The 144,179-nt window shown below is 33.8% G+C and overlaps 3 protein-coding genes and 3 long non-coding RNA genes across 8 annotated transcripts; 3 read left to right on the top strand and 3 right to left on the bottom strand.

Annotated features, from left to right (window-relative positions):
- The first annotated feature begins 17,612 nt into the window (after positions 1 to 17,612).
- Positions 17,613 to 24,591, top strand: LOC123532728 (uncharacterized). Of its 2 annotated transcripts, XM_053517263.1 has the most exons (7): positions 17,643 to 17,771; positions 20,695 to 20,747; positions 21,455 to 22,129; positions 22,365 to 22,508; positions 22,932 to 23,342; positions 23,888 to 24,169; positions 24,434 to 24,591. In XM_053517263.1, the coding sequence occupies exons 3-7, from the start codon at positions 21,541 to 21,543 to the stop codon at positions 24,523 to 24,525; spliced, it is 1,518 nt and encodes a 505-aa protein (XP_053373238.1). In that variant the 5' UTR covers positions 17,643 to 17,771; positions 20,695 to 20,747; positions 21,455 to 21,540; the 3' UTR covers positions 24,526 to 24,591. The 2 variants fall into 2 exon arrangements, with proteins under 2 accessions (XP_045170223.2, XP_053373238.1); XM_045314288.2 differs by lacking the exon at positions 20,695 to 20,747 and having other exon boundaries at positions 17,613 to 17,771.
- A 32,767-nt stretch (positions 24,592 to 57,358) lies between these two features.
- Positions 57,359 to 63,217, top strand: LOC128546882 (uncharacterized). The gene is made up of 3 exons (XR_008366199.1): positions 57,359 to 57,445; positions 61,901 to 62,001; positions 63,131 to 63,217. It is a non-coding gene; the product is annotated as an uncharacterized LOC128546882 (long non-coding RNA).
- An 814-nt stretch (positions 63,218 to 64,031) lies between these two features.
- Positions 64,032 to 68,919, bottom strand: LOC128546543 (uncharacterized). The gene is made up of 2 exons (XR_008366018.1): positions 68,214 to 68,919; positions 64,032 to 67,355 (listed from the first exon to the last, which is right to left on the bottom strand). It is a non-coding gene; the product is annotated as an uncharacterized LOC128546543 (long non-coding RNA).
- Positions 68,920 to 69,429: 510 nt separating this feature from the next.
- Positions 69,430 to 71,131, top strand: LOC128546542 (perlucin-like). 2 transcript variants are annotated; one of them, XM_053517262.1, is made up of 3 exons: positions 69,430 to 69,571; positions 70,284 to 70,357; positions 71,027 to 71,131. In XM_053517262.1, exons 1-3 carry the CDS (start codon positions 69,466 to 69,468, stop codon positions 71,081 to 71,083), a joined length of 237 nt encoding a protein of 78 aa, XP_053373237.1. In that variant the 5' UTR covers positions 69,430 to 69,465; the 3' UTR covers positions 71,084 to 71,131. The 2 variants fall into 2 exon arrangements, with proteins under 2 accessions (XP_053373237.1, XP_053373236.1); XM_053517261.1 differs by having other exon boundaries at positions 70,284 to 70,383.
- A 5,168-nt stretch (positions 71,132 to 76,299) lies between these two features.
- Positions 76,300 to 77,980, bottom strand: LOC128546544 (uncharacterized). Its single transcript, XR_008366019.1, has 3 exons — positions 77,898 to 77,980; positions 77,362 to 77,463; positions 76,300 to 76,390 (listed from the first exon to the last, which is right to left on the bottom strand). It is a non-coding gene; the product is annotated as an uncharacterized LOC128546544 (long non-coding RNA).
- A 6,875-nt stretch (positions 77,981 to 84,855) lies between these two features.
- Positions 84,856 to 134,334, bottom strand: LOC128546761 (integrin alpha-4-like). Its single transcript, XM_053518064.1, has 17 exons — positions 133,918 to 134,334; positions 128,786 to 128,919; positions 128,161 to 128,288; positions 127,289 to 127,413; positions 126,740 to 126,839; positions 125,637 to 125,685; positions 124,937 to 125,008; positions 122,898 to 122,998; positions 120,774 to 120,836; positions 119,237 to 119,437; positions 117,976 to 118,105; positions 116,545 to 116,658; positions 115,232 to 115,312; positions 112,722 to 112,940; positions 110,830 to 110,993; positions 109,474 to 109,620; positions 84,856 to 85,020 (listed from the first exon to the last, which is right to left on the bottom strand). The coding sequence occupies exons 1-17, from the start codon at positions 134,124 to 134,126 to the stop codon at positions 84,856 to 84,858; spliced, it is 2,202 nt and encodes a 733-aa protein (XP_053374039.1). The 5' UTR covers positions 134,127 to 134,334.
- Between the last annotated feature and the right edge of the window lie 9,845 nt (positions 134,335 to 144,179).

Here is a 144,179-nt window from a genome sequence, read left to right as displayed (position 1 = left end):
CTAATAACCTTTACGGTTGGGCTATGTGTCAACCTTTACCCTCTGGAAACTTTAAATTTATATCCGAAAAACAATTTAAGAAATTAATTGCAAAAGGTAAAAGTAACTTTATAGTTGAATGTGATCTTGAATATCCAAAAGAATTACATAAAACCCACAACGATTATCCTTTAGCTCCTGAAAAAATTAAAATACCAGATCAATGGCTTTCTGATTATAGTAAAAATATTAAAACAGAATTTGAAATAGGAAAAAGTAATGTAAAAAAATTAGTTCCAACTTTAATGAAAAAACAAAATTATGTAGTTCATTTTAAAAACCTTGAACTATATACACAATTAGGGTTAAAAGTAACAAAAATACATAAAATATTAACTTTTGATTCATCTCCTTGGTTAAAAAAGTATATTGATTTTAATTCATTTGAAAAGGACTTTTTTAAGTTAATGAACAATTCTGTATTCGGTAAGACGATGGAGAATTTACGAAAGAGCGTTAATATTAAATTAACTCATGATGAAAATATTTTATTAAAATACATAGCCAAACCTTCATTTGTTAGTTCAACGATGTTTAACTCTAACCTTTTTGGTATTCATAGAATAAAAGAAAGTTTGTTATTACACAGACCTTGTTATGTTGGAATGTGCATTCTAGATTTATCAAAATATTTAATGTATGATTTTCATTATAATTATATTAAGGAAAAGTACGAGGGTAATTGTAAATTACTATTCACTGACACTGATTCATTATGTTATGAAATAAAAACCAAAGATGCATATGAGGATTTTTATAAGGACAAAGATTTATTTGATAATAGTGATTACGATAACAACTCAAAATTTTATTTTGATAATAATAAAAAAGTAATTGGAAAATTTAAAGATGAAGCTGCCGGCATTCCCATTGTTGAATTTGTCGGACTAAGAAGTAAAATGTATTCATATTTATTAGAAAACGAAGTTAATATTAAAAAATGTAAAGGAATTAAAAAACTTATTGTTAAGAAAACAATAGTTCATAAAAATTATAAAGATACTTTGTTTAATTCAACCCAAAGTAATCACACCTTTAAAGTTATTCGTTCTGATAAACACAATCTTTCCAGTTATATTATAAATAAAACATCTTTATCATGTTATGACGATAAAAGATATATTCTTGATAATGGTATTGATACATTAGCTTATTCTTAAATTAATTAACTCTTAAATTAAAACTTAAATTATAGAACCATAAATTGTTAACTGAATATTCATAACGTTTAAAGAATTAATATAAATAACATCATTTATTTTAAATTCATTTGCATAATTAATAGAAATAGATTCATTTTTTCTATTATTTTTTACATGATAACTTTGAAGAATTACATTTTCTTTATTTTTTAATTGTAATTTAGCTTCTCCTTTATCTAATTTAATTGCATCAACAAGAATAATTAAGATGGAATTTTGTTTAATTGTTACATAATTACCATTTTGAACTAAACCAGGACTAGCATTTACAGTTTTCCATTGAAATAATCCACCATCAGTATCTTGGGTATAACATGTTAAAAACAATGGAGGTTTTCTTATTAATAGCCTTTCTATTTGTTTTTCTATTTTATTTACTTTTTTATTTATATTATTGAATATTCCCATTATATTAATTATTCCAGTTAAATAAATGTCCTTATTGGTTAAAGTAATTTATAATAGTTTGTTCATTTTGTTTTACATTATTAATTTTTAGTATTTTATACAATAAATCATACAACGGTACTTTATCTTGTAACATTTTAATGAAAAATAAACAATAATATCCCCAAAGCATACTTGTTTTGTCTTGATATTGAACATTGTTGTATTTTACATTTATTAAATACTTAATTACTTCTTTTGGTGGAGGAAGTCCAAACGGATCGAAATACAAAGCATTTCTCAGAAAACCTCTGGTTTTATCAAAGTATAAAGTATTAAAGTAACAAACCCAATGTGTTCCAGGACCAACAGAGTCGTCTAAATTTATAATTCCACACTCGTCCTTTTCTTTTAATTTTAATAAATTATTTCTACTAAATACACCCCTAAAGTTTTTAATTTTTAATTGGTTTACCCATTGTTCAATTTCAAAGTTAGATATTGGTTTGTTTATAAATTTTATTTTTTTTTTACTATAGGAATTCGTCTGTAAGGTCTTCTCTGAGAATCAATCTGTATGCCCTGGCCATGTCCCTTACCACTTAACAAAGATGTAATCAAAGGTATTCCTAGACTAGCAGCCAACATACCTAAAAACCCACCGTCTTGTTTTTGTTTTTGTGTTAATTTAATCACTCCAGATCCTACTAATTGCTTTCTTTGATTAGGTGTAAGATATGGTGATATCATATTTCTGTTATCATTAGCTACTGAAATCATACCATTTCCAAGTATTTTACTAACACCAGTACTGGCCAGCCCAGACAAAGCGCCAATGCCTAGAGGGGCTAATATTTTTGGAGCTATTTTTGCTGCCTTTGGAAGAATTGTTTTTCCTAACAAACCAGCCAAAGCTCCTAAAAATCCACCATTTTGACCTTGACTGGACATTTGTTTTTTCGAAATTGTAATTTCTAATCCCTTATTATTTGCAACAGCTTTTTTAATTTGATTAATTTGTGTTTTTGTTAAAAGTAAAGGGAAGTTTCCACGTAATTGTTCATGTTTTAATCTAAAAGTATGTGGAATTTTATTATTATAAGCTTGTGCTAAATTTTTCTTTTGTCCATCTGTAAGGTTAATTTTATATTCAATATAATTTGATGTCATTATATATAATTTATATTTATTTTATTTAAACAAAAACAAGTTCATTTCCAATAGTATTTATTTCAACTGTTTCCTCATATAATACAATTGCGTAAATACGATATTTTGCAGCGGGAAGTGTATTTAACTTAATTGTTAATGTAATCTGCTTAGGATCTTCCGTAGTTACTTCCTTTTTATATTCCAAGTTAAAATGAACAAATCCATACAAACTATTAAAGTTTGATCTATTTAGCAGACTTCCAGTAGTCTTATTATTTTGTTTATAATAATAATTAATTACATCATCATATATTCTTGATATACTTGTATATTCTGTTTCTGGATAAAAAACACCATTACCAACTTCAAGACGACAAGAACTCAAAGTACAAGCATCACCTGCTGCATTAACTTTAAATGTATCTAATAAATGTGGATTCATTTCTTGATTATTACTTTTATCAGGTCGTTGTAAATAAACAAATACATGTTGTGGTTTTGTTACACCAGCCGTTATTCTAAAAGTTGTATTAATCTGTTGTGTATCAGTTGATTGCGTCATCATTTCCCTAAGGTATGACCATCTTGCTTTTGTAAATCTTTCAGAAATTAGATTAAGTCCAAATTCATTAAAAACCAAACGTGGAACCCATAGAATTAATTTTGTTACAATTACTCTACCTGGATCAGCAGCATTAGCTCTAAAAGTTAATTCATCATCATCTGTCAGCTGCAGTGTTATTTGAATTTGACTTGGAGGTAAAATATTAGTTTCTAAACCCTGAAAAAATGAATAATTATTTAATGGAATCTTAGTATTTACCTCATTATTTTTCTTGATTAAATCCTTTCTAATAGCAAACCCCGAATTATTATCAGCAGCAGCAGTAGCAGTAGTATCTAAATAGATAAATTCATTTGTTCCAGTTGATTTTGCATAATCTTCAGATAGTTCAACCAAACTCTTTACATTTATTACTTTGTATAAATTATTACAATCATAAACAATTTTTCCATTTTGTTTAACCACTAACTGATCAATTAATGAAGCTGCATTATTAATTAGAGCAATTTGGGCTCCATTATACTCAGCACCATCAGCAAGTTTATTTACTTTAAAACTTACTTCAAAATAACCATTAAACCAATCAAAATATAAACTTCTATCATTAATTGTAAAGGGATATCCGTTTTTTTGTTGCTTAACATTATTTCCCAAGACAGATATTAATGCTGTATCTAATTGAATAGGAGTTAATTCATATCTTTCACAATATTGTTTTGTTCTAAACATGTATATATTATATATTATTTTATTTTTTTTATTAAAGTTAAAACTTTAGTTTTTATTTTATTTTTTATTTTATTTTTTATCTTTTATAAATTAATCTGTTAATACGTTTTTGTTGGGCTGAAGTTCCAGATCCTGACAATATTCTATTTATTCTCATATGAATATCCTCCTCATTATCATTATTATTTTTATTATTATTTTTACTGTTATTCTTTTCTTGTAATTCCTTAGCAATTAAATTACCAACTGCTGGAGCAGGTTTCTTTTTAAATTTTTCAACAATTTTATTAGTATCTTCAGTGAAGCTTCCAATAAGCTTTGCTGCAGCTAAATTTCCAACTTCTGTGCCAACCTTTTTTGTTCCACTTTCAAGTGCTGCTTTTCCTGCTGTTTCCAAAGCTTTTTTTCCAGCTGTGCTAATTGAAGATGCAACTCCGCTTGAAAACAATTTCGTTAAAGTGTCAAAGATACCTGTACCAGAGATGGAATCTCCGGAGACCACAGGTATTCCATGTATGATTTCTTTTCCTGTGTGAGCATCAACATAAATAAATATTCCTTTATTTTTGTCATAAACTTTTTTGTACATTATATAAAACTAAAATTTAATAAAAGTTTTAATTAAAGTTTTAAAACTTTAGTTTTAATTAATTTCTTTTAAAATTAGTGTAAAACTTGTTTCAACCTCATTAAAATTAATTATTCTACCAAATACATCTGTAATATATATTCTAATTGAATTTATAATATATTTATTAATTTCAGAATATCCAACTCTTTGTGGTTCTTTTGTAAATGGATAAGCTCTTGTTAAATCTGCAGTACTTAAAGCATAAATAATATCACTGAAATTACCATCAACAAGTGAATTATCAATAAGATCACAATGAATGTAAATTGTATCCACAGAGTTAGTTATATTTGGTGTTGTAGTTCCCCATTCAGTTTTGTTTACAAATTTTTTCTCAAATCCAAGCAATGTAAGAAAATTTGACATTCTTAAATCCAACATAAAATTATCTGTAATTGAAATCAAAATCTTAAAACTACTTAAATCAAATTCCAAACTTATTGGAGCAATTTCTGATTTATCAAATTCATAATCACCATTACTTATTAATGTTTCCCTAATATAATTATTAATATATGTGTAACTGTAAGAACCATTTGTAAATATAATATCTTTCCACTCTTTACCATTATTGTAACGAATTCTTTTATTGTCATATTCATCTCTAATATTATGCCAAGAATAGGTCATAGTGTTAATACTATCCAAACCAACAACATAAGTTTTATTTTTATCTAAAATTAAAGAACGACTAAATCTGATTGTAAAATCACTTGGTTTATTTTTATCATTTTTAACTGTTTCAGAACTTAATACTATTTTTTGTTCCAATTATATATAATTAAAAACTAAAGTTTTAAAACTTTAATTAAAATCTAAATTCAAGAAAAATATTTTTTATATAACATTTCATGTTGTTCTGGTAACAATTTTTTCATTTTTAATAGTTCATCAATTATTCTAATACCTTTATTTTTTAGTTCTTCATTATTATTTCCTGCATCAATCGAACCACAAATTAACTCCAACTCATTAACCAATTCTTCTGGATTACATGGACAAATGTCATAACCTTGTCTCCTAATTACTTTTTTAAATTTCATAGATCTTTTATTGATAGGTAATCCTGACTTTTCTGTTAATTCTTTGAATATTTTTCTTGAATGAATTGAATGCTTTTTATTATTGTTATATCTTTTATTAATCAAATCAATTAAATCATCATCTACTTTAGTGTTAATTACTTCCTTTCCAGTTATTCTATCCTTAGCAATTAATTTATTTTGACCATAAAGTTTATTTAAGTTAATAATTAAATTACCATATTGTCCATTTGGCGAAACTTTATATGGGTTATGATGTTTTATTCCTTGTCCATATGTAGAAGCCATACCAAGAATATTATTTAACCGGTCTTTGTACTTTATGAGTTCATCTCGATCATGTTTTAATTCCTTTACTTTTTTTTTGTTTATTTGGATCTTTTGAATTTGATTTGCCAGTTATTGAACCATTTAATTTTCTAATATCTTCAGTAACCTTATCTATTGTAGCTTTAAGATTGTCTTTATGTATTTTATCTGGATCAAGTATATCTGTATTTAAAAAGTCAAACATTTCAGACGGTTTGAAATATTTATATTCTTCTATAACATTTTTATCCAGAAAAGCATCTAAATCTACTGTAGGTATTTCCTTTTCTTTCGGTCTTGTCTCAACAATTTCAGGAAATTCTTCAGTTGTATCATCAGTTGTTTCAGTTATTCCCATCTTTTCTCTTCCGTAATCTTCTAATCTTTTAAGTTCATCTTGAGGAACCCATCCAGCTGGTTCATCTCCCCAATCTATTGATGTATAAGGAGCCGGTTTTAAAGCTTGTTGTTTTTTAGATTCTTCTTGCATTCCTTTAGTTAATTCAGCAATACCTTGTGTCAGATCTTCTGATATACTTTTTGGAAGTAACGCTAATTGCTCCTTAATTCCAGGTAATGCTTTTAACTGACTTGATAATTGTTCTTTTTGACTTTCTATTTTTTCAGTAATTGGTTTATAAATTTCAGTGTACATATCCCGATTTGTAGCTTTTCTTATTTTTTCTCTCATTATTTCTTCTCTAAGAGCTCTCATCTTTTGCCCGACTAAGATTTTTCTTATTCTTATTTCATTAAGTTTTGATTGCATCTATATAATAATGTAAGATAATGTAAAATAATGTAAGATATTGTAAAATAATGTAAAATAATGTAATATTATATAAATGGAAATTCCAAATTATGATACAAAAAGTGATAAATCCAATAACTTTAAACAATATTATCCTTTTATGCCAGATTCATGTTTTAGAATGTTAATATGTGGATCTTCTGGATCTGGAAAAACAAATACATTAATGCATATACTTCGAAAACCTCTTATATATTATGATAAATTATACTTATATGCTAAAAACCTAGAACAATCTAAATATCAAGATTTAATTAACAACTTAAGCCAAATTGCAAAAAAAATTAAAGTAGATCCAAATGAAATACTTGAATATTCAGCTGATCCCAACCAAATTGAACCTTGTGAGAATCTTGAATCAGAAAAACAAAAAGTAGTAATATTTGATGATTTTGTATGTGAAGATAAAAAAGTTCAAAATGAAATAACAAAATACTTTATTCAAGGACGACACAAAAACTGTTGTGTTATTTATTTAAGTCAGTCTTACTATAAAACACCAAAAGATATTCGAATTAACTGTTCACATTATATTTTATTTGAAAGTCCAGGTAAACGAGAAAATGATATGATTTGTAATGAACAAAATATTAACCCTAACTCTTTTGCTAATGCAACAAATCAAAAATATGATTTCTTATATATTGACAAACCAAGAAAGTTTTTAAGAAAAAACTTTACTGGTTATATATAATGGGAGTTTTTAATGATGTAAAACAAATAAGTGAACCTGAAAGTATAAGTAAAGTTAAATTTGATATTGATTTAAGTGATTATGCTACTAAAAAACACATACAAAAAGCTTAGAAAGGACATGGAATCATATCTTCACAGAAATAAGGAACTTGATAACACAATGAACAGAGCATTAGATATGAGAGGTAATAAAATAATCAACCTAGGAAATCCAGATAAATCCGCTGATGTAGTTCCAAGACGGTTTTTGTATAGAAAAATTCAAAGTGTAATAGATGACTATAAACTTGAAGATGTCAAAAGTATAAAACAAACACTAGAAGCAGAAGTAAAGAATATTGAAGAATTAACAAAAGATTTTAAAAAGAATTCATTATTAATAGTTGAATTACAAGGTAAAATTGAAGAAGAAATGAAAGCTATGGTTGATTCTATTAAAGAACTTGAAGAGAAATCTGATTTGACAGATGATAACATAAAAGAAGTATTTCGAGTTAATTTAAACATTTTATTCACCCACATTCAAGAATTAAAAGATAGTATGATTAAACATGAAGAACTAAAAGACAAGATTATTGAAGCTGAGAAAAAGTTACAAAATATGTATCAGTTAGAAATCAGAACAGAAATAAATAAACTAAATACTGAAACTGAAAATAAGCATAAAGATTTATTAGAATTAATTTCAAATAAACTTGCAGAATATAAATCTGAATTGGAAAAGGCAGCTTCACAAAGAGGTGATGATCATGACACAGCATTAGAGGACTTTAAAAAAGAGCTAAATTCTAAAATAGATGACTTTAAAAAAACAAATTCGAAATTGGATTAGTATTGTTGACAACCGTCACAATTTAAAGTATGCAGACTTAAGTAATATTACAAAAAAATTACAAGAAGATATGACGCAGCTTAATGCTAAAGTTGAAGAACATAAAAATGAACTGGACTTTGTAGTTGAAAAATCAGTTAAACAAGGAGAGTTAATTACTGCTAATACTGAAGCAATTAACATAATTAATGATCAGCTAGAAAATTTGAAGAAACAACTTGTAAACATGATTAATAATGTTGATGCACGTCACAATATAAAGTATGCAGACTTAAGTAAACTTAAAGGTTTATTACAAAAAGATATTAATGAATTTAATGATAAATTTAATGATAAAATTAAAATAATAATAAATGATTTGGACTCTGTAGTTAAAATATCAGCTAAACAAGGAGAATCAATCACTGCTAATACCCAAGTAATTACTGCTAATACTAAAGCAATAACCGCTAATGTCGAAGAAATTACCACTAATGCTGAAGAAATTACAAAAGTAAAAAATGTTTTCTTAAAACAAGAAACACAATTAGCTAGAACAAAGAATACTGTTGATAGTTTATCTGCTTCTAAAGTTGCTACAACAAAACGACTTGATGATTTAGCTGAAATAATTCTTAAACTTTAAAAGAAAGACAGGAAAATAGAAAAAAGGCTGGAGGAAGTGGGACGTGAAGTGTTTCTCTTTGAATACTATTATAATCATACTTTTGATTACATACAAATGAAAAAGTATTTTGACCGTCGTGGTGCCTGGATATATTCAACATATAAAAATATGGCCGGTTTGAACTATTTAAATATATTTGAAATTGGATCTGGAATTATCGTAGATTATAAAGATTTTATACACATAGACCAAAAATATAAAATAGATGTACTAGATATGCTTTTGAGTGGTGTGTTTATAGTTAGAAAAACCGGAACTTATATAATAGATATTAAGATTTTATTAAAGGGTGCGAGCCCTATAGGTGAACCGGATAAACCGACTAAAAGCCCAATATCACATTTTATATTTAGGTGGCGGAATTATAGGCCTCAGGATGATGTTTTATTTTTTGATATATTTGATAATGTAAATATAACAGCTGAGGCAGCTGAGGACTTTGACACTGATCTGTTAACATCTATGTATAAGAAAAAAATTAAAATTTATCTAAAACAAGGGACAATGTTTGACATTCATCCTTATGACGATTCAGCATCTACAGAAGTAACATTTATGCTTTTGACGGGTAGTTACATTAGATTCTACATATCGGATGAACCTGTATCTTATGATGGAAACAGACTTTTGGATTAAAAGTTTAATTAAAGTTTTAATTACTATGTGTACCTTAATAATATACTTACTAATTGAAAATAAGATCAAATACATTACATTTTATTAATAAATATAATCTGCCAAAGTTTTGCCAAAGTTTTGCCAAGTGGCAGGAATGTGGCAGTGTCTGCCAAGTTGGCAGAAAAATGGCAGGCTTTTGATTGGTTGAATTTGTGGTTTCCCGCATTATCATTTTTAAAAAAATGCACTTAATTTACCTTTGACACTTATATTAAATCAGCTGTAAAACTTAAATCGATCACAAGGAAGTTTAAACGAATTGTACTACAAATTTAAACATATCGGTTTTATGAATGAAAGTAAATACCAATAGAACGACACCGGTGTCGCTTTACAAACGATATTGATTGATAAACTTGTTAAAGAAAACGACACCGGTGTCGTTAGATTTTGAGGGTACAAGTGTACCGAGTGCAACCGAAGACTGTAGGTCTGACTGGGTCAAAGACCCCGAAGGTTTTAGCTTCGCGAGTTAGTATTATAAGTTTAGGGTTGGGTTAATTGCTGGGTTTAAAACCTGTGGATTTTAAATTGTCCGGCATTGACCAGTCCTGACCAAGGGTCAAAAGGTCAAATGAGGTTATACTGTTTCAAAAACATCATATTCCTATACTACTTAGAGCTAATAGAGTTCCTCTTATGCCGGTACTAGGGCACGTGAGGAGTGTGGCACATTTAATTACCTCCCCACATTCAGAGTCTCAACTGGTTATGATGGTCGTGCGTTGAGCGATATAAAATAGATAGAAGGTCATGTCTCCCAAGCTACTCAGGCCACTCAGGTGGACAATGACAGTCATAATAAAAATTGAGTGCAAAAAACGTTAAATTAGCCTTAAAATGCCTACATCAGTGCAACACACCATGTATAAGGTAAAGAAAATAGAGCGCTAGTGCAGTCAAAAGGGTCTGCTATCAGTTTGTTTGGTTTCTTTTATGCTTATAGATGATCTTCTTGTATACTGTATTAATGATTTACACAACACTTAGATAAACATTAATCTTCCTGTTTGGTAAGATACGTGTACTGAGTTTTCATCGAAAGGGTGCATTTTTCCTATTAGCAGCGTGTATTTATATGTTCCTGGCTAGAATAACTATAACTGAGCCGTGCCATGGGAAAACCAACGTAGTGGCTTTGCGACCAGCATGGATCCAGACCAGCCTGCGCGGTCAGGATCCATGCTTTTCGCTAACAGTTTCTCTAATTACAATTGGCTTTGAAAGCGAACAGCATTGGTCCTGACCAGACAGCGCGGATGCGCAGGCTGGTCTGGATCCATGCTGGTCGCAAAGCCACTATGTTGGTTTTCCCATGGCATGGCTCAACTGTTTAACTATTGAAACTGGTCTAAGTGTGCGCGACAGAAATAAGCTCAGTTTTCAGTTTAAGACACAGTCTTGTGTGTCTGTACCTATGACTTTAAAACATAAGGTAGCACTTGCTATAATATTTAAATTTGATGTAGCTCACTCCCTCGTCTTGAGTCGTGAAAGTATGAACATCTTGCCGCCAGTGACAGAATTTGCTCTATTGTAAAACATTGTGTCGTAATAGAGATACATGTAATAGCTCAATGCTCTTCATACTTACCTCTTAGAAATGTGAAGTGTTACGACATTGATCGTGTGCATAAATGTATGTTTGTAATCTTCATAGAATTGCTAAGTCAGCCACCAAAGTTTCGATATGCTGGCAGTCCGTTTTACATACTTTGTACAAAATATTTTGTAAGAGCCATTGTGAAGTTTAGACTGTACACTATTTAATCTTAGCATATTTCAAAAGTTTAAAAAATCTACATATACTTTATTTAATAAAGACTTATAATTTTCTTTTCATTGTTTTCATTGTGCAGTAGGAGTTATGGAGCACCAAGGACCACGAATCACCATGAAATAGTCTATATTCTCTAGACGACTTGTACATGTAGTTTAACTTTCATATGATTGTACTTTTACTATATGAGTAATACATACAAGCCCTTGTTGTAGTTTCCAAAGTATGATTGTTTTTTTTGTATCATTTTTAGCTCACCAGAGCCAAAGGCTCAGGGTGAGCTATTAGGATCACTCACCGTCCGGCGTCCGTCGTCCGTCGTCCCGTAAACTTTTACTTCAAACGACATCTCCTCATAAACCACTAGGCAAATTTCATCCAATCTTCACAGGAATGTTCCTTGGGTGAAGCTCTACAAAAATTGTTCAAAGAATTGAATTCCATGCAGAACTCTGGTTGCCATGGCAACCGAAAGGAAAAACTTTAAAAATCTTCTTCTCAAAAACCAGAAGCCCTAGAGCTTAGATATTTGGTGTGAAGCATTGCCTAGTGGACCTCTACCAAGTTTTTCAAATCATGACCCCAGGGTCAAAATTGACCCCGCCCGAGGGGTCACTTGATTTTACATAGAAAAATCTTAAAAAATCTTCTTCTCGAAAACCAGAAGCCCTAGACCTTAGATATTTGACATGTAGCATTGCATAATGGACCTCTACTAAATTTATTCAAATCATGACCCCGGGGTCAAAATTGACCCCGCCCCAGGGGTCACTTGATTTTACATAGGAAAATCTTCAAAAAAAATCTAAAAATAAAGCAGAAGGCCTAGATCTTAGATATTTCACATGTAGCATTGCCTAGTGGACTTCTACAAAATTTGTTCAAATCAGACCCCCGGGGTCAAAATTGACCCCACCCCAGGGGTCACTTGATTTTACATAGGAAAACCTTAAAAAATCTTCTTCTCAAAAAGCAGAAGCCCTAGAGCTTAGATATTTGACATGTAGCATTGCCTAGTGGACCTCTACTAAAATTGTTCAAATCATGACCCCCGGGGTCAAAATTGACCCCGCCCTAGGTGTCTCTTGATTTTACATATGAAAATCTTCAAAGATTTTCTTAAAATAAACCAGAAGGCCTAGAGCTTAACTATTTCACATGTAGCATTGCCTAGTGGACCTCTACAATTTTTGTTCAAATCATGACCCCAGGATCAAAATTGACCCCGCCACAGGGGTCACTTGATTTTACATAGGAAAATCTTCAAAAAATTTCTAAAAATAAACCAGAAGGCCTAGATCTTAGATATTTGACATGTAGCATTGCCTAGTAAACCTCTACAAAATTTCTTCAAATCATGATCCCCGGAGTCAAATTGGCCCCGCCCCATGGGGTTACTTGATTGTACATAGAAAAATCTTCAATATTTTCTAAAAATAAACCAGAAGGCCTAGAGCTTATATATTCGACATGTAGCATTGCCTAGTGGACCTCTACAAAATTTGTTCAAATCTTGACCCCCAGGGTCAAATTGACCCAGCCCCAGGGGTTACTTTATTGTACATAGGGAACTCTTCATAAATTTGCTTAAAATAAACCAGAAGGCCTAGATCTTAGATATTCGATATGTAACATTGCCTAGTAGACTTCTACAAACTTTGTTCAAATCATGACCCCCGGGGTAAAATTGGCCCCGCCCCAGGGTTTACTTTCTAAAAATAATCAGTTTGACATTTGAAACATATTACTCTGGTGAGCGAATCAGGGTCATCATGACCCTCTTGTCCCCATTATCATTGATATTTATCACATGATTCCACATGATTCCACATCTAAATCGCCGATCGATTATGTGTGCTGTTGACTGGTATGTAGTAATACAGGTTTGCTGGGCTAAAGTCAAATTTTGATGGCATGACCTTTCGAAAATGTAGTATTATGTCATGTAATGAAACACTTGTTGAATAGCGTGCTGGCCAATAGTCAAACCATTTGCCCTTGGTCATTTACATCTCGGGCAATATTTGTTTCGTCACTGTTTTATTCCAAGTAGTTTTTCTTTGGCTTTAAAAGTACAAAGTATTCATTTCAATTTTGATGTGATAACCACAATTTAAATGTAGCATGCATTTACACTTACCTCAGAGAAACCTACGTGACTATACTTCGTTGACAAAATACCAACCAAAACTGTCTAAAGTAGGTATTTAAACAATTAAATCCCACATCTATAACCTATTTTGGTCACTCTTTGTACTTAATCACATTTTGATATTATTCTATATGTCTTCGTCGTATTATCAGCACGCACGAACGCACGCACACACATACGCACCCTCGATCAAACAAGATGCTTTTAAATATTATATCAGTTTCATGGTGAATGATTCATTCATCTTTTAAGAACGAAAATTAAATTGAAAATTAAATTAATTAAATTAAAACCCGAACACCAATTTTTCCCCCAGTGCATTCAATGTTTTAATTAAAATGCTTTATTCTTTGTGTGAAAATGTCAACATTTTTGCTCGTTTACAGATTTAGATGTAACGTAGTATCATGTTTTAAATTTAGATATATAATCCATTAAACAGGTGTTAGCATTCTAATTATTTCCTTTAACCGCCACATTTAATAAGAAATTTTAATATTTTTCCTCTCAATTTTTGGTAACGTAAAAATAAGCAAAAAATGGATAATTTGCAGACGATCGTTATGTAAATTACTAACATCAATTAAAATCAAATCAGCTGGCTGGTTATTTCTTATTTGTAACACAGTCCATTGACACACGCTTTAAGTTTACCTTCTTAACAACTGACAATACTAATTATCTGGTTTGGATGTTATTACTTATTTTCATCTGCTGTAAGTACTGTCGATATCGTTGAATATATTTGCGTTGACTACTGTTAAAAATGCTGATGTTTGTCAGGTACGGCAGAGACAGGTTAGAAAGACACGAACGAATTTGTCAGTTATGTAATCTTAATGAGATTGAAGATGAATTTCATTTTGTTCTTAAATGCAGAGTTTATAAAGAATTACGTAAAAAATTCATCAAACGTTATTTCTATATTCAAACAAGTATGTATAAATTCTTAGAATTGCTACAATCAAGTAATAAATCCATTCTAGTTAATTTGTGTAAGTATATAACATTAGCTAATAACAAGAGAAATGAATTATTGCAAGGACTTTAAACTCGTGTCTTGGAAATGCTTGTGAGTTTGTTTGTGTTGACATTAATTATTATATAACATATACTGCCATTCAGTTGATCACCAAGTATTAAACCACCTATACTTCTTGAATACGTAAATGCATATTATTTATTAGCATTGATTTTTGTATACTAGTATAACAAGATTGATATTGTTCCTATTGTGATACCGTTGTAATATTCCTGTAACATACTGATGGTTAAAATCAGATATGTTCATTCTCTGCATATACTTAAAAGTCATTTTGCTTATCATGTGTATTGTATTATATGTATAATTTCATGTTGTATTAACAAGCACATGTGTTGTATACGTTAATAAAATATCTGATATGTTTGATTTATTTGTGACATTTTCAAAATATTAATATGAAAACTAAACAAACACTGTATAATACTCAGAAATACTCAGTGTTTTTTTTCCAATTAAGAGCGAAACAGTGTAACGTAAGTTACAGTTGAATTTTGTAAGAAATTCGTTATTTCGCAAATTTTATTCTGCAAGTTTTGACATAACGAAATATATTGTCGAGATCTACGAGAAGCTTGTGTCTTCTGTAATTGTTGACTTCGTATCACATAGATAAGATGTTTAGAATGCAAGCTACGACATTTGTTAAAAATAACATAATATTTTTGCAGTCATAAAAACCTGTAGAGTGCATTGTAAAATATATTTAAACAGTTGTCTTTATGCATTTTTGTTAGTATTACCTCCAGAAGCACGTTAAAATTATCAGACTATTTGTTAATGGTTTTGTTGCTTTGGGTAGAATTCGCCTGGTAATCGATTATGAAAATAAGTGAGTAATATTGTATATAACACACGTTATATGTCACAATCGTACCGTATAGAAAATCGAGCAGCTATAAAGATTTGTTGAGAATGTGGCAAACACCAAATGACATTTATAAATAAATTAAGCAGATGTAACAGCATCTCAATAAAGATAAATGAGCCGCGCCATGAGAAAACTAACATAGCGGGTTTGCGACCAGCATGGATCAAGACCAAGTCAGGATCCATGCTGTTCGCTTTCAAAGCCTATTGCAATTAGAGAAACCGTTAGCGAACAGCATGGGTCCTGACCAGATTGCGCGGATGCACAGGCTGGTCTGGATCTATGCTGGTCGCAAACCCACTATGTTGGTTTTCTCATGGCGCGGCTCAAATATTGCATCGCTTCCATGATCCAGAAGGCCCAGAAGTAAAAACTACACTGACTTATAAAGAAATGTTTTTCCATGATTCTTCAGGACCAGAATTAATAACAACACCTGGACTTTATACAGAAATATTGCGTCGGCTCCATGATAGATAGAAGACCAGAAATATAACAACACTTACAACCCTTACTCTGCTAAATTTCTATAATGAACTGTCCATCTCTTAATTTGGACAGTAACATTAATTAAAAGGGGTGCATACTAAAAGTTACTGATTGCATGCCATGAATTCCCAGTCCAATATTACCACTTTATATTTTCGCAGTATCGAACTGTGGCAAGTCTATGTCTGCATGTAGTTCTCGTGTGGCTATCGGTGTGTAACATTATCGTATTTGCATTAACCGTTAATTATAGGCTATAGCAGTTATTTTTGTCCATCGGTATTCAAGAAATTGGAAGTGTTAAAGACCCGCAAATAACTAGTGGTCTACTTTTCCCTCCCATATGAACTCGCGTCCGCGCATTTTGGTCAGGATCCATGCTGTTTGCTAACAGTTTCTGTAATTGCAATAGGCTTTGAAAGCGGACATCATGGATCCTGACCAGACTACGCGGATGCGCAGGCTGGTCTGGATCCATGCTGGTCGCAAACCCACTATGTTGGTTTTCTCATGGCGCGGCTCAAATGATTGTAAGTAAACGTAAGCGTATTAAGACTTCTTTTAAGGTAGTTCTGCACGTTTGATAAACCGGAAGTGATGGCGTAACGTCATTTATCTGGAAAACGTAGAATAAAGCCTGGATTCGGCGTACGGAAATGAAAATCATTTCATCAATTAATTGAAATCTGTGAGAACATTTAATACAATGGCATTTTTGCTACATTTCTTAAGTCAAACTATGATATTAAAACATATGACACGTTGAAATAATCAAAATAATGTCTTAAAATTAGCGTGAAATGTCCGGTTCACTTTAATCATGGTCAAATATCTCAAAAATAAGCACACGGACCTATACATTTTATTTCACCAAATTATAGGCCATGTGTTTATTTACAACTGTGAGAAGTTTCATCAAAATCTACTTTGTAGAAAAATTTCTATTTGCGAAAATGTTATGAAAGTAATGATTTTCCCATATACTCCCATTATGAAATATTGCGTTAGGTCCAAATCTTTCAAATCAGTCTATCAAAAAATCAAGTACACGACCCTATCTTTTTTATTTGCTGAATTATCTAGGTATACCCTGAAGTTATGAAAAATCCGAGTTTAATCAAATTCTACATTGTAGAAAAAATTTCGATCCAAACGTGCAGAACTACCTTAAATCGTTTGAATATGATGGCTCATTTTGTTTTCACTGTTTTCAAAGATACATAACGTCTGATAGTATGGTCTTTCTTAAGTCGTATTTGCATAGATTTTAGAAGATAGCTTGAAAAAAAAAATGACGATGCATTTTTTAATTGTTTGTTTAAGTCTATTGAAGCTAGAGACAAAGTCTGCGTTTTATTTGACCAGCCGAACGGACGTACTTTTATTCAAATAAGTACTTCCTTATCGTCAGCTACTTTAATAAAGTAATTCCATTAGACACGATAAACAATTAACAATGCTTTAATACGTTTCTTTTTATCTAAAGTACTTTTGTTCGCGGCACTTATAAATATATTCTTTCAGGAAATCTACTCTTCACTTTCGGATAATGATAACTAAAACTAGCGAACTTAGGAACGGCTACAGACCTTGTGATTAACGCATTTTGTTTTTGTACGCCAGATAACAAGTATTGTTTTCATTTAATCATTCAAGAAGCTAATAACTTTTGAAGGATTTTTATGAGATGGATTTGGTATATCTATATTATCTAACCTTATTGATACATATCATGGACATCAAACATTTATTATTTCTATACGCAACAAACAGTTATACATGTTCTACATATTTTCTTTCTTTTTTACAAAAAAATCTAATTTATGTTTGTTAAGCTCATCATAAAAGAACCGTATTTTATTCACTTGATTGTCTTTAAGGTAGTTCTGCACGTTTGATATGTCGGAAGTGATGGCGTAACGTCATTTTTCCGGAAAACGTAGAATAAAGCCTGGATTCGGCGTACGGAAATGAAAATCATTTTATGAATTAATCGAAACCTGTGAGTACATTTATTGCAATGGCACTGTTGTTATATTTCTAATGTCAAAATATGATATTTAAACATATGACACGTTAAAAATTTCAAAATAATGTCTTAAAATTAGCGTGAAATATCCTGTTTGCTTTAATTATGGTCAAATATTTCAAAAATAAGCACACGGACCTATACATTTTATTCAACCAAATTATAGGCCATATAATTATTTACAACCGTAAGAAGTTTCATCACAATCTACATTGTAGAAACATTTCTATTCGCGAAAATGATATGAAGGTTATGATTTTCCCATAGACTTCCATTATAAAATATTGCGTGAGGTCCAAGTATTTCAAACCAGTCCAGCAAAAAATCAAGCACGTGACCCTATCTTTTTTATTTGCTGAGTTTTCTAGGTATATTCTGAAGTTTTGAAAAATCAGAGATCAATCAAATTCTACATTGTAGAAAAAAATCGATCCAAACGTGCAGAACTACCTTAATATAAAACATTTTACATTTTTAGCTCACCTGAGCAATGCTCGGGTGAGTTTTTGTGATCGCTCGATGTCCGGCTTCCGTCGTCTGTCTGTCGTCTGTCGTCTGTCTGTCTGTCTGGCGTCTGTCAACATTTAGCTTGTGTATGCGATAGAGGCTGTATTTTTCAACTGATCATTATAAAATTTGGTCAGAATAATTACCTTGATAAAATTTAGGCCAAGTTTGAAAATGGATTATCTGGGGTCAAAAACTAGGTCACTGGGTCAGATCAAAGAAAAACCTTGTGTATGCGATAGAGGCTGTATTTTTCAATAAGTCTTCATGAATTTTGTTCAGAATAATAACCTTGATAAAATCTAAGTCGAGGTTGAAAATGGGTCATCTGGGGTCCAAAACTAGGTCACTAGGTTAAATCAAGGCAAAACCTTGTGTATGCAATATGGGCTGCATTTTACACTGGATTTTCATGAAATTTAATCAGAATGGTTGCCTTGATGAAATCTAGGTCAAGTTCGAATATGGGTTGTCTAGGGTTAAAAACTAGGTCACTAGGTCAGATCAAAGAAAAACCTTGTGTATGCGATAAAGGCTGTAGATTTCAATTGATCTTCATGAAATTTGGTCAGAATGATAGCCTTGATGAAGTCTAGGTCAAGTTTGAATATGGATTATCTTGGGTCAAAAACTAGATCACTAGGTCAAATCAAAGAAAATATTTGTTTATACTCAAGGTTTTTGCTCCAATTTTAATGATAATTGGTCAGAATATTTTTCCCCCATGAAATCACTAGGTCAAACATGTTTACACTGTTATGGTGTGTTATGGTGTGTTTTTCAGGTAAGCGACCTAGGGCCACCTTGGCCCTCTTGTTAAGTTTAGACCTTACACAAAATACTCAATTTTACTATTCTAACTTTTAAGGTGTTAGTCAATTGTTAGTGGTACTTCACAATGACAGGATAACTTTCTAGGGTTTGTTAAATGTTAAACTGGGACGTACTTTATGATGAATTTGCACATTCATGTAAAAAGAGTTTATTTTGTCAAACATTAATTAATCCACCCATTTAGTAGATTTTGGCTACACTCTGTGAATCTGTATAAAATCCAAAATACGTTGTTTTTTGTTTTTGTTTTTGTTTTGCAAAAAGACCTCTACAAAACACTGAGGAAGAATTATTTTCTTTTCCCATCTTGTTCTAGGTTTTAGTCGATAAATTAAATTTACTCTTGTAAATCTTGTAATTTAAACCATCTTTGCAATTGTACATTTGTATTTATATTATAAACTAAATATTAAAACCACAAACAAGTCTAACTATACCTCTTCCCAAATCTAGCCGTCAACATTGAGCAATAGAAATAAAGTGATTGGTGTTGTGTGCTGGGCTAGTTAACGTTAACCCAAATAAAAAGTTTCCAAAGCGCTTGTACTTGCAAGTACTTGTGTAGATCTGAATATGAATCAACCGTAAGGTTTGGTTATAATTTTCAAACTTTCTCGGTGAAGTCCTCGAACTCCCAGTTCTTAAATTGTCCAGTTCTTATTGCCATACCTTTGCCTGAAAAAGCTTTATATGTAAACCATTTTGTCGTGCAGAATTTCAAAATCTCTCAGTGCTTAGGATCCCTAAACCCCTACCTGTGTTTCAATCAATCATGCTGGTAGGATGTCAACCTGATTGCTCAGCTATTTTTTTTCTGTTTTGAAATTGCTTGATATTCATCATTTTGTCTCACAGATTTTAAACAATTCCTGAACCAATATTCCTGCCATAGAATACTCAAAGTATTCAGGTTTTTGAGTATTCAGGTTACTGGAGTGTACTTGTGAACATTTTTTGTGAAAATAACAATTTGTTTTGTAGATTTTCAAAACGCCTCGTGGAAGACCCCCGAAACCCCAACTTTTATTTCAGTTACCCAGACTGTTAGTGTGTATTTATCAACCTGGTTTGCTCATGGTTGTTTTTCTGAAATGGTTTTAAAATGCACCAATTTTCTTGTATACTTTCAAAATGTCTTTCGAAGGAACCCGAAACCCAATTCGTACATGTATACTTGTTATCAAGCTAGTAGCGAATGCATTTCGTCCCCATTATCTGATATGTCTTGAATGTACCATTATTCTAGTAGAATCTCAATCTTCTCCGGGGACACCCAACCCTACCTGTTTTCATAATATACAGGTTAGTAATGCATACATTTCAACCTGATCAGTCCAGAATGTTTTGTCTGAAACGGTAACAAATGATTTATCGGGGAAGTCTAACCATAAAATTCTAAAATGCAGTTTTGTAGAATTTCATAGTTTTGGGTAGGACCCCTGAACCATATTTTACCTGTGCGTCAGTTACTAAGGATATTATAGTATACTCGTCATTAATTTGTCAAGTGCGTTGTCTCAAATGGCTTTAAAAGGCACGATTTGGCTTGTAAATATCCCCGGAAGAACCATTGGACCAAATATTCCTACACGTACTCCAATCATTCTGTTCAGCAGGGTGTACTAGTCTGAAATAGCTTGAGAACGAACAACTTGTCTTGTAGACTTCACAGGGCCTAGTACAGACAAGCCCCAAACCTTACATGTACTTCAATGATTAAGACTAGGTAATACGAACAACCTCGCTCAGATTGTTTGTCTGAAATGACTTTAAAACATATTTTTTTCTGATAGAGTTTTAAATTTTCTCCAGGTGGACTATTGAACCCATATTCAGATTTGTTATTTAGTTTAGCAAATCGTACACATCAACAAGATTTGCTTCAGTTGGTTTATCTTACAACTGAAAAAAGTTTAAAAATAAATGTCGACCAGTTAATCATAGTTTGTAGCGTTACCCATATATCCACATTCTCTCTCCGAAAAAATCTGCCTCAGTATTTTTTTCAGGTGTGGCACTAGAAATATATAACATACCGACTTCTGTGCTAGATCAAACGAGAGATTTAACGAAAAGGACTGATTTTCCCACTAGAATGGCAACTACAGGTACAGAAAAACATTTTAGACTTTGTCTTGTGCTAATGAAAGCTGGAACCAAAGCATGTCACTGTCTTTTACTGAAACGCGTGAAAGACCTCAGCCCCGCTGACCATGAGCCGTTTCCCTGGACAGTGGACGACTTTCTCCTGAGTAAAAAGAAGAAGATCAGAAACGCGAAACTTGGCAAGGAAAAGGATCGAATACTCTTCCCAGCAGACAGCAAAACAAATCTATCAAAATGGGATCTTTCGTTGTTCTGTTTTGTGTTAATTGAATGTTGTAAACTTCCTAAGCTGATATGCTTAGATGTTGAACGACTCAGAACCCTTCGTAATGAACTTTGTCACGTGCATGAGCCTACTGTAAACGATGAAGTGTATACAGACTATCTTACAACAATCACGGTTATTATCAGAAGAATCATAGACGAAACAGATGACGAGTGCATGAAATGTGAGATCAAGAGAATCGTCAATGTTACAGAGAAGGAACCGTTGTCTCTTGAGGAAACCCTGAGAGACATGCATGCGTTTTACTCCATGGAAAGGAACATTCGAGAAAAGCTTGATCAAATGAGTGAAGGTAAGAAAAGAAAGATTTAGGGTCTTGTAGAAATATTGTCTATTTAAAAGTTATTGTCCCAAACTGCGTTGTGACCGACAGTTGTTAAACTTCTTTCCAATATAACTACAAAGAGATGTTAAAATTATAGATAAAAGCTCTCTCATGTGATTTTAGAGATTAGAATCTTGAAGCCAATTTTTCTGTTAATACTTTTAATAAACAAAAAGATCTTTACCCCGAAATACATTTTCAGTTGAGGAACATATACTAGCGAAAGTTGAAAAGTTTGACCAATTACTGGAGAAGAAAGTCAGCACGATAGATGAAAATCTTGAGAAACTCAACCGGCAATTTGAAGGAAAACCAAGATTAACATTAAATTCATTTGTTTTCCAAGGTAAGAACCTTTTAGATATGAATTTCCGTTTTCTTAAAACGATCACATTGTACTTGCATATATATACAAATGTACCTTAAACTGTTTGCTTCAAAACCTGAAAAAATTCACCTTTTTTCTATACTTAAAATAAATTGATAAACATTTTACCGCTAAGTTTTCACAATATAATTTAGATTTTGACTTTGAAAAATAGTTCATTGTTGGAATTTTTGATTGAGAAATTAATCCCACGTAACCAGGGGTATTACTACACGCAGTCCTACTAAAAAGTAATAACAATAATCTTAGAAATAATTTTGTTGTATTTATACATTTGATTATGTTAGTAATGGATGCCTGTTTCTTTGCTCTGCTTGTGCTGAAATTTCAATTTCTTTATTTCTTTGCATCATATTGGCACTTTTCTTGTCTCCTTAACAGATATAAATTGTCACATAGAGTTGAAAAACGTAAGTCATGAGAAAGAAGCAAGTATGTCTGGTGTTCTGGTCCAGTTATTTGAGGAAGCTGTAAACGAAAATGAAGATTTCAAATCAAAGCTGCCTGCTGATTCGTTTGTAAAGCTACGTGAAGTCGTGAACAGAACCGTTCAAATGTTTCTGTCAAAAGGCTGGCAAATTGTTGAAACGAAGCAAAAATGTGTACAGCTGAGTATAAGATGTCAGTCATTTGCTGCCTTTTCGGGTCTGTGCAGGGAATGTATTGAGGGAAGCCTAGAAGCAGAATTAGAGGAGCTAAAATCTGCGATTTCAGAGATAAGTGATGGAGAAAAGGTAGAACTGGAAACGGTCATATACAAAGACGAGTTTTGGAATGTTATAGATAAAACACGTAAGTGCTTGGTACTAAATGTTTTATGTTTTCCATACAAATAAATTATCCCTCAGCGTTATATTTATACCTGCTTACATTGTTAAATTTGTCTGTATTATATTGAACAATGTCGATGTGATTAGAATCTAAAAAAAACAACAACTGAAGTACTGGTCAGGAACCCAGGCAATCCTTGCGTGTATCAGTGCTATACACTGGGTACGTTAAAGAACCAGGCTGTCTATTTGCAACGAGCTAGGCTAAGTTAGCCGGACAAGCCTGTATCTGATTTCTGATCTCTCTGTCGTGGGGGCTTTGTCTCACTCTGTCCCTCTGGTCAGATCGCTCTGTGTCTGTACTAGCAGAGGATGAATTATGCGCCCTGTGTGGCTGCATTTGAACTATGTGAAGCGCCTTTGAACGTGAAATTGAATTAAACAGTATATAATTTTGTTCGTGCTTTCCTAGATCCAGATTTGCTGACCAAAATTGAAATTGAAAATCAGCCAAAATCACAATTTCGTTTTTTTTCCAAAATTATGAAAGTGTTAAAAACGTTTCAGTTTCGGCACTTGAAATATACCGGTCGGAAAATGATGAAAACCGCGTCGAGTATACAGAAGATGTTCAGAAAACCGATGCCGCTGCTGATGTGCCACATTCAGTACTGATATCGGCAAGGAAAGAATCTGCAGCAAAGTTACTAATCAGTAATAATGGATGTGAAGCGGAAGACTTGCATACTTGCTTAAAATCAATGGAGAAAGAGATTGCGAATGAATTTGATGCACCTGATGTTTTTGTTAAAGCTTGCTTTACAGAAAGGCAGGTATCAGTCGAAGAAGGTGTGTATATCTGTTTAAGTGTAAAAAGAGATGTGCTTAATAACCAACACCTTAAATCGTTTCTTGTTAATTCTGAAATATCGCCAATCAACACTGCATTGATTTTAGGTAAAATAATAAACTTTGTTAAAAAAGTGATCTTCTGAATTTACATAATTATGTTCCTTTATGTTCTACTGAATTGCAAAAGTGTTAAGAAATCAGTTTTTATTTAGTCATAATCTATAAAAAATGTTCTGTCCCTAATATTTTGTCATATTGCAGATTCACGTACGAGAGAAGTTATGTTTGACAGCCTGTCTGTGCCCATCAACCAAGCTACCTTACCCGACAGCCCAGTGAGTATCTGTACATAATCGAGCTTTATAAGATAACGTTTATTTTATAATTAAGAGGAGTGTTTTATTCTGTAGCAGATTTAGACTTTAAAAACTCTTTAACCTATGTTTGAGTAATCAAAATTTAGATTTTGCAATTTCGTGATTCCATATTTCATCTGATTAAATGTTGTTTTGCAAAAGTCTGTAAGAACTGTTTAATCTATGTTTGAGTAATCAAAGTTTAGATTATGCATTTCTAATGAGGGTAAATTCTGTTTCATATTTCATCTGATTTAATGGTGATATTAAATTTTAGCACGCCTATGAAATGGAAAGGTATTAATTACGAATTCAGTATTCCGTTTGCGATTTACGTTTACGTTAGAAAGGTCTTTTAATGAGAAACGGAAACGGAAACGTAAACGTCCGCAATTAGGAGTGAATCTATAAATTGGATATAATATTTGAATATAAATTTTCGTTTAGTCATCGTTGAAAAAGTAGATTACAGAACCTAATGATATTTCATTGTTTTTTTTTTTATCTGCTGACACTGCGGTCTTATTATTATAACACATTCTGTTGAAAGTATCATAAAACTGGAAAATATAATATAATTAAATAAACTATTCATTGCGAAATATAATCTGAACTAGAAACAAAAATAAATAGATAAATAAAAACCAAAATTTTCAAAAATCGTTTCATAAGCATGTTCGATTCACTTTTCTGTTTTAATATAACAAAAGCTTATTATATATACTAATCGTAAATCCGGTCAAATTATTCATGGAAAAACATAAACAGCCAAGTAAAAGTCAATAGCCTATCGTTATCTCGAATTGCCTTTTCCGCAAGCTAATGAACAAAACTCGAGAGGCGTATCCGTCGTCTTCTTAAACACAATAGCCTCAAGAGTGGACATCTTTGCGATCACATGAAAACAATTGTCTCCAGAGTCTTTCTTAGAAACCATTTTTTCTGTCATGATAAAAATATTAGATTTAAGAAAACGTATGTAGAAAAAAAAAAGAAAAAAGTAATCATTCGGTGCACTTCCTGTTTTCAGTCATGATAAAATTACTATATTCATGATTTAAAACATTGGGTATTTCTATAAGACAATACAGAGTTACATGGATTCTATCGTAGTCAGTGATTCTTGTTTTCATTTTTAGAATTAAGTTTATGTACATAGAAAAAAAGTAATCATTCGATGCACTTCCTAAATTTTCTGTCATAAGGAAGATACTTTATCTATTGTTTCAAAGCAATTGTGTTTGGATCAGGCAAATGTCTATATATTCTGTCGAAGTCTGTTATTTCTTTTTAAATGTAAGTAAGAAAATGTACATATAAATTAAAGAATAAGGTAATCATTTGTAGAACTAGAAGGAATATTAATATTATTCTTACATTCTGACTTAAAAAACGTAACACATGAGACATTGACGGACATTTCCTCAAAATTAGTAGGACCATTTCGATATCATATCCGTTTATTTATGTCCAAAGTGCAGGCAAATAAAACCAACTGAACAGGTCACTGGCGCCAGATCAGAAAGAAATGCCTCTGTACATGTTATACCCTACCCCTAGATATTCTATAAGAACCATGGTCGTGAACGGGAAAATATACTAACCCATTTCAATCGCGTATTTCATATCTAAAACACGCAGTTCAGTAAATGTGTACTATTGATATTAAACAAGTGGTAATTTATCTTCCGTTGTGTACCGGTCACATTTCTTCAATAGTTCTTATCTTAGAAAAACAACGTGTAGTTTACAGTTTTTTCACAGGTACACAAAAAACTTGCTTGAACTTCCCTGGTGAAGTTCCGTTCTAGATTATAGACACACTCTGATTGGCTGATGTGAAAATGTATGTCAGTCGTCATTTTACTACACGTGTACGCTAAAATGTTTATATGTAGCATAAATGTGCAAAATGAATTAAATAAACAGAATTGATGTATAACTATGTATGATTTCAAATTCAAAACCATATACAAGATGAATTTCATTCATCATTTCGAGTCTTTTCGTAAAACTGTGAATATATTGCATTCTGTTTTTGTTTGTTTACATTTCGCTTAACATGTGCATACTGTCGTGACCTCTAGACCGGATGTTCATTAGGGAAGTTCACGCAAGTTTTTTCTGTAACGTTGACTAAAACATAAACTATACGGAGCATCTCTGCAACATGGAATATTGAGACAAGGTGACTGGTGCACGATTGAAGATAAATTATCGCTTGTTTAATATCAGTAGTACACATTTACTGACCTGCGTGTTTTAGGTATGAAATACGCGATTGAAATGGGTTAGTATATTTTCCCGTTCATGACCATGGTTCTTATAGAATACCTAGGGGTAGGGTGTAACACGTACGGAGGCATTTTCTTTCTGATCTGGTGCCAGTGGAACAGGTTACGCACGGACGCACGCATGCAAACATATATAAGAGGGTTTTTCTTTTTTTATCTATTATATACTTGTCCAGGAGTAACTTTTATATTTTCTATATATATATATATATATATATAAAAAAGAAAAACATCCAATGGGTTTCCTCTATCTGTATATATCTATCTATCTACTTAACCCAAAGCAATTAGTCTTTTAACATCCATCATGAAACTTTATTTTCGTAAGTAATCTATCGATCTGAAAGGAACAGTCTGGTTGAAAGAATACAAATTATGGAGCCATATAACAGTGTGTTTATGAAGTAGTGTATTCAGAACGGGGATCCCGTGCGATCGGAATAAAGATTAATGGCGACATATACCAAACTGTTAGACCATGTCTGAATGTCACAGAAAGACATGTCGCCAGTCAGAGTTCCGCGACTGGACCGATCTATGACGTCATCAAAATGGCGGCAAAATTTGAAAATATAACTTTGCGTAATTCATTATTTATTTATGTTACACAGCAAAACTTCATATTATTATCTTTGGTTTTCCATCCGAGAATATTTGTTGTCAATGTAATAACAATATTGAAGTACATAAACAATTAAATAATGTGAAATAATAAAAATATATATTACCCCACCCACTTTATTTCAACAGATTATTTTCTTGTTGAATATATTTGTCTGGTATATGCTATACCATACGAATATCATCATATTCCAGTAGTGCTGTAGCTGTTTATTTGTGCTTTATGTCTCTGCTACACATGAACACTGTACCAGTTTGCTGGTCCACCATTCGTATTGCGTTGAACCCCACATTGACTTTAAACATTCGCACTTAATGCAATGATTAGAATTCCTACATGTACCTTAATCAAGTGCAATGATTAGAATTCCTACGTTTCCTCTCCGATAGATATTGTAATCGTACCCGGTCTTTGTCATGGATGGCGCTATAACAGTTAGTACTGGATGGCTCTTAGAATTTACTACTTTAAAAACCTGATCTCTGAATTATATCATTGGATGGCATTTACTACCTTGTAACCTTTACGTATATCTGATGGTAGAGACGTAATTCAATAGAAAGATTTATTCGTTTCAATTACTTTTAATGATGTTGAAATATTTGCTATATTATTATAACGATGTTGAATTAAATCATGTAATTAATACGTTATTGTGTTGTTTTATATTTCATAACCCTTGGTAGTGTCACTGTAGCTGTAAACTTCTGTATTTCAATGTTCTTGATTGTTAAAATGTTATGAAAATGTCACTTTGGCAAAGGAGATGTACACGTTTTTGCTGTTTTTGTGTTATTTTGACGGAATTCACTATTTTGACGGCGTCCACAGGTTTCGACGGATTTTACAGTATTGACGGCAACCACCTTTTGACGGCATTCGCGAAATTGACGGCGTTTAGTATTGTCATGTAGAAATCAATATTATTAATGCTCTTTTGACGGTATACCTTGACGGCTGACGGAACCAGTGAAATTTGACGGACTATAGACCTATCTCTGGTGACCTACGGGTTTCAACCCATTTACCCGTTTTGACGGTGGAAAGCTGAAAACTTGACGGCATTCGCTTTATTTATAGCCTTTTGCGTACTAATATCCCAGGGTGAATAGTCCCGCCAGAAAAGTTTCAAACATAGCGCTGTCCAATCAGCGCGCACAGCGGCTCCAGTTAGCCAATGAAATCGTTACGCATCACGATCATCGTCTGCATCAAATCGCCGTCATGCGAGATAGATCCGTCAAAGGTCCAGTAAAAGCACGATTACAAGGTCCACACAGAACGGATCCCTTAAAGGGTTACAGCTTTGTAATTGGCAATCTTAGGGGATTTAATATTTACTAACGGTAGTTATGCTGCTTGTTGGTAATTTCTCACAGCGTCTGGCATGGAAGGAACTAGCTTCCGTCAAAAGTTTGACGAGTAAATGTAAGCAATCCAGAGTTTATACATTTGTCAACATTATTGAACGAGATTGTTATTGGCATGAACTCTATTGATGATGGTAAATATCTATGACTGTGAATAGCTGCCGTAAGTTTGTTTGTTGAAACATAATTTGCAATTGTAACGCATTTCCGCGATCATAACAAATCTTGACGGAATTCATGTCTTTGCCATTTGTGTACCAATTCACACTAGTTACTGGTCTATTAAGATGATTTATGCATGGTACATGTTTGGTTTGGTCTGAAATAGTTCCTCACCCAGTTATTTTGTGATTGTACACTTATTTACCAGTGTCAGCTAGACTGACTATTACACTTCCCCTTCCTTTGCCGAAAATTATCCTCCTGGATAATCAAAAAGTTATTCTATTTCAGTTACTGTTAGTGTTACCTTCAATTGTTATTGTTCTACCAAGGGCATTGCTTTGTTATTTGAGATAAATCATTAAAGAATATATATAACATACAAAAACTTTACTCTAGAGAGAGATATCAACATATAATATATTAACTATAAGAACTGATCAACACAAACAAATAAATCTTAAACAACACTGTTTCTGCTCAGTTTATCATTCTAGCTACTGTTCTGCAATGTTTAGGCACCCTTCTATTGAAACATACTTGAAAATAAATTTGGTACCTCAGAAGTCTAGTTAAAACTGCGAAACAACAAACAATAGGAACAATCATGAACAATGCAACACTTCATTCACTCAAATTATCATGTTCACTAGCAATCTCTTGCAATTTTGATAATGCAATCTTCACATCAAATTCACGTATAATTTCTCCTTACTACGCTTCTGTTAGAATAAATATACTCCCATGGCTAGATTGCTGAATTAATTACAACACTTCAGAGAACTAGAATTATCAGTTTAGCAGCACAACTTTCCTATGAAATTTACTTAGAATAATTCACACACATTTATGCCATACTGATTAATAAAAATATGAAACTTCATGAAAACACCGTGTGCTTATTATTTCCATAACAAGATAATTCCTTAATATAAGGAAATATGTTAATTACTCACTTCCACCTTACTTCATCAAAAAACACTCTTAAATATATTGAATAACACTATATTCCAAATAATTAAACCAATGAATATTTCAGCAACACAATAGCAATAGAACTCTTCTTTCCTTACGAATTCCTTTTTGAAAACACATTACTTTTTCATTAAATCACTGAACTTTTCAATTAGAGACATACACAAGAACCTACTTCAATAATTCACTGTTAATAAACAGTTAGCATTCACTGATTCAGACTTAGAAAACTTTATATCACTGAATTCTTCCTTCTCATATACAATGTGTAGCTCATATTATGTATTTTATAATCATGTAGATATTGCTTCTATGATACTTATTACACTTGTGTTGATCACAAAATATACTGCTGTGTAGATCACACTTAATTTATATACCTTTTGTATATTTATTGAGCACAGAATATACTACTTTAAAACACACTGTGGATCACAATACTTTTGAAGATTACTTTATCTTCTGCTACTCAGCTTTGTGGGCAATTTCACTATTTACACGACTTCTAATTCTTCTGTATTTACTATACATTTTTATCCTTAAATGTGTTATAATTGTCATGATTTTTCACTTACAAGCCTCAGTGGGACGTTAATAGCCTTCAGGTCAATCTCTCGTGTGAGCTGGCTGTTATTTATAAATTCCAGCATGTTGATCTGGTCTTCCTCTGCTTTAGACGGTACTCTTCCAGATGCTATTTCTCTTAAAAGTTGGTACGTGTAAAATCGACTTCTAGTTGCAGCTGCTTCAGACGCTTCTGTGTTTGCTTTAGCAGAACCAGGAAGAGCTAAAAAGTTATATTTATCCAGAAGGTACTTCCTGGACATATTTGTTGAAACAAAACCATTCAACGCGACTTCAGTGGACATGGCCATGAATTCCCACGAGAGAAGTTTCCTGTCTGGTGACATAGACTGCCAGTCAACTGGTGGCCATCTGAAAACACTACCACTGACCTTTATTTCTGCGTCATATGCATTCTTCCATTCTCGTCGGCCAGGTGGACACATTGGCATTACACCGGATTTAAGTAGTGCCTCGGCCCTAAGCTGGTAACTGTTGTATTGATTTACTGTTGTCTGATTTACACTTGTTGGGTTTATACACTGCGAGCTGGTCTCGCCAAACTCTAAGGAACAAAGTATTAACTGATGTAGTGGTTTCGTTTTATTCCATTATCTGTGTAATTTTAGTTTCACTCTCTTTCTTCAGCTTGGGAATTTCTATTATTCTTCTGAAAAAGCCATCTGATCCTTTCACTAAGTTTACATTTGTGTCTACCTTATTTGTGTGGACACTGTTCCATTGTCATTTTCAGGGTTATCCTGCTTTGATTCTTTCTTTGTAACGTATGTATCAATGCTTGATTTTGCTTCAGTCTGTTCAACTTTTTCTAGCTCAATTTTCTCACTAGTTTCTTCCTTCTGCATTGTTTCTTGTTCAATGTGTCTATCTGATACATTTCTTTCTATGTTTTCTGTGTCTACATTTACACCTGATGCTCTCTCATTGTCTTTGTCGGTATCTGGTTTGCTCATTTCTTCTACTGTTATATCTTGGTCTTGTGTCACTTTGACATTGCATTCATGGTTCAGTAGTTCAAAGTTTCTGCACTACTGTTATTCTGCACTTTTGCCTCTGTTTTCAGTTGGCACTAACTTTGGCTGTTTGTCAATCGTCTTCTTTTGGGAGTCTAATTTAGTGTCTTTGATTTAGGGGATCTAATGTCTGTTTTCCTCGATTTAAGGGACTCTTTACATTTTTGTACTGTCTGATTTTCTATATCTTCTAGTGGTTTACCGTCACTTTCAGGTGTCTCTTTTGTGACCACCAATCTCCTTATACCACCTTCAGTCTTGACAAGCTTCAATGACTTTGGGCTTTCTTTAAACCTTTTAACCTCTACCTCATCTTCCAAATCAGTGTCTGACTCACTTAACTGTGGCACTGTTACAATATTCTTCCTACTAGATATATCTTTCAATGTCTGGTTTGTTTCACTGGATTTCTTACTATCACTTGCTTTCTTAGGTGTTTCTAGCTGGCGCTTTCTACTTGTATTTTTCTCTAAACTATCTTTACTATCTTTATGCATGCTGAGATCTAACGGACTTGCCGTGAATAACTCGTCTATATCTATACCTAACTTATTCTCATCTGCCTTCACCTCTTTGACTTCTTTAGATTTCATTGGAATTTTGCATTCCTTGAGAGTTTCTAATTTCTGCTTCTTTGCCTTTTCCTTCTCAGCCTTTTCTTTCTCAGCCTGCTCCCTATCTGACCTCGCCTTTATGCCGACTTTCCATCCCTTTCTCAACTTATCTCTCATTGTCATGCTGTCTTCCTGCTTCTCTGCCCACGACATCATCAACCTTCTTGCTTCCATAGCAATACCTGAGTCCCAAGGTTCAGGTTTAATTAACCTAGCGTAATCCTCTGGGTATACAGAGAAGTAGAAGCAATTTCTCATCCCAAGAAACGTCTGAGGCTGACATCCGTACTCTATGTAGTGTCTGCTAGTACAGTGCTTCACCATGTCATTGACCCTTGTAAATACCTTTTCTTTGTCACACCATGGACAAATAACAGACTGGCGTCTGTGAAAACTAGATATCACATGCGTATAGAGTTCTGTTTTACACTTTAAAGTCCTTGTGCAAAGCCAACACGCCTCCATAGTCTGGAAATAGATTGAACATTAAAGTTGTTACTAATATTAAGTAAGCGGACTATACGAAAATACACTCATTTCAATATTGCACCCAAAATTCACAAGCGCGTCATCTCAGTATATATGTTCGCGCGAGTTCATACATTGTACATCTCCTTTACTATTGTTGTTGACGATTTTTACACTATTTAGCTGGTCTAATGTATTTGAATCACTTTACATTGTTATGTGTCACTTGTTTACTAATTTTAGACTTATTGCCATTTTTGAAATTGGTACTGTTAAGTTTCTTCAAACTGTGATATAACTTATTACATTTCATATAAATGTAGAATTAAAGAATTTGTTATTTTTATTTATTTATTTATTTTGTTATATTTTTTTTTATATTTATACAGTTCCCCAGTCTTTTAGATAATTTAGAGGCATGTACGTTTGACCTTACTGTTCAGCACTTTTAATTTTGAGTGATTCTCTCCTTAACCATGTTGGAATATTAACACCAGAATATGGCCATAGTCTGTCTATGTGGTAAGCCTTCGGTTTATTTTTATTTGATCTTTTGACCAAACATATCAGATCATCTAGAGTGTTTGTGACGATGAATGGACCTTTCCATTTATTAACTAATTTGGTGCAAACACCTTTCTTTCTCGAGGGGTCATGCAACCAGACAAGTTGACCTTTATGATACCGTCTCTGCTTAGTATTTGTGTCATAATGTCTCTTTTGATAGTTAGCGACCTTATGTATGTTATCTCTAGCTAAGTCATGTACTTCGGTCATCTTTTGTTTTAAGTCGTCAACGTATTTGTCATCATTCTGATACCGATTGTTAGTGTCACCTGGAGTACCAATTATAGCATTTAAAGGTAAGACAACCTCACGTCCAAATACCATTTTATTTGGAGAAATCTTTGTAGTGTTGTGACTTGAACTGCGATATGCCATCATGGCTAGTTGTAGATACTTGTCCCAATTTTTCTGATCTTTAGCACAGTAAGCAGTTAGCATTGAGATGAGCGTTCTGTTTAAGCGTTCTATCATCCCATTGGCTTGTGGTCTTAAGCTGGTAGTACGCGTCTTTTCAGTATTGAGATATTTGCAGACTTCAGCAAATAATTGAGACTCAAAGTTGCTACCTTGATCGGTATAAACTTGAAGTGGTACACCAAATCTTGTAACAAAATTGTCAACGAATGCTTGAGCTACTGTTGCTGCATCTTGATTTGGAATTGCAATGCACTCTGACCATTTAGTGAACCAGTCAGAAATTACCAATATGTACTTGTTTCCATTTGTCGTTTCCGGAAGAGGACCCAAAATGTCCATAGCAACACGTTCCATAGGTTCACCTACAATGTACTGACCTAATGGAGCTTTATTTTTCTCTTTTGATAACTTGCGAGCCGTACAAGTATCACACTGTTTACAGTATTGCTTTATACTGTCTGATATACCAGGCCAGTAGAAACCTTGTCTTACTTTGTCTAACGTCCTGTCAAAGCCCAAATGAGCTGCAGATGGTATATCATGATTAAGGCGAATGACTTCTTGTTGCCTTACTTTGGGTACAACTAACTGCCATGTTGTAGAACCACTTGCTTCTACAAATTTACGATATAACATACCAGCTTTTATTTCCAACCTGTCCCACAAGGTTTTTAACTTTGAAGAGCCACTAGAGATAACAGACCACTCTGGTCTTGCATCACCGGCAAGTTTTGCAGAGAGAACTTTATCTATATCTTTATCTGCAAGCTGTTCAGCTTGAATGTCTGTTGGATCCCAACCTTCTAGTATGCACTGATGTGGCCGTAAATCTGCTTTGGCTGCTTGGTCGGCATTACTTCTTGTTGTTACTCTTGCTACTTCATCATTACCCTCACTGTTATTAGCGACTGGTTCTATTTCGTTTCCTGCCTCTTTTTCACTTGTATCATTGATTTCTTGCTGTCGTTTGCATGAGGCACAAGGTATTCTAGAAAGTGCGTCGGCATTGCTATGGCTCTTACCTGGCCTATGGACTACTTGGAGATTATAAGTTCCAAGCTCTTGAAGCCAACGAGCAGTCTGACCGGTGGGTGCTTTAAGACTGCGCATCCAGCTTACAGCTGAATTGTCCGTTCGAAGTAACACCTCTTGACCATATAGATAATGGTGAAAATGTTTAAGCGCCTGTACGACAGCAAGAAGTTCTTTTCTTGTTATGCAATAAGATTGATTTATGCTTATTCATACTTTTGCTCATGTATGCATAACATGTTCTTTGTCGTCATGCCCCTTGTGACAAGATAGCACCTGTGCTTTGTCACTGGCATCAGTGTCCAAAATGAACTGACATTCGGGCCGCGGAAATGAAAGGATCGGCGATGTGTTAGAGCGTCTTTCAAAGTGTTAAAAACTCTTCACATGTCTCAGTCCACATGAACTTCGACTTCTTTTCACACAATTTGTGCAGCGGCCTAGCTATATCTGCAAACCCCTTCACGAACTTTCTGTAATATGAGGCCAGTCCTAGAAAGCTTCTTATTTGCTTGGCATTTATGGGTGTCGGCCAATTTTTGACTGCTGATATCTTACTCTCGTCGGTACTTATCCCGTCTTCAGAAACTACGTGGCCCAGAAACGTGATCGATTTTTGAAAGAACAGACATTTTGATGCTTTCAATTTTAGATTGGCTTCTTGAAGGCGTTTGAATACATTCTCCAACCTGGTAAGTGTTTCCTCTACTGACTTACCCGGAGTGATAATGTCATCCATATACAAAAGAGACTCGACCCATTGGATACCTCTTAAGACATTTTCCATCAATCGTTGAAAGGTAGCTGGACTATTAACGAGACCAAATGGCATCACTTTGAAATGGTACAGCCCATTTGACGATGTTAAGAACGCTGTCTTGTGCTTGTCACCTTCATCCATTTCCACTTGCCAGAAGCCGGAGCATAAGTCCATACTGCTGAACCATTTATTTCCTGCGAGGGCGTCAAGACACTCGGCAACTCGTGGAATTGGATAAGCATCGACCTTTGTAACAGCGTTTAACTTCCGGTAGTCCACACAGAAACGAGTAGAACCATCTTTCTTGGTGATTAAAACCACTGGCGACGACCATTCACTATTCGACGGCTCGATTATACCTTTCTTCAACATACGATCTACCTCTTCTTTCTCACTCGACCTTTTACCTATTGGTTGACGTCTAGGAGCTTGCTTCACTGGATGAGCATCGCCTGTGTATATCTTGTGTTTTACTCTGTCAGTACAACCTAGTTCGTCACTTGATGTAACAAAAATATTTTCGTATTTGTTCAGGAGTGAGGCAAGGCGGAATTTTTCGTCCTGTTTTAAATGAATTGAACTTTTCTCAAACAGTTCTGTTAAGTGTTCAGGAACGACTGCATTTTCACTATCTACTGGACTACCCTCGTTGATGTTAGCATAGCTAATTACTTCATCTTCACATTCTTCATAGGACGATTTGCAGAAACCAAGACCTAAACCTGGGTTTAATACTGTAGGTTCATCACCTGTGTTGATAACACCAACACCGATTTCATTTGCATGTGGGTCTACAACGCCTTCGATGAGACTTACAAACTGTTGATCTGAAATGCCATACTCAGAATTTTCGACATAGCCAGTTTTTGCCAAATTTACAGAGTTCGGAATCGATACCTTAATGTAGCTGTATGAATTAGGTGGCAGTTCTACCTTCTCACTGACAATGATTCTACAGACGCGTTCTGCTTCGCCCTTCGTGATACATTGGATGCTTTGACCTGACCTTAGTTTCATTTGGAGATTGTCCAGATCCCAATACTTAACATGCTTAAGTATGTAGTCTTGGCCTATGATTCCGTCCATAGCCATGTCACAAACAATAACTTTATGTTCAATAGACACATCTCCTAATCTTATGACAAAGTTGTCACGTCCAAACACCTTTATCTGAGAACCGTCACACCCTGTATCTGAGTGCTTCCTACTTGTAAAGTTTGCTTGCCTAATTTGTCAAAAACTGATTTTGAATTAATGTAGCTGTTGACCCACTGTCAATGAGAAAGTCTACGGGAGTATTGTCTATGTAACCGTTGACAAAAAGTCCGTTATCAAATTTTGAACCCTGATTTCCAAGTTGACCTATCCTAGAAGCTTCTGTCTGCGTTTTATTACTAACGTTTTCTTTTGTTTCTGAATCTTGTATTGAATGAGGTGAAGATTTAGATTCTTCTTTTGAACTTGAAATTTCTACAGTGTCAACTAAATTTTGCTCAGTTTCAGGTCTTTTACTTTCTTTCCTTGTCCTCTCTCGACCTACAGAGAGGACGGGAGCTCGTTTCCCAAATCACTCTTATCATTTGATGATTGACCATTGGCACTTGATTGATCTTGCCTGTTCGGACAGCTCCTGTAAAGATTGTCTGGAGACTGACAAATGAAGCATCTTCTACGTTCGTCTCGCTGTCTTCTCTGTGGACCACTTTCATTTCTGTCTCTTCTCTGTGAACCTCTTTCAATTCTGTCTAACCTATACTGAATGGATCTCAGTGTTCTGTGTAGGTCTTCATTATTCCTGTCGTGTCTTCTTGACGACTTCTTCTGTAACCTTGACTTTGTCTGTCAGTGTTACTTGTATCAAGACCATTACCGACATGCCTTACAACGTTCCTACGCCTATCATGATATGACTCACCCAACAGGTCTTCATACCGTTCTACAACTTCAACAGCTTCGGCTATGCTCTTACAGTCTCTATCCATAACTCTGCATTTCATATCTACTGATAGAGCCTTATGAAATTGCTGGAGTGCTAGCATTTCTTGGGCTTCCGGTTCAAGATTGCTATATGCTTTCCTTGCTAGCAAGCGGAGATCGTCACCAAATGCAGCTATTGATTCGCCAACGAGTTTGGACCTGGTCTGGAACTTCGATATCCAGCGAGCCTTTTGTCTACTACTGCCAAACCTTTGTTCCAAGGCAAACGAGAGACTTTCATATGTTCTCTTTTCTGCAGAGGATAGACTAGTATAGAAAACACGTGCCTGTCCTTTCAAACTAGCAGCTAAGGTAAGAAGCATTTCTCTATCTCCCCATCTACCTAACTCAGCGCAATCTTCAAAATGCGAAACATACTGTTCCCAGTCTTCGTCGCCTGTGTATTTGTCAGGTTTAATTACTATAGATCTGTCATTATAAAAACAACACTGTCCACGTCCATTATTTCTACGTCCGTCATTGTCATTCAAAGGGCAATTTATTTGCCCTTTGTGGAGACCTTTGAGGAGACCTTTGTTGGTCCATACCATCACCTTGACCAACGTTAAACTCAACTTCAGAGTCAGAGTTAGCCATTGTATAACTCTCAAAAGTACACGGAAAATATGTAGAGATATATTTGTTGTAGGTCGACCTATACCTGCCTCGCAGGGAGCTTTCCTTGACCTGTTACCTTTAACCTTTATGGTTAGACTTGACTTAAATATATATACACTATTTCTTAATTTTATTTATCCAACAAATTCACTGTCCGCCATTGATGCCCACTCAAGAAACAAAGATTTTATAATTTTACAGCATAGAGTACTTGAAACTATCAAAGTTCAAAATTCTTCCTGATGTAGATTCTTGATACTAGATAGAACTATATCCCACTTCTGACACCAATTGTAATCGTACCCGGTCTTTGTCATGGATGGCGCTATAACAGTTAGTACTGGATGGCTCTTAGAATTTACTACTTTAAAAACCTGATCTCTGAATTATATCATTGGATGGCATTTACTACCTTGTAACCTTTACGTATATCTGATGGTAGAGACGTAATTCAATAGAAAGATTTATTCGTTTCAATTACTTTTAATGATGTTGAAATATTTGCTATATTATTATAACGATGTTGAATTAAATCATGTAATTAATACGTTATTGTGTTGTTTTATATTTCATAACCCTTGGTAGTGTCACTGTAGCTGTAAACTTCTGTATTTCAATGTTCTTGATTGTTAAAATGTTATGAAAATGTCACTTTGGCAAAGGAGATGTACACGTTTTTGCTGTTTTTGTGTTATTTTGACGGAATTCACTATTTTGACGGCGTCCACAGGTTTCGACGGATTTTACAGTATTGACGGCAACCACCTTTTGACGGCATTCGCGAAATTGACGGCGTTTAGTATTGTCATGTAGAAATCAATATTATTAATGCTCTTTTGACGGTATACTTGACGGCTGATGGAACCAGTGAAATTTGACGGACTATAGACCTATCTCTGGTGACCTACGGGTTTCAACCATTTACCCGTTTTGACGGTGGAAAAGCTGAAAACTTGACGGCATTCGCTTTATTTATAGCCTTTTGCGTACTAATATCCCAGGGTGAATAGTCCCGCCAGAAAAGTTTCAAACATAGCGCTGTCCAATCAGCGCGCACAGCGGCTCCAGTTAGCCAATGAAATCGTTACGCATCACGATCATCGTCTGCATCAAATCGCCGTCATGCGAGATAGATCCGTTAAAGGTCCAGTAAAAGCACGATTACAAGGTCCACACAGAACGGATCCCTTAAAGGGTTACAGCTTTGTAATTGGCAAAACTTAGGGGATTTAATATTTACTAACGGTAGTTATGCTGCTTGTTGGTAATTTCTCACAGCGTCTGGCATGGAAGGAACTAGCTTCCGTCAAAAGTTTGACGAGTAAATGTAAGCAATCCAGAGTTTATACATTTGTCAACATTATTGAACGAGATTGTTATTGGCATGAACTCTATTGATGATGGTAAATATCTATGACTGTGAATAGCTGCCGTAAGTTTGTTTGTTGAAACATAATTTGCAATTGTAACGCATTTCCGCGATCATAACAAATCTTGACGGAATTCATGTCTTTGCCATTTGTGTACCAATTCACACTAGTTACTGGTCTATTAAGATGATTTATGCATGGTACATGTTTGGTTTGGTCTGAAATAGTTCCTCACCCAGTTATTTTGTGATTGTACACTTATTTACCAGTGTCAGCTAGACTGACTATTACAATATGTTTTAGTTTGATTGAACCTTTCAAACGTTAGGATTAATAGTTTCCATAGGATCTCAAAACTTTATTGAACAATAATGGAGTTTTAAACAATAACCTTTCCATAGTCCATAGTTTGGATTGTTACCTTCATTTAAGAATATGTCAATCATTTTAGCCCAGTTTGTGAGAAGGAAACTTTTCATTATGGGTATATTGACTGTGTGATGAAACATTTGCCATCATCTGGTATTCTGAGAACTCTTGAAAGTTCTGTGATAATTTTATCAATTGTCAAGGGCTGGCATTACATTTGACATTTTTGGAGAATTTTCATAACAGTTCTACGACAAAATTCTTGCTATCAAAAGTGTCTTTCTTGAAATTACAATTGTCAACGGCAAAGAACATATGGCGACTATTCACAAGGTTTCTTGGAATACATTTTGTAGAGGCAACCTAATTAGAGAACAGTTGCCGTATACTATTATTATTAGCTATCATATTCTAATTGGCTACATGTAAGAGTAGTCTACATAAATATATAACCCGTGTAAGAAGTATTTTAGTTGTTTAATGTATAATACACAGAATGCAACCTGTAAATGTTATTAGTTATAGCCATGAATAGTTGCAGTAGGTTTGTGGATGTATGCGCACATGTAAGGGTCGAGCACATAAGATTCTGTGACGAGTTGGGAACGTTGCTGTCCTTGACATGTTCAAATTGTCATTCTTGCTTTCCGAGGAAGGACCCAGAATCAACCAACACAGATAACGTGCAATGTATTAGGTATGGACTTCCCAATAAGATCTTGGTAATAAGCATTAACTGTTACTGGTCCTGTAAGTACCAATCTGTGGGATGAGTATCATTATTCCCTTAAGAATTTGGCTGTAAAGGAAAGCTCTTGTATGTTAACCTTTCCGTCCAAAAACTGAATTGCTATGTATTCGTTTCACCGACAATAGCTTGGAATAGTTCGTGTTTGTTGCCGAATTTAGACGTATTTGAAATATTGTAAGACTTTTTGATTGCCGTTTGTACTTTTTCACCCACAGAGCAATGACCTCTTTCAACAATTAATATTTGCGATTGCCTGTCTTAACAGAAAACAAACAAGCTTTTTATACGCCCGAAGGGGGTATATTATATTCTGACGCCGGTGTCCGTCTGTCCGGGCCAACTTCCTGGGGTCTATGAGCTTCATTCCGTCCATGTTTTATATGAAATTAGAAGAAAACCACCTAATTTATGTGGAAATTAGACCCTAAAGATCAAAGAAATGCCACATAAACACCTTATGTTACGGACGTCCGTCCGTAAGCAATTTCGTGTCCGCTCTGTAACTCTTGAACCCCTTGAAGGATTTCGAAGGAACTTACACAAATGTTCACCACATCGAGCATTAACTGTTACTGGTCCTGTAAGTACCAATCTGTGGGATGAGTATCATTATTCCCTTAAGAATTTGGCTGTAAAGGAAAGCTCTTGTATGTTAACCTTTCCGTCCAAAAACTGAATTGCTATGTATTCGTTTCACCGACAATAGCTTGGAATAGTTCGTGTTTGTTGCCGAATTTAGACGTATTTGAAATATTGTAAGACTTTTTGATTGCCGTTTGTACTTTTTCACCCACAGAGCAATGACCTCTTTCAACAATTAATATTTGCGATTGCCTGTCTTAACAGAAAACAAACAAGCTTTTTATACGCCCGAAGGGGGTATATTATATTCTGACGCCGGTGTCCGTCTGTCCGGGCCAACTTCCTGGGGTCTATGAGCTTCATTCCGTCCATGTTTTATATGAAATTAGAAGAAAACCACCTAATTTATGTGGAAATTAGACCCTAAAGATCAAAGAAATGCCACATAAACACCTTATGTTACGGACGTCCGTCCGTAAGCAATTTCGTGTCCGCTCTGTAACTCTTGAACCCCTTGAAGGATTTCGAAGGAACTTACACAAATGTTCACCACATCGAGAAGACGGGCAGAGCGCATATTTTGAATGATACGCTTCAAGGTCACAGTCACATTGAGGGATCAAATTGTAAATGACTCTGGTTTCGTGTCCGCTCAGTAACTCTTGAACTGCTTGAAGGATTTTAAAGACACTTGGCACAGATTTTCACCATATCAAGACAAAATGAAGAGTGCATGTTTCGGATGGCTTGCTTTAAGGTCAAGGTCACACTTAGGGGTCACATGTCATACCTTCAGGCGTATATTTCTCCGCATTTCGGTGCTCTTGTTTCGTAAAGGAATCATAATAACACTTCTAGTTAGTACTCGCATTTCGGTGCTCTTGTTTCGTAAAGGAATCATAATAACACTTCTAGTTAGTACACTACAACAAACTTCACTTTCAGCAACAAAAACAAACAACTCTATCAATCATTTGAAGATGATGATATATTTAGTTTTTTAAAAAATGACCGCCATTTTGATGACGTCATAATTCGGTCCAGTCGCAGAATTCACACTGGCGACATGGCTTAGAATGAACTTCATACATTACGGAACAGACTGGTATATGTCGCCATTAATCTTTTTTTCCAATCGCACGGGACCCAAAATTTGGCTCTAAGCAAATACACTAAAGGTGTACTTTATTAAAAGGTATACAAAAGTACATTAACAAAGTGAAACATATAGCTAATGCGGTCAAAACTAACAAAACAAGATACATGTAAAGGTGGGACACTGCCTTGGAACGGTTAGTGATGGGTAAACATCATTATGAAGCTAAGCAGGTTAAGGACGCACCAAACGCCAATCTTTATCACGACCATGTTTCAACATAACTGGACAGTGTAAAAGAGTTATCAAATGTTATTTGAACAATTAGTATTTGTATTATTTTGTTTGGCCAATGTCACGGCCAATTTCTGATGTTGACAAGCACATGGAATCATTAAACAACAGTTTGATATCACTCGTTGACCAGCACGCCCCTTGGCTTACTAAAACAATAGTGCTTAGACCGACTTGTCCATGGTATAATGAAGAACTACACGAAGCCAAACATTTGAAACGAAAACTTGAACGCAAATGGAAAAAAAATTTGACAGTGGATCGTGGTATATACAGAAATCACTGTGCTTCTGTGAATAAATTGCTGAAACAAACACGTGTAAATTTCTATTCTGAAAAGATAGAGTCCTGAGGACGAGATCAGAAAACTGTGTTCAAAGTGACAAAGAATCGTCTTGGTAGAGACGAGGAGGCCGTGCTGCCAACATCTTCCTCTTCCAAAGAACTAGCGCAAACTTTCAGCGATTTCCTCATCGATAAAATTGATTGAATAAGAAATAAAATTAGATCAGAAACAGAATTACAAACCGGTGTTACCACCGAGGAAATTTCGAACACGCAAATAGATAAACGATACCATCGACCGCAAGACACTATTGCACCGCCTCCACGACCACTTTGGTATCGCAGGGAAACCACTTGAATGGATAACTTCATATCTGAGCGACCGCTACCAAACAGTGACCATAGATAGTGAATTGTCGAAATCAGTGCAAATGACATTCAGTGTCCCACAGGGGTCCGTTCTCGGACCAAACTTTTTCACAATGTACACTAAACCTGTTGGTACAATATGCAAGAAACATGGACTAAATCATCATTTTTACGCCGACGATGGGCAGCTTCATTTATCTTTCAAACCAACAAATCCGGTCTCTCAAAAGGATGCTTTACGCTGTGTTGAAAACTGTCTCGTAGAAATCATATCTTGGATGAACAGCAACATGTTGAAAATCAATGCCGATAAAACTGAAGTCATTGTATTTACCTCTCAAAGAAACGAAACACATATTGAATCGGTTACTGTGTAAATTGGAGAAGAGAACATTAAAACATCTAAATGTGTAAGGAATCTTGGTGCTTTTCTAGACTCCAAAGTGAGCATGGAAAAACATATTAACTCAGTTTGTAGATCAGGGTACGGACAGCTACGTGAAATAGGTCACATCAGGAAATATCTAAATACAGATGTTACAAAATCTCTAGTAAATTCACTCGTTACTTCACGCCTTGTTTATTGCAATGCGCTCTTGTATGTTGTTCCGAAGGTCTTGCTGAATAGACTTCAAAGTCTTCAGAACACTGCAGCTCGAATTATAACGAGAATATCGCGTTATGATCACATTACGCCGGTATTAAAAGAACTGCATTGGATACCAGTTACTCATAGAGTGGACTTTAAGATTCTAGTTCACACATACAAAGCATTGCATGACCAATCACCGATCTATGTTAAAGATTTGCTGGAACTCTATCAGCCAGCAAGAAATTTAAGATCCAAGAACAACTCAAAACAACTAGTTGTTCCAAAAAGCAAAACTGTGAGGTATGGTGATCGTAGTTTTTCATCAGCTGCACCGAAGTTATGGAATGCTCTTCCGACTACCATTAGAGACGCTAAAAGATTGGATGCTTTCAAACGATCATTGAAAACACACTTTTTCTTCAAGGTCTATTGAAACTCACTTCGCACTGAAAAACAAGCTTTGCAATGAAAATTATTTCATATTGTTTATTGTTCTTTAAAATATCAAGTACAGTTAAATTGTAGAGTAAAACCTGATTCAGGCTAAATACCTTTTATTGTTGATACATTTTTGTGTTGTATTGTATGTCCATATCATTCTGTGATATGAAGTTTGTACAGCGCTTTTGAACGTTTATTTTATAGATGAAAAGAGCGCTATAAAAATCTGGTAAATAATAATAATAATAATAATAACAGAAGTTAAAATGTGTACTCGTCTTTATGCATATTTATTTATTAAGAACGATAGGAATAGTTATTACAAACACTATCTATCAATTCATTTTGTAATTACACAATGTACCTTGTCGAACGCCTTCATGTGGTATGTAGTTCTGAAAAGATTCCTTTAGTGTCGTTAATAATACTAGTAATTCTCAAATAATTATACTAGCCGAAATATATCTATTGAAGTTGTCTTTCCATCCGATCCTGTCAACAAACATGAATTTATTTCGTATAGATGGATACATTTTGTGCTTTAAATCTGTTTTATAGATGAAAACGCAAAGTTTTTGTGCCCCTACAACAGAGTGGAAGGGGGTATATAGATTGGTATTGTGCGTCCTGTCGTCCGTTCGTACGTCCGTGGGCCTGTCCGCTGGAATTTTGTGACGCGCCTAGCTCAAAAAGTATTTGATATGAATAGATGAAATATTGCATGAGTCTTCATCATGATATGAAATTGCGCACCTTCTATTTTTCGTCTCGTTCTGCCCCATATTTTTAGAGTTATGGCCCCTGAAATAGTCAAAAATGCACATTTTCACCTTGTGAAAAAGTGTTTCATATAAATTGATGAAACCTTGCATGAGTCGTTTTCGATGCTCTGCCGAGCATTTTACCAATTTTATCCAACGAGTCAAATGAAATGAATGTGGAAAGTCACAAATGAAATATTCTTTTTATCACAGATTAACTTTTCCTGTCGAATCATTAAAATTTTTACTTTCTTTAACTATTATAAACAAGTCATTGCTTTATTATACTCCCGCGATGTCAATCATGTGATAAATTGAGTTTTTAAAATTGAACCCTATACGCAGATTCCCACTCAACTAGTATAATACTAGAACACACAAGATCTCAAAGTTGGTTCGACTACCTGGCGAGGTGTTCTTGTTCTCCGTGATTATTTTCTTAAAGACAACATATCTGAGGTAATTCATTTTCCACATCTGACTTATGAGGGGAGTTGCCAGACATTTGTGGAGAATAGCTTAAGACTTGTAAGGAACCGAGGGATACTAATGCAGTTAACTGACTAATTTTATCACAGAAAAGAGCGTGAAACTCTACTTTTTCATCAAAAGTTCGACATTGTTTATTGCAAACTCCAACAGTTTTCGTTGCCTTATCGGTACAGTAGATTGTTTTGACAACACTCTTGTGCAGATGTTGGGTATTTTAAGGCAAAGTCGATACAGTTAAAAGATGTTTAGTAGAAAGGTTCTTTGAATACAATGTTGTATGAAATTTGTTTCTTGGTTACCCTAGTCTAATAATAATACCGTACATTCCTTACAAAACTTGGTATATGTGACCAAAAGTTTAGAGTTTTCGAGATAGTGGCCCCAGAAGTGTGGCCCCTTCATGAAGTCCCTTTCCGGAATTAAAATAAAAGTATTATTAAGTAAATTGACAATGGTTTTGTAGAATAATATAAATGTTTTATATGCTGTTAAGATTTTATGTTAAAGAATTCTTTCTTTCTATAATTTGATGGTGTTCGAACTTTTTTCTCCGAAACACGGACCTACCTCTTAAAGGTGGCAAATCACAATTGAGCAACATTATGACATATTTTCATGTTTTCTGTTAAGATAATTATTTAAGGGAAAAAAGACTTTGTTACGAAAGTGTTTAAAAAGAGGATTATTTATTTTGATATCAATATAAATTCTAGTTTTACACTTGCTTTTCATAAATATTGAGATATCGTAACTATCTGGAACAAAAGGCAAGTTTTAAAACAGTGTGTAGCTTTGGAACTTATTCATTTTCAATCTATCTTGGTAACACAACCGAGATAGACAAAGGGAGGTTATAACTATTTTATAACTTGCATTTCTAATGAATTTCGGGAAAAATATATTCTTGCCAATGCAAATCTTTAAAAACTTATGCTTATACACATATCATTCCTTATACAAAATGTGTTTATCTGATTTATATACTTATGCTTAAATAACAATATCTTGGTTCGGCAACCAGGATAGGAAAATCAAAGTTTTAAAACACTTCGAGTGATAATCTGACGTGTGTCAAAAACGTTTTGAACACAAATAAGTGTAACTGATCAATTGGATACGTTTTGACCACATGCAAAGATTTGTACGGTATATAAAAATTTTCCTAAGTCGTTAATCATGTTAGGTGCCTAGTTAACCTATAATGTTCTTTTATCTTATTATTTCCAGGAGTGGAGCTTTGTCGAAGACTTATTTTTTCATTATTGCCGAGAAAGTGAACGTGACGCACACGGTTTATTCAGCTTCATTCAAGTACCAAGAACAGCTGATCCAACCCAACGTCGGCGGGACTTATTTCTCGTAATAGGAAAAGAAATATCTGGAACATATCGTTCTCCACATTTAGACAAATCATCAGATCAACGTTCAGACACTGTTTTCAAAAGCAAAGCAAAGTTGTTTCCTGGAGAAGAAATATCTGAAACATATCTTTCTCCAGAATCAGGCAAATCATCAGATCAACATAGAGACACTGGCGTCAAAGGCAAAGGAAGATTGTTTTCTGGAAAAGAAAAACCTGATAAAAGCAAATGTATTATATTATAGAGCAATCAGAACGATCCCCACTTGCAGATGAATTGTAACAAAATACTGTCATTTACATTGTACTTGGGATTTTGTATTGAAGATGGTACATCAGTCTTTGTCGACCTCGACCTCATTGATCCTTTTATGAAATACGGTTGTTTATCAAGTGTATAACACGTTAGTCAAGACGAAACAAATGATGTAAAAGAGAAATTCCACTATATACTAGTCACTGAAAACATGAATTCTTAACTTTTTATGCTGATATTTCACGAGGCCCAACATTTCCGTGTTGAGATCTATTTTCCCTTCTATTATTTACGCATGCTTTTAGTACCTAATCAGTTGATCAAGTTATATTACAGTCAAAATGGGACAATTTGCGGAACTCCACTTGTTTTTTATTTTCTGGTCCATCCTTCACGTTTGAAGTCATTCCACCTGCCAGAATACTATAAAAATACATGTATATATTTAGTTGTTGTGAATTATTTGACAAATCCTTTTCCTTCGTTTTACCTTTTCTAATGTTAAATTTCGATTTCATTATTATGATAAAGCCACCTTTACTAAGTATTTCTGATAAGTAATCTCCTGAATAAATAAAGTACAACGTTGTATTTTTGATAAATATCATAGCGCGCGAAGTTGCTATATTTTAAAATGGTACTGTTCATTTTTCTTTCCTAAAATAATGTGTTGTATGCAGAGATTGCATCTATTTTTTCTTTTCGATTTACTTACCCTGAATAAATGCTTATATACTGTGCACCATGTATCAATTATCTTCTAAAATTCATTCCACTATTTTGTCTTTTAATTTTGATAAATTCTTTCTTTTTACATTTTCTTTAATTAAAACTTATAATAGTATTACGACAACACAAAATTCTGCTAAGTAGGCCTATTGTTCATTTTGTCTGACTATAGAACAAGTTTAAATTTTAGTCCAGCTCATTTGCTTTGAATATCTACCATACATTTTTGATGTATATATTCATTCTTTCTTCGTTTTCGTTTGCTTATCTATTTGCATGTATAGTTTAGAAATGTATTGCATTCTTTTTGAAAATTAAGATGCTATATTTTTTGACATTTTGAATTTCACGATTGGCAGTTTGTTGAACGGCCCTATTACTGCATTTAATTATGATGTTCAGTTTTAATGTGTCAAAGACACTGAAATATGAAGTTTATTTTATGTTATATAATTGTATTTTATAATGTTGTACAGTGAAACCTGTCTAATCCGAATATGCTCGGACCAACAAAAACGTTTGGTTAAGAGGAGATTTCAGATTAGAGAGGTTTCTATTTTAGAAGGAAACATTATGCCATTTGTTACACATGATGTGTAAATTTATCTATGTGTGTATAGACTAATAAAACAATAAACAGTTGATAGTTGACGATCCTACAATTTTTCTAAAACTTTTACACATACTAGCACGTTTTTATGGACTTCTGGGGGATTTAATGGGAAGGTACATTCAAATTTTCAACACGAATGCTATTGTTATAGTTGAGTTACAAGCGGTTAATAACCCACACTCGTTTACATCAGTGTTATTTTATCGTAAGCATGTAGGCACCAGATAGGAAGGAAATTAGGTCGTACATAAAAATACATTGTTCTCATTGTTCTCTGAATGTATCAACCACGCAGAATCTGATAGAAACATTTGCATGATTCTTCTTCATCCAAAACCACCGTTTATAGGTGTGTAAGGATATTTAAAAAGGGTTATCTATAGTTGGAAATCTATCTAGTAAAGGGCGCCTTAAAACGTCAGCATTCTCTCACAACATTGTTGCTGTAGCAGTCATTGTAGCATATCACTGAAGATGTACAGTTTCCCAAGTAGCTACTGTAACATAAAAATGCATTTTATCATGCTGTGTTCATGAAATTCCGACTTAACACGTAAAACTTTAGAGGGGCAAGGTGTTTGCCCCATCATTTGACTGAAGAGCAAAAAGCCCAATTGGTGCAATGCAGCCGAATCATCCAAAACCTACAAAAATACAGACGAAAGTATGTTTAATGAAGTTCTCAAAGAGGATGAGGCATGGGTATATATTCGAACCTCAAATGCGGGAAAAAAACATACAGTGGCTTAGAAAAAGAAAAAAGGACACGTTATCGCAAAGAGAAAGTTGCAATCCTTCAGATCTATTATTTTATACAGGGACGTGGTTATATAGTATTCCATTATGTCGCCCACAAACATGTTTACGGGACATCTGCACACAAGAGCAATATTGTACAGCAGTGTTAACAGGACCAGCAAGTAAAGCAATAGCCGCACCCTCCCATATTTGCTCGACCTATGGATCTATTTTCTTTGCTGAAAAAAAAAGCTGGCTGTGTGTCTCTTAAATTTCAAAAGCGCCTTTTGAAGCAGAGTGAATCATTATCTGCATATTATACCAAGGGCAGTCGACTCTGTGGTTTTCAGGTCGTATAGGTACGAGGGTTGACTCATTAATTATTTCAACTGATGTTATTTCAATGTTTACTCAAAAGGGCTATAGAGTTTGAAATTGAATATCTGTCATATTATTTGAATATTTTTCAAATAATGGACGGCAGTCAGCGCTAGTTTGCGCATGCTCAATTTTCCTTCTACAAAAAGTAGCGGTTTCAGTGAATTCATGAAACTTACTCGATATACATCTCACACGATAAAATTTTTTACCGTCATTAACACCAATGTTTGGCGCGTAATAAGGTTGCGTTTCAAGTCTTTGACGTCACTTACGTTAAAATACTGACGTAACTTTGACAGTAACGGTCCAACGCACTTTAAGAAATGACGATGCCAGATGAGTTCACGGTGCAAAAGTATTGAAGTATTATGTTGCCCTCTCTTTGAATCACTCGCCTAATGTGCCTAATCTTCCTTAAAACGTTTATGCCTCGCAAAGATAAGTGCCATTATATTTATCTGACTTCCAGAATTTTCCATGTCTCGTTGTTTTTTGGAAGGAGTCATACTGCTTTCTACACAATTTTTTATTCCAAGAAAAGGAGTTTCTGTTAACTTTCAAGGCTGAATATCTTGAGGGGCAGATTTGACCAATATGGATAAATTGTTCCTATGGACAATCTTAAAACAACTGAATTTCTCTATTATCTTTGAGTAGTGCATTTCTTTCAGTTTTAACAGGTTTAGTGATTAAATTAAAAAAAAAATTCAGCAGTCGTGTGTGATGATTAAAACATTAAGTACTTTTCTAGAAACTGTAACTGTTCAAACACTGACCAGTTTTCCGTATGCCAGCATAGTGAAGTCACGTAAGACTGAACAAAATCACATCGGCCAGTCATTGGGGACAGATACAGCTAGAGCTAAAGCAGCCATCTGTTGTCACGTCGGTCAGCCAAGAAGAAGGTCGTCATATCTGTTTGTTCAAAGAAGAGAATCAGAGAAGTTAGACTTGTCGGCAGAACAGTCTTCCGACGCTCATTCACGCTGAGCAGTCTTTAGAACTCCAGTCTAGCGAAGTACAGACAGACTGAGCAGTCGAGGCATGTTGAATAGTCTACATAAGTACAGTATACAGTGGTCAAATCACCTTGAGCAAGCGAGTTGTAACGTAGGGCAGTTATGAAGAATAAAACAGAATCTAATACTAGAATTTAAATTTTACACCCTTGCGTAATACCCCACAGTCCAGTCCAGTAAAAGATCATATCCAAGGCTGCATTTAGATAGTTGTTTCCGGGATATTTCTAGGCAAGTAGATATAAATTAGATACACCAATGGTATTTGAAATGCCCAGTCATGTCTCATATGATAATAGATTTTTTCCGTACAGTGCGGCAATATATTTAAACACGTACACATTCGATAAAAATGTTTTTGATGGAGACGAGTTCAAATAATGCCCGTATTGTACAGGACGATGTTAAAAAATATTCTATTTTATACTTATTATACTCAGTAGGTGAACACACCTTAATTTATTAAGTGTTTTTTGAAACATAACGTCAAGCGTTTACTGATCAACGGGTTTACTCGGTAATATAACACAGACATTAAAGTCAAACTAATATATTGGACGATCACGTTGTACAAAAACTAATACTAATCGTTATTGAAAGATATATAAAATTGCCTATATCCGTATTTGATATCTTATTCAAACATTTTTCATGATGTAGTCGTTATTAAATTTTCCTAAGTGAACATGCTGTATAACCGAACAAGTAAATCGTCATCCGTGACATGTAAACGTTTATACGTCTATGTTTCGTTCGTTGTTCTGTTAGTGTGAAATATATGATAGTTGAGCTGATGTCAGAGTATGTCACTTGTGTGCATTAAAATTTACTTCAGTTTAAGCATTTTGCAGACTGTACGAACGATCTGTAACAATGTGCAACAATATTTTAACCTGCGTAATATTTTCATATGCATACGTGTACATAAATGAACGGCAGCAGTCTGTTTTTGCTTTATTAAGATGTTTAATCGCATCATTATTAATTACATGGGGCGATACAGACATCTATGTCACAGTGGAATCAGTATTGAAGAAAATGTCGGTGTAAGTCTATATAACTGATTAATTATGCATTATTATAGTACTATATATTATGCTCCTAACATATCAATATGGCAAGATTTCATTCTCGCTGACGGGATAAGTGGAAGACTTCATGGTAGGCATTTCTGAAAGCTCCCTGGGAATGAGCTGCTTTTATACTTGTCAACATGCCTGTTTTGTCGTGTCTTTAAGGTAGTTTTGCACGTTCGGATAAAGATATTCTACAATGTAGAAGTTGACTTAACCCTGATTATTTTTTTTATCAAAACTTAATAATAGACTTAGAAAATTCGGTAAATAAATAACAGGGTCGTATACGCGATTTTTTGCTAGACTGACAATGAACAAAATTGACCTCACACAAGTTTATGAAAAAAATTGACCTCACCCAAATTTGCATCTCTATGGCTGTGTTTGGGGTGCTTTCTACTGGGAAATCTACCCTTACCTTTTATCTTTCATGATTGGAGTATATAGGAAAATCACAAACATAGTAACACTTTCACGAATTTAATTTCTTAGTAGATGTGTTTGTTGTAATATTACATTTTCTACCCGGTTGTCATTAATTCATAAACTGATCTTCCTTACCATATGCTGACTCCAGGCTTTACGCATTCCGGATAAATTACGTGACGCCATTATTTCCGGTCTATCAGACGTGATGGTATTTCTCCTGTTGATCTGCTCTATGCAAAGGCATTTAATACATCCGTATTTAGATGTTAATGTTTTATTTTATATTGTTTATACAAGCAGTTGCGTCTTTTGCAAACTGTGTCTTTAGTTAGCAATACATATATAAGGGATTTACATGGCAGGGATAACTTTTATTTACTACTGCTCTGTAAATTCTGAAAATGTCGGGAATTGAGAGTAAGGATTTGCGTGCAATAAACCTGCTTGCGCTGTTTTTGCTATTGTCCGTTCGGAGTCGGCGGATGACTGTGCTCCTTACTGTAACTCTTTACTTTGCTCTTGTTGTCTATTTGTTATACTTTGTGTCTGGCTTTTAGTGTATATGACTATCGTTTACACATACATACAATTTGGGTTTTGATTTTGGAGACTGTATACATACTGGGAACGTGGCTATCTCTATTGTATACTTGACGTCACATTTTAATATTACTAAGCACAAATGTTTCCTATTAGTAATATGATTTGCTACACGCTAAAGACAGACTTTTAACTCCAAGATCAAGTTCTAAGTTTGGGATCACATGTCTACATAATCAGTTTCATGTAGCCAGCCGTGAAGCAAATGATTTTTAATATTAATTTGCACATGATAATACTTAGGTTGCGCACTAGTCCAAGGCCCGTTGCTCAAAGAACAACGTCACACTGTCCAGTCCATAACTTTTCCGCACATCAATTGGTTTTAATATCATTTGTATCATTTGTACCATATGCTTTTAGTAACAAGTCATGGTGTCGCGTGCAAGATCAAGGCCCAAAATTTTCAAAGTGATAAGGCCGCATATTTCCAGCGAAATGGTATCAAGCGTTCCCATAACCTACCCATCTCTACTAGTAAAAACTAAAACCATATTCACTTACTATCATTTATTAATTAATAAATTGCGAGCAAGCGTTTGGACACTGCTGAAAATAAAGAACGGGATTATCTCGGAATTTGTACTTTTAAACCAAACCAATGACAATCAAAATGTCTGTCATACTAAAATAAATTAAAGACCCAAGGATTTTGATACAAGAAGCCTTTCATTTATAGAGTCCTTAATGTAACCATCTTTGGCATTTTCACTTCTCCATCTACCATGTCTTTTGAACAATTTATTTTTAACTCCATTATTGGCGGCAGAGGTTGAACCTCCAGAACGCAAGGAGTGAAAATTATACTTTGAAGTATCCTCAAAATGAGGTAAAAAAGCTTCTGTAAATAATTCTCACAATGTTGTGTAAGATATATGTGAATCAAAATTTCTTAAATGATACGAATTTTCCTTAAATATAACTCTGAAAAAAAATTAAATGGTCAGTATCTCCAGGAATGTAAATACATGACAAATATTTTTTTTAATTATCAACTGGACATAATTCAGTACCTGTCCTGACTATTACAACCCAAGGCCCATCTCTATATTGGTCAGTTTGCTAAATTCTATAAAAATACTTAGATGTGAACTGTCAATCACAATGTCAGTTTTTTAATACTTAATAACTCTGAACTTTTTAAAAATCCTGCAAAATGCTATTAGAAATGCTATAACAGTTCTCTGATTCTTAAGATTACCAAACTGAAATAAACGTTTATACATATCATACATATCATGCAGCATCTTAATAGTTACTGCTTCTTTTTTCACAGTTTAATTAGACATTTTCCTCTTTGCTGCTTCTAGCACATTTTTCACCAAAGTTGAATCTGTTGGTGACTTTAAACCATATAATTCATGTATATATTTAGCACTATAAAATGCTTTTAGAACTGGGCTTGATTAATTAGCACTTTGCACAATAGAACACAAATATAATAAAAACACAAAAGTTTTGCCGGCAAGATGTCTTCCTCTCCTGCGGAATTACTTGACGCCCAAAGTCTCCATCTCTAAAAAGCGTTTATGTAAGATTTTGTGGTAGAGTTCGCTCGGGCTGAAGCCAGTAATTCCGGGATCAAGGGCACCTTCTCGGACAACACTTGAGGCAGTTCATCAATCATCTGAGAAGCACTGAAAAAAAACGTATGTAAAAAATATAACTAATTAATATAACAATCAATGAAATAAAAAGCATGATTTTAAACCAATCTCTAATCTTATATATTCTATTGACTTATCAGCCAAGACAAGCATCATGCAATCTTGGTCAGCAATTTTAATGGCAGCCACGCCATATCAAGACTTATAGCACAGTTATTATTATTATTATTAAGCAATTTCTAAATCTCACATTATTTTAATGGCTTGTCAGCGATGACGAGCATCGCCACGCCATATCTAGACTGTATACATAACACAGTTTAATCTTTCATTCACTATCAGTAAATCTGACATTAGTCTAATACAAATACAACTATGGAAACTTCTAAATTACAGCTTTCAAAGACAGCATTTTAAAATGCAAATCTTCCTGGTCAAATATTCCTGAACTGTTTATACCTGAAACATAATATTCTTTCTGACTTGGTAAATACATCTAGTCAACAATACTACTAACAAAATTACAACCTGTCCAAATAAGAGGCCAGTAAGGCGCTGATTTCCACAATGGTACTACTAAAATTCCACTTGCTTTATCATGTGACATTTTACAAAAAACCATAGAAATCAAATTTCCTGGCGGAACAAATAACCCAAATTTGCCTTTCCAATCTAAATTGAATGCGTCTACCCCTGTGCGAAATAAATTCCAAAATCTGCTATAAAAGTAGGTAATTTAGCGTTGTGAGGTGATGCGAACCAATCTACCTCTAATTTACCCTATCTTTCAATGATCAAATTGATGATAAAGGGAGACAACCCCCAATCATCACTTTCTACTTTCTTGGACAAGTAATCTGCCTTTTCATTCTTTTCCCTTGGAATCCATTCTATGTTTAAAATGATAGAATTTTTAACACAAAAAGAGTGAATCTTAAATGCTATATCTTGCAAATCATTTTTCATAGACCTTTTTTCAATAATTCTACTCACACCTTGATTATCTGTAAACCAGTTCACCTTATTAGAAGCTAATGTATCTTTCAAGGATTTCAAAACTCTATATACTACCACTAGTTCCCTCCACGTTGAGGATTTTTTTAGCTTCTATGCAGTCCCACATTCCATGGGCAATCCCATTAACAGTGATCACCTCATAACCAGAATATGCTTTTTTTTGGATTTAACGTCGCACCGACACATGATAGGTCATATGGCGACTTTACAGCTTTAATGGTGGAGGAAAGCCCCAGGTGCCCCTCCGTGCATTATTTCATCACGAACGGGTACCTGGGTAGAACCACCGACCTTCCGTAAGCCAGGTGGATGGCTTCCTCACATGAAGAATTCAACGCCCCGAGTGAGGCTCGAACCCTCATCGATGAGGGGCAAATGATTTGAAGTCAGCGACCGTAACCACTCGGCCACGGAGGCCCCCTACCAGAATATGCTACATTACTAACTGACACAAACTTCCAAGTACAATAGACAAAGAAATAATCTGTCCTACAAAACTGGCCACTTTCTTAACCAACACTCTCCTGTGTATCCTTAAGTCTTTCTCAATATCTGAAAGAGTATGAAATGCTTTTTTCTATTCTCTTATAAGGCATTGGTATACAAAAATCCTTAGAATTTAAATTTGCTCCCCAAAATTCAAAATTTTGAACAGGATTCCACTATGATTTGTCAGATTTCGGTACAAAACCAGACAAAATAAATCATTCTTGACTGAAACAGCATTAGTGTAACATGTTTCATATGTATCATCACATCCAAATCCATCATCTAAAAACAATAAAATATAATAAATAATATTTCCCTCATTATGCCATTTTGCAATAAGCGGGCGTGTCAATTTTACATATAACATTTTAAAGACACTGTCACATGGCAAGTAAGTTTGCCTAGCAACAGATTATATCTATTTTATTTAGTTTGCTGGGTTAAATGTCTCACCGAAAAAAATATTGGTCATATGGCGACCTTCCAGCTTTAATCGTGGAGGAAGACCCCAGGTGCCCCACCGTGCATTTTTTCATTATGAGTGGGCACCTGGGTAGAACCACCGACTTTCTTTAAGCGAGCTGGATGGCTTTCTCAATTCAACACGGCGTGTGAGGTACGAATCCATCGATGAGGGGCAAGTGATTCGATGTCCGCGATCGTAACCACTCGGCCACGGAGGCCCTCTAATTATATCCATATATATATATTTCAATCTAACACTTGATCCAAGCAAGTCATTGAATGTGAAACTGAGCGAAAAAAAACAATCTCTTTTCATGTAGTGCTTTACAATGACAGTTAAAGCACCAGAGCACTCTAAATGAAGATACATAATACTTTTTAACAAGGAATATTTCAACAAAACAGAAAGATTACTACTTTATTGGCAAGATTTTTCAATTTTTAAGACGTCTTACTTTGACTCTGATCTTCCTCTACCATCAAGTCCTAAAAATCACCATATGACTCAACAAAACAAAAGATCAAAACTAAGTAAAGAAGAGATACATCATATCTTACAGTAAATTAAATATCATCAGTAGTTAATAAGCAGTAAATGTCAAAGTAGCGACTGGTTGAAAATAATAGCTCGCAGTCAGGTTTACAGTTTCTTTCAAACTGTGAAAGGTAACTCTTCAAATGTGAGCAAAATGCAGCGTTTACTAAAATAAATGAGTCGTTCGTGTAATCTTTGTAAAATGCCGAAATTTGTAATGTAAAAAAGGATCTTTGTCGGTGTAAAATCGATACTTTTACGCCTAATACTGGCACATAAAATATATGAAAGTAACACAGGCTTTCGTCTGTCATGAATATATATTTTCTGTTCAAGATCTGAGCGAGAATCAGCCGATTGTTTTGTTTGTTTTTATTAATTTGTATATATCACGACGAGAGACCAAACACGTTGTATTCAGAGCATTTAACAACTCTATGAAAAGTTGTTATTTCTTAAGTCTTACATTGACATTGAATTCCATCACAGAAACTATGGTAATATAATCAAACAACACAGTTTGAAATAAAAGGCAAACATATCAATCTCCACATTTAACCACACACTAAATAGGATTACACACGTAGATGCTCGACTGTGATATGAACATAAATGGTTTATCAAATGAGGACAAAGATAAGATTTATTTGCCAAAGGAACGTGGCAAGGACTTGGGCTACGTGTTAACTAGCAGTGAAAATGATTCATCTTATACTTGCAGTAGTAGGTTAGTAATAATTTAGAATATTTACTTCTTCTCTCACTATATATATTTGATTTATTATTAAGATAAACATTATCTTTTAAAATATATTACTGACATTTTACAACTTCTAATCTACGTTGAAACCCATTAGGCATTCTCAAGAATCCTGGGCTTGCTTACATTAAGAAATCCGGACTTGCTTGCAGAAAGATAGATAGTTTATTCATACAGAAGGCAATATGCCTGTGAGTTTACAAAGACGTGTAAATAAATGCAAACATAACTAAATACATGAAAAGCATCAAATGGTATCAATTGAAATCATCATAGGTGGTCGGATTCAATAGTGTTATCTTTAGATATGCCGATAACGTTTATTATTTATAACATTGTGTTCAGTTATACAGACCATATTCTACTTTACGACACTTGATTAATTTAAGAAAAAATGTGCAATGGGGGTAAGGGACAGTAAATTTGAAAAGTCTACCAATCTGCAAAAAGTCATAAAAATCCAATTTTGAGAAATTCACAGGAAGCGTTGAGTGCATGTATTGCATGTATTTATCATTTCATCATGTGACATTTACAGCCTGTCGATTCCGTTGTTTCTATAAAAAACGAGTAAAACTCCGGTTTCAGGACTCTAAATTTTTGGGCAAAAATGGTCCAAAATGCACGACCTGTACCGCATTATCTGAAAATGTAAAGGATGGGACTAGACAAAAATAATGGTGGGAAGAAACGTGTCACATAACCGTTTACTTTCTCCGCAAGTTTCCGCTAAATCTGCATGGATGGATAACCGTTTCTATTTCGTCTGACTTCCGTTACCTCATGTAAGATTTTAGAACCGGACGTCTACACGGAGCTAAGAAAATCGATGCAAGCATTTATTTGTTTTACACAGTTATTACTCGTACGCAGGAATACTTAGTTCATAAATAACCAGTTGGATATAAATGCCTTTAAAGTATATCTATACGTTTCATTTAAATAACTGGCCCCTGACACTCAATGTTACTTCCATGTCTATGTTATATGGACTTAAACTTTAGAATAAATAAACCGTTTGGCCTCCACAAGTTGTAGATCATGGTACCTACAATGCATTTAATATACCGATTTTCATACTTTATGCTAATTGTCAGTTGCATACTAGTTGTCAGCTGCATGGGCAGATGCAATAATTATCGAAAGTTTATTAGTTCTGGTCTTTGGACTCTTCATTGTGTATTGAGTCTATTGACAGCGTTAATAATATAAAATATACAAATAAGATGGATAATCAACGGTTTTGGAAGAAAGCTAGCTAATAACCAAAAAACAGCAAGTAGTCATAAGTTTAGTCTGACATAAGATTTAAAGACTTTCTTTTCTCAAATGCTTTAAATGTATACATTGACAGATTTTTTTTATTATTGTCGGATAGTCTAATGACAACATTTCAGCAAACTTCAGGATATACGGTCTTTTCCAAAAAAAAAAAATATGTATGACTGTACTGAATTCAAAGTTCCTTAAAATGTTTACATTCCAACAAAAATGAAATTCATCAGTATATTAAGCATTTCCTTTCGTTTCTTTCAACTTTTCTTGGTTCATACCATTTTCTTGTCTCGATCGCTAATCTGTTTGCAGAAAGTCTTAATCTTGTCAAAGCATATCTAATTTTTTTATATTTATTGTATCTTATTATATCTTATAACTGTATTCTGGAAACATCTTATATGTTGGAACGCATGTTGAACTACATGACTCTGTATGATTCCAGTCTTGACTAAACGTATTCTTTATTTTATGTTTCAGTTAACTAATAAATAGATTTTCATTTACTACTCCTTGGAACAAACAAACTTGATCAAGTCCTAAATTGATTTTTTCCATGTCTTAAACCGTCATATTATAAATTTGTTTGTTGTAATTTTCATTGTCGCTTTTAAATATTTTTATTATAACCTGTATTTTATAACTATTCTATTATATTTGAGTGTCATCATTTACCATATATAAAATTATTTTGTGTTTGTTATTGAACGCGCGTAGGTGTAATTGTATACTTTCTTTTTTCCTAGAGTCATTTATCTCCAAGTCTTCACTTCCATAATGTAATATACGTGTAAACAGTTTATCAAAAAAGGTCAAGTACAGTCGAGTCCACTTAATACGAACTCGCTTGATACGGATTTTCGGATAAAACGAACAAATTTCGGATTCCCCGGCCGAGTCCTTCTATTTTCTTTGTACAATTATTTCGGTCATACGAATAATCGGTAGATACGAACACATTTTGGAAGTCCCAATTAGCTGAAATATAATAATTTTCCATCTTTTAATACGAATTAATTTTAGAAATCGGAGGCCATTTCGCCATCGTTACGCTTGACCATGTACTAGTTTGAAACTGTACAATGCTGATATTCAAAGTAAATAAGATGTGTTGAAAAAAATAATATAGTCAAGGTGTAGATAATTTTAAACACATTATTGATGTTCTATTGTTGATAGAGGTAGGCCGTGTCTTACAAAATATATAAACTTTTATCCCTCTTAGAATGAGTGTTATATAGTACAAGCTTCATTATAGAAATAATGTTGTCGGTGGATATAATTTGGCGCTCTGGACCTCGACAGCACATTAAAATTGCAATTAATACAGTTTGACATGTATAATTATGACTTTTTTTGTGTAATTTCAATGTTGTCTGAATAAATTAACTAAATCAGTTTAAAACTATTAACTACTTCCATATATCGAAATCTATTCACCAACGATACCAGTGATACTGCCCAACTTGCTCGGACAAATTATCCGGGGAGTCATACATTCATTTATACGAATTTCGTTTGATACGAACATATTACTTAGGTCCGGATGAGTTCGTATGAAGCGAGTTTGACTGTACTTGTTTAACTGTAAGGTCTGTGAATTATGTATGTAAATTTTAAGCTAAAAGTTTGCCTTTAATGCCTGTCTTGATAATGCACCATATGTTTCAGAATGTGAGCCACATGTAGTAAGCACTATACCTAAATATGTATTCTTTGTCAATTTCTATTCGTATATCTTCATATAACATTCTTTTCAACCGTGCCTCCTTTTTTTACAAAAAAAATCGTGACTTCTGTATTTCTCGCCTTGACAACGAAGTTATATTAATCACAGTACTCTTTACAAATATGTAAGCCTTCTTGTAATTCGTTAACAGTTTCAGAAAACAGTCCTATCATATAATAAAATAAAAAAGTTAAAAAATCCTTATATTTATTCCTTTGAACCCTTTTAACATGAAAGTTTGTATTGCATGTACGCATGTATGCACAGTAAGTATTCATTCAGTAAATAAATGTATGTCCTCAAAATTTTGGTTATAGAATCAGACCAACGATATCACACTACATAAGGCTAAGACTAAGCAGACATATTCATAAAATTTATGATCGTTCATAAGTAAAACATACACATTCTGGTATTAACTGTAGATCAGACTTTTTTCTGACAAAGCGGCATTTGATATCTAAGTCGCATACATGTATGAGTAGTTTTCATTTGAAATGGAAAACACGTGGGTGTTTAAATAAACAAAAACCGAAAATAACCACATGGACATTTAACAGTCTAGTGAAGTGGAATGGAAGTTACGTTAATTACGATTTATTCCTTATTTTAAGTCGCTTTTCTCTTTCATCAGTTAGTGCATAAATTTATTGAAAGATAGAATCGTTAACTATTTGTCGTTGTTGGAAAACCTTGCGTCATAACACACAGTATACGTATCTTTTATAATGGAGTGAGGTATGTAATCGAGCGTTATGACCTCTGGTCAATATACAGTTTCATTCAGAAATCGCTCGGGATGTTAAGAAATGCATATCATATTTTAGAAAATTCTATTTGATATGAAATATATATGTGTGTGTTAAAGGTTATAAAGCGTCCAGTTGAGGCGTCCGCTTGAATGAATATTGCCCTAACCATGACCTACAAATTTTGTTTGCATTCATTTACTTTGAATTAATTGATACATTGTTAAAAATCGCTGAAACAATCAAATAGTCGGCAAAAGACAGTTGTTTGAAAGGCAAATGTTCTATTGTCAAGTAACAACATACATGAGCGTATCTAATATAATGACGTTAAATATGTAAACAACGTTGCTAGTGTACGTTGTGACTTATGAAATATACGCCTGTTGGATGTACTGCATATAGTTTAGAAAATACCGCTTAAAGTATACACTAGTACAGCAATCTGAAGAGTAAATGGTGCATTTTAGGGGGAAACGGGTTTAAAAAGGTGTCAATGTTTCGTACTCCAACATATTTGTTTAGGGACTGTAGTTTTTGAAACCACATTGTTTGGTACAGCCTAAAGAATCAATGGAACAAGTTATTGTATTCAGTTTCATCGAAGAGTTGATAGATATTTATTTAGAATTGGTTATGATATATATTTACTTACATAAATGTTTACAGCAATAGGTACATGCCTAGCTCTATGTCCAGATACTTTTGAACGCCATAGTGATGTCTGCTATAAAGTTGTGGCCATAAAAGCAAACTGGATAGACAGCAGAGTAAGATTTTTATATATTTCGTATAAGAAAGTAAAATGTTTGTAATGTCTATATTGTTTTGCTTCATAGACCTACACTTTGTTGAACAGCTGTCCTTCAGTGGCACGAGGAAATTAGTAGTTAACTCTGTTTAAAAAGGAATTCATTTTCTGACACATGACACAGAAATGACATAACAAACTCATGAAACTTAACGAAATAATAAATCATATTTAGGAATTTTCTTTTATGATGTATCAACTATTCGATACAAAATTTATATATTCATAATCGTAACAACACATGGACTTTTTAATTTCGAACCGTTGCAAATCCAAGTCGCATAATCAATAGTTTGCATTTCATATTTTTGCGTTTTCATATTGCCTTAACCGTACTGTTAAATAACGTAGTGAGACATTTGGATTGTGCTAACAATTTGAAAGGAAAGTGTATGGTAATGGACAACGGTGTTAAGAACATACAGTGCGCGTCATACTGATAAAAACGCACTTCATAAACTGTCAATATTCATAATACTTGGCAAACCTTTAACTGAAAACTTGTTTGAACACTCAGAGTTCAAATACGCGTTATCTGGGTGCCTACCCGTTCTGGAAATAATTTTAACAAATCGGAATCTTAGATCTTCTTTTCAGTGATGTCGTGTAAGGACTTGTTTTTGCATACGATGCTTATAAAACATCACCACTTTAAAAGCATTTAGCGTACAGTAATTGAACTGAATCAAATGAGATCATGTAAGTTGTTGCTAGATATATATTTATTCAACCTTTACTCTGCTAAATTAAAAAAAATGGACTTGCTCATCATTCAGTTTGGGCAGTACTACTTGTTATTTGAAGGGGCTGATCTTGGTATGCACTGGTCGCAAAGGCAGAATCAATTGCCGGCATCGGGTTAAAGGTTAAAAACTAATCATTTTGTATAGTAAGCTTCCATTATTTAATGTGTTTGTATGTAAGTTCCAACGTATTATGAATCAAAAATCAGAAATGATGCTTTTGAGTATGAAAATCGTTACTTAGGTCTAAAGCCAGTATTACATCAAACTAAAATAAGTATTAAAAAGGGCATTAAGAAGGTATTCAATTGCGCACTATTAAAAGGTATTTTTATGTACTATTAGGAATATTGCAAGTTATTTGGTGGCGAGTTACTAAGGATAGAGACGGCCGACGAGCAGATAATCATCGATGGCATATTAACTTGTGTATATTCTAGATTATTATTAATGGTATTTAACCAGTGTACATGATAACATTGCTGAATATCATTGACGGCGTTATCACATGTAACACGTGTACATGGTAAACCTTGTAGAATATTATTGACGGTATATAAGCTTGTGTATATGGTAACATGTGCAGAGCACTATTGACAAGTTATTTCGTGTACAGGGTAACCTGTGCAGAATATTTTGCTGACATATTAACCAGTGTGCATAGTAAACATTGCAGAATACCATTGACAAAATATTAGCGCCTAGCACGCGTACACCATGTACACGGTAAACGTTGCATAGTATTATAGACTACATGTTATCTCGTGTACATGTTTAACATGCAGAATATCATCGTCGGCTTAGTTCACTCCGTGCACATTGTAAATATTGCACAACATTATTGACGGTATTTTATGGTAAACATTGCTGAATATTACTGCGCGTACATGGTATACATTGCAGAACATATTGACGGTATTTGCGTCACTTTTACACGTAACCCGTGCAAATGACAAAGTTTATTTACGGCTGATGTACATGCTAAAATTAATATTCTGTGCTAGTTATGACGACTTTAAGGATGTTGGATACGTTTCAGGCCAATTTGTTCTACAATTAAGAATTGTTTCATACTTTCCATGTTTGAAGATCTTTAGTATCTATTTCATATAAAAGCAAAAAAAAAACGGTAGGTCACCGAACTCCTTTTCATTATATCGGCCATTTTCTACACACACTGTCAAGACAAAAGTGAAATTTTAAAAACCTGGAAAAATTGGGGGTACATTTCAAAACACATACTATCTTTATCAGTTGTAAAATAATTGTATTTCTAACAATTCAGTTTGAATATGCTATGAAGTCAGTATGAAATTTTAATGATTTTCACATAATACTGTTACTCATTTTCACAAGGCAATATAATTACCCCACCCACTTTTTTCCAATGGGACCAGTACTTGTATCAGTCTAAAGATAGCATAACATTATTTCTACAATTAAGATTTTTGAAATACTCTTTGTATATATTGTGTCTCAAAATTGCTTCAAAATAAGGGTAAAAAAATTGGGGGTCACCGAACATATAAGAGAGATATTCTGTATTTTATCATGAAAGTACCAAAATTTTAGAATATTGGGGTTTGCTGGTAAATAAGCTATAACAACAAATATTTTCATGAAAAAAAAAAAAACGCCTTAACAATATGAACATGTGTGCAAAACATAATTTTAAATAACAAAATAGTTCCAAACCATTTACATCGACATTTCATCATAAAAAAACAGATGTAATATTACCCCACCCACTTTTTTAAAGTTAAGTATGAATTATATAGCATTGTTAACACTCCAGCATGAATATTACTATAACAATCTTCACCAAAGTATAAAAACAATATGCATGGCTACATAATCTGGAATGTGTTGCAATATGGGGATGATCCAACCAGTATATCAAGAGTAATGTGCCCCTGATATAGTAAAAAATAGCAATATTTACCAATTTTTTACAACTGTATCATTTTTATTTAAAGAAATCTCGAATAAACTTAGAAAATTGTCTAAAATAGACAATGTGTACGGCCAAAGGGTCTTGCAAGACCTAGATTTCAGGCATTTTCAGACTAGCAAGTCCAGAGTTATCTGTCCCTGTTATATAAAAAGTTGCAATATTTGACAATTTTAACGCTCTAGTTTGAACATTTTCATAACAATTTTGATCAGATTTAATGGCAATGTATACGAGCACAAGCTCTTGGAATAACTCAATTTTGGGTATGATTAGACCAGCTTGTCCGGAATTATGTGCTCCTGATATAATTATCACAAAAGCTGTCTGTTAACAGCACACTTGAAGGGGTTTAGGAGATACAGAGCAGACACAAAATTGAAGGCTTTGAGTTGTGACCTTGACCTTGAACCGACATGGGTGACTCATGGGTTCTGCACATTGTCTTGATGAGGTGATCATTTGAACCAAGATTTATGAAAATCCTTCAACATGTTCAAGGGGTTTAGGATATACACAAAATATTATGGAAGGAAGGAAGTAGGGAAGGATGGACAGAGACCATTCCTATAACCCCCACCCCTTGTGGCGGGGGAGTTATAAACACCACGACAATAACCATGGAGGAAATGACCTCCAATTCAGCACCTATAAAATTTCATGTTGTGATAATTGCCTACAAAAACAAGTCCCAGTACCGTACCGTATTATCATTTTCTAACAAATGGTTAATCACCTTAAATATTTCTAACAGGTAGTGAACCACCCCAAGTAATCTAAAATATTTCTTAGTGTCACTCAAAAATGTTCTGGTATGTAGGACTCTCAATGAAAATTATCTTATATCATATATGATAATAAATCACCTTAGATTATGTGCAGAAGTTGTGTTGAGCTACCTTAAATAATTCTTCCTATAATAAGTTACTGAATTAAGCCAACAGGCTACTTCTAATCAGGCCATAGAAATATATAAAGTGTGTAGTAGACCAAAAACCTATCAAAGTATCTTTCAAGTTCAGAACTGACTAGTACTGAAATAAATAAATTTCTTTTTAATTCACTGCACAAGATATTATATTTGAAAATTTCTATTAATTGACTATTTGAGAAAAGTACCTTGGTCCTTTCAACAATGAAATTTACCAAAATTCTCTTATATAAAGCAAAGAAAACCTGTAATTTGTTCAGGATGTTCAAATCAAATAAAAGTACATCAATTTGTATACTGGGTATAAATAACTCAAACAGATTTTCTGAAAATCTATTAATAGAACAGTTTTACTTTATGCTAAAATTAGTTAACCACTGGACCAATGAAAAATCAATACTACCTTGTAATGAGGATGTGGAAAATTGCTGGAATCCCAAAATGTGTACAGTAACTAATAAATGGGGATCCAGAAACTGAATCAAAAAAATAGGACAAGTCTAAAAATAAATTCCACTGACTAAGATTAGTAACAAAGCACTGGCTTGTTGAATATACCTTTTAATTGTTAAATATATTGTTTTTAAAAGAAATTTTTATTTTGATGGCAATTTCAATAGATTTAAGAGATAAAATTTAGTTTGAAAAAGATAGATAGAAGACACATCCAAAGAACTACAAAATACATTATAGCTATTTGATACAACATGCAGAATCCTTCACCAATTATAGTTTAATTCTGTTAAAATCCCTTTTACCAAATTAATGTGACTTGTGAATTTTCTTTCTATCTTTTACAATAGCACATCATCTTGGCTGATAGTGATTCCTTTTTTTTATTATTTGTACTTTATTGAAATCACTCAAAAATCCTAACTGATTACTGAAATACTAAACAGTTGTAAAGTTTCAACATCCAATTTTGAAAAATTTTGATTGATTTAAATACACATTAATTTTACATTCACTCTAAACCTGTGTGATATAATGAACACAATTTTCTCAGATCACTAGCTGTTTACTGGAGGAATCACCGTGTAAAAGTCAAATCAAAATAAGTGTAGACCAGTCTGTAAATACTGTCTCTTCTGTCAATGGTAAACCTGTTTCCAAACTTTTCCATACACTAAAAGTTTTCATTTTACTAGTATAATCTTTCTATGTATGTTGTTTCGTCAGAATCACCGGATTTTTTCTGTATCCTAAACTCAGTGTTGTCGACCTCTGTAATTGACTTTGTACTTCTGTTCTGTCACCCACTAACATTATTCATAAAATTTCTTCACTTGACAAATTAATCACCACATATGTATAAACATCAACATATGTGTGAAGTCTGAAGTACATCTGACATTGTACTTATAATATAAAATTCTGGTTCACCGTAATCACGTATTTTTTAAGAGTATCCTGCACAAAGCTCAGCAAAAAGTTCTCTCAGAATTGATAATTTATAAATTAATGTTACTTCAAATACTTGTCAATCTGACTGCACATCATTTAACGACCACACATTGACACCTCATCACGAACTCCCACTGGGGCTGCATTATTATTATGTACTCGCCCTTACTTGGAACTTTACCAGTTATAAGAAGGAGAAATGTGGTCTGTTCTGCTCTTTATTATTTCCTTAGTATCTGTTCTACCAAGACATTTCTCAAACTGTACTCTACTCATATCTGGTTCTGAAAATAGACATAATCCTATCTGGTTCTGAAAATTGACAATCAATACAATTCGCATTGTTACAGAATACTAACTTGATTACTTATAATTAAATATTTTAAAATTATGTATACTAGGTCTTTATTGATTCATTCATAAATCATCATGATAAAACATATTTAAGCACAATGGTCCATTACTCCAGAAAGATAAAAGAACCTTAAGGCCTCAACAGATATTAAGTTCTAGTTGTACAACACTAATTATCTCAATTTTAAAATTGTACATCTTTCACATTCAGACAGTATTCCACTCCCATTTAAATAACAGAGCTTTACCTAGTAAACATAGTGCATTAGGTACTGAAAAGAATGTAACAATTCTTAATAAAAAATAATATCCCATGAATTGGATTATGCATGACACAAATGAGCCACGCCATGAGAAAACCAACATAGTGGCTTTGCGACCAGCATGGATCAAGACCAGCCTGTGCATCCACGCAGTCTGATCAGGATCCATGATGTTTGCTTTCAAAGTCTATTGCAATTAGAGAAACCGTTTCATAGCGAACAGCATGGACAAGACTGCGCAGATGTTGGTCGGAAAGACAATATGTTGGTTTTCTCATGACGCGGCTCAAATCTTACAAAATAGAACATGTCCTAATCTGTAGGTCAAGAAAGATTTACGAAATCAAGGAATAGCATCGTACACACGATAACATTTGGCTGTACATCTTAAATTTAACTGGTGTTGTACAACAAAAACCTACCGTCTGTTGAGGGCTTTAGAATGAACTAAAATAATTAATAAACAATTACAGTACAGTATGATCTACTATCAAATGACAATACAATATATTTTACATGACTCACCAGACTTTTGGAATCTGTAAACCATAAATGAACAGGAACAATGCCACACCACTCGTGACAACTTCCGCATTCATTCTGGTGCTGTGCTATTTTGTGTTGATCAATGTCGTATGTATTTCCATGTTTTTTTCCCAGTATTTATTTTGGAAATTTTATGGAAAATGTAGACAAGCTTACTGTCGCCCAGTGGCTGCTTTTAAATTTCTGACTTTTGTAAGCTGCCTTGACAAGTGGTCTAATTCAATAAGTCCTCCTTCCTGCCATTCTGGAAACTGGATAAAGTCCTCGTGGATCACTAGTGTAGGAATTCCGAATGCCAGACAAACTGTCCTTTTTTACGAACCATATTTAGATCTATAGAAATACTTCACAGTCTGTTCCGGTACTCTCGACAGCTAACAGTTACTGCCTAAAACTGATGGCAAACGTAAAACAAATGACAGATGTAGTGAGACGAAGAATTCGTCAACTTTTTAGCCAAAAAACTGCATCAAGACGACACTTCCGCATTGCGCCAAAACAAACGACCGCTTTACGAAACCGGTGAATGTCGTTAAAAATCCCGCGATAAACTTAGATTTAAAGCCTCAACGAATAGATTCCTTCTACCTTTTCCATTAAGACGCCGATTATTGAAGATTCTCTTGGAAAGCAAGCAAGAAATAAGTAAAATTCAACACACTTAAATTTTTCGACTTTACGTAAACCGAGATTATTCGTGCATGCGCACAAAAATGTATCGAACTACCCTAATTACTGCGATGGTTGCATAGAAAACAATATGTCTGAAATCATTTGTACGTCGTTGTTAGCCATACATATTGCCTTTTCGTACCATAAAGTTAGTTGATGTAACGGTGTGGAAAGAATGAGTATGTCAATTTATCGCCATTTTAAAACATAAAAGCTGAAAATATGACGAATTTATAATGAGAGTAATAGCATACTCAATCAATATTCTGGTTTGTTTTAACATAGTTAACTTCATGTTATCAACAAACAAGACTTTTTGTAAAAAAAATAAAATACTATATAAGATAAGTTTTTATTTAATTGATGTAATCGTGTACACTTTCACTCGTTAGTTTTAGAGACTTCATGAATATATGCCCTTGTGTACATTTACATGAAAAATAAACACAAAGCATATACTCGCGTTTGAAATAAATTGGCAAAACATGTCGAAAAGTTATTTATAATTATTTATGCAGGTTCCATCAGCGACGAAAACTACTGGATAAATGTAGGGGACATGTTGTCAGAAAATGAGTTCCGCTGGTTTTTCGAAAATGGTCACTCGGAGGTCATCCCTCATAACGGCTACACAAATTTTGAAACAGGTCAACCTGATAATACAGGTAACGTAAATTCCGCCTAAAGTTACCAGAAACACATTGGGGCCGACTGATCGTATCGGTTTAAACAGGTTGTCAGTTAAACAAGGTTTATCATTTACATGACTTTGTGTACCGATTGCTTTATGTCAAGGCAACTAAAAATTTAAAGTGGTTTGATATTTGAAATGAATATATATCTGGTATGTTCACACAATTTTTTATTAATACATTTCATACATTTAACAGAACAATTTCGTGAACAATTTTAAAACTGATCTGTAGTCTTAAACTGTAAGCGTTGTTGTTTTTAAAGCAGTTATTTTAAACTTATCCTGTAATAAAGAAACGATACCTTCAACACATTGTCAGTTTGATTTTGTAATTGTGTCTGTTATGAAATGTCTTATACAGAAGTTGACGTGAGGCTAGCTATTTTCAATATAAAACAGTTTAAAAACTGAATAAAATGATCAGGGGTAAAACGGCGACCACATCGTTAATTGATAATGATCAATTTCTTATGAACACCGATCAAAGTAATAAAATCGGGTTGTTTCATGGTTTTCGTGCATTCACTCATATTTGGACGTCTAAGCTTTTTCTATATAACATATAGCGAATGTGCCAGGACCGATTAACAGTGCCGGATAAGACAGGCTTCCATTTAAAGTCAGGCTTTCCTTTAATACTTTTTATATCTTGTCTTTGTAAGTTAAACAAAACTGTTTTCCAGGAGCTTTTGAACATTGCATAGAAATTAGATACAACGGGCACAATGCACTTTGGAACGATCGAAATTGTGATGCTGTACGAAATTTCATATGTGAAGCAAAGTAAGTTGTAATACAAATTGCTTATTTTTCAAAAAAAAAATTTGTAATCTAAATAGATATCAAAGTGTATTTGTAAATTGTTCATGAACATGCGTTAAAACTATACAGTTAGGAGCTGCATTTGCAAACATGCTGCTGAATATGTGTTTTCTCTCTCTCTTAATGGAATGATTTAAAACAAAGAAATTTCATTCAAAAGTCAAATTCTTATCATTATGCCATAGTTTGATACAAATGCGCTGCAAGACCGCATTCGAACCAGAGATCTAGGAATAGCGTTTCGATGCTGTTCCTAGCAGGTTATCGCACAGCTTACAAGTTTTCTTCCCATGTTTTGAATAAAGTCCAAAAGCGTGACAACTCTTACGCTGAATGTTTTAAATTCAGACCATAATAAATGAAAAAGATATATGACAGCTTGCAAAATTAAATCAAGGTGGATCATGGGGCAAGCAACTCTGAGGTGAATGGTTTATGATATGCGTAAATATCACGCTTTTGTATCATTCATTTATTAAATAGAAATGTGCATAATTGGTCAAATTTTAAAAAAAAATGCATAAGCGCTCCTTACTCTCTGTTTGAAACTGTTATAATTATATAAATTATGAATGAACTGAGTGTTTACAACTTTTAATTACAGGCTCGGCGTACAAACAGAAATTGTTGGATGAATTTTATTGTGAGCTGGTTCATTTAGAAATTAATGACATAACAATAAAGCTTATTACCTTCTTTATTTAAGATATATTATAGTAAATTGTATAACTTTTCGCTAATGGATTATTTAGCAGTTAAATGTTTAGAAGTCTTATTGGCGGTGTTACGAATTAGCGAAGTGTGAGGGTTAGTATTAAAGGAGATGATACAGAATAATAGAAATCGCGAGCGGCATTATTGGCGAGTTTTAGTGAAAGTAAAACCTCCGCGAACAATACCGAATACAGAGTATTGCAAATTTGTGAATTATTCAATGTCACATTATAAATTTAAGTTTTTTACTAATGATAAAGCAAAATATGAGATGCATTAAAATTCATACATAGTCAAACAAAATTATACTGTTAATTTCTACAAGTACAATATATGTCTGAAATCATAAAAGCACACGATAAATAATAAAATATGTAAAAGGAACTTTTGGAAGCGTAGAACGCAACCAAGCAACATAACAGCAGACTCGGTTTGACTGAGTATGTTCATGAGAGGCAATAAATATGAAGCACAACTCACATCCCCTAGTTAAAGAGTAACATGAGTCAAAACATTTATATACTAAAAAAGTATCTGATATTGCCAAAATGTTCCAGTTAGGAAGTACAAGGATATTTCCTTCTACGGATTAACATGTTCTTCTGAATTAATCGAAATTTGATTTGTGATTGATCGACAGGTCGAAAAAAATATTCCTAGGTTTACAGTTTTGAAAAATGCACATGTCAGAACTGTTGTCTGACAATAAATCTTTTTGTTTTTAGAATCATCGACCTGAAACTCTGTTTTAAACATTACTTAAATTAAAAGTTTAGAAATATTCCTTTTTTTACTTTTTATTTTATTCTATGCATTCTATAAATTAGATAATGCAACATCATGTATTCTCATATGCACACATTTGCTATCAATCAACATAGATAATTAGAGAAATTCATGTGATACGGTCACCCCAATACTAATATACAAGAGCGCCAGTCTATAAAAAAAGGTTAAGCAAATGCAAGAAAGACTAGAATATATATTGGGCATATACATCAGCTGTAACATACGACATTAAAAAAAAGAGAATGTCGCCCAGTACGCGACGTACGATATACGACAAAATTTAATGTGTAAAAAACGACATTGGGCATACGATATTCGAACTTTGACAGACAAAATTTGAATGTCGTTCAGTGCACGACATTCGAAAAAAATGAATGTCGTCCAAAAAACGACATTGGACATACGACATTCGAACTTTGACAAACCAAATTTGAATGTCGTTCAGTTAGCGACATACGACATATGACATTCGGAAAAAACTGATTGTCGTGCACAAATCGACATTGGACATATGACATTCGAACTTAGACAAACAAAATTTGAATGTCTTTCAATGCACAACAGACAACATACGACATTCGAAAGAAATGAATGTCGTGCATAAAACGACATTAGACATACGACATTCGAACTCTAACACACAAATATTGAATGTCGTTCAGTGCGCGACATACGGCATACGGCATTCGTAAAAAGTTGAATGTCGTGCAAGAAACGACATTGGACATACGACGTTCGAATTTTGACACACAAAATTTGAATGTCGTTCAGTGTGCGACATACGACATTCGAATAAGAAAGAATGTTGTGTAAAAAACGACATTGGACATACAACATTCGAACTTTGACACACAAAATTTGAATGTCGTTCAGTGCGCGATATGCGACATACGACATCCGTAAAAAGTTGAGTGTCGTGTAAAAATGAAATTGGACAGACGAAATTCGAACTTTGACAAGCCAAATTTGAATGTTGTTCCGTGTGCGGCATATGACATACAACATTCGAAAAAAATGAATGTCGTGCAAAAAACGACATTGGACATACGACATTCGAACTTTGACAAAAAAAATTGAATGTCGTTCAGTGCGCGACATACGACATACGGTATTCGAAAAAAATTGAATGTCGTGCAAGAAACGACATTGGACATACGACAAAATAAGAAAAATAATTCTTATAAAATATTTATTCATTTTGGGTAAATAACTGCAAATAAAAACTTGTTTCGATAGAAAATGACAAAATCTGAAAGTTTGTGACAAAAAAGACTACATCTATTCGTCCGTCTTTATGTAATTTAGGATAAAAGCTGGATCCGTTAGAAAAAGTCCTTGTTTTCATGAACTTCAGATAATTGTAGAATGTTTCAAACACAAGATAGTTTAATGAAATGACTTAGATTAAATAGATTAAATCTAAACATTGTCTAAACAGATATGTAATTTGTATAATTTTACCGCCGACGGGTTAGTCGGGGAACTGTCTCAAAATATACCATTTTTCGTGAACATATGCATACTTCTTCATTATATTAAACAGAGGGGTGTCAGAGGAGTCATGTCTTTATAACCTGATGTCCGATTTTGATAAATGATACCTTATTGCAAAGGGCAAGCCAGTACCTAGAACGAATAGACCGAACTTTTCAGAGCTGGCAAGGCAGTCCTGAAAAATCAAGCACTATCTTCGTTGAGTCCAACGATACCATTGGAGCAATCAGTTTTTGTTGGTCAGAGTTCGAATGTCGTATGTCCAATGTCGTCTTTTGCACGACATTCAATTTTTTCGAATGTCGTATGTCGTATGTCGCGCACTGAACAACATTCAAATTTTGTGTTTCAAAATTCGAATGTCGTATGTCCAATGTCGTTTATTACACGACATTATTTTTTTCGAATGTCGTATGTCGCGCACTGAACAACATTCAAATTTTGTGTGCCAAAGTTCGAATGTCGTATGTCCAATGTCGTTTATTACACGACATTAATTTTTTTTGAATGTCGTGTGTCGCGCACTGAACAACATTCAAATTTTGTGTTTCAAAGTTCGAATGTCGTATGTCCAATGTCGTTTCTTACACGACATTAAACTCTTGTCGAATGTCGTTTGTCGTATATCGCGCACTGAACGACATTCAAACTTTGGAGTGTCAAAGTTCGAATGTCGTATGTCCAATGTCGTTTTTTGCACGACATTCATGTTTTCGAATGTCATATGTCGTATGTCGCGCACTGAACGACATTCAAATTTTGTGTGTCAAATGTCGAATGTCGTATGTCCAATATCGTTTTTTGCACATTCAATATTTTCAAATGTCGTATGTCTTATGTCGCGTACTGGACGACATTCACATTTTTTTAATGTCGTATGTCGTTTGTTTAGCCGACTTCACATAGCTTTATACATCTAGGTTTTTATAAATTGGCTAAATATTGCAACGTTATTCCAGCAACTAATGATAGCACTATCGACAGTATTCTACTTGTGACATATAAAAAGACAATACATCTGCAAGTCCTGCTGAACCGCTACTGAAATATCATTACTGCTCTTGTCGAATGTCGTTTGTCGTATATCGCGCACTGAACGACATTCAAATTTTTGAGTGTCAAAGTTGGAATGTCGTATGTCCAATGTCGTTTTTTTGCACGACATTCATGTTTTCGAATGTCATATGTCGTATGTCGCGCACTGAACGACATTCAAATTTTGTGTGTCAAATGTCGAATGTCGTATGTCCAATATCGTTTTTTACACATTCAATTTATTCAAATGTCGTATGTCTTATGTCGCGTACTGGACGACATTCACATTTTTTCTAATGTCGTATGTCGTATGTCGTTTGTTTAGCCAACTTCACACAGCTATATACATCTAGGTTTTTATAAACTGGCTTAATATTGCAACGTTATTCCAGCAACTAATGATTGCACTATCGACGGTATTATACTTCTGACATATAAAAAGACAATACATCTGCAAATCCTGCTGAACCGCTACTGAAATATCATTATTGCTCTTGTCGAATGTCGTTTGTCGTATATCGCGCACTGAACGACATTCAAATTTTTGAGTGTCAAAGTTCGAATGTCGTATGTCCAATGTCGTTTTTTGCACGACATTCATGTTTTCGAATGTCATATGTCGTATGTCGCGCACTGAACGACATTCAAATTTTGTGTGTCAAATGTCGAATGTCGTATGTCCAATATCGTTTTTTACACATTCAATTTATTCAGATGTCGTATGTCTTATGTCGCGTACTGGACGACATTCACATTTTTTTTAATGTCGTATGTCGTTTGTTTAGCCAACTTCACACAGCTATATACATCTATGTTTTTATAAATAAATATTGCAACGTTATTCCAGCAACTAATAATAGCACTATTGACAGTATTCTACCTGTGACATATAAAAAGACAATACATCTGCAAGTTCTGCTGAACCACTACTGAAATATCATTACTGCTCTAACAAGAATTGTTTCAGTTGCCAATTGTATGTTTGCTAATTACATTCAGTGTAACTGCTAATTACATACAGTTTTACTCTTTTTACATCAGTGTTGATGCTGTTACATCAGTTGTACTGTAAATCACATTAAGTTTACTGCTGTTACATCAATTTTACTGCAAATCACATTATGTTTTACTGCTGTTACATCAGTTTTACTTTTACTTATATCGTTTTTTTTCTGCTGATACATCAGATTACTGTTAAATACGTCAGTTTTACTGTTGTTACACCTGTTACTGTTATGCTACGGTATCTGAACTCCTAAGACAGCGAGCACACTTTTAAGCACACTGACACATTTGAATAACCATTATTGCAGAAGGTCAATAAAGTTTCACATAACAGAATAAATATCATTTTGAAGAGAAAAAAAACAGCAGATTATTGATTTAATTTTTTTTCTTCCATAGAAGTGTAAGGTTGTTTTCATGTGACGACATCCTGACTGGCTCTCTTCCATTGCTGTACCTGGTTGTGATTCTTACGTACAAAGAATCCACACTGAAGTAAAAAGTAGAACATAATATTTGAAACTTGCATTAATCAGCAGTAATAAAACGTTGGAAACAAGCAAGACTAAAATAACATGTTACATTCTTAGTGATCTGACTGAACATTTTCTTTTTTCCCTTCAATCAATAATTTGTTATAGCATTCATTTAATTTATTATTCTTGCTCTGTTTAAACGTGTCTTACCTATGGCTTAAAATCAGAATGACGAAAACAAATATTCCGAAGCAAAATAAAGTTGTCAGCAATTTTATGCGAGTAATTTAACATCGCAAGTTTTCGATATGATGTCAATACTTACTTTCCATAGGATTACTACATTGTATGACAATGATCAGTAGTGCAGGTGCACCTAAGACGCTTCCAATGATAATCCATATATTCACTTCGGAAACAAAAGACGTGGGCTCAACGACAAATGTTGTCCATTTCTGAAACATAATTATTAATATCATATCAGAAAATGAAAATATAATCTAAATTAAACGTATGTATTGATTTTTAAAATCTAAGTATGTTAATTTTTCATTCGGAAGTATTTTGAAGCGAATCACGTCGTCTACTGCTTTCACTGCAACATTACACGCTCTATAGAAAAACCTGATTTAATGTTATGATAAGAATAGTTTTTGATGATTAAGTGACACACTAACACATCTAAGGTGATATGGTTGATTTTCCAGCATTTGAAGATTAGGGAAGACGCCATGCGCTCCTCCTGGCATTGTGTCTAACATGGGCTTGCCGTGGGGTAGACCTTCCGTAAGTCAACTTGATAGCTTCCTAATATGAAAGAATTCTGTAGCCTAAGCGTTATTCCGGACCCACACTTGTGAGGCACAAATGATTTTGTAAGCGAGATTTATCGACTACATAATGTTATTTCAATTGCAAGCTCACAGGAAAAGTTGGTTGTGTTAGGTACTTCATGGAAGTATTGCTAAAGGCACAAGATACAACAGTGTAACTCTATGATCTCAACTTACCTCTCTACAAACTACGCACATCTATGTATCTGACCTAACTCTATCACAACGAATGGCCTTTTTGCCGGTGACTTACCTCTATGCTAACGACATATATTTTTACCAATGGCTTACATCTATGCCGATATCTTACCTCTATGCAAATGACTTACATCTATGCCAACGACTTACATCTATGCCAATGACTTACCTCTATGCCAATGCCTTAACCCTATGCCAACGACTTACCTCTATGCCAATGACTTACCTCAATGCAAACGACTTACATCTATGCCAATGACTTACCTCTATGCAATGACTTACCTCTATGCCAACGACTTGCCCTTTATCTAATGACTTACCTCTATGCAATGACTTATCTCTATGCCAACGACTTACCTCTTAACCAACGACTTGCCCTTTATCTAATGACTTACCTCAGCATATACGGTTTTATCCCATGGAACAACCTTTCCTCCATACCAGATATAAGGATCAGTAACTGAAGCAATCGTTTCGTAGCGTATTTCACGTACCTCCTGTCAAAATAAACGGAAAAAAACGCTAGGGAGTTAATTCTAAATTCGAATAGGTTTATATCGAGATGGTGTGAGCATTATTCTCCAGTGATGTGGGTATACATATTAACACATGCTTCGAAATAACAGAAATGTTGAGTGCTGCAAAGCGCGTGGCTACATGGCGTGGACGATAGTATGAATGTTCACTACCGTTTATGAACATCTTCAATAAATTGGATTCTACAACAATATTTTCGAGTTTTAACGTCATTGTTCAAGTACTGATGCAATGTCTGAAATATAGGACCCTTAATACCACTAAATAGTAGTTAAAGCATACCTAGTGATATTATTCTACTTAATATTAGTTAAAGCATACCTATTATTCTACTTAATTTTACTAAAGTATAATGTTACCAAGTTAACTGATAACCAAATAAAAACATATCTACCTTTTCCTTTGCCAGTTCATTTTCATAAACATCTACTGTGATATCAATGGTCTCTTGTTTATTGTGTTCAAGATTTAGCACTTTAAGATTTAGCACTTCACATTCAATAATTGCACATGTATAGTCTTCACAGGTCAAAAGATTGAAAGCAAACGAAGAAAACTTCCAGATAACATACATTTTGAAAAACATGATGATCGACTTATTCCAACGACCAATCACTGTCACGTCCCGAACTCTATATTGTAGTTTTCTGAACACATGTGTATGTTTAATATATGATTTTCTTTTTTTGCTTTTTAATCAATGATGTTTACGAATACTACCTACTAAATATGTGTATCTTTAAAAACATAACTTTTGAATGATTCTTCTATTACCGTAAGTTTTCATTCTGTTTATTTCTAACTTATATAATTGTAATATAAAGTATGAAATATCTACTATATTTTTGTTTTTAGCCGTTTCCTGTGGTTTGTCTCCAGAACTTTTAGCTGTTTTCGGTTCTTGTTTTGCTTCCCTTCGTTTTCTTTCTGAAATGAAAAATCATTTATTAATCGAGGTTTAAAAATGTTTCAGTGTGGCGGTAATCATTGAAAGAAAATGACTTTTATTTAGGAGTTATTTCAAGATGTGTTAATTTGATTAAAAATATTGTTCTTGCTTCAAACATGATCCCTACCTTTTATTACAACTTTTTAAGCACTGACAGTACTCTTCAAACATATTCTAGATAAATTGTATTTAGGGGACTTAGCTTGTACTGCAGGTTTGTCAATTTCGTATAGGTATAGTCATTATGTTATGGTTAAAGCCCGCACATCTAAATAAACCATGTTGCAAACGATGAATGGAAACAGGTTAATATAGGTGATCATATAGATCAAAAGTATCACGTCGTAGTATTCCATTTTCGCATACCAAATGTTTACCATGGTTCCCAAGTTGAACGTCTGGCACGTTTCGCCAATATTTTTGATTCGGTTCTATGACAAGTAAAACGTTTCAGCCAATCAGCAACGTTTCGCGACGAATCTTCACGAACCAATCAAAATCGACCGTTAAAAGCGTGACGACGTTCATTTCAATATTAACGACTAACTATGAGGAATCTCCTTATTTCTTGATGTACAATATCCAGTCGGAAAAATTAATCTTTAGTAATCACTGCCATGCAGTATTGTTTTAATTCATTGCGAGTTAGTATTTTTATAAGACATTGTTTAGACAGATCACTATCAAAACAATTGTTATTCTCCTCTGGTCTTATCACAAGTAGTCTAAATAAAAATAGTGCTTATCCCCCTCCATCTTTCCTCGAGTCCTTTCTCGATAGCATCGTGTTTTCTTTTAATCTACGGCGTTTCAGTATGTATCACTTAGCATTATATCGAAATCGGCATGTTCCTATCACATGCTAGGCAAAAATGATGGCGTCTCGAAAAGAGAAATTGAAGGAGGCGAAAAGGAGTAAATTCAGCGGGATGTGTTTAACGAACAATAATTTTCTAAATAAAAGTTAATACCCCTTTTCTTTTTTTTTTAAAGTAGTGATATTGTTCTTTACTGGAATATAAGTCTCTGAAAGGCGGATCTGCTAGAAAATATCGTAACACCGTTATAAAGTAAGAGGATTTTATATGAAATAAAGAACAGCCGGATTTAGTTGTGTTCAGTTTATACATTTTCAATTCGGTTGCTGAATAATGTCGAACATTGATTGGCTGAATCCGTTCCCGGTAGTAATAACGAGTGCACATGCTTACCAGAAAAACGAAAAGAAATAAATTAGATGTTCGTCTCGGGATTATGACGAAGCTCTGATGGACGAGAATAAAATATTTTGACTAACTACTGAAAACATACCAATGTCAGTTTCCGGTTGAACGGGGAATTTCGTCGTTGACTTCGTGCTTGATGTTGTCGTTGTTGTCTGGACTATCGGGGCCTTACCACGGACACTACATTTAGACGACATTTCCTGGTATTTGTTATATGAAATAAATAAGGGTAAAATTATCTCTATCACGGTCATAAACGCTAGAAAATAAAATAAATTAGACTGAGCCACTAGCGATAGAAAATGAAACAGTGCAGTGACTATACCTCCTAAAGTCAAAAGATATTCAACTTTAGTTTCAGTTAAAGATAGTGCATCCCTTAATAAGATAAGCATACAATAAGGCCACTAAATAATCTAAAGTTAATTGTTTTGCTCTGATTTCTGTGATATTATATTTAGACCATGATATTTTGATAGTGCGTGTTCCCAGATATAAAGCAGTAAAAATAAAAAATCATCATGTGTTAAGATCTAATTGCACAGCCTGAAATTTAAAAATATTATAATTGTAACTTTTCGCAATTTTCTAATAGCCACATTTCTCTAAATCTCAACAATACGTATTCGCCGAAAAGAGTTCTGACTATAACTATGCAATGAAATGAAACAGTTTACAGTAAAATAGAACATTTAGGTAATATTACCTTAATAATTGCGAATTCTACTTCATCCTTGGACAACGGTATTGAGATATTAACAAGCGTCTTTGGCAAAAAGTTTGGCCCCTCATTTATAAGGAAGTAGCGGTGAATAAGGGTTATTTTTCGTGTACTCTTCTCGTCGGCCTTGTATCTGATTTGATCAGATCTCTCTTTACTGTAAAATATTTACATTTTATTAGTTCTTACTTATCGAATATTTTAGGTTTACCTCTTATTTAAGTGGATCCATTATAACATAATATTATAAATATAATTATTTTCATCAACATCATCAACAACATCATTTCTATTGTTATATTATTATTATCATTACACTTGTATTATTTTATAATAATAATTATTATTATTATTAACGTTCATTGTTATCATTGTTACTATTTCTTTTTTTTTATCAAGACCTTGTAATTCATTACATAAGATATAGGTTCTTATTTCTAGTTAACTGTTTCATCCATAAAACTGACAATCAACTGCTTTTGATTCCGAATACTATTAGGTTATTAAAGGCCATCAGAAGAGTTGATTTTAACCTGCAATAAAGGGAAGAGACAACATTGTATTTAGATACATTTCTAAAAGAATTAGAAGACCAGGCACAGAATGAAATTAAACATAGATTTTAATTAGTTTACCTCACGAAAATGGACAAATGTGGACACATGAATCTTTATCCTTTTAACCAAACTACATTCTGCCTGGCGTTTAGAAATATATTCATAGCAAAACTCTAGTACCAGTATATTGCATACTCTTTTGTTCCACTGAACATGTTTCATACTTTAGGACAACACCACAAAGGGTCAACTCTGGTACCTGATATTTTCTTTCTATACCGAGTAGCTCATGCTGTAAGTAAACACTGCAACGCAAACTTCCAGCTTCATATAGTTCAACAAATTAAGTGTAATAAGGCACACTTACAAACAATCGCGTTTCGCGAATTCTTAGTATCGCGAATGAGGTTCGTAACCATGAAATTGCTAAAAATACACTACACCGAAGTTATCCAGTCTACGGTATAAAAAACCTACTCTGCCTGTATAATCACTTGAAATTTCAGCTTCACTGGGATCTTTCTCTGAAACATATTGTTGTCCATGTTCACATCCTTGTTTGCCTGGTCGGTTACCAAAGCAATTTGAATAAGAAAGCAGTGTCATTAGAGTTTTTTTTCCAAATATTTTGAAATGAAGCAGAACTTCGTAGATTTTATTTTATTCGTTTGGAATTGTAAGTAAAAATAAAAGTGATTCTAAGATCTCTCAGACAAGCCAGATCTCAGTTTAGAAAGGACTTTTACATTACTTGGCCGACACTTTTATATAATTATTTTGTCTTAATTTATAAACATTCACAACTTTTACATGTCATTAATAAAACACACATTTTGTAGTAGACTGCGTACATATATAAAGTGATGTTCATCAACAAAATATTTAATGATGAGCATACTATTTAAACGCCTTCATACGTTTGAAAACAAAATATCAAGTCAATTAACCACCAAAGTGATTATCTCCCATAGCTGTCATTACAAAATACCACGTGGCCATGAAATAACATGACGATGAAAAGAAATTCAAGTGTTACTTTCTTATTTTCGATTTTATTTTTTGATGTTACTACCCACTGAAGCAATAAATCTTTAAGAAGTAGCCAAAACACTTTCAACCTCAAATGATGAAATAAACAATTGATCAAATTTGTCTAAATGTTTGTGATTGCAGATGTGACTTTAAAGGCAGACCACTGTGTAGGAGATTGTTAATCGTATACACTCGGTCTTTTGATTTGGAAATTTGCAAAATGTCCCACGTTAATCGTAGGAATATCCATGTAACGCTTGTATGCAAATATAGCACAAGAAAGACAAATTATAAGATGAAACGGATTATGAGCTTTTAACTTCAGTAATCTGACCGAACTGTTATAATGAACTTAATTCTTATAAAGCTACTACAGAAAACAAACTGACATGACATATTTACACTATTATTCAGATGTTTAGGAATATACTAGAACGATTAAGCGTCTATTAAGCATAATAACCTAATTTTATATGGTTATTCAATGACGTCATTATTTTGTTAATTTGCAATATAAAAAGGCTATTACTCACATGAACGTACTCCTTCATTTTGCTCATATCCATACCAGGAATCAGCCGTTGCCTGGATACGTCAAAATACATCTTAATCTTCATATTTTCATTCCTATCAAGTTTACTATCTGCCGTACAGTAAATCGTTGTGCTTGTCTGGTGTGGGGATTCGTACTTGCAGCTTGCACCTACCAAACCATTGTTTGGGCTGCATGGAAACAGACACAGTAGCATTTATTTGCATTATTTTTAACGGCAAATGGATTTAAAAACAGTGTTTCAATTTATTTGTACTGTTTGCTGCACAATCGACATCTGTTTCTCATTTCAAGACAACATAACATGACTTCTTCTGTGTCTGCAAAATCAATACCATTCGTTCTGCCGAGTTTTTCTATACCGACTACATTAACAAGTATATAATTTATCAAATGTAAATGGCTACACATGATAACTGATAAAAAATGTCGATTCTAACATAATTTGGTTTAAAACAGCTCAAAAGAGATGTTGCCCGGAATATTGGGAAAACATTTCAACAATAGGAGAAAACAAGACTAAAAATGATCTGAGTACCATGTATGTCTTAAAGTAATTAAGATATCTTCGTTTGAGGACAAAAAAACAACACAAATTATATAACTATGATACAATATAACACTAGGAATTAGCACATAGCAGAAATGTATACAAGCCCTACACATAGGAATACATACAGACAGGGATTCTAGTTCTTAAGTTGCATTTGGAAAAAAAAACAGTGAATTAAATGTTACTACTAACGTTTGATACCTCATGTAATGGACCCATAATAAAGTAATCAGTATTCACTATATGCAATTTCTTTCGGCATTCTCCAGATTTTACGGAAAGTCTTGTGCATGTTTAGCTTTCTTCTGGAGTTCTACAAAGCGCTCTGTGGAGAATTGACAACGGTTTGTTAGACATTTGAGAAGAAAAGTTCGAAATGAAAGCTCGCAGTATCGAGATGGGTTTCAATAACGAGAATAAATGTGTACAATATACTTACGAAGCGTCTCGCTTCATCAAAACTGTTACTTCACCACTGACGTTTGCTCTGTAGGACGAGTTAAACAGATTCGTTGTATCTGTTGTTACCTGTAGTACGAAACAACTGCAAGTTAACATTTGCCGGCATTTTTAAAATTCTTGGAAGCAAGCACAATGGTAGCAGTCGCAGTTGGATGCAATCTGGTTATGACAGGTCATAGTTTATACTAATTATTTTAGGTCAATTGCGAAGCAAGGTCTACAACTTATATAAATCACTCTCGACACCTCATTCCTGATGGGATCCATCGCCTCAAGGATATGAGATGAGAGAAGCCAGTTTCCCTTTGAATGCTTAGCGCCGTGCATGGGCGTACTGGTACTATTTTTCACGTCTTTGGTATGACGCAGCCAGGGATCAAACCCACGACCTCTCGCATTCGAAACGGACGCTCTACCACTAGGCTATCGAGGCGGTGAATGAGAGGTCATTATATGTGAATTACTCCTGGTGCCCTCCCCTAACCCCACTAGCACTAGCTTAAGCGGAACTATATTTAATAAAAAATGTCCAGAAATTATAATAACACACTGAGCCCAACAACATTTATGCAGTTAAGGAAACAGTTTAAATATTTTGTATGCGCATATTCAACTGGAAGATAATAATTCATTACAGAACCAGGCTATAAGATAAGAATTCATAACTCTTTTTGCAAAGAACTGTTTTCATAGTTATCCATCCCTTTGGTGCAAGATGGTAAACAAGGCAGAAATGAATGAACGTCATATATTATTCTGTTATACGTCTTTGCTGTGGGTACTTTGAAGGTTGATATTTTATTCAAATCAAAGGAAAAGTTACTTATTTCATTTGATATAATACTGCTATATAAAAAGTCGAAATATAAAAATAAGTGATATATGCATCAACATAATATGGAAAAAGTGCAATTCATTATGAGCTATTTTGAGAACCAAATATTTTGTGTATATTCATACCTTTGTCATGAAGAAAATGGAAAAACGCAAGTGAGAAAATATTATTACCCTTGAAATACAAATAATACATGATACTTGACACATTTATTAATGAATTATCAGACACTAATAAAATCTCTGTGGATACGGAAAAGCCACCCAGAATTATAATAATTATGCTTTAAACTTAAGCTTCAGAAAAATATAAAAACAATAAGTAACAGAGACAAGCACGTATAGTGTTTCAGCGGATGAATATTCCTAGGATACTACACAACTCAAATAAATTTACAACCACACATAATACCACTTGGTTCCTTTCGTATTTATATCAGAAGGTGAAAAAATGGCCTGAGGAAATTAATGAGTCATTGCCTGTAGAATGTTAGCAGCATCGATGTATATGTTTGTCTCCTCTTTACCTTGAGTAGGTACTACTCCTTCCTTGGTCAGAAACATCTCTACCGTAAGCTTTAGGTCAGCCGTGCACGTCGTTATACTGTCGCATTTCTTGTCAAACTCGATCTAAAATATACATGTAGTTACAGAATAATGCACGAACAAAAACTTCTGAAACGCCAAAACATACATGTACTGTACTATTACAGCTAAAGGTGGCAGACTGATATATTAAACTATACTTGATAAAGAAAATCACACACACACCATACACTTTAAGGTGAAATGCGCCTAATTTCAAGTTCTTGGGTTCCGTTTCGAAATTTTGTTAAATATAAAATTCAGCATATTTCTTATAGAATGCGTATTTTACTTTCTTGATATTTCTGTAACTTTTTCTCTGCAAACTTTCAAACACGACCATGGACGTCCATTTTTGATGAACAATGATTTCACGTTCGTCAGACTGTTTTCGTAAAGTTCATCGTTCTGTTCAGTCAACAAGTTTCAATTTGCTTGTTACTCATCATATTTTCATTTAAAAATGTGTTAAAATGGTGTATAATTTGTGGAGATCATTTTAATATCGAATTCGTTATTTACAATAAAGTAACGCCAATTGTCCACTTATTACGTGAACCCAGGTTCACCGTCGAAAAACTAGGATTAACAATCGACAAACTAGCACACTAACCTATATTTTCCAGCAAAACCGTAAGAGAACGGGTGTAAACTATAGTTTACGCTCGTGAACACAGGTTTACGTTCGATAAACTAAGTTTCGGTCGTTTTCCTAAGTTCACGAGCGTAAACCTATATTTACAATAGTTTACGAACATGAACCTATATTAACACGACCGTGAATTTTGGTTTACGACCGTGAACATGGGTTTACGACCGTAAACATAGGTTCACGATCGTGAACATATGATAATCACTGGAAATCATAGTTTTGTTCGAGAAACCTAGTTTATCGAACGTAAACCTAGGTTCACGTTTGTAAACTATGGTTTACGGTCGTAAACCCAAGTTCACGGTCGTAAACATAGGTTCTCGTTCGTAAACATACACTCACGTCCGTAAACTATGGTTTACAGCAAGCCAATTTTCAAATAATTACGGTCTTGGTAGAAAAACTAGGATTATCGATACTAACCTATATTTTCGAGCGAAAACATGGGATAACGGAAGTAAACCTTTGTTTACGCTCTTGAACCCATGTTTACTTTCGATAAAGTAGGTTTTTCGATTGAGGAAGAACCTATGTTTATGGGCGTGAACCTGGGTTCACGAGCGTGAAACATGATTTGCGAACGTGAACTTATGTTTGTGACCGAAAATCATAGTTTTGTTCGAGAAACCTAGTTTATCGAACATAAACCTAGGTTCACGCTCGTATACCCAAGTTCACGGTCGTAAACATAGGTTCACTTTCGTAAACATATGTTCACGTCCGTAAACTATGGTTCACGGTCAAAAAAAAAACTGACATGATGATACTGACATGATGATGAAAACTTTATTTTCTGTCAATAAACTAATATTTGTAACTGATTAATTTACGCGACTTGATATGTGGCGATATCTCGGAGAATTGGTTTAAACAATATTTATTAATCAAATAGCATATAATTACAATACATATTTACAAAAACTAGGGATCGAGTAGAAAGCTATCTCGGAGAATTCTGTTCGTATGAAACATGTTATTGTAAAGGGAATAAGGGACTTCCTTGAAGCCACCCCCACCCCCCACCCCCGCCCTCGCGTACAATGTTGGGAAAAATACCATGATTATCGTTGAGCATAAGGTAATATTATACTATATTCAAAAATATTTATTCACTACAGTTACGTGGTTGAGATAATTATTAATCCAGTTATTTCCATAGATAGCACAGGTAGTAGTAAATCAACTTTACATTTTCAACTATGTGCATCTTGGCATCCTTTTTCAGGATTGGATCCAAGTCTGCAAAATTATCTTGCTTTGTTGGAATCAACTCAAACCTTCCCTCCATTCGAACTTGTGTCCATGCATCTTTCGGTTCTGGATTACCCCTGTATCCCTGCAAATAGAATTTTCTTCCATAAACCATAATTATTATAATGGTGCGCATTTGTTTTAAATGTCAATCAACATGTGTATTAAAAAAGTAGATTATTGTGATTATTGAGAAAATAATAATTATAGCTCTTGCTTTCCTCGACTAGTGTCTTTCCTTTCAGCCGAGTCGAAATATAAAACCTTAAGGAAAGTAGGGAATACATTTCGTTTCTAACGTTATAACTTATACATATTTAAGTGCAGTTAAGTATGGCCGCTTCTGTCTATTACCTTCAATATCATGGTCTTCGCCGACCTACTGGAACACAAATGATTTTAACATGATTGGTTATATATACGTAAAATAATTAATGCGAATCAGTTTTTATTTAATCGATGGTAGCACTCCAACACTCTGGGTGGCATCCTTTGTACGGTGATTCGCCTGAGGTGAATACTCTACATAGGATCTATCAAAATACCAACATATGTCAAATTCCTATCGTTGTGGCCCTCAAACGAAAAGTAATGTTTTGAGTAAGGACTCAGAATATGATAGGAGGTAAAGAACGCTTTTATTTCTTTGATGTTCAGACAGATTCTGATCTATTCGAAACGCTGCCCTCGTATTAAAGAAAAATAAAACACAATCTTTTATCCAACAATTTATGAGCGGACAATGACTATGACAAAATCATGATTTTTAGTACAATGATCATTGAAGTGCATCTAAAAGATCCACTTAAGACAGCTAATTGGTGGGTCGAAATAGTGGTGCGAATATAATGGAGTCAAACTATTTTAGGTACGAATTAAGGGTACGAATTTTAAGGTATACAGTAACTAAATCAACATATAACTCCTGATAGGGGCATCTCGTCACAACATCCCAAACTCCTTTATCATGTAGGTTTTTGAATGCTCTCTAGTTTTCACTATAAGCTTCCTTACAGTGACAAAACCTGGTTACCGTTTTATGGAACTTGAAAAGAATGAATCACAAATTAAACCTAATAAAATTTAAAAAAGTATAAAAACACGGTTTATTTTTAAAATCATATTTTATCTTTGTACACTTTATCAAGACTTCAACGTTTCGCCCGATTGTAATACATTTTCAGGAAAATACCATATTTGAATACACTTTTCTTTCAATACATGACTCTAATAAGATCTCCATTATTATTACTTACTTTTACATCAATGACGCAATTTGTAAGATAATTTCGATTCATACTGCTAGAAAGTGTAATATATTCCATCAACGTCCCTGTGCCGCCAAGACCTCTTAATTCTACCCGGCTCCAACCTTTCTTACTTTTGTGTACTGTATCCGAATCAAGGGTCCATTTGAGCTCTACAGAAAAGAAAACACATTCCCTGTACACACGTACAAGTACGTGCTTACATCTGTAAGGACTTTAATGATGTTCCGTTGTAGGTCTTCATTTTCAAATTTCATTTGTTTCTACAGTCCTTACATTCTATTGACATTTTTTTTTCAGAAGTATCAAGTTGTCTGGCTGAACCAACTGAGTGAAAATAAAATAAGTGCCCGTGAAAAAACAAAACACTTTTGACATTAATGTGATTTCACTGTTTCCCTGGCAACCTTTTTTGTAAGTTTTGGTGCATGAATATTAAAAGAATATACAAAATGATGAAACTGTGTCAAGAAATAACATTTTCTAAGTAATAAGTCAATTTTAACGTATTAAACATTACAAATCTGGCTTTGAAGCATCTCGGATTCTTTTGCAATAGTATTTTGCAACAAGGTAAATTGAAGGTAAATAATGTATTCTTAATTTGTAATGTTTAGCTAATTTGCATATTATGAACCAATGCTCAAACCAAAGTCTCGGGAAAAAGATATAACTGAAACTAAATAGAATTATATTGAATAAATTGTTGATTACGTTATCTTGGAATTCATAGGTAATCGATCCCTTTACGGGCAACATACGATATACCGAATGAGATATTTACTATCAATTAAGCAAAGTGTCCTTCCGGCACGTGCACAGAGCTTCTGACTTGGATTTTTGGAAGAATACGCTTTTCCCTGTACCTAATAAGCGTCCACATAACTTTTCCGAACCACAAATATGGGTAGTGTAGTTTTTACTCCAAAATATAACTTTAAAACAAGACACGTGGAAATTCCACGAAAACCAGGTTTCCAATTGTATCATGCCAACAGGTTTTTTTTTTATAAAATGGTCATATTCTATAAACATATATATTTTTTAATAACTAAGACCATATTTTTTTTCTATTTTTAGTTACCCAATGGCATTAAAATGACCTTTCTGTCAGACACGAAAAAAATGGATCTCAGTTAGATTTGTACCAACATCCTTCCATTCCAAGGCAAAAAATCTACTTTATATCAAAAATGACCCCATTTTTCTATGTTTAGCCACACTGACCTTGACCCTGATCCTTGCCTGATACATTACCAAACTTTTGTGTATGATAAAAGCTATCTACACACAAAATGTACTGGCAATAAGTGTACGCAAACTAAAGATATTGAGTGGAAACCATTATTCTGTTTTAGTCATAGTTACCCCAAATATCATTCAAAGCTAATTTTTTAGATAAGCTTGCTGTACACAAACTTTGGTGACAGTAACTAAGTCAAAATTAAATTTATAAAGCAGAAACCACCGCTTTGATGATCACACTGAGAACAAAATCTATTTCTAGAGAAAAAAATCTATCTTTAGCAACAGTTATTAAAGCATTACAATTTATTCACAAATATTGTATTTAATACGCATATCATTATGAAATGATTCGATTTTGTCTCATGGGACAGTTGGATGATTCAACGATTTGCAATTTTTAAAGCTAACGGATACGGAGCTGCTTGTCTTCTGGTTTCGTTGGGCCCTTGATTGTGTTTTTCCTATTGATCTTCTCTCTGCAAAGGCATTGAGTACTAGCATGCGTGTTTGGTCTTATGTTTCTTTTATATACTTTTACATGAGCATTTGTGGGTTTTGTCTAGCGTGTGAAAAATTGGTAAAATATTAAAAAAAAGCAAGTTCAGGGATACAATAAGAATAGCCACGATCCCAGAATAAGTTTCACAAAGCTATGTATGTATGTGCTGAATGGCAGATGTCACAGCATAATATTCTAGCTATTGAAGGTTACCCCTTATGTATTTGGCCTCCGTGGTGGTCGAGTGGATATGGTCACTTTCCCTCACCAATGTAGGTTCTAAACCTTTCTTGAGATGCACAATTCATCATGCGAAAAAAAGCCATCCAGCTTGCTTACGGACTGTTAGTAGTTCTACCTGGTGCCCGCCCATGCCTGACCTATTGTTTAAAGGCTGGAAAAAATGCCATATGACCCCCCCCCCCCCCCCCCCCCCCACTTCCCCCAAAAATAGACAAAAACAAAACCCATACAACAATAGCTACTTCATATCTTACACTTTCCTAAATAACATTGATATTTAACATGAAGGTAAATGTCAAATTATGTGTTTGTGTTCGGATGTAACGTCTTTTTCAACAACTTTTCAGTCATATAAACGATGATGTCTACTTGTAGCAGTGAGTACAATGCCCAACAAATGTCAAAGTAGCGTCTGGTAATAATAACAGCTCCTAGTCGGGATAACAGTTTCTTTCAAACTGAAAAAGTGTCAAGATAAGTGTTATTTGACCGAGGGAAATGCCTACGCCTTTAGTACGTGACCAATTTATTCAAGAATGGAATGCATCGATTAATTCAATGTCAAAGCTGAAATATTATTGTCAGTATAAAACAGTCTTTTGTTATGAAGAATACATTGATAAAATTGCCAGTGAAAATTTAAGAAAAATGTTTACTTGTTTCAGATTAAGCTCCCATAAGTTAGAAATCGAGTCTGGTAGATTTAATAATATTGATCGAAATAATAGAATATGCAGAATATGTAATCAAAATGCAGTTGAAACTGAGTACCATTTCTTGTTATGTTGTAGTAAATATACAGATGTTAGAAATAAGATTTTGGGAAATATAGCTTGGCCTACAATTCAGATGTTTAAAAATATTATGCTGACAAGAAATAAGAAACGTCTTGTAAACATCTGTAGATATATAAAAGAATCTATGACGATAAGACATAATACCCTAACAAATCTTGCTGTTTCTTAATTTATTACTGTTTGGTATTTTATAGCATGTGATATTCTCATAAATGTGCTATGTATATGCAATATATGATATTTTTTGTTTGCCATGTTTATTATATGCTGTTTGTTAAATGGCCAAAGGCAAATTATTGCCGATTTTGCTAATAAAGTTGATTGATTGATTGAGTATTTTGAGCAACGAAACGGATACAAACAAAGTATGAGAAAAATGACCAGACACATCATAAAACCGGGTGCTCAAGCGATGTTTCACTGTTCTTCATACGATGTACAGTCACTTTATAGTTACTAAATCAGCATTTTTCGTACACCTACGTCTCTATCCTATTGTCGAAAAATTAGAAATCATGTGTTATAGATTTTCTTGTGAAATGTTATTCAGTTAGGGTATTACTTTATCACCTACATTTTGAGAATCTCTGTCTGTTCAGTTTTATTTGAGAGTAAATTCTACGTTAGGTTAATACGCAAAATGTTTAACAGACATGTTTATACAATAAGTTAGCTTTGTACGTATTAAAATAAGTCTTGTTGAAAATTTCAGTTCTAAAGTCCTAATTCATACTGGATGCGATTCTGCCACCACTTATTACTAAATATTTCACGAGAATTACAATTGTCAGTACTAACAATTGCGTTACACTTTCCGAAATGATTTTCCTATACTAGAGATGCATATGATATGTGAGTGATCGTCGCTGAAAGGTTTAGTTCGTTCGTTATGATTAATTAAATTTCAAAACATAACATAAAAATATTTTTAGATACTTTATTGCATTTTTCCATTCTGTATCTTCAGGAATGGGATTTGTCATAGATTTAGTTGACACTTACAGCAGAGAAAATATCGGTCATGCAGATAATTAATACATTCTTCATATTTAACAGCATCAAACAAAGACGAGAGGAGACAAAAACTGGGAAGCAAATGCAAATGTAAAGTGCTTTAAGGACATTTGCCTCACTTTTGAAGTTCCACACAATCGTTTTACATTGTGCATGTCATGCGTATCATTTGTTTAATCACTATTTAGCTTTTAACGGATTTATTGCTTTTTTTGTCGTAATACTATTTAAAAAGTACGTTTAGTTGTCAACAAATGAAACTTTATTAACACAAAATAATTTTGTACTTCTAAGGCAGTATTCATCTTACAAAACAGAACTCATATTCTCCGAATAAATCTGACGAATTATCACATGCCTACTTTAATAAATCGCCGGTCAAAAGCGCTAGTATTACTATTCTATGTTCAATACATGATTACCGGACTAAGAGGTAAAAAAAAAGACCTGCTGTCTTGTAATAAAACACCTACTAATTGGCTTGCTTTGAGACCACGGACAATAGCATTGACTATTGACCACCAAGCCATTCAGCAATAAAATGCGTTGTTTACGCAGTAAAAAGTTTTTGCATAAAGAAATGTATCTAATAATATATATCTAGCTGCATCCTACATCTTATTATTCTTTTATAATAACAAATTAAATTTAAGATCAACTGATATAATTTTGATTTATATAATAATTTTGAAATTTTACAGATATGTAGCTGTTTAACGAATCGATCTAGAAACGTTTCCTTTTACAATTGTGGGGTATATTTTGCAATAGACATATACATGTACATTTATGAATGTTCAGACTTGTAAGGAAATATTTTAATCGAAATTGTTATTTTAAGTCTTCTACAAAATTAAATATATATATTTGCAAGGTAATGTACATTAAGTAATAGTCAAAATGGTTTTGTTTTTACTCGTTTAAATTCAAAAATCTTAACGTTCAATATGAATACGTTAATATTAGTTTGTTGTCTAACAGTACGCGAAATAAAGGTTACGTAAAAAATACTCGATTTGCAGTAACAATGTAGATTGTTTTTACTCGTTTAAATTCAAAAATCTTAACGTTCAATATGAATACGTTAATATTAGTTTGTTGTCTAACGCGAAATAAAGGTTACGTAAAAAGTACTCGATTTGCAGTAGCAATGTAGATTCGCCATAATTTCATTATTGCACTGTTAAAAAGGGAAAGAAAACTTCATGATTTAAGAAATAATTAATAGCAAAAAAATGTTTTTACACTATTTATGCACGATGGGCGGTTATACGTCGGACGTAATAATTCCATGAGACCGCAGCCCGAGTGAAATTATTTTTACGACGTATTACCGCTTGAGTGTATAATTACTGTTAAACACGGATTTGCTATAAATTATTTCCTTAATCTAAAACAGTAGATGAAATATAGTAGTGCTCTTTCTTGGTCGATCGGCGATATATGGCCTTTTTGTGTCGGTTCGCCGTAAAATCTAACTCACTTTCTTGGTCGCAACAAAAACATTGACGTCACTGCACGTTAACACGGGGTCATTATGTCCGCGTTGTTTGAGATAAGCATATTAGAACTTATATTTTAGGCAGCTTTGTTACATTAGTGTTATATGAGCTTTTTCTGATTTTAAGCTATGTTCGCTACGTTAAAAGTTCAAAGTTTAAGACAGAAAATCAATTTGGTGTGTATATTAATACTCTTACCTATGCATGCAAGTACAGTTTGAAGTTCAAAAAATAACACTGTAATTGAACCGTCTGCTATCAGTGAGGTGTCATAATGACGAATGAATACAGTTATACACTATATAAATGATAACGGAAGGAGAAGGCAAACAATAAGGAGCAAGATAGTAGTTATTTTATCTGACAAACAAGCAACTATCACATCGCTATATTCATATAATGCAGCTACTATTTTAATGACCAATTTATTAATTTATTATATGGATAATGCCTTTTTTTCACAAATTAAACATCTCTCTCTCTCTCTCTCTCTCTCTCTCTCTCTCTCTCTGTGCGTGCGTGCGAACGGGGGAGTGCCTGTTTGTGTGTGTGTGTGTGTGCATGTGCGTGCGTCCGTTCGTGTGTGTGTACGTTCACGTACATTAAGTTGCGGTTTTCGTAGGCTGCGGTGTTGGAATTAAAGAATCTTCCTTGTTCTTTAAATGATCGTTTAATGAGGTCTTCTTTGTTGTTATAAAATTATCAGTTTAAAAAAATGAAAATCAGAGATGACTTTAAACAACTGTTTCAATCACAACCTTCATAATTCGTATGTCTTTAAAATGATTATTTTGTAGTCAATCTTAGATAAGTTTTGTATCTTAAAATAAATCCGTGTATATGTGTGTACGGTTGTACGTGTATCTATATGGGTCATAAGATAACTACGTAGATCAAAGTTCTTACAGTGTCCTTATTCAAATATGAACGCGCTAGTTGACTGTTTCGAATGTTGAACAGGAATTACGTTGTGTCTCTAGCTCAGTGACCATATCAGCAGTAGGTAAGGTTTATTTATAACTATTCCAGGAAAGTAATATTATGAAGTTATTCTGTCTTTTAAAACTTTACATGAAGTCAGTTACTTTCGCATGTTGAGATCATTTTTTTTCTGCAGTAAAACAACGATTCTATGAACGCATGGATGTACTCTAAGATATTGCGGTCATTAAAAATAGGGTCGTGAAGCCTAATTTGTTTGTCCACGTTCCATAATGGGAGACTAATGATAAGTCACAATACACTTTTGTGATCAGAAAAATGAGCAATGATTTTTTTATGAAACTTCTATCAGTTGTAAATTTACAAATTCATTCATTTCATAAAAAATAACTATGGTGCCCGTGCACTTATTTTTTCATATACAATGTATGCTGACAGCATCATTAAGAAGAAAAAGATTAGAACAAAATATTGTGAATTTAATACATCAATATCAAACTATGGATCACAATAGGCTATTTAATGAAGTAAAGCGATCACTCGGATCATTAAGCCTTTGGTGATAATTATATATGCACGATACGACATAGAAAAGCGTTTGAGGATACACGTGTTCAGTTAACATTAAAACGAAATTACCTTCCGAAATATTCGTCTATACTAGTATATATTTTCAGTGAAATTATGTCGACCTCCGGCACAGAAAAACATTGTAGACTTTCCTGCATGCTAATTAAAGCTGGAACAAAAACAAATTGCGCTTTTCTTGAAAAACGAGTCAAGGACCTAAGTCCAGATCCAACTTCTCCTTGGTCACTTGACGACTTTCTGAAGACTAAACAGAGAGATATACAAAAATCAAAACTTTCCAAACAAAAGTACAGAGTGTTATTCCCTGCGACTGGCGCAACAGACATTAAGAAATTTGATTTGTCACTCCTCTGTCACGTTCTAGTGCACTATTGCCAGCTTAGCACAATAGAAAGTCTGGACGTTAAACAGTTTCGCAATGTTCGAAATGAGCTTTGTCATGCGCACGAACCAAATATTGACGATGATAAGTTTAAGAATGATGTTGAAACAATCGAAATTATCACAACCAGAATTTTACAAAAGGTAGATAACCCAATAATCACCGAAGAAGTAACAGACATTATAAATGAAATGAAAGAAGGACCTTTGTCACTCGTTGAAACTGTGAGAACAATGCATAATTTTCTACTCTATGGAGAGAGACATTAGAGAGAAATTAGATACGATAAGTGACGGTAAGTAGGCAGTTTCTTCGAAAGATAACTATAATTTCGGATGATTATAAATGACCTATTTAGACCTTTTTCCCCTTATTTTTCATATGAAAGGTTAAATTTCAACTTTGAGCAATTAAACTGTGACGAAAACATATTATAACAGTAATTTTGTGTTCATGTGATATGCGCTAGACGCAAAATTTTTGGACTTGCATTTCTTCCACGAGAAGTATATCTCTGAATGAGAAATATGTTTATGAAAAGAGACAACTAATTTCTTTACAAACTGCAGATATCCATAAGTTATTATTTTTTCTCCGCGGCACAAATCATATATCGAATGTAATGAATCCCCAATTTCAAATGTGTTTGTGCAGGAAGAACTAAACAGACTGTGGCTATAAAATATGAAACATTTAAAAATGTATTTATTTTATTTATTGTTAAAAACTATTGATAGGGTATACATATGTATACTGTTTTGAATTTGAGGTCATAGCATTTCGAACAAATGCAATTCTGAATGCATTTAAAATAAGTTTCACATGCGGACGTTAGCAAATACAACAACATGTTGCCTTCCAAGGTGCTTCCAAGGGATCTACTTTCCCGATTTTATTAATAACTTATATGAGTATCTTTGTGGATGTCATAATCAAACATAAAACACTTTTTGTTTCATAAATAAAAAAAACGAGATTAACTACATAATACAACAGGCAATGGACAGATCTTTAAACTGAATAGAAACATTACATTTTGTGGTAAGTTACTGCCATAGAAACTTTGTACAAGTTTACTTATCAAATTCCAATTATCCAATTTAAAAACAAAATCGCAAACACTGAATTTGCCAGCGTAACACCGTTTACCATTTTCTTAGTCAAACTGGCTAACTTCAAATACTTCTGTACCAAGGCCAAAATTATGTGTGTAGTTATTGTTGTCAGCTTAAATCATAACAATATCCGTACTGCTAAGCTGGTACTAAATATTTTATTCCCTTAGAAATATCCATTCATGGACGAAATCCTTATGATAATCACCCTGTTGACATGAAAAACAAATACCGTTTACCGATAAACTCTATTTGTTTGTGTGTGAAGCAAGGGTGCTATAAGACGTTTTTCATTTGATATAGCCTACATTGTCAACTTTGATGTTAACTTTCGTTATCTAAACATGTAAATGTTTCAACTTAATTGATATTTAAATGCTGTTTTTATCAATAGCCGAGAGTCGGTTGCTTGAAGCAGCTGAGAGGATTGAACACAAATTGGATTCTTCCGTTCTTATGCGAGCAGATGCAAATTATTCATCTTCAGTGAGGCTTCCAGGTAACTGAAATTTTAGTATGTAAGTGTCTCTTGTCAAAAATTAATATTTGCGAATATTTGATTATTTGCTTAACTTTGACGATAAAGGGATGGATAACTGCAACTCCAGTTTCCCTAAACAAATACTGAAAGCTAATGTTTTTTAGTATCAGTAATTGTTTCTAAATTATACAGCCACAACAAAAAGCGAGCTAGCTACATCATCATTTAAATTGTTTATTTTCAATAGTAGAGTAGCCTTAAGTTCGCCCTTACAGACGATTTTAATTTTTCTAAGACGATAAGTTACATTCAGTTTCTGCGACATTTGATATTACATGATTTAAAAATAATATATATTTTTGACAATTGTAATTTTTAATGGTTCCGAAGTTGAAGCTCTGGCATATTTCGCCAATATTTTTTGATTTGGTAATATGACAAGTAAAACGTTTCAGCCAATCAGTGACGTTTCGCGACAAATCTTCACGAACCAATCAAAATCGACCGTTGAAAGCGTGACGACGTCCGTTTCATATCATTATGAAATATCCTTATTTCTTGAGGTACAATATCCAGTCGCAAAAATTAATCTTTAGTAATCTCTGCCATGCAGTATTGTCTTAACTCTTTGCGAGTTAGTACTTTTATAAGATAGTGTTTAGACAGAACACTACCAAAACAATTGTAATTCTCCGCTGGTAGTCTAATCACAAGTAGTCTAAATATAAATAGTGCATCTCCCCCCTCTTTCCTCGTGCCCTTTCTCGATAGCATCGTGTTTTCTTTTACTCTACGGCGTTTCAGTATGTATCACTTAGCATTCTATCGAAATCGGCATGTTCTTATCCATGCTAGGCAAAAATGATGGCGTCTCGAAAAGAGAAATTGAATGAAGCGAAAATGAGTAAATTCAGCGGGATGTGTTTAACGAACAGTAGTTTTCTTATATAAAAGTTAATACCCCTTTTCCTTTTTTCTAAAGTGATGATATTGTTCTCTACGGGAATATAAGTCTCTAAAAGGCGGATCTGCTAGAAAATATCGAAACACCGTTATAAAGTAAGTGGATTTTATATGAAATAAGGAACAGCCGGATTTAGTTGTGTTCAGTTTATAAATTTTCAATTCGGTTGCTGAATAATGTGGAACATTGATTGGCTCAATCCGTTACCGGTAGTAATAACGAGTGCATATGCTTACCAGAAAAACGAAAAGAAATAAATCAGATGTTCGTCTCGGGATTATGACGAAGCTTTGATGGACGAAAATAAAATATTTTGACTAACTACTGAAAACATACCAATATCAGTTTCCGGTTGAACGGGGAATTTTGTCGTTGACTTCGTGCTTGATGTTGTCGTTGTTGTCTTGACTATCGGGGCCTTACCACGGACACTACATTTAGACGACATTTCCTGGTATTTGTTATATGAAATAAATAAGGTTAAAATTATCTCTTTCACGGTTATAAACGTTAGAAAATAAAATTAATAAGACTGAGCCACTAGCGATAGAAAATGAAAAAGTGCAGTGACTATACCTCCTAAAGTCACAAGATATTCAACTCTGGTTTCAGTTAAAGAAAGTGCATCCCTTAATAAGATAAGCATACAATAAGGCCACTAAATAATCTAAAGTTAATTGTTTTGCTCTGATTTCTGTGATATTATATTTAGAACAGAATATTTCAAAAGTGCGTGTTCCCAGATATAATGCAGTAAAAATAAAAAAATCATTATGTGTTAAGATCTAATTGTACAGCCTAACATTTTAAAATAATATAATTGTAACTTTTCGCAATTTTCTAATAGCCACATTTCTCTTCGTTTTCGCCGAAAAAGTGTTCTGATTTTAACTATGCAATGAAATGAAACAGTATACAGTAAAATAGAACATTTATGTAAATATTACCTTGATAATTGCGAGGTCTACTTCATTCTTGGACAACGGTATTGAGATATTAACAAACGTCTTTGGCAGAAAGCTTGGTCCCTCATTTATAAGGAAGTAGCGGTGAATAAGGGTTATTTTTCGTGTACTTTTCTCGTCGGCTTTGTATCTGATTTGATCAGACGTCTCTTTACTGTAAAATATTCGCATTTTATTAGTTCTTACTAAACCAATGTTGAGGTTTACCTCTTATTTTAAAGGATTAATAATAACATAATATCATTAATATAATTATTTTCCTCGACATCATCATTATCATCAACATCTTTCTTATTGGTATATTATTTAATATTCTTTTTCTTCTTCTTATTATTATTATTATAAACGTTTTCATTATTACTATTTCTTTTTATTTCTATCCAGACTTTGTAATGCATTACATAGAATATAGGTGCTATTTCAGCGGAAGAGATGATATTAACCTGCGATAATGTAAAGAAACAACATTTGTCTAGATACATTTTTGAAAGAATTAGAAGACCAGCCACAGAATGAAACTAATCATGAATTTTAATGAATTCACCTCAAATGAGACAACAAAATTTGGAACAACATGATATCTTTATCTTTAACAAATAAAACATTGCTCGTTAAGTAAATTTAATAATTAAAACAATCTCTAGTTTTTGGTATAAAAAAACCTTACTCTGTATAATACTTGAATTTCAACTTATGATTTCTTCCTTAAACTAATATGTTGCATTTCACATACTTATATTACCTGCGTTATAAAGCAACAACTCTAGAAATAAAGAAATACAGATGTCACAGATGTTATTTTTAATGTCTCAAAATCTTTGGCTGAATCTTATCATTTTATTCATTTGTTTAGAAATTTAATAAAAATCTAAGTTTACTAAAAAATCCCCTAGACAGCCAGATCTCATTAGAATTTTCATTACTTGGGATCTTTTAAATTATTGTTGTCATTTATAACCTTTGCCAGCGGTTTACAATGACATTAATAAAACACATCATTTTTTCAGATGCTTGAATAACTATAGATATAGTTTGATTGTTAGTCAACAACGGTTTTAATGATCTTTGAGCCATATCCGTTTATTTAAATCGCCTTTATTATTATTTGTTTATTTATTGATTTTACTTATTTAAAGTAGTGTTAATAATGAAAACAATAATGATATCATGTTTAACCTATAGTAGTATTAAAAAAAAACGTCATTACCACAAAGCGATTACCTCCCAACGCTGTAATTACAAATACCACGTGACCATGAAATAACATGAAGATGAAAAGAAATTCAAGTATTACTTTCTTATTTTTGATTTTATTCTTTGATGTTTCTACGCGCTGAAGTACGGTGGTATGTTTAGGACATATGTTATTTTTTTTAAGATTAAATTATCTTGTGCTCACGACATCTAATCTTGAGCGATCAACATCTTATCTCGTGCGTACGACATCTTATTTCGTGCGCACGACATCTTATCTTGAGCGATCAACATCTTATCTCGAGCGTTCAACATTTTATCTTGAGCGATCAACATCTTATCTCGAGCGATCAACATTCTATCTTGAGCGATCAACATATTATCTTGAGCGATCAACAGATCAACATCTTATCTCGAGCGATCAACATCTTATCTCGAGCGATCAACATCTTATTTCGTGCGCACGACATCTTATCTAGAGCGATCAACATCTTATCTCGAGCGTTCAACATTTTATCTTGAGCGATCAACATCTTATCTCGAGCGATCAACATATTATCTTGAGCGATCAACATCTTATCTCGAGCGATCAACATCTTGTCTCGAGCGATCAAGATGTTGATCGCTCAAGATAATATGTTGATCGCTCAAGATAAGATGTCGATCGCTCAAGATGATATGTTGATCGCTCGAGATAAGATGTCGTGCGCACGAGATAAGATGTTGATCGCTCAAGATAATTTAATCCTAAAAAAATAATTGCATGTCCTAAACATACCACCGTACTGAAGCAATAAATCTTTAAGAAGTAGACAAAACACTTTCAACCTCAAATGATGAAATAAGCAATTGATCAAAATTGTCTCAATGTTTGTGATTGCAGAGGTGGCTTTAAAGGCAGACAACTGTGTATGAGATTGTTAATCGTATACACTCGGTCTCTTGATTTGGAAATTTGCAAAATGTCCCAAGTTAATCATAAGAATATCCATGTAACGCTTGTATGCAAATATAGTACAAGAAAGACAAATTATAAGATGAAAAGGATAGTGAGCTTTTAACTTAAGTAATCTGACCGATCTGTTATAATGAACTTAAGTCTTATAAAGCTACTACAGAAAACAAACTGATATGACATATTAGACCTTGAGCTGACAATAACCCCCCATCCCCCCCCCCCCTCTAGGGATATTTCTACGCTATGATTTTCTTAAAGCATATAATATAAGCTATCATTTCAGAAATTCTGCCATCTGGCAGTCGGGTTCTTTTTACGTTACAGCCTACTTTATACGTTACCATTTATAATTTCTAGAAAATACTGATTGGCACTACAGTTAGCCATAAATGGTTTACTAGCTACACAATATATCAATATATAAAGAAAAATTATACAGATTTATATTTTGCAGGTAAGATTGAGACTTATAGGCATGTGCTTTACGTTATCAACTGTACGTTACTAAAAGTTGCAATGAAAATAGAAAATATTACTATGTGATTTCATATTTTATTTGAAGTGTCAATGTCAAAAGTGTTATAAAAAGAAGTTGTGGTTATAACAGCTAAGAACTTGCCATAATTATACTGGTTGTAAAATATTTCTAATTATTAAGAAAAAATAAGCGGTAATGTACAGTAAAAAAGATAAAAATGATATAATGTTGACAATATGAGTTTCAAATGTATAATAATTATTTGTTTTAAAAAGTCGAAAACTATTTGGGATGTGGTAAAATATTTTGTTTAAACAGATATGTAACATGTACAAATTTCATAAATATGAATTATATATATTAAAACATAAATATATCACAAATTATAAATCTGTGTAACGAAAATTACTCATTAGATAAATTGTATATAATTTTCTTCAAACTGAATTTACCATCAAGATTAATACGATGGTAAAATTCAACAACAAGACGTGAATATTTATCTTTTATCAACGTTTCGGCGCTTACGCCTTCATCAGGATAAATACATAATAAAACAACGGACGTGACGTCATGAAGTAAACCATCAAGATTAACAAAAACTCATTTTTCACATGAAACTGATTTCATTGAGTTGAAATGAAATGAGTTGGGGCTCCAACTTGATTCATATATATGACACCTTCGAATTATTCAATCAATGATAATGCTACAGTCCAGCATATGTCAAAAACGTCAGTAGATGCAAGTAATGAAGTTGGTCAGAAATGTACTATAGTGACATGTGATAGGCTGTTGCTAAGAATGCATATTCTTTGGTTCTGCAGTCTAGAGATGGATTTGATAACATAATTGTTAGAATGAGTGTGTTTCACACAATCTGCTCTATATTTGAGCCTATAGGAAAATTGATGAAGGGCAATGGTCTTGCAGAACTTGTAATAGAATCAGGAATTTGTTCTAGTGGTTCATTTGATAAAGTATTACCAGGTAAACGCTACAACCATACCCTAAATGAACACAGGACTGTAATGGAAGCTCTTAAGTGTTTGCTTCTATGCAAGTCTGAAGAAACAAAAACTCGTAAGGAAAGCATTTCAGAAGACACTAATATAACAGAAACGGACTGAAAGTCCATGCAAAGAAAAGGTGTTTGAAATAATAACTCTCCGACTTTGAAGAGTATTTCAACAGACATGACCAATTCAAATCAGAAATAAGAAATCAGAAAAGGTGAAAGTGGCCAAACTGCTCAGTTTTGGTCAATGCATGTAGACCTAATTCATATGATATTGTTGCTCATCAATGCATTAATTCTCTTGATTTACATATAGCATCTCTGTACGAACTGTGCTCTTTGTTCTTCGCATTTGACCACAATAATTTTGCTCGCTACCTCCTCGTTTACTCGTTGATATTGATGAATATTGATCCAGGTGCAGAGGAGCTACTCCAATGTAATGATTTTAGTATATCTAGGTATTCTGTACGGGCATTTAGAAATGCTGTAGATATCACTACAGAGCAGACAATTAACAGACATGAAAAGTCTGAGGTTGGCATACTTGGTTTCAGTAGAAACTATGCTGCATATTTCTACTGGTGCATGATTCGTCATTACAGAGCAAGGTATGTTGAAGCAACACTTCAGAATGCAGACATACATAGAGAAGACATGTACAACCACAAAGAAGTATAACCTGCTCAGATAGAGTGAAGAGGAAGTTAACAGGGTTATAACTGCATAGAATCCTTCACAAACCCATTCCAGGCTGTAAAAACCAACAAAGATGAAATTTACTGTGTGTCGTCTGGTATTCCTGCAAAAGCAGAAGTCGCTCATGATCTTAAGGCAACTGAGATAGGTGTAAAGACAATGGATGGATTATCAAAAGAAGATTGATTGAAAAATCAATTCCTTTCAAAGACCCCATTGAGAGGAGAAAACGTATAACATTTTCCACAGCTGAAGTTAAAAGGAAAGTAACCAATTCTCAAAACAAAATACTACAGATAAGAGCAGAACATAACGTATATGAACAGTTGGTACTTTTGGCTGTTCAGCACAACATAGATTTAGTTTTGACACTTTTTTCCTGTAGGACCTGTCACCTGGCCGTTATAGCTACTGCGACTGGAATGCCAATGAAAACAGACAAGTCAAAACTACTTCACTATGTAGAGGCTGCAGCCGTCCAAAATGATGGCATTGTTTTGATGATTGACAGGAACGCCTTGCCGCAAAGCTTAGTAACCATCCCTGCAACATTCCAAGACGTAGCCGAAGTTGTGTTCAGTCAACTACCTAAGACAGCTTGAGTCGACTTTGTAACCGGCACATTCTTCGTTCATGTCAAATAGTGAAAATAAAACACAGTGATCAATCAAATTTTCAAACAATAAAAATGTGATTCCTATGCACCAAAGATAAAGAGAAGACAACTGTATTTTGTCAATGGTGAAAAGATGGGAACAAAGTTCAAGCTCAATCAAAGTTAGATTTCCAGATACAGACGCGTTTGTGTTATTGGTGATATCTTCAAAAACACAAAGTACTGTTTTATTTTACATTAGACCAGGCAATAAGAGATGCCATTTAAATGCTCACAACATCTAAATAAGCAAAGGAGAAAGAATCTGCCCAATTTTGCCTGCAATACACCATCTGACTGGTTGACATAACCGGTGCTTTTGTTCACGCAGGGAAAGTAACCACTCAGATTAGTAGAGAAAAACCAGGTGTATGTTGCAACATTACCAGACATCACTGATCTGATGACCTCTTTAACAGCATCGAAAATATTGTCTGTGCAATCTATTGATTGAAGAATACAATAGCATCAACAAACTTTTATATGACTTGTTTCTCGCAAAGTATCAAGTACGTGCTGGCAATGTCCCGAGTACATATAATGGTATGGACATGAGTCTATTTCCACAGTACCAATTGTCATTGAATGCACATAACACGTGTGAACTATCAATTTAACTAATTCAAGTAGATGAAAGTGGATAGAAATTTGGGTAAGAAAATTTGTTGGAATATGACTGGTGTGCCGATCATATAGTACTTCAGTAACTAGCTGAAATTATTTGTGACACATCAGCAACATGTGACTCTGATGATGACTATGAAGAAGTAGATATGACCAATATAATTGACACCATATGCGAAATAGACAGTATTATGATGACTTAGGTGACTGAATCCCGCAACTTAATTGTTTCACAAATTTGATTTATTTGAATTTATTTGGTTATGAACAGATAAGCGGTTGTAAGCGTGCAATTTTCAATTACTAAAATACACATCCAGTAACGTATCGTAACGTAGGTTACAATGTCAGTGTTGGGCTATATGCATTTTTATATCTAACTAGTTCGAACTTGATAAAATACTCGTATTATCTAAGTTTAAACATCATTATTAGGATTACAAAAACAATCTATTGACTGGGAAATGAAAATAATATATTGTAAATTTTAATAACGTATATAATAATGGTAACATACTTGTTCTGAAAACTGTTCAACGACAAATTCTTAAATACTAATGTAATGAGTATCTGAAAATACTATGCTTTAATCATATCTGATATTTTCTGATAATTAAACCTATTGAATTAATTGATATGTGTATTTTTATAAAACAGAATGGTAACGTAAATTACAAAATGAATTGATTGATTTAGAGAACAAAACTAAGCCGGAACATTGACAACATCATATTCTGCATATTCCTAAACCCACTTGCTGATAATTTTGGTTGTTTCTACCATATAAATCCCCACATTCCAGTTTTATCATTTATTAAATAATTGTTAAGGTAACGTAAATAACAGGCTGTAACTCATACAGAACCCGCTTACCAGATGGCAGAATTTGGAAATATGATCCACATACAAGGGACTTCAAAAATAATGGGGTCTACAAAAATCCCTAGAGGGGGGAGGGTTTCACCTTCCAGCTCTAGGCCTATATTTACAATATTATTCAGATGTTTAGGAATACACTAGAACGATTAAACGTCTATTAAGCATACTAACCTAATTTTATATGGTCATTGAATGACGTCAATATTTTGTTAATTTGCAATATAAAAAGGCTATTACTCACATGAACGTACTCCTTCATTTTGCTCATATCCATACCAGGAATCAGCCTTTGCCTGGATACGTCAAAATACATCTTAATCTTCATATTTTCATTCCTATCTAGTTTACTATCTGCCGTGCAGTAAATCGTTGTGCTTGTCTGGTGTGGGGTTATACTGTCGCATTTCTTATCAAACTCGATCTAAAATATAGTTACAGAATAATGCACAAAAAATCTCCTGAAACGCCAAAACATACATGTACTGTACTATTGCAGCTAATATGGCAGACTGATACATTAAACTATACTTGGTAAAGAAAACACACACAACATACGTTTTAAGGTGAAATGCGCCTAATTTCAAGTTCTTGGGTTCCGTTTCGAAATCTTGTTAAATATAAAATTCAGCATATTCCTCATAGAATGCGTATTTTACATTCTTGATATTTCTGTAACTTTTTTTCTCTGCAAACTTTCAAACACGACCATTGACGTCCATTTTGATGAACAATGATTTCACGTTCGTCAGACTGTTTTCGTAAAGTAAATCGTTCTGTTCAGTCAACAAGTATCAATTTGCTTGTAACTAATCATATTTTCATTTAAAAATGTCTTTAAAATGGTGTATAATTTGTGGAGATCATTTAATGTCGAATTCGATATATATTATAAAGTAACGCCAATTGTCCACTTATTACGTGAACCCAGGTTCAACGTCGAAAAACTAAGATTAACGATCGATAAACTAGGTTTTTCGAACATTAACCTATATTTTCGAGCAAAACCATAAGATAACGGGTGTAAACTATAGTTTACGCTCGTGAAGCCAGGTTTACGTTCGATAAACTAGGTTTCTCGATTCAACTAAGAATTTCGGTCATTATCCTAAGTTCACGAGCGTGAACCTATAGGAATAAGGTCAGTAATTCGGTCGAAAATGTGCTTCCGTGGTGTAGTCGAAAGAAGTCCATAATAAATAGATCCTAATTTTCCCATTTTCTGCGCAAATTCGTGTAGAACGAGCGCTTTAATCACACTTTTTCGCTACTAGAATACATTCTGCATGAAATGAGACGGTTTTCATGTTCATACAACCCACACGGCAAGTTTTGCAGATCGAAACCGGAAGTAGGTGTTTATTGCGCGGAGGAGAGCAAATATGCGCCATTTTTAGGGTAGCAGACCACAACTGACTGGCATTTCACTAGGAACTATTCAACCCCCTATTTTCTTTTTCATTTTTTCGTTAATTTGTGATAGAACTTTCATGAAAAATTGGTGCAGGAAAAAGTGATGTTCTCTAAAGATACGTAAAGACGACATGAAGTTGTCGTTTTTTATATGAAACAAAGAAGGATTTGAATTACTGACCTTTAACCTATAAGAGCTGAAATAAGACTATTCTCGAAACACATCGTAATTAGTCTTTATAGCCATAAATCGGTTGTAAATGATATAAAAGAGTGTTTCCAATGCAAAATAATAATGAAATGTGAAAAATTTTGAATTTTGACCTTATTTTATGTACATGCGTCTATTTCAGCAGCGATTTCTGGGATTTAAAAGCCAATACTTTGTCTGGAGAATGTCAGAAAATGCACAAAATGCATCCTTCTGGGTCTTATTCATGACGGAATGAATGATATTTCAGAATCCCAGTGAAAAATGATGCAAAAAAGTGAAACTTTTACCAAAATATACAATAAAAGGCCATAAGGCCAAAAATTAGCCCTGTAAAGGGGTAGGGGATGGCTTCTATTAAATGTCTATATTTCTCCAAAATCTCGAAATTTCACAATGAAACTTGGCAATATGTTTGGTATTACATCTTTCTTGGAAATAGAGATGAAAATGGTGTGAAATTTGATAAGAAACATTTCTTATAGGAATAAGGTCAGTAATTCGGTCGAAAATGTGCTTCCGTGGTGTAGTCGAAAGAAGTCCATAATAAATAGATCCTAATTTTCCCATTTTCTGCGCAAATTCGTGTAGAACGAGCGCTTTAATCACACTTTTTCGCTACTAGAATACATTCTGCATGAAATGAGACGGTTTTCATGTTCATACAACCCACACGGCAAGTTTTGCAGATCGAAACCGGAAGTAGGTGTTTATTGCGCGGAGGAGAGCAAATATGCGCCATTTTTAGGGTAGCAGACCACAACTGACTGGCATTTCACTAGGAACTATTCAACCCCCTATTTTCTTTTCATTTTTTCGTTAATTTGTGATAGAACTTTCATGAAAAAATGGTGCAGGAAAAAGTGATGTTCTCTAAAGATACGTAAAGACGACATGAAGTTGTCGTTTTTTATATGAAACAAAGAAGGATTTGAATTACTGACCTTTAACCTATATATATTTACGGACCTAAACCTGGGTTCACGTGCGTAAAGAGTAGTTTACGAACGTGAATCTATATTAACGACCGTGAACTTGGGTTTACGACCGTGAACATGGGTTTACGACCGCAAACATAGGTTCACGCCCGTAAACATAGGATAACGACTGAAAATCCTAGTTTTGATCGAGAAACCTAGCTTATCGAACGTTAACCTAGGTTCTCGTTTGTAAACTATGGTTCACGGTCGTTAACCCAAGTTCACGGTCGTAAACATAGGTTCTCGTTCGTAAACATAGGTTCACGTCCGTAAATACGACAAGCCAATTTTCAAATAATTACGGACTTGGTAAAAAAAACTAGGATTATCGGTACTAACCTATATTTTCGAGCGAAAACATAGGATAACGGACGTAAACCTTAGTTTACGCTCTTGAACCCATGTTTACTTTCGATAAAGTAGGTTTTTCGATTGAGCAAGAACCTATGTTTATGGGTGTGAACCTGGTTTCACGAGCGTAAAACCTGATTTACGAACGTGAACATATGTTTGTGACCGAAAATCATAGTTTTGTTCGAGAAACCTAGTTTATCGAACATAAACCTAGGTTCACGCTCTTATACCCAAGTTCACGGTCGTAAACATAGGTTTACTTTCGTATACATATGTTCACGTCCGTAAACTATGGTTCACGGCCGTAAACATAGTTTTATGTTCATATACATAGGTTCACGGCCGTAAAACCATGTTCACGCCCAAAATTCATAGTTGATTTTATTATCTTAATGTATCGACCGTAAACCATGGTTTACGTTTACTTAAATAAACTAGGTCTCTCGATTGAACGACGAATTTCGGTCGTTATCCTATGTTTACGCTTGTGAACGCCGGTTCACGCTCGTAAATTATGGTTTACGAACGTGAACCTATGTTTTCGACCGTGAACTTGGGTTTACAAGCGTGAACCTACGTTTACGAGTCTTAACTATGGTTTATCCTATGTTTTCGCTCGAAAATACTGGTTAGTATTTGAGAAACCTGGTTTTACGTTGAACTTCGAAAAATCTAGTTTATCAATCGTTAATCTTAGTTTTTCGACTGTGAACCTGAGTTCACGTTAATATTGGACGACTGGCGTGCCATAAACATCAGAGCGACAAATATGACGTTTAGTTTTAAATTAAAAGTTTGCTTTAATGTTGTCTCATGTAAAGCCCAAACGATAGAATTTGACAAAAAAACTGATATGATGATACTGACCTGATGATGAAAACTTTATTTTCTGTAAAGAAACTAATATTTGTAACTGATTAATTTACGCGACTTGATATATGGCGATATCACGGAGAATTCTGTTCGTATGAAACATGTTATTGTAAAGGGAATCAAGCCCTTTTCCCCCATCCCGTTGAGCATAAGGTAATATGATACTATATTTAACTACAGTTATGTGTTTGAGGTAATTATTAATCCAGTTATTTCCATAGATAGCACAGGTAGTAGTAAATCAACTTTACATTTTTAACTATGTGCGTCTTGGCATCATTTTTCAGGATTGGATCCAAGTCTGCAAAATTATCTTGCTTTGTTGGAATCAATTCAAACCTTCCTTCCATACGAACTTGTGTCCATGCATCTTTCGGTTCTGGTTTACCCCTGTATCCCTGCAAATAGAATTGTCTTCCATCAACCATAATTATTATAATGGTGTGCATTTGTCAATTAACATGTGTATTAAAAAGTAGATTATTGAGAAAATAATAATTAAAGCTCATGCTTTCCTCGACTATTTTCTTTCCTTTCAGCCGAGTCGAAATATAAAACCTTAAGGCAAGTGGGGAATACATTTCGTTTCTAACGTTATAACTTATACATATTTAAGTGCAGTTAAGTATGGCCGCTTCTATCTATTACCTTATATATCATGGTCTTTGCCGACCTACTGGAACACAAATGATTTTAACATGTTTGGTTATATGCAAAATAATTAGTGCGAACCAGTCTTTATTTAATCGATGATAGCACTCCAAAACTGTGGATGGCATCCATTGTACGGTGATTCACCTGAGGTGAATACTCTACATAGGATCTATCAAAATACCAACATATGTCAAATTCCTATCGTCGTGTACCTCAAACGAAACGTACTGTTTTGGTCAAGGACTCAGAATATGATAGGAGGTAAAGGTCCTAAAAGTATTCCGTAATATATTGTTTTATCTATTTTACACCAATGTTAATTACTCAGTAGCTTGGCAGAGTCTATAACGTTTTTATTTCCGCGATGTCCAGACAGATTCTGATCTATTCGAAGCGCTGCCCTCGTATTGAAGAAATAAAAAAACAATCTTTTATCCAGTAATTTATGTGCGGACAATGACTATGACGAAATGAAGATTTTTAGTACAATGATCATTGAAGTGCATCTGAAAGATCCACTTAAGACAGCTAATTGGTGGGTCGGAATAGTGGTGCGAATATAACTGAGTCAAACTATTTTAGGTACGAATTAAGGGTACGAATTTTAAGGTATACAGTAACATATCAACATATAACACCTGATAAGGGCATCTCGTCACAACATCCCAAACTCATTTATCATGTAGGATTTTGAATGCTCTCTAGTTTTCACTATAAGCTTCCTTACAGTGACAAAACCTGGTTACCGTTTTATGGAACTTGAAAAGAATGAATCACAAATTAAACCTAATAAGATTAAAAAAATATAAAATCACAGTTTTTTTTTTAAAATCATATTTTATCTTTGTACACTATATCAAGACGTCATCGTTTCGCCCGATTGTAATACCATATTTGAATACAATTTTCTTTCAGTACATGACTCTAATAAGATCTCCATTATTATTACTTACTTTTACATCAATGACGTAATCTGTAAGGTAATTTCGATTCATACTGCTAGAAAGTGTAATATATTCCGTCAACGTCCCTGTGCCGCCAGGACCTCTAAACTTTACCCGGCTCCAACCTTCCGTACTTTTGTATACTGTATCAGAATCAAGGGTCCATTTGAGCTCTACAGAAAAGAAAACACATTCCCTGTACACACGTCCAAGTACGTGCTTACATCTGTGAGGACTTTAATGATGTTCCGTTGTAGGTCTTCATTTTCAAATTTCATTTTTTTCTACAGTCTTTACATTCTATTGACATTTTTTTCAGAAGTATCAAATTGTTTGGCTGAACCAACAGAGTGAAAATAAAGTAAGTGCCTATGAAAAAACAAAACATTTTGACATTACTGTGATTTCACTGTTTCCATGACAACATTTTCTAGTCAGTTTTGATGATAAAACAAACGATAAGAAGGGTACTAAATGGAGCTTTGGCACTGACATTTTATTCGCAGTATTCTTATTTTAATAAACTACTTTGCATAGTTGCATGAATGTTTATAAGAAGATACAAAATGACGAAACTGTGTGAAGAAATAACATTTTCTAAGTTATAAGTCAATTTTAACGTATTAAACATGTCAAATCTGGCCTTGAAGTATCTCGGACATTTTTTTGCAATAGTATTTTGCAACAAGGTAAATTGAAGGTAAATAATTTATTCTAAATTTGTAATGTTTAGCTAGTTTGCATATTATGAACCAATGCTCAAACTAAAGTCTCGGGAAAAAGATATAACTGAAACTAAACAGAATGATATTGAATAAATTGTTGATAACGTTATCTTAGAATTCATAGGGAATCGATCCCTTTACGGCAACATACGATATACCGAATGAGATATATACTATCAATTACACAAAGTGTCCTTCCGCCACGTGCACAGAGCTTCTGACTTCGGATTTTTGTACGAATACGCTTTTTCCTTGTACCTAATAAGCGTCCACATAACTTTTCCGAACCAAAAATTTGGGTAGGCTATTTTTTACTCCAAAATATAACTTTAAAACAAGAAACGTGGAAATTCCAGGTTTCCAATTGCATCATGCCAACAGGTTTTTTTATAAAATGGTCATATTCTATTAAACATATATTTTTTATTATAACTAAGACCATATTTTTCTATTTTTCGTTACCCAAAGGCATTAAAATGACCTTTCTGTCACGAAAAAATGGATCTCAGTTAGATTTAAACCAACATCCTTCCATTCCAAGGCAGTAAATTTACTTTTTATCAAAGATGACCCCATTTTTCTATTTTTAGCCACAGTGGCATTGACCCTGATCCGAGCTAACTAAATCACATTACCGAATACCGAGTGAGATATATACTATCAATTACACAAAGTGTCCTTCCGGCTGTCCAAAAATGAACGGTTGCCGTGGAAACGGTAAAATCGTATGTCTTTCAAAAGTGTTTTTCTCTCATGAGATTTTTTAGAATTTTCATTCAGTTGGCCTTGCTTAACAACTAGTTACCTATAAATATTGTATGTGTTTGAAAGAGAATGGGGTTGCGGGACGTGGTGCATAGAAGTGGTCACTGGCTTCCGACCTAAAATACCTGTTTTTTGTACTTCAAAAATACTATATTACAGTATCATATTGGATTCATTTTGATGTTTTTGCATCTATTTACAGTATATACTAAGTATGAATCAGGAAAGCTACGTTTATAATTTTGATTTAGATTCAAGCAGAACAATCGTAAAGGCTACTTAATAATGCCATTCGTGTTGCAAAAAGGTTACTTACTAACACCGCTCATGCTTGCAAAATAGCACTACTTACTAAACGCCACTCACTTTTCCAAATGTATGTTTACTAACATCGCTCACATTGCTACTTACTAACTTCGCTGACGTTGCCATTTCTAGTTCCTACAGCATTAAACTGGAACAAAACCAGGACGTTAAAACAAAGCGTCTCTTTATCTATTGAGCAGTCTATCAAGGAACCATTTAACGGTATCGGATTCGGTGTCATCTTCATTTCTATATGAACGTTCACAATAGGTCTTGCCCTCAAAACGAAAGCTGTATTTGATTCGTAAGCTCCAACAGCAACATCTGTTATGAAAAGTTCATACAACGATGAGATCGTCATAAACAGTGCATTTACGTACTAAAAGAAAGAAATAATAGAATGCAACCGAGAAAAAAAGCAAACGTTTGATATGAGTCTTCCGTGATAGGTAATGAAATGTTCAAAATCAATTATGCCCCCTAGATCAGTATTAAAATTGGCGACATTTCTATATACCCATACACATGATAAATTGTAAACTGTTAGTAATAATTATGCAATAAAAATACGCTTACGACATTGAAACATGATCTCACAAATGTACATCTAATAGAAAATTAATGTAGTCATTTGATCTGTTGCATATCACTCATTCTTGTATACTATAAATATTGTAAAAAGGTTAACAGATTTTACACTCTTTATAATTCGTGTTTGAGAATTAATCCACTAAATCATTACACATTTAATTAAACACTGCAATCATTAAACCACACTGCAGTTATTTAAATGATGTTTTTACTCTTTAGAACTTAAATCATGGGCTGTTTGGAAGACAGGCACAAGATGTTTGAGCATAATGTTCTAATTCTAGAATAGCTGGGAAGTTGTTGTTGTACAAGCTTTCATACTCACGGTCTTGTGATTTTGTATAGGCATTGCGAAGTAAAGTTCTTTGCAATTAGTAGATGGATAAGTAAACAATTGATTTCTAAAATGTTATTTAATTGTATATGAACAAAAGTCTACATAAGTACGTAACACTATATGACTAGTCGGTCCAAAAGCATACATGGGCGTAGATTGCACCTGCTTGCCATTTATCAACATAAAAAATCAACTTCTATTATTAGCTGTCTTAGCAGCAAAGTCTGATACAATTAATTACACATTGAAACTGCAAATGACTCGTTAAATTTAAAAGTATAACTATTGAAAATATCAAATCAAAGTATCGAATATACTTTGCAAATGCTTCAGTTTAAGTTTGAGTGAAATTAAACATATACAATAAAATTGTTAACAACATTAATAATAACCGAAGACTGGATGTGTTTAAATCACAGGCTTTACTATGAACTATGGATTCAGAGACCACCTGGTCTAAGAGTAGGCATAGGAAATAGAGATCAATATAATTGAACCTTTTCCAATCCTACCTGTTCTGTATTACAAAAGTGCTTCTATCGTGACATTTTGATTCATGACAAACTATGATATCTGCACTATAAATTACTGGTGTTTCATTTTATTTTTAGCTTGTTAAAAGTTTTTTTACCATAACTAAACTATTGAAATCATATGAAGCAGGTTTTAAAGGTTATATCAAACACATACAAATAAATCCTAAATGCTTTTTTTTATATTTTGTTTTCTGTAAAAACGCATGATATTGTGTCTAAAACCGCTTTCATGTTCCACTCAGTTGTGTGGTTGCAGGGGAAGTAAACTAATTGATATCTCTACTTATAAGTAGTGGCCTAAGGCTAGAGTTGTCATTCTTTGCGGATCAAAACTTTAATGTGACGTTTTGCGCATCTTACTGCACATAGTGTGTTTTTGGTGAATGATTTATAAAAGAAATTTTCGGTTTCTGTGCATTTTAATGTAAATATTAACGATAATGTCGCATAAGTATTTGAGGTTTTGAAGTTGGTGCTATAGAAATAAAGAAATCAGACTTATAACAATAGTTCTTTTCTTCAATTTTCTACGCAGTGATCTCCCTTACCTATAGGCAGAGATTTCTAAAGTTGAAGGGAAGCAACTCTTGTGTGCAGTTTGCCTTTTCTTAAAAAGACAACTCCAGTCAAAATAAGAAAAACCATATTTTGTAAATTATCATTTCGGGCTAGTAATAGGAAGAATTTAGTATATTTGATTAAAAGCTTTAATTTCCCCTACCCTTTCTACACATTCAGCATCTATTTTAGCTGAATTTTACTTGACAAATGCGCCTAATTCCACTTTAAATTAAATATTAAACTTCTCTTAATGATATATACAAAACTATCTTAAATTTTACATTTTTCTTTATTTGCAGGGCTTAGAAACCAATATCTAGATTTTATTTAATGTATTTTAATCATTGGAAATTTGAGGGTCTATCTGAGTGTACAAAAAGAGTTTTGAAATTGCTCTTAGTGGTCGGTTTACACCAGTTTGACTGCCAGGTAAATACGCATACATTTATTTTCACCACCTTGTCACAATATCTCATAGAAAGCAAACGATCAATAGCATTCATGTTTTAAATTAAATACAATCTAATTAGGCATCCTTTATTGCATCATAATTCCAGTACAAAGTGGATATGAACCCATGTAAATATTACCTGGAAAGCTGTTGTCATCTATGTCCTCGTTTCCATAGATACTCCAACCAAATGTTCGAATACCAACATCAAGATCACTGCCTGATAATAAAAGTGATCTTTACTATATATGTAGTAATAAAAATAGATATGTGTTATCCGAGGAAAAACAACCTACTTGAAATGCAGTATATCGAATTATGCATGCATATTTTGGTTGATTGCCCGACGGCAAAGTGATCTAGTGGAGAGAAAAAAAGAAAAAGAAAAAAAACCAAAAAACAACGCTTGACTGTCAATCAAGAGGTCTGTGGTTCGAATCCTGGTCCAGACACTGGAAATTCCGAGATGAATGCCTCCCACCTAGCTAAGAGATAATTTAATTTACTGTTGACCCAGGAAAGATGGTTTGGTGTGTATCAATGCTATACACTGGACACGTTACAACATCTATTATATTTTATGGTACTTAAAATCAGCACCAGTTTACAAGGCTTCTTTATAAATATTATGTTTCCAGCGGTATCGGCATAGAATGGATGTTTAGGAGGAAAAAGTGACATCTATCATGAGTTCGGCTAAAAATAAATTGTTCCATTCATTATAGATGAACACTTTTGTCGACTAGAATTTTTTTCTTTACATTAAATACACTTTTACTGCTTTACCACGTAAGGTCATCTATTGTGTTTGTTTACTACGACGAGTTCATACATGATATAGCTAAATATATATATAGGTTGTAGTAAACAGCTACTCTAAACTTCGGCAGAAGTCTATGCGCTTTAATAAACGGTCATTGATTAATATGAAATCAAGTATGCAAATACTTTGATTCGTAATTTGCCCTTACTCTATCTTCCTTTTACATCTAAAGAGCCCAAAAATATTCCGTAAAGGTATGTTTTGGTAACCATGTCTACATGTCTGCGTGGATATAATTCTCAGATCTGATCTCTTTTAGATTTATTACGAGTTTTGAGAAACTTTTTCTATTTAACATATTATATACAAAAACCAGTGTCGCACTTTCTATTATTTTTAGATAAGATACAAGACTCATACTGACAATTTTCTGTCAGATATCAGATTTATACTCTTTAAATATAATTTTAAGTAAACATCTAGCGTCACAGTAGTATTGCCATCACAGTTTCTATTTTCAAAAGCGGCAAACACTTCCGCAAAAATACTGTAATAGAAGTAAATGAATTGTAAAGAAAATTGAGATACTATCTTCACATACACATATCTGTATAATGTATGATAACATCAATATATGGATTTTTGTTCTAGGCTAAGTAAACAAGACATCAGAATATCACGGGAAATACCTGCAATCCGTTGGGAGAATTTATCTTCCATTTTGCAGCCACACTGCCCTACTCCCGGGTAGATATATATAGCTCCTGTACCATCATCTTCGTACGGAGCCCCTATCGCTACATCTGAAAATTGTTTTTTTTTTTTGTTTATTGAAATCAGTACAATTATGCGAAGCATATTGTTACACTTTCGTTTTGAAACAAGTGATATTAAACTTGTCGGTTTTCTTACAAGTCCCGTCAGTTTGTGATTACTGTTACTCCATGTTGAAAAGATCATAAAATGAATTAACTCACATAATTTGCACATCGTCCACTTGAACATTTTCGCATTCAGTTTTTTATTTAAGTATATGATCAGTTATATATTGATTCAAATATGTAATTCATCAGACATTGTCGATTTGATATTTATTTAAATACGTTATCCAATAAATATTGATTTAAATATTATTTTATTTAGATATTGATTCAAATTACGTTCCGTTAGATATTACTGATAGGATATTGATTTAGATAGGTATTCATTCGCTATTGATTTAAATATTTATCATTTTTATATGTTATCTATCAGATGCTAATTTAAAAATTTGATTATTAGATAATGATTTAAAGCTTGAGAGTACTCATATAATATTTTACCCTTCGCTAAATTCATAAGTTTGATAATTAACATTGCAAATAAATCATTAGTATCAGCAGAGAACTCTTGGTGAATGTAAATACTTTTGCGACCAATTCTGAAGGGTACGTTTTGTTTTACACACCAAGTGAACACTAGAGTAGTATAATATAGCAATATTTTCTCGAGTGACATTGCCAAGAAAGATAAATAAACATTTGTGTTTGGGAGACATGGGTATTTTGATATTATACAAAAACACAGTTTTTTTATACTTCATGTTTAGATGAAATATCATCCGTTTAGCTGTTTCTTACAAGTGAAAAATATCGGTTTATACAAATACATGAAATAACAGTTATTGCAATAAGAAAGAGCGACTGTGAGTTAAAACCTTGCTGGTTTAGAGACAGTCCTTCTCCTGTTGGAAAATTGACCATCGGATTTTGTCTTTGACGGGTATATGAGCTAAAACTGTGTTACAATAACCCGACTAAAGGGATCAATACACAGCATCCTGACAAATATAAAATTCAAATGTATACAACTCCAGTTATTTGATTAGGTCAGCCGAGAAGTTCAATCATCAATAAAAGAATTGTTAATGATACATGTGCTGTTGTGTTCTTTGTCAACATCTAATGTATGAAAACAGTTGGATCCGTTGCCCTTCCCCTAAATGATCGTTGGAGGCGACTAGTAGGATCTTAACACTAGGTTTTGCTGTATCTCAGTGTATCCCGGCTGTAAAAATACCCTTTATGTGTAAACAATGTATCTATTCACATGTTACATTACTACTGTAAATGAGAGTTTACCATTATAAGAGTCGTGGTCAAGGTCTCCGGCTGACGATATAGCTGAACCGAAGCGAGCAAAAGATACTTTGTCCTTCAAAGAGGCAACATTCGCACCTCCAGAAAGTATCCCTATTGGGCCACAAATTCCCTAAAATGTAAAACGGAGAGATTACCTAATAACATCATATGTTTTAGCGATGCATGTAACAGGTAGCATACCGAGGAAAGTGTAAGTATATCTTAATTTATATGAACTTACATCTTTCGGTTTCACACCTCGAAACTAACTCATGCAAAATAATAATCAAATTCAAAAGCTTCAAAACTATGAATAGATTGTCCTGCGGCTTTAGATCTGGAACTAAAAAGTAGCTGTATAAAAATATGTGTCTATAGCTTTGTATATACAATAAAGCTGCTTGAGACACTGATAAATGGCGCTGTCAAGAGGCACAGGGACAAAGTGAATAAGGCGGATGGTTTAAAACGTCCATCTTTTCAGAAGCCATGAAGACTTAACAACTTCGCACTTGTGAGAAAAGGCATTGTCGTGGATAAGACTCCTGACCATGCTTTGCTTTGGCGTTTCTTATTGTAAACCTCTTTCACTTCTTCAGTTCAGAGTTCTAGTAGAATCGCCCAGTGACTGTATGACCAGATGGACAAGGCACTTTTCAAACTTATGGTTCTCTTGGTAATACTGACACATATTTGATCTTCTCGCTTCCATTGCTTATTATCAGGTCTTCTCTGTGGCCCAAACAGGTGCACCCCGGTTTCGTCACCTGTTAGCAAGTTAGAAATTATCCGACCATCTCAGATAAAACTACGGAAGCCTATAAGTGACAGAACTTGTTGCAAGACCCTCCTAGAGATATGTCTTTTCAATATATATGAGTACTAAAGCATCATTATATTTAGATAAACGGTATTGATCTAAATTATGTCATCTTTGTACTCAAAGTATTGACATCATCTGACTACCCGTTCAAAACAAAATCGTATAAAGAACATCTTAGAAGTCAGTAACGAACGGCTGAAAATATTTGTGTATGCAGGTCAAAAATACATCCCGCAATTTTAGCCACACTTTTTGTCTTAATGTCGTAATGCATCAGTTAATTATCGTTGCACTTAAGAATAACATTTTACATCATGCTTCTTAGCGACGAAAGAGACTGTATCGTCAGGAGTCAAAATTAAAGACGCTCTGTAGTTCTTACAAAGATATACATTGAAGAAAATACTAGTACTATGAATAGATAAGATATAATATTACATCTTCTGAGGAACTAAAGACAAAGACGCGACCTTCCTCTGGATTGTCGCCAGTGTACAGTGGCGCACCGACAAGTAGTTCGTCGTATTCGTCACCTGTAAGATCCACTGCGGCTAACGCTGCTCCAAACTTTGAACCTGCTTGATGGACGTCTATGCTGTCTATGTACGATCTTAGATCGGATGATTGCTGATTTGGGCACTGAAAATGATTGAACTGTTCCATCATTTATCTACATTACAGCAGGAGTTCAATTTTCATAAGATTAACTTATACACGGTCCATATCTAGCGGAAATGTTATGTTGTATTATACCAGTTACATTGTTTTAAAAAAATCACCCATGACTAGATTAAAAACTGAAACTTCGTTGGTGTAAGTTTTGTGATATCATTTTTTTGATGTTTGTTTTTCGAGACCTAACACCATTGCTGCTATTACTTTAATGCTTGCCAGTTGGTAATATATGAAATTCACCTATTTCATAGATTATCTGAATCTAAATTTGTACATCAATGTAATTACAGACCCGGATCTAGAAAAAATCCGATAGTGCGGGGGAGGGGGTGGGGGTGGGGGGTAATGAGAGGGGGTGTGGATGTGGGCACCAGTTTAGAACGAAAGTGTCATCGGTGAGGAAATATCGGGAGGGGGGACTCCCCTTGGAAATTTAAAACAAATAGGTATGAAATGGCGGCCTCTTCTGCATTTTCGGTCTAAATTTTGAGGTACAGTACAATGTTGGGTCTATTTAAAATATTATGTAACTTCTTTACCAAAATAGTTTGGTGCAACTTTGATTAGTACTTCTCAGCCAGTTAGACGGGGGAAGGGGGAAGGAACGTACCTCCTAGATCTGGCCCCGTGTTCACAAAACATTTTTCGATCTCAGCTGAGTTTGAGTTTGAAATTTTAATATCAATTTTAGGAAATCTTCAAGGTTAAATTCCAACTAAAACTGACCATAAATACTAAATAGCCTTTTGAAAATACTTATTAACTTGAAATTCAGTTTTAAACATGCTAATTAGATAAAAGTGATATATTAAAGTTCATAATCAAACACAGCTAAGACTTAAAATGGTTTGTGAACACGGGGTCTGGCCCTGGATCCGGGCCTGAATTAGATATTCAAAATGAAATTCACAGTTTTATGACATGTTGAAAATGTGAAGACTAAGATGAATGAAATATGATAACAATATAACCAATAAATATAATTATATGAAAAAAACTCAACCATCAAAGGAAAATCTCAACATTCCAGTCAAGCAGAATTGACCACAAGTTTTAACCGCTCACAACAAAGTTTACTGTTGCTCCAAAAAATGTACTAATGTACTTTATAGAGCTGTTTCAACTAGATCTCGGTGACAGTGGACACAGCCATTTCGCTTTTACGTCACCGAGTGTCACGACTGCTTTAAAAATGAGAAAAATCGGCAGAAGCGATAGAAAATACAAAGACATGTTAATGTTATGGCCAGGACACAGGACCAAAATCCCTACAAAATAGAGGAATATTCGTTATACATACAGCCTCCTTGGGTTTGCCAAATTCTATTGAGACAGCTTCAGTTTTTCCATTGAACGCCTCCACCTTAAAAGTTAAAATATAGAAAGTTATTTATCATCGTCTTGGCAGAACGGATGAAATATATACATAGTTACTATCCTAACTTCTGTGAATAGTTATATTTCATGAGTAACCTTTTTTGGTGGATATCTTGGTTGTTTCAATATAAGATATTGAATAAAAACAAACACAAAAAATCCTAGATATTGTTTCTAAACACTTGGAAATTTATGAATTGATTTTCCCGGTGGAACAGCCATTTTAGCGTTAACCATGAAGTGTTGTGAAAATCGAAATAAACGATATCCTAGTATATATTATTATGGTGCAAAGAAATAGCATGAATAGCATTTGTTTTGACAGTAACCGAACGTCTTATTTTCAAATAAATTTCTTTCCTTCAGATAACTAGGTCATTTCTCCATCCCAATCATCGTACAAGCTTAATATTTTGCAAGATATCCGCATAAAGCCGAAAAAGATCACAAAAGGTTTAGACAGAATTAACGGCATATCGTGTAATATACGGAATATAATTCAAAGAAAAACCGCTAAAATCCGCTCAATCTAGTGTTTATATTACTGCTTACGGCCTGCGATGATATAGAGGATATTTTTTTTTTGTTTTCAGTGTGATATCGAAATATATCTTAACAGATAAGGTAGACAATTCAATATTTTCACGAAGGTGGATCCTGAGTGAAATATAATGATTTTCTTCCTTATCAGTGAAGATGTATTTCGATATCTCGCCGAAAATAAACAAATTTTCCTTTTATTTAATATGCTAATTTGTGAAGATAAACGAATTTCCTGTTTATTATATGCTTTCATATTCAGATAAGACCGATACTTAATGACAAATGTCGGATTTATTTAGTCTACCGTTTTACATGCTTGTATGATGCATCCAATAAAAATCCATGGACACTTATGCACAGTGATATCGAATATCGGTGATTTGATCCGTGAAATCAATACGACGCCATTTTGTTTTTGAAAACCAAAACTACTTTAGATATTTTGTTTAAAAAATCACACGATCCGTGGCAAATGTCAATAGTTAATTATGCATATTTAATACTTTTCAGGTCAATGTCGTCAGCTCGATGAATAACCGGCAGCTTGCTTTTTTACCATACAAATACACGCTGAAGGTCAGTTTAAAAACAACACAAAATACCTAGACAACTGAGGAATGTTCGAAAGACCAAGGTGAATGAAGCTGAAAAATTAATTATTATTATGGATTCAAATGAAATAACTAAGAAATTTTGATCTAGGCGCTGAATAGCATAACAAATCATATCGCGATACTTCGATGGAACACAACTGACAAGTGGCTGGGAAAATACTTCAACGAAAGTGGTGGCATATAACGTAAAGTTGAGTTGATGTCCTGTGTAAATTAACTAATACAAATGCCAACTAAATTTGATGTCGCAAGTATAAAGGGAGTCAGTGGGCAGTGGTTGGCAGGTTGGACTTTTACGCCAGCGGTCCGGGTTTGATTCCCGATCGCGGCTGATATCCCGACTAGTGTTCAGTGCTGGGTGATTTAGTTAAATTGGTACTGTTTTCAGCAGTATCAGCCTAGACTGGAAGCTGGGGAGGTTAATATGACGCCTGCCGTGGGCTTGGCTGGAAATAAGTTCCATCCATTCCAGGTGGGGACTTTCGTCGACTTCCCACGTTAACAAGAAACTATACCTTTACCTTTATAATCTACAACTAATGCTACGGTCTAAGAAAAAAAAATACCAAAAAGTCTTAATAAAATTTATTTAAAGTTTGAAAGAGCGTGTCAGTGTAATTAAAATTTATACGTTAAGTACATTTAATCGCCACACTACCGGTAAAAGACTGCTCTAACAATATTGTTTTCACACCCTTAATAAAGAAATGAGAATACTGAAATACAACTTTAATATATCATGAGTGTTACTCTTAAGACTGTAAAAATAAAAAAAATCACTTCAGCCACATCATTATACTTTTCCTTACAACCTGCACGTAAGATAAAATTTCTGAATTAAAAAAAATAAAAATAAAAAGTTTCTACCCCTATAAACGTAAAAAATATACCTTTCCAAAATGTCCAGTATTATGCGGTTTGTTCCAGTTTGGAGACCCAGACACAATCAGTTCTGGGTCACTTCGAAATTTTCCAGTCACTATAGCATATCCTGAAAGAAGAAAGATTTCAATATTTGCTATTTATGTATTCTAGGTCAAGCAAATGTTTCAGTTACTTGAAACTTTAGGGAATTCTCTATTAAACATCAAAGGCGCGCATTCTTATTTCAAGCGGAAGAGCGCATATCTACGGACCGCGGCGTCGTGGGTTAAATTCCCGGGCAAGGCGTATGTCTTCTATGATGATTTGATAAAAAGAAATTGTGTCTGAAAATAATCGTCCTCCATGTCTGGATCATGTGGGGAAGTTGACATTTACTTGCCCAGAGCAGAGTTATATTGGTACAGAGTCCGGGAAGACTTGTTAGGTTTAGTGGCGCCGTTATATCACTAAATACTCTTAATAGTAGTAAAAACTACTACCAACTCTTGAACGAATAACGTTATCAGAACAGTTAGTAGTTAGCACACAGATAGGTAACGTGGTTATGTACTGACGAATAAATGAACGACAAACGTTGGCAAAAGTACATAACCACGTTACCTATCTGTGTGCTAACTACTAACTGTTCTGATAACGTTATTCGTTCAAGAGTTGGTAGTAGGTTTTATTTTCTTGAAGGCGTACAATCTCAGGTCAAAGGTCACTAGTCCTGTTGCCAGTTACTAGTCATCTGTTATCAGGCTTAAATGTCAGGCATGCTTAAACCCAGGTCGTTATTGACAGTTTGACGACATTTTGATGTTTGACGATATATATAGAAGCTATTCCATGTCTTGTTGATTGAAATAGTTGCATAATACACTCTGTACAGTAGTTATCAAATCTGTTTGGTTTTTGGAGGGAATTTTGTTTTTGATGTTTGAAAACGATAATGTGTTTATTAAGTTAACTTAACTTTTGGCTCTTGACTAGATAGCAGTTCTTATTTACAAAATAATTGTTATCTTAGAAAATACTGTTGGTATAGTGCTACTTGACTATAAGATAAATAAATCGGAAATGATTATCGGGATTAAGAACTATACCTTAGAGTAAATTATATGAAGAACTATCCTTTCTTATATTAGGCGAAAACTGGACTGGATTTCTCCGTATAATATTTGTATTTATAGTATACTAAACAAAAGAGGAATGAAAACAGCGCTTTGAAACGTAAATTGTCAGCCTTTTAAAAAACCAGTGTGATAATTTGAACGGTGGCAGGACCTAAAATATTAAGTGAGCCGCGCCATGAAAAAAAAACCCAACATAGTGGGTTTGTGACCAGCATGGATCCAGACCAGCCTGCGCATCCGCCCAGTCTGGTCAGGATCCATGCTGTTCGCTAACAGTTTCTCCAATTTCAATAGGCTTTAAAAGCGAACAGCATGGATCCTAGCCAGATTGCGCGGATGCGCAGGCTGGTCTGGATCTATGCTGGTCGCAAACCCACTAGGTTGGTTTTCTCATGGCACGGCTCAAGTGGACTTTGTATTTATTGTGAAGCAGCTCTTGATTTTAAAATGAACACTGCCAATTTGGTCACAAATTTGTCATCGTACGTCTTATAAATGAGCCGTGGTGGTCGTAGTTAGACTATCTTGTCCATATACTAAAGAACTTTCTTCACGCAGCGATAATAGACGTGTCGTATTTTACGTTCGAACACGATCTCATTGGTATATACTTCTTATACTTTTTGTTCAATAACAAAACCGTAAACCTTGAATATTTAAACCCACTCATTTTTCGACAGTATGAATCTTAAATGATAACTATATACATACATCACGTTATCTTAATAACAGGTTTTAACTTTGAGCCCGCTGGCAGTAAGTGATTCTGCCTTAGCGACAGGTGCGGACCAGCCCGTGCAGTCTTATCATGGTCAGCACTGTTCGCTATTCAGTCAGTTATCCTTTCGAATAATCAATGGTATTGCCCAAATCGGAAGATGGACATGCCCATTTTGAAATATTAGCAGGCTAAAGGTTAAAGTGCTTACCAAAATAAAGTGTATTAGTCGTCCTTTCCCTATCCATCCGAAGTACGTTCTTCTGAATAATTTTGTACGCACCTGTGATGGAGAAAATTGTTATTTAATACCTTACATTCATAATACGAAATACTGACATTTACTGTTGCAATTACATATTCTTTACCATAACTATAGGGCTGGGTACCTGATATTATCGCGATACACTCAGGCCTACTTAATCTTATCTTACGTTAACAAGAAAACAGTTTAAATTTAGCTTTTAAGTTCTGCAAGCTCTTTTCTGTATCAAAAATAAATTTCCCTATTTTGTGACAATTTTGACAGAAACTCAAATAATATTTTCCGAACACAGAAGGAAACAATTTTACGTCTTTTTATTCAAACATTGCTTGTATATGCGTTATCTATGTACATTTTACGTGCATTATGGTATTTTCCGTAAATCAACAAACACAAGTTAAGCTGTTGCACTGTTTTATCTCTACTCGACATAAAAGTTTTGTATGTTTCGTATAATAAGAAATAAAACAAAAATAATCACTATTCTGTTCCTACTTAAAATAGAATTAACGTTTTGTAACGGCGCTATAGACAAAACGTCCATTTATAAACGGAAACGTCCATTTGTCACATTGACGTCTAACAACACATTGACTTTAAGCGCCGGAAGAAATATGACAGTGGCCTTTATAGAAGGTTAGATTACCTCGCCAGTCATCAGCACCCGGGGCACCAATTATTTCGCTTCGTCCGTCCTGAAATCGAACAATAACATTGGTAGTGTAACAATCACCTACGTAACTCCGCAGTAACAAAACTAAATTTCTAGAATATTTATAATCCAAACCGTACATATTTTCATATGAAATATGTTGGTCAACTAATTTCCTTTATTCATGATTTATACCATTGTTTGCTTGATTTCTTTCTTCTTTATTTCTGCAATATCAAGAGTTATATATTGAGAACTAGCATCAATATATAATTAAGCAGATATTTTACGTATGTCATAACTTGAGCCATAAAGTATTAAAGTAGTGTGTGTGTTTTATTTCCGTGTCACACTTACTGTTAGGGCCAGTCGTTTTGGCTTATGAGACGCCAACATACATTGAACAGTATTTCTTCCCGATTACTGTTTTAAATGCAAGTTATCCGGCAGGTATGCAATCAGTAATCATTCTATAAGTAGCGGGCGATTATCCAACAGACACACGTATGACAGGGCTTGAAATTTCAACCGCTCAATTGCGCGGCTGATGCATTATTCATCAAGCAAATGCAGTTAACCATGAAGAGATCCATCCAAAATGTGCATGGATGAAGTAAGGGTAGGTTGGTATTTCATAGCGTTTGGTTGTTGCAGTTAGGAATTACGACTTATCATGGTTGTTCAAATGCCGCTCAAAATAACTGTACAAAACAAACAACAATAAAAACATTTCCTGCTTACACAATAGTTAATTGTTGCCACTGTGAGAACAGTTTTGCGTTATGTTATTGCAACTTGTCATTATGATTAGATATCAATCAGAGGTTATTTATTGCGTATCTTACCCCATTGGAATGAAACAAATTGTGTATGAAATGTATCTATCATCTGTACCGTTAATAGCTCTTCTTGTTACAGTTGCAAGAATTTGTCTAAAAAGGACGGAGTCGACTAATGTTACGACATGCTTCGATAGCTCTATCTTTTATTTTTTTTGATAGATCGACCTAACTATTCAATTTTTTAAGTTGACTGAAGTATACGGTTATTAGAACAAAAGAATGGTGTAGGAAATGCAAGATAAAACATGATGATACCTTTGTGAATGTTGCAGACATTCCACCTTCAGCGAATGTAAAAAATGGTCTCCCCTTTTCATTTGTTGTGTCTCTGTTTGGCCAGAACGGCCAACAGTAACTGTAATTAGATAATGTTATATGATTGTATTATTAAATTCGAATAGATAATTAGACAATACTGACCATTGGTATCGCAAGGCAAGTTGAATATTCGGTTGATAACGACGAAATATAAACGTCTGTATCTTCTGTTTAAACTCACAGTCAATTAATGCCAATATGATTATAAGTCAATATATTAACCAAACAGCAATTGTATCTATATATTATGAATCAACTTATGAAACCAATCAATTAACTCTGTCTATGTTTTCTGCAAATTTATGAATGATAACGCTAGAGTATTTATGCCAAAACATGCAGATGGTGTCTTACAAAGAGGTATACTCTTTCCTGAAGTATTTTTCATTTAACATAATAAAATAAACTACCACATTATCCCTTTACGTGTGACTGCGCCATGAGGTGACGCTGGTACTTCTTACATTTTATTATTAGCACACCCACCTTCGATCGGCACACGATAATGTTCGTAAATCATCTCGCACCTTAAGACACATTCCAGTCATATAATTCTGATATTTGCCAGGCATAGTCTCGGGGAAAACATTTCTCCAGCCCGGAGCACATATCTGAAACAGACAATCTTGTCAGATTTAACACCATATCGGCATATTAAGTTCTGTAACACAAGCGAGATTTCGGATCTATAGCGGGCATGGGTGATTCGAAGTTGGCGACATTACCCACTTGTCCCCAGAACATTGTAATTTTCACACAATTTGAAAGTAAAACAAAAATCTGTCTTTTTTTTTTTTTTTTTTTTTTTTATTTTTTCACCGGATGCTAAGTACATATTGGGCTTTCCCGCGCATGCGTGTTAAAATATCAACCACTGCAGCAACTTTTCAAATATTTGATAGGATGTAGCGATTTTTAACACGCATTTATAAAATTTCGAAATATGGTATTTTGTAATCTTGCAACAAAGAATGTAATATACAGATCTAGGGCGACGCCAACTCATCTTTTTAAATATTGATTTTCCACCACCCTTATTGTCATTTGTTCCGTATATTTCCCTGACAGGAACTGATGTAAACTTGGCTACGATTTGCTCTCATGCAGTAAAGTGTCTGGACTCTGGGTTTCAAATTTTTCGTTTGTGGAGCTAGTTTGATAAAGCTTTTTTGTATAAAAAGTAATTCCAAAGTAATTTGTTTGCCCAGAATGTACTTTGGTCAACATGTGCAGAAATTTTGCAACTTGGTACAAAATTGTGGATATATCGCGGAATACGATAAAACTTAATATAGTGTGACACGGAAAAAGAGAGGAAATGGATTTGACAGCGTAACCAGAATAAAAAGAACTCGTACTGTGACCATAGGCATTTCGGGTATTGTTGTGTCCCATTTGATATCTGGAAATTTTCTGTTGACTTCCATTGTTGCACCGAGTCTGCTGTCAGTAGTGCATTCACTGTCGGTGTTCTTTGAAACCCTAGCTGGAAAAAGAGAATGAGTGTGTTACAAGTACATATAGTTGTTTTTGCTGACGTACTTTGAGTGAGAAACTGAATCTAGACATTTTAAAACAGGAAAAACGGAGGACTGTTTCTACTCTTTAAGTATCATCAACGGGTGATTCAAATTGCATCTCAAATGTGGAAGATTAGGTGTTTCAAAAGGTTGAGGATACTTATAGATATATCTCCTGTCCAAAAAAGCAACAGTATATATTATACCTAAAATGCCGTTATATCATAAAATATGTGATGTATGATATTTTTTTCTAATATTTTAGTGTTCTATTCAAAGTTCTTCTTTAAACTGTGCATGTCTAACACCTATTACAGATGCACAAAAAAATTGTCTCTGTATGAATTCATGAGAAATTGGCACTTGTATCAGATGTACATTTTAACCTGCCAAACTCAGTTTTACTTCATTAATTTGATCCAGAAACATTTTATAAACATCTGTTAGCTAAACCTATACTCACCACACAGATTACTTTCATCAGTCAGATGAAGTTTTTCGCAGGTTATGTTCTTATCTGTAGGGATGGTACATCTAAATACCTGTCCATGACTTTTAATGTTGTTGTACGTTATATTTGGGGCACCAACTAGAAGTCTGAAATGATTCCATGTAATAATTAGAGGTAAATATACAGAGCTAGCGTGCCATAAGGCGATATTGGCATTCAAGAATAGCCCGATAGCTAATAAATACCGGTCTAGTATGCCAATATAGCCTTAAGGCACACTAGCCCTGTTTTATATCCTGTTTGTTGCAAATGTTTCACTCTACTGTTAACGTAGAAATGGAATAAAAAAGATCTAATGTTGCACAGCGTCATTTGTTTTAAATTCATGCATTTTAGGGCCGTAATTTCTTGTCTCAGCTTTATTCAACCACACTAGAAGAGGGCGCTACCGAAATTATGTCAGTTCAGCATGGATAGAATAAATATTAGTTTGTATACACTTGACATTGTGTCGGTGAAAGTATAACATATGGATGTTTTGCGCAGCCAGAAGTGTGCATGATATGGCCGAAAGGGTGCCTGATATCGATATCAGGCACACCAGCTCACACGAAAACTAATATCGGCCTCGTGTTGCTCATATACATTTAAATTCTATGCAAGTTTTTATAGGTTATTAGATTTGAATCAAGAAATGTAAAGTTTTGCAGCGGATATATCGCGCAACTTTAGGAGCTCAATATCATTCCGAGAAGAACGATGCAAATCTAATAATTTATTACATAGGCCTACACGTACACCTATAATCAGTATATAAATGATATAAATTTTATCTTTAGCCTGAGCAAAATTAAAATTATCGTCGTAAAAGAACTTTAAAACGCGACGACCAGCATGAAACTGACCTCACAAATGACGTCACGCACCGATATGAAATTTGAGCGTAAGTATGGAAAAATATTGATGTTTCAGATTCCACTGTAACTTACAGAGTTTTTAAATGAGTATATAATAAGTTGATATATGACTAACATATACAATAATATATTTTTATATGTGAAACTAGATCTATATGTATCACTGCTGATTTGTAACCACTTTAACCATAAATGAAATATTCCAAGGCACAGGTTTGCATTCAAACAAATATCTATTTGTTCTTGTCGTGTGGAATTAGATTTGTATTGGAATAAGTCAAATATTTCAAAAATATTGTCTAATAGTGTTTAGAACAGAAGGAGAAAATTGGGATCGAAAACATTCGTCCTTTTCTCGGAGGTTTCCGATTATTGGAGGGTCCGGTAGTCAGAGGTTCCTCTGTATACATATGTATGACACAAAAAGGGATATATAGATACATATTAGGAAACAATTTAAAAGTTTTAAACAAATATTATTTCATTTCTATCGCTTTTCGCAGTAAAGTCATTTTGTATATAGAGTTTACATAGATTCACTGTCCATTTACTACATCAGTCGTATTGGAAATCACTGCAAAGACTCTTATGGTTGGCATTTTTTTATATTTGTCACTGCTTTGAAAATTTGATTTACAAATTTAAAAGTGAAATTGGATCCTTTGTTGTTATAATGTCCGTTTATGGCTCTGTCTGCATAAGTTCATATGCAACGTTAAAAGTAAAATTTTTCTAACCGTGTAATTAAGCATACTTATCTATTTTGGCTATTTTGGCTTTATCCGCGTTTTAAACTAAAATTGAAATGGCTCTAAAATTCAAAGAAAGTTCCTTTTATGACCTGTTTGGACCTTGACATATTTTTAAAGCCGGATTTCACGAATATGATTTTGCTTATTTTGTGGGTAAACAGTAGTTCAAACTTTAATGGTGAGCACGTCCGACTTTTTTAAGGTACAATAATTTATGAAGATTAGGAAAAATATCTTATTCCATAAAATAACTAACGTCTACTTCTTTAAAAATAAGCGTAAAGTCACATATTTGGATTGTGATACATATTAAATAATTGTTGCTATGGCAACTCTTTTTTTTTTCACATAATATAGGGGATATTTGTTTATATCAGTGATAGATCAAAATATCTTCCACCCAGTTAAAACTTAATACAGCGTATCGCGAGAGAAAATGTAAGATATGATGTGTATGGGACATATTGATCTTACATGTGAAACAACCTCATTTATTTTCCTTTGTAGTTAACTTTTTTTTTCAGCGGGTTTTAGACAAATGCTACGCATTTTTGTTGATCCTTTCTATTCGTACCCGTCACAAACATAACTGATAAAAATAATTATATTTTTCACTGTGACATTCTAAATTCTAACATGCTACAGAGACTACGCCTGTTACGAGACCACCTGCATTAAGAGACCGAATTTCAGTTCCTTCTTCTCTCGTTAAACAACAATTTATGTTTTATTAAGAGATATGCCACTTTTTGTCCTTCTCTTGAATTGTACCTTACTGCAAGATGTACTGTATATTTCACTCTAATATATTAAAGTGTTCTAAAACGCCTACTCTCTGTTTACAATGACTCATTGAGTTTACCAACAAATACCACTTGAAATTATAAATATATATTAGAGGCTTCCGCGGACGAGTGGTAAATGTTCGAATCACTTGCCTCTCATGGATGTGGGTTAGAAACCACGCTTTGAAAGTAGAATTTTTCATGTGAGGAAACCATCCACATGCTCAGAGAAGGCCATTGGTACTACCGAGCAACCCAGAAATGCCTGAAGTAATGAGCAGAGGGACATCAAGGGTATTTTTAAGCACCAAAAGCGGGAAAAGTAGCAAAATAATATGTGACATTTAACCTAACAAAAAGGTATAGAATGATATCTATTGTTCTATATACGATCACTATCTTCTTAAGTACTTCTTTGCATTGTCATTACCAGTATTGAATCATGCACAATATCTCTCATCCTTCTTCAATGAGAAGTATAATTTCCTTCTTCCTTAAACATTTATAATTTAATATTTTAAGACAGAGACAGAAATAGATTCTAGCTGACTCATCTGTATGGCGCATGAGCGTTATTATCAGGCTAGGTTTCAGTGATTTAAGACAACTTATTTTAAATTTCCATTTATGAGCTGCGCCATGAGAAATCAAATATAGAAATCCAACACAGGATCCATGCTATTCGCTAACGGTTTCTCTAAATGCAATAGGCTTTGAAAGCGAACAGCATGGATCCTGACCAGACTGCGCGGATGCGCAAGCTGGTCTGGTTCCATGCTGATCGCAAATGCACTATGTTGGTTTTCTCATGGTGCGGCTACTATAGTCTTTGAAACTGTAAAATGTATATTGTTATCATCATTTTTGACAATGAGCTGAAAATAGTTAAGTCGAAATAAAGTTTCTGTTCTATTCTGTTCATGAAATACTAAAGGTAAATTTAATGCCAATCTACATACCTTATGAATATTCGATAGAATCGATTCAAATATTTGATTCAAAAAATGAATTTGTTTGATTCACATAATTGTTTGATTATATATTTAATCTAAATTGTTTGATTTTCATATTTGATTGACAGTTTTTAATGATTTGATTTAGAGCTGGTTCGGGTCTGGCCGGCCGTCGGCAGTAACAGGCCACTGCGCAGAAACACTCTTTTTTATGCCGTTGTTGGGTCAATTTGCGCAAATACGGAAGTTTTCAGTCCGCCATTTTTAAAATTTGAAAATCAATGATATTCAGAACGTTTTCAGTTTTTTAACGACAGATTTAATTTTAGCAGCAGTTACTTATCTATATTTAACATTTGACATGTATAATTTATTAAAATTTTAAGGTCAAACAAAATGTAGTTTCGAGAATTCGAGTTTACAATCTTATAAATCGATATCGTATAATCTATGTTCGTTAACGCTTGATGGAGGTTGAAGATGTTTCAAATCTATTTTCAGAGTGGCCGAGGAAGGCTGACAAAATTTTTACAATTCTTGTCAACTCGGACACTTGCACAAAAAAAAAATCATTTTAGTGAAAAAGTACATAGATCTAGATCTAATGACTTTAAATATTATACTGATATCTATAATAAAATGTTAGGTACCGATATACAAATAATTGTTTTAATCAGAAGAAATCACGCATTAAAGATCCCACTAAATTTGCTCTAATTAGTGTCAATTGGCATTCATCGAGTTTATCATTCATTCGTCGATTATCAACTTGTCAATTTGCAGGTAGAAAAAAAAGCTAGAAATTTTCAGACTAGATTCCCATGCTACTCAAGAGCAGTGTTGTTTCGAGAGCAGTGTTGTTTGTTTTCTTGGCGATCTCGTTGCGAACCCCAAACTGCTGCATATTTTTTATGACTAATATTTTGTCCAGATATGAAAAGAACATATTATAACTTGTACTAAAGTTGTGTATTTTGATCTGTAAATGTACACAAAAACAGCATAATGATTAGAAACTTTGGAAAGTCAAAGAATCAGAGAGTAAATTCTAACTCATGATTCTGTAAACTAAACACTTTGAGTTCTATATAGGTCTTTGTAAGATAAATTCATGTCATCATTAAATTGATAACAACATCTCCGTCAAATTACTAATTAAACATGCTTCATAGAAGCATAGAGTACAAACTATTTGCTTTAGAAATAATTATTTCAGGGCAAAATTTGTTGCGTTGATTAATCGCACATTTCAACTGTACAGTTACAATAAATTATACTTATAATCCTTATTATAATTATATTTAAAGAGGATAATTGATCTGGCTATAGCCAGTCTAACATTTAGTCTTCTTACATAATAATGTAAACATTTATCCTAGTAAGTATGTAAAGTAAACAGTGAAGTGAAACATATAAATTAAGTAACGTATTATAAACAAATTAATCCTAAGTGGCATAAACAGAATGTTACTACTCCCGCACGATAATTTAAGCGACTAGGCGTTTAACTCAAATATGACAGAAGTTAAGTGCATACTGTAATGTTAGCCTATGCAAAAATATTTTCTGATTTGAAATGTTTTAAAATGAAGAAAAATCATAATTATCAAACATGTTATCGTTTGAGTTATCGTGTGGGATTGATAGTATAATGTTGATAATCTGCACAATATCAAAACAAGTGCTTAAGAAAAGTATGGTAAAGCGTTGGATTACATTTTACAGTTTATCACTTACTCTTTTTTGTAGAAAGTTGACAATTCATTCCATCCTGGTTTTGGTATTATTGCGACAGTATATCCGTACTGTGAATTCTTCTCTCCCCGAGATATTCCAACTTTCTCCACCTCAATATTATATGACAGAGTCAGTCTCAGTTGCGATGAAATGAACATCAAAAAAGCAAATGTAAACAAAACGTATTTATTTTCATGCGGGTAAGCCATTTTACATTTACCTGAATTAAAATCTGTATATTTTTTCAGTTCAGATGAGAATTTTTTTTTTCATTTTGTATTTCCAAAATAGTACTAGCAAACAATTTATTCTCTAATTTCCGATATGTTAGTTAGGAAAGAACATTTATTCCTACTCTAACACGCTTTCAATAGCCTGATCGTTGTTTAATTAAGAAATGTCACCAGTTCATAACAAAGATATGTACATTGCAAATATATGTCTATTTATAATACATGTTTAGTGACATTCAACAATAATATATATTCCGGTTTCTCTTGCTAAGCATCCTATATGGTGACTCCTACTTCCGCACTTGCATATCTTTAAACAAGTTGCGTTATTTAGTATCTAACAGCCACCAGGATATCTTTGCAAAACCAGGATTTTGGAAAACTTCACTACCATTTCTAAGTGACTTAGAAACTTCTGTTTTAGTTTGGATGGTAGTTTAGGAGCCAAGGAGCAATAAATGATATAGTTTTGCATTATTATTAATTTTCTTATGCACAAAAAAGATGATTAAAAAATTTTTTTTACCAATTTCCAATCGGATATATGGCGTCCGATTGGAATTTTTATAAAATCCATTCGGACATTTTTCCAATATTTTGGCGGGCTGGATTTTTTTCCGGGCGGAAAACAATATTTTTCTTTATAAAAAACAAAATTAAAGGCATATTTGTGTTCTTTTTGTGTTTTACTGTCTTTTTGTCCGGGTTTGAGATCCATACTATGGTAAATAAAAAAAAATCCCATTTAAAAAGCTGGAAAAATGTCCGATTGGACATTTTCAGAAAAAAGTCAGATTTATTGTACTAAACACTTATAAACAGGTTCAATGAACACCCTTAAACATAAATAGTGAATAACGATGTTTTTAGTCAGTTTAAAATGGTTTTAAAAAAATCTAAATCCAATTGGATTTTTTTCCAATTTTACGAGTTGGAATTTTTTCCAGCTTTTAAAGTTGGACATTTTCCAGCTTTTAAAGTTGGAAATTTTTCCAGCTTTAAAAGTTGGATTATTTTCAGCTTTAAAGATTGGAAAATATCCAGCTTAAAAAAATGGGACTTTTTCCAATTTTGAATAACTGGTCATTGTAAAGCTAAAATACTAGTACTTCTTTTCTAAGCATTTTTGAACCGCATTTATATAAATTTATTGATGTGCGAGCCATAAAATACGGTCTGTTACTTGATACCTATCTATAAATTATTATGAGTTCCAATGAAATCTGATACGTCAATATTTTTCTAATATAATGTTAACGTCCAAATAAATATCACATAGGGCCTGCGACGTCATTTGTGACATCAGTTTCATGTATGCCACTGCGTTTAAAAGTTTCTATAAACAGGAATTTGTACCATTCATATAGAGATAATATACTTTTGTGAATGTAACAAAATATCTGTATTGCATCTAGAAATGGGCACTCCATATTTCTCGGAATAATAATTTCCAGCGTATTTTCTCAATTCTTATACAAATCTAATTACCAATAATTATTCCAAGATAGAGAATAAATATAACTTTCTTCCGTTTTATGCTATAGCGCAACAATTGTTTATCATGATACCGTATAAAGAAATACATTTTGTTGTTGCGCTTCAACATGTGACATTTTACGCCTGCCGAACGGATTCTGTTGTTTCTATGTTAAACAAAGAAAGAGTGAAACATCAGTTTCAGGACTCTAAATTTTGAGATAATAATGGTCCAAAATACAATCCTTGTGCGACCTGTACCTTATTATCTGCAAATGACTGGCCTAGAACATATGTATATTTATAAAGCGTGCGACCATATTTGTAACCATGCACTTTTTCCTAAAATTTGAGCTAAATATGGATAGATGGATGGATGGATGACCATTTCCATTTTATCTGAGTTCTGGTATCTCAGGTAAGATTTTAGACCCGGCCATCTACATGGAGCTTCAAGCATTAGTTTATTTTACACAGTAATTACTCGTACGCAGGAGTCCTTCATTATATAATTAGTATTAATATTCATTTGAATATAAATGCCTTTACTGTACATCTACCTGTTGTAGTAGAAAATATCGTACTAGACCATAATACGAACAGGCCGCTGCCACTTAACTTAGCGCAGGTTTTAATTCACACAAAGCGATAACACGTATATTCGTCAAATCCTGACATAGTATTTACAGAAATATGAGGAAAGGGCCTTAATGTCAATTATTTTATAGAATACTACTTACCTTAAATATTTCTTTAAGAAATTCATCGATTTGTAATTGAATGACAAGTCATGGACATAACTGAATTGTTTGTTTATATTTTTTATTCCATGTGGCGCATTTAATTTATCTAGTAGAAATATTAATAAGATGTCAGTATCTACTCGGAAAGCAGGAGTGAAAAGGCTTTACGCGGTTACGGTTGTATTAATAAAACCCGGCCCGGCCCAATCCACGGAAATAGCCGATTTCGATTGTACGGAAGCCACCAGAAACTTACGGAAGGAAGGCTAATATAATTATGAATGATATCGTGTCGATATCAAGTTACATTCTGCAACATATATATTTAGAAGTTAAAGTCATTTGTTTTTGTTTTTTAATGTTCATAGCTTTATATTCACGTTCTCTTGTAAACCAATAGCCAAAGTTTCCAATTTAACTGGCATTTATTAAGATCAACGACTTTCACCTGCTCAAAAATTGTAGGACAGGTCTTATTTATGTTTTCCTTCTTTTTACTTATAAGCGTGTTGCTTTGCAACTTTTATCAATAATACATGTATTTTTATGAGGAAAACAACTTCTATACATCCTTGCAGTGTTTGCAAATGCACACTTTAGTATTATGCTTCTATTTTTCTTTTTATCATTTTGTTTTCTCTTTAAGATTCAATACGTTATTCAGTGTTTTCACTACATCTTGATGTGACACTGAACATATCTTCCAGGATATAAACTTTCCAGAAAATGCTTCTTCGTAGTGGTTCGCCTAACATGTGCACACTGCGGTGACCTCTAGACCGGATGTTTATTAGGGAAGGTCACGCAAGTTTTTTTTTTCCTGTAACGTTGAAAAAAGCATAAAACATGTGGATAATCTCAGCAATATATTATATTGAGACAATTTGACTGATGCATGTTGGAAGATAAATTATCGCTTGTTCAATATACTAGGTACCCATTCACCGAACTGCGCGTTGAAGTTGAGAAATGTACTATTGAAACGGGTTTGTATATTTTCCCGTTCATGACCACGGTTCTTATAGAATACCTAGGGATAATTTTTAACATGTACAAAGGCATTTTCTTTCTGTTCTGGTGCCAGCGGACTAGTATATTTGGCAAGACGAACGGTTAATGTTGTGCAATAACTTTCCATTGTACTGTTAGAGTAGTAGATTTTATACCGGTTTATCAATACAAAAACACAAGTCTCCTTTATCTTATTTTTTTCCTGTTAATTTTCATTTTCTTATTTAAAATTTAATAATTATATTTAACAAAGATCCAAGACTTACATAAATAACAGATACAGTTTTTCAAATAAATAATTCAGATACATCATTGATTAATTACCTCCCTTTATTATTTTTAATAAGAGTTTTCTTGTAGAAACCTATAACCTTATTTAAGTAGCGTATAAAGTATGTAACCCAAATTTGGCGGGTATACGTCGATTGTATTGTTTACGTAAACGTCGCTTCCGTGATTCCATATAACTTATCATGCATTTGTTAGCCAGAATAATTGCAAAATGTATAATCTTAGAATTGTGCATGTGACTTGATAAAGGCCCTGGGCCGAAGAATTGTCACAATTAGTGATAATAAAAGTTAAAAATACATACTTTCTAAGGATATATATTAAATATGTACTTCAGTAGTGGTATATAACTTACTTATATAAGTCCTAATAAAGTTAACACAATAAAAGGATTAAAAGTACGACGGCACGATGGTGAAGCGCGACAGTATGATGGTGATAACACGACAGTACGATGGCGAAGCGCGACAGTACGATGATAGTTTTTAGGTAAATAATGTGAACACATTACCAAGAGAACACATTCTTTCTAGTTTCAACTTTTATCTCTCCATCAGAAATCAAGACTGTCTAACATTTTATCTTATAAGACTATCTTGTCAAGTCTTGATATTCGGCAGTGCCCTCTACACCGCCCGCGCCCGTTCCAGCAAACAGGATAGTAGAAACTACGGTGTTCCGTTTGGACAATCGTGACTTTTTATTTTATACTAAACCGCAATGCACGATGGTATGATGTCGAACACGCGATGGTGCGATGACACGATGATGAAACAATGATGGTATGATGGTGAAAACGCAAAGGTACGATGATTAAATCGCGAAGGTACGATGGTGAAATGTCGATGTAATATCGTGTTTTCATCATCGTACCATCGTGTTTTCACCATCGCACCGTCGTGCCATTGCGTTTTCATCATCGTACCATCGTGCCATCGCGTTTTCACCATCGTTCCATAGCGTTATCATCATCGTACAATCGTGGTTTCACCATCGTACCAACGCGTTTTCACCATCGTACCATCGCGTTTTCACTATCGTGCCATCGCGTTATTATCATCGTACCATCGTGGTTTCACCATCGTACCATTGCGTTTTCACCATCGTACCATCGCCTTCCGGTTAGAAATGCGTAGTCCCGTACACTTGTATTTTTGTCAATAATAGATGAATGTATCTCAATTTATTTTGTGAGAAGAAATTTACCATTTAGATTCTGCTGTTTTGCAAATTATTTGACAGAATGTTCAGTGCTCAGTTCATTTAAACTGTAAAAGGTCACGTTCTTTGTATTTTATGTATGCATGAAATTAATTAAAAAGCTTGGCGTAATAGTCACATGGTATTATTTAAATTCAGCTTATTCTTGTTAGGATGTAGAAGGTACATTGTGCAATGTGAAAATAAGATTGTATCAAGCCTGTATTTTACTGACACATATACTGTACCACTGCACATGACCACCGAAAGGCGATGGTACGATGGTGAAAGTGCGATGGTACGATGTTGATAACGCGATGGTACGATGGTGAAAATGCGTTGTACGATGGTGAAAACGCGATGACACGATTGTGAAAACGCGATGGTACGATTATTAAAACGCGATGGTACGATGATACGATGGTGAAAACGCGATGGTACGATGATGAAAACGCGATATTACATCGACATTTCACCATCGTACTATCACACCATCGCGATTTCATCGTCGTGTCATCGCGTTTTCACCATCGTACCATCGTTGTTTGTTATCATTGTGCCATCGCGCCATCGCGTTTTGGTCATCGTACCATCGTGCATCGCGGTTTATTTTTAAATAAAATGTCACGATTGTCCAAACGGATCACCGTAAGAAACGGACAACTTCTTTTAGTTCTTGAAATTCGTCAATGTACAAACTTAAATTTAATGCAGGCTGGACATTATCAAATGTCGTTTATGTCATAACTTGAAAAAATGGTGTCATGTAAATTAAATATATCTACCTGCCAAATATGAGAACAGGTTTGAAATCTAAACGTGTAAACAGTCATACGTTTCAGCGATCCTTCCTATGATAGTGTTGTGGCTACGCATTTGAAAAGAACTAATCGCAGTATTGGCAATTCAGTCTTTAATCAACTGTGTGTTGTTTCTAATGTAATTGAAAAACTATGACACGAAATCTTCTAGAATTTCATCCGTTAAATATCGTGCATTTTACTAGCGATGGAACCATTAATGGTATTGTAATAGTAATATATACCAACCTGTTTACAAAATTTCTGTAGCTTTAATGTCATGATTGTATATTATCATTTCCTACCTATATTCTAACTTTAAATTATATTTGATAATTTGCGATCAAATATAATTTATATAAGCTCTAACATTTCTTATTTGAATAATTTATTGCTATTATATTAGCTCCCTTCATTGTTGTTTCAAAGTTTTTTCAACGATTGGGCCTCCGTGGCCGAGTGGTTAAGGTCGCTGGCTTCAAATCACTTGCTCCTCATCGATGTGGGTTCGAGCCTCACTCGGGGTGTTGAATTCTTCATGTGAGGAAGCCATCCAGCTGGCTTACGGAAGGTCGGTGGTTCTACCCAGGTGTCCGCTCGTGATGAAATAATGCACGGAGGGGCACCAGGGGTCTTCCTCCACCATTAAAGGTGGAAAGTCGGTATATGACCTATCATGTGTCGGTGTGACGATAAATCCAACAAAAAAAATTCGATCATAGCCTATTATCATTTTTTTCTATTATATTATGACCTTCATACAAATTACACATTTAAAATCTTGAATATGTTCGATTTTACCACTGACAGCTAGAAATTAGCAATCTTTAGACTACGTACGGATATGCAGCTCGTAAATAAAATACACCGAAAACATTGAAAATGTGATATATTTCTTTTGCAATAAATTTGTCATTTTTTTATCAAATTCTAATCAAAGTACCCATTTCCAACCGTGCATTCTTGGATTCATATATTTTTATCAGAGAAACGAATTAACGACAAAAAGCATGATCGCCGAGGCATGTAGCGTGTAGATGTACATTAGACTGGCTCCCGTCTCTATGTTTGTTATTATTATCATTTATCTGTTTGCTTCATTAAGAGGGAAAGTAACTCCAGCAGGTTGTTCATACATTGACAATTTTTATTGCCCTTGGCTCCAAACATGGTTCAGCCATCAAATAAAATTGTGCTATTTTAAAGGCTTAAATTTTTTTTATAAAATGTTTCCAGTATTTATATAAAAAATAACCATGCAGCCAGGGGCCAGGCTATGTGTACTTGTACGAAGGGCGGTATTCTGGACAGTTTTAAATATTACTATGTTAATGGCGGCGTCGGTGCATTTCGGGACTAGATTCAGAGCATCCACTTTTATAGTTTACTCGTCAACACTATTTTCCATCGTTAGTCTGGTCTGGATACGTTCGACGAAATGATTGCGTTTATTTATATAAAAAGATTTGCATTTTTCTTATCTTCGTAACAAGAGAAAACACGTCAGACTTACTGGAAATATCAGATATAACAAAGTATGCAGAAAGAATTCCCGTCGGATTGGCAGCGCCTTATTTCATGTAAGTTGAAAACAACAAAATTGGTGAAATTAGTAAAACACAAAATAAATAGATTTTATTTTTTTAATTTTTTTTTATTTTATTTGTATTTTAAATGTAAGATCAAAACATTTTTATCCGTGTGAACAGCATATCAAACTAATATTTTCGCAAGGAAATACGGACGAAACCATCCCACACCACAAACACACACACCTCCCACCCCCACCCCACCCCACCCCACTTCCTCAAACACTTCCATCTCCTCCGCCTGCCGCCCCTCGCAATTTGATCGCCTTTAATTGTTTTATTGTATCTAAATTTTCATTTTATTCCGTTTAAAAATCTATGTTGATCATATCATTTTTTTTTTTGTTTACAATAATCTTTTTCAGATATTTTGTTGAACAGAATCAAAGCGGGGATTTTGCACGTCTTGATAAAATTGAACATGGGATGGGATTTTGTCCGAAGGGGTTGGAAACAGTCATTCTTTCGCGAATGGCAAGTGAACAAACTCGATGAATGTAATTTTGAACATTGAAGGTTATTTACTTTCTCTATAGACTGTAAATCCGATGATTTTTTTTAAATACGAAAATATGCTGATCACAACGATTTTGTTAATGATTATCTTGTTTTTTTTTTGTTGTTGTTGTTTTTTTTACCGTATGTATAGCTAAATGCACCAAAATTAAAAAAAAAAAAAAAATGAAAGTTCAAAATACGTTTAGATACATTTCTGCATATTCAGAAACCGATTTGCGAAAATATTGAAAATTGTTAGATTACTGGATCCATTAAAATGCAAACATAAATGTTGATTTAAATAGACTGAAACTATAACTGAAACTGAAGACTGTCTTCTTTCCCAGCAGGTGGTAAGATAAGATAGATCTTCGTAGAACACCGACAATCTGTCACCGGAAATTCTACGTGGCTGGAGGCAGTAAAATTCCTTTTTAGTTATTCCTAGGGCATGTTATGCCGAGAGTATAGAGGGCAATAAGTTATTCTTGTCTAACCGTTTCATGTTATGATGCATGATTTCGAATCCTTTGACACTTTTGTAAAACCAAGTACATATGAGCCGCGCCATGAGAAAACCAACATAGTGGCTTTGCGACCAGCATGCTGTTCGCTAACAGTTTCTCCAATTCCAATAGGCTTTAAAAGCGAACAGCATGGAGCCTGACCAGACTGCGCGGATATGCAGGCTGGTCTGGATCCATGCTGGTCGCAAAGCCACTATGTTGGTTTTCTCATGGCACGGCTCATATATCAGTGAAAAGTTGTTTTAGTAATAGCGAGGATAAACGTTTTGGAATTTGTTACAGAAATGTATGGCTTTTCTTAAAAAAATCATATAAACTTTATATAACCTGGTGTTTTATAAGAATATAAATATGTTAAATGTAAACATAAATTAATACATTACTTACTAATAGGTCGCTAGCTAATTAAAGAAGAAAGAGAAATAAATCTCACTCGATCTTTAAATTGCCTATGTATAGTAATTGGGAAAATAATTATGAGTTTGTTAAAGTGTCATGTATTGTTAAAGTGTCATGTATTAAACGCGTTAATTGATATTGTCCATAATAATTTGTTCTCTAATATTTTAACCTTTAGCCTTCTGGACGTAAGTGATTCTACCTTTGCGACCAGTGCAGATCAAGATCTGCCTGCACATCCATGCAGTTTGTTCATGATCTGCACTGTTAACCTTTCAGTCAGTATCTTTTTATTAAGCACTAGGTTACATCATTTTATGACTTTACGATTTTGTTGCTAAATGGTCAATTTAATTAATTATTAATCAGGGTGTCAAATATATGTTCTAATCTACTGGTATTAAAGTTTGGCTGATAAAAAAGAAAAATAACGGACGAGGGCTTTGAAATAAGAAATTCTTCATGTTCAAAATTTAATCTTAATATATCAAACTTCTTTCATCTTATACATGGGTTTTAAATATGTAATGACAACTTTTAAAATGAATCACAGGGCAGTAGTTTTGACAACTAACTTGACCATTTAGTAAGTGTATAGTATTTCATAAATTCTAATAAATACATTACGCTAAAAAGCCCATGAGACGTATATATGCAAAACTTATAGCGGACAATAAGCAACACTACGCCTATAATGTGCATGAATACATTAATTTGTAAAAAAGTAACCATAGTAGCTTTTGTAAACTTCATGGTGATATCAAACAAAAACACAACAAATGCAAAGTCCACGATACTTTAAAAGCATTCCTTCAAATTCCGAAGTTTCTATACATCCCTGCGAACCGGTTAATGGTACCTGCCACATGGTTTGCATTTGTGCTTCTCAATGTACACTGAAACCGACACACACGCACACACGCACGCACGCACGCACGCACACACAAAAAAACAACAACAAAAACGATCCGTCTTATTGTGAAACCAGGCGACATTAAATAAGCTTACACGCATGCACGCATGCAAATCTGTCACTAGATTCTGCAACATGTCCGCGTGCCTTGACATTTATGTTGTTTCTTTTAAATTAGTGTTGATATCTCGGTGATGTGACAAACGATAAATCACAGTGTAGCAGTGTAGATCACCAGATATGCGTTTTATTGTTTATGACAGAGTTCCGCTCAAGCCGGTGCTAAGAAGTGATGCACATTTCATTACCTCTCATAAGCACTCAATCAAACCGAGTCTGCTATTATTCTTCTTGGTTGCAATCTTTGCTTCCAAAGGATCTTTTTACAGATTTTATTATTAATAAGCAATTGCGTACATTTCTTTATTTGGAAAAAGGTCCTCAGACGCCAGTGATTTCAAATAACTTACATGTCACCACCTCGCTTTGCGCAAATTTTAGATGGAAAACTACTATGAGAAACATGACCGTGACATCGATGGTTTCGAACCCATAAGCTCCTGGTTGAGCGCGGGACACCTT

The sequence above is a fragment of the Mercenaria mercenaria genome, chromosome 11 (assembly GCF_021730395.1).
Source record: "Mercenaria mercenaria strain notata chromosome 11, MADL_Memer_1, whole genome shotgun sequence".
In the NCBI taxonomy this organism is placed as follows: domain Eukaryota; kingdom Metazoa; phylum Mollusca; class Bivalvia; order Venerida; family Veneridae; genus Mercenaria; species Mercenaria mercenaria.
The sequence above is the reverse complement of the archived record's forward strand: the minus strand, read 5'-3'. Positions and strand labels throughout refer to the sequence as shown.

Excerpts from the sequence above, each read along its gene's own strand:
- LOC128546761 (XM_053518064.1), bottom strand. The coding sequence starts at position 134,126 with ATGGCTTACCCGCATGAAAATAAATACGTTTTGTTTACATTTGCTTTT. Across the intron at positions 125,686-126,739 it reads TGTCTGCAACATTCACAAAG|GACGGACGAAGCGAAATAAT; the intron begins GTATCATCATGT and ends GTTCGATTTCAG. Across the intron at positions 120,837-122,897 it reads ATACTGGACATTTTGGAAAG|GTGGAGGCGTTCAATGGAAA; the intron begins GTATATTTTTTA and ends TTAACTTTTAAG.
- LOC128546542 (XM_053517262.1), top strand. The coding sequence starts at position 69,466 with ATGTTGTCAGAAAATGAGTTCCGCTGGTTTTTCGAAAATGGTCACTCG. Across the intron at positions 69,572-70,283 it reads AGGTCAACCTGATAATACAG|GAGCTTTTGAACATTGCATA; the intron begins GTAACGTAAATT and ends ACTGTTTTCCAG. Across the intron at positions 70,358-71,026 it reads ACGATCGAAATTGTGATGCT|GCTCGGCGTACAAACAGAAA; the intron begins GTACGAAATTTC and ends TTTTAATTACAG.
- LOC123532728 (XM_045314288.2), top strand. The coding sequence starts at position 21,541 with ATGGCAACTACAGGTACAGAAAAACATTTTAGACTTTGTCTTGTGCTA. Across the intron at positions 22,130-22,364 it reads GCTTGATCAAATGAGTGAAG|TTGAGGAACATATACTAGCG; the intron begins GTAAGAAAAGAA and ends ATACATTTTCAG. Across the intron at positions 22,509-22,931 it reads AAATTCATTTGTTTTCCAAG|ATATAAATTGTCACATAGAG; the intron begins GTAAGAACCTTT and ends TCTCCTTAACAG.